Source organism: Trachypithecus francoisi, unplaced genomic scaffold (genome assembly GCF_009764315.1).
Source record: "Trachypithecus francoisi isolate TF-2019V2 unplaced genomic scaffold, Tfra_2.0 Lachesis_group13, whole genome shotgun sequence".
NCBI lineage: Eukaryota > Metazoa > Chordata > Mammalia > Primates > Cercopithecidae > Trachypithecus > Trachypithecus francoisi.
This window is the reverse complement of record NW_022681458.1, coordinates 66056979-66201157: the sequence shown is the minus strand read 5'-3', so window position 1 is coordinate 66201157 and position 144179 is coordinate 66056979. Positions and strand designations below refer to the sequence as shown.

The 144179-nt window shown below is 37.2% G+C and overlaps 1 protein-coding gene and 1 pseudogene across 5 annotated transcripts; one reads left to right on the top strand and one right to left on the bottom strand.

The window, feature by feature from the left end:
- Nucleotides 1-29675: 29675 nt before the first annotated feature.
- On the bottom strand, nt 29676-121018 carry LNPK (lunapark, ER junction formation factor). Of its 5 annotated transcripts, XM_033231058.1 has the most exons (14): nt 120350-120535; nt 114075-114163; nt 111718-111759; nt 110769-110956; nt 98695-98753; nt 89349-89389; nt 84012-84095; nt 83878-83929; nt 54487-54699; nt 46556-46661; nt 45282-45352; nt 44314-44484; nt 42358-42439; nt 29676-35955 (listed from the first exon to the last, which is right to left on the bottom strand). In XM_033231058.1, exons 2-14 carry the CDS (start codon nt 114099-114101, stop codon nt 35931-35933), a joined length of 1161 nt encoding a protein of 386 aa, XP_033086949.1. In that variant the 5' UTR covers nt 114102-114163; nt 120350-120535; the 3' UTR covers nt 29676-35930. The 5 variants fall into 5 exon arrangements, with proteins under 5 accessions (XP_033086949.1, XP_033086947.1, XP_033086948.1 ...); XM_033231056.1 differs by lacking the exons at nt 42358-42439; nt 120350-120535 and adding an exon at nt 120695-121018; XM_033231057.1 differs by lacking the exons at nt 42358-42439; nt 120350-120535 and adding an exon at nt 120758-120844.
- A 14384-nt stretch (nt 121019-135402) lies between these two features.
- LOC117095373 lies at nt 135403-135849 on the top strand (annotated as a pseudogene).
- Nucleotides 135850-144179: the final 8330 nt, after the last annotated feature.

The window sequence follows — 144179 nt, the reverse complement described above, 5'->3', positions numbered from 1 at the left end:
AGGAAGAAGTCGAATCTGTGAATAGACCAATAATAAGTTCTGAAATTGAGGCAGTAATTAATAGCCTACCAACAAAAAAAGCCCAGAACCAGACTGATTCACAGCTAAATTATATGAGAGGTACAAAGAGGAACTGGTACCATTCCTCCTAAAACTATTCCAAACAATAGAAAAAGAGGGACTCTTCCCTAACTCATTTTATGAGGCCAAGAACATACTGATACCAAAACCTGCCAGAGATACAACAAAAAAAGAAAATTTCAGGCCAATGTCCCTGCTGAACATTGATGCGAAAATCCTGAATAAAATACTGGCAAACTGAATCCAGCAACACATTAAAAAGTTTATCCACCACAGTCAAGTCGGCTTCTTCCCTGGGATGCAAGGCTGGTTCAACATACTCAAATCAATAAACATAATCCATCACATAAACAGAACCAAAGATAAAAACCACATGATTGTCTCAATAGATGCAGAAAAGGCCTTCAATAAAGTTCAACACCCCTTCGTGCTAAAAACACTCAATAAACTAGGTATTGATGGAACGTATCTCAAAGTAATAAAAGCTATTTATAACAAACCAACAGCCAATATCATATTGAATGGGAAAAAGCTAGAAGCATTCCCTTCGAAAACCGGCACAAGACAAGGATGCCCTCTCTCACCACTCCTTTTCAACATAATATTGGAAGTTCTGGCAAGGATAATCAGGCCAGAGAAAGAAATAAAGCATATTCAATAGGAAGAGAGGAAGTCAAATTATCTCTGTTTGCAGATGACATGATTGTATATTTAGAAAACCCCATCATCTTAGCCCCAAAACTCTTTAAGCTGATAAGCAATTTCAGCGAAGCCTCAGGATACAAAATCAATGTGCAAAAATCACAACCAATAACAGACAGAGAGTCAAATCATAAGTAAACTCCCATTTACAATTGCTACAAAAAGAATAAAATACCTACGAATACAACTTACAAGGAATGTAATGGACCTCTTCAAGGAGAACTGCAAACCACTGTTCCAGGAAATAAGAGAAGACACAAACAAATGAAAAACATTCCATGCTCAAGGATAGGAAGAATCAATATCGTGAAAATGGCCGTACTGCCCAAAGTAATTTATAGATTCAGTGCTGTTCCCATCAAGCTACCACTGACTTTCTTCACAGAATTAGAAAAAACTACTTTAAATTTCTATGGAACCAAAAAAGAGCCCACATAGCCAAGGCAATCCTAAGCAAAAAGAACAAAGCTGGAGGCATCATGCTACCTGACTTCAAACTATATACTACAAGGCTACAGTAACCAAAACAGCATGGTACGGGTACCAAAATAGATATTTAGACCAATGGAACAGAACAGAGGCCTCAGAAGTAACACCACACATCTACGACCATCTGATCTTTGACAAACCTGACGAAAAAAAAGCGGTGGGGAAAGGATTCCCTATTTAATAAATGGTGTTGGGAAAACTGGCTAGCCATATGAGGAAAACTGAAACTGGACCTCTTCCTTATACCTTATACAAAAATTAACTCAAGATGGATTAAAGATTTAAATGTGAGACCTAAAACCATAAAAATTCTAGAAGAAAACCTTGGCAATACCATTCAGGACATAGGCATGGGCAAAGACTTCATGACTAAAACACCAAAAGCAATGGGAACAAAAGCCAAAATTGACAAATGGGATCTGATTAAACTAAAGAGCTTTCATACAGCAAAACAAACTATCATCAGAGTGAACAGGCAACCTACAGAATGGGAGAAAATTTTTGCAATCTACCCATCTGACAAAGGGCTAATATCCAGAATCTACAAGGAACTTAAACATATTTACAAGAAAAAAACAAATAACCCCATAAAAAATGGGCAAAGGATATGAACAGACACTTCTCAAAAGAAGACATTTATACGGCCAACAAACATATGAAAAAAAGCTCATTATCACTGTACTTGTACTGTGTATTTACTTGTACATTTCTAGAGAAATGCAAATCAAAACCACAATACCATCTCATGCCAGTTACAATGGCGATCATTAAAAAGTTAGGAAACAACAGATACTGGAGAGGATGTGGAGAAATAGGAACCCTTTTACACTGTTGATGAAAGTGTAAATTAGTTCAACCATTGTGGAAGACAGTGTGGAGATTCCTCAATGATGTAGAACAAGAAACATCATTTGACCCAGCAATCCCATTACTGGATATATACACAAAGGATTATAAGTCATTCCTCTGTAAAGACACTGCACATGTATGATTATTGCAGCACTATTCACAAGAGCAAAGACTTGGAACCAACCCAAACGCCCATCAATGATAGACTGGATAAAGAAAATGTGGCCCATATACACCATGGAATACTATGCAGCCATAATAAAGAATGGGTTCATGTCCTTTGCAGGGACATGGATGAAGCTGGAAACCATCATTCTCAGCAAACTAACACAGGAACAGAAAACCAAACACCGTATGTTCTCACTAATAGGTGGGAGTTGAACAATGAGAACATATGGGCACAGGGTGGGGGAACAACACATACTGGGGCTTGTCCACAGATGGGGCGTAAGGGGACGGATAGCATTAGGAGAAATACCTAATGTAGATAATGAGTTGATGGGTGCAGCAAACCACCATGGCACGTGTATACCTATGTAACAAACCTACACATCCCAGAACTTAAAGTGTACATATATATATCCAGAAAAGAATATCACACTGCTTACTGGCTCCTCCTCCATGTAGTAAGGGGCACTGTCATTCTTTCCACTTTCACCATTGACTGTGATGCCTCTGTGATGTCATGTAGAGTGGAGTTGATTTGTAACAACACCAGAAAAGATGTCCATAAATTACACTTCCATTCTTGGTACTAAGGGAATTTCTAAATCTAACATTTAAATTCTTCTATTCTGTGCCATTTTAAAAATTATCTCTCCAATGAGATTTTTCATGGAAAACACTTATCAAAATATTTGTTCTGAGTACGCATCAAGTGCTGGTTTGACTTATACAAAGGATGCAGACTTCTTCTTGGCTGGATGTCCAATGAGGGACTAATCGTCTCTCAGGTACTGAGTGAGTGGAAAAACACACTGTTCCCACACCACAACAATCAACACAGAAGATTTCTTTGGCCAAATGTGTGGGAGGTTTTCTGCACACACCAAGCAAGAAATCAGTTCTGCCGCAGAACTGGAAGTCCTCTGATTCAATTCTGCCACCATCTACCTGGAGACAACATCAGCTCTCACAGGGCTCAGTTCCATAAAGCTGCCCTCTCTTCAGACACCAGCAGCAAGTCCAAGTCTCGGGAACTTCTGACCAACATTCTTCAACTTGGGGCTCCAATGGGTTTGATTAATTTACTGGAGTGGCTTACAGAACTCAGGGAAACATCTCTATTTATCTTTTTATTATGAAGGCTATTACAAAGAATACAGATGAAGAAATGCATAGTGCAAAGTATAAGGGGAAGGACGCGGAACTTCCATGTTCTCCCTGGGTGCGCCACCCTTCAGAACCCTTCACATGTTTATCCGGAAGCTCACTGAAACCCTATCCTCTTGGGCCTTTTATGGGAACTTGTTGAATAAGCATGAATGAAGCATGGACAACCATGTAGAAATGTGACTGGACAAACAGGGTATGAACTAATACTAACAGACTAAACCCAGCAAGTCCTAACTGTTCTGATTCTTCTTGGCCTCTCTGTGCAGCATTCCTTCCTCCAGGGTATGGGGCAAGACCTCTTCTGAAGTGGGGGTCTTATGACCTCTAATCAGTCAAGGTAGGCCAGAGAATTTCTTTATGACCAGCTTCAGGACAGAAAGGGAGGGTTGTTTTTCTGTGTGGTTTTTTTGTTGTTTTTTTCTGAGACGGAGTCTTGCTCTGTCACCCAGGCTAGAGTAAAGCAGGGTTTTTATGAGCCACCTTCACCTTGGGGAGAAATAACAAGGGCTTTGGGGAGTTATAAGCTAGGAACAGTTGATGGAAGCATGTAATTTATTAAAAAATATAAGTACAATAATATCACAGTTACCTTCAACTCTCCACTTAGAACTGTGCTTGGCTTGTTTCTTAGCAGGACACTGTGTTCTGCTGTCAGATCCTCACCTCATCTGACATTTGAGGTACTTGAATGTAGAAACCTATGGATTTTCTTGTGCCTCTAGGTTTTCTGCTATGGCACAGTAGAAGACAAGGAGAGAAGGGCATGGGCTGCTGCTACCCACAGCTATCATCCTCTTGAACTTTACCTAGAGGCACAGGCATTGATGACCACCGGCCTTTCTCCACTTAATCTTTGGTTAGAGGCACTGGACCTACATAAAAGTCCGCTTCCCCTACCTTTTCCCTTCCTTCTTCGCACATCCTTCTGTGATCATCCTGTGCTCAACTGGCACCTTCATCCCCAGTACTTTGCATGTTCTTCTGTTGAATTTGGGGTCAATATCAACATTTCTGTTAATTCTTTATGGCTTTTCCATGTGTTTTTCATGGCTGCTATTTATTATATTTAATTCCTGCATTGTGATGGTTCTATTCACAAAAAACATCTTTTCTACAAACTCTATGAAGACATTTTGCTGTCCAGTATTATTGCCAAGTGTTTGATAAGATAGATGAGAAAGTCATTTAGGTCTTTGATTCTCAGGCCCACCAGGAAGGTCAAGAAGAGAGCAATGAGGAAGTGGGTTGTCCTATTGCTTCCAGGCACCTCAACAGCCTCCACCTTTGCTGACACCTCCCAAGAGAAATCTGGGGCCATCTCCATCAGTCTTTGCAGAGTATGGCATCTTTTCCAGCAGGCTAGGTAGCTCTAGTTTTCATGCTGAGCGCCGTAGAAACCCAAGATTCCACAGGGTCCTTTTGTTATTCTTCAAACATTTGATTCAGTTTTTAAAATGGATGTGCAGTAGGCTTAAATGATGCACATACAGATGTATTTTATAACAAAGGTTCACACCTTGAGGCCACTAATTTGTCTCCTCACCTATGGATAGATTTCACAATACATAAATGTCACGAATCAGAATTTGTGAAATAAATTTATTCACAACCTAGATGTTGGCTATTTCTGTAGGCAGCCTCTATTCTCACTCCATGCTGTCCAGACATGGACTCAGCTTTTCTTTCAGATCCAATCCCCTCTCACCTCTCAGCTGGCTTATTGTAGCAGGCACTCATTTACTTTCCTCACAGTTCATTCTCAACAGCAGCTAGAGTGATCATGTTCACAGGATCAGCATTAAAAACCCTCCTCTAGTACATCATCTTATTTAGACTAGAAGCCCATCATTGTGATGGCACACAAGGTCATACACTACCCACCACCATTCCCTGCTTGCTGTTTCTCTTCTTATTATCCCATCTCTCTTTGGCCTCACTGGTGCACTGGCTATTCCTCAACATGCTGGGCATACTCCTGCTCAGAGCCCTTTCTCTTTATGGCCTCGCCTTGAAACTTTCTACTTGGTTTGACCCCCATCCCCAGATCTTTACTCAGATATACCTTATCCCTAAGCTGAGGACACTATCTTTAAAATATCTTCTCTTCCCCTGCGTTTCCCCCTCCATTAAAACTGTCTAGCTTTTCCATTATCACCAACATTTAGTAGCAATGTTATCACCAACAAACACACTCTATATTTTACTTATTTATTTAGTCTATTGTACCCCCTCCCCTAGTAGAAAGGAAAATCCATGTTGCCAGAAATTTCTGAATGTTTTGTTCCCTGCTGTATTCCAAGTACCTGTAAGATAGATTATCAATAAGTATTTGAATTCCCTAGAAATAACCTATGAGCCTCTAAACATTACTATTAATATATAGGCTAGGTTTTCCTGGGACTTTTGCAGAGAGACGGAGGAGATGGTTTATGTCCAGGGGGAGATTCTCCTTTCAATTACTCTTTTCCGGAGAGTTGAGATCAACCTACTTTGGTTTAAGAGAGCTGCTCTTCCATTGCCTTTGGATACCACTAAAAACATATTCTCTTTAGGGCAGCACAACATTTAATCAAGGAGACCAGATGGGAATGTTCACAAGAATCTGAGAGTAAGATGTGCAAAAGTCAGCTAGATTTTAGGAAAAAAAAAGATTTACAAAAAATTTATTATTACCTTCAAATACAATGACATATATAAGCCTAAATAAGTAAAAAAATTAAAAAAAATTTCTAGCCTCCAACCATTGACCACCTCCCTCCTCACCTCTATTACCACCCCATCAAAGAGGTAAAGTCAAACTTTTTGTCCAAATTGTGGATTATCCAGGCTATTTGCTTCTCCCTCATTCCTTTTCTGCTTTAGGCTTTTGGCCATTTCTCTGCTTGTCATTGTTTCCCATCTGGGAAACAATGTAATAAGATGAAATTAAGGTAGTCAATGTGATTACTTCTGGTAAAAAGTGTAGAGGGAAAGATTATTGGCTAAAAGGAAATTTGAAGAGTTCATATGCATTGTAGTCCCATGCATTTCATTAGCACCCATAATTGATAGCAATACTAATGCATTAAAAATGATTGTTCTTTACTACCTGTGTGCATTACTAGCACACGTGTTTTTCATTAACACACATAAGGGCACTATACATGTAGTAAAAATGAGTTTTTTTACTAGCCATTTTGCAAAGCTAGTGGGTATTTGTATGGCTGATCTACTTGTGTATGTAAATGTAAACACCTCTGTATGCTATGGTGACATCTTAAAGTAATTGAAAGCTCAGTATGAAAACTGTGTCCAGCCTTAAGACTACCTTCAGTTAAAAGGTTGTACCTTTTAATAGCTGAAAAGGCTGCCCTTTCAGACATATCTCAGAATAGAGAATTTATTATATAAAGTACAGTCTCATTGGGTATGCAAGGTAAATAACCCCATTAAGAACGGAATGTGAAGGAAATTCAGTACTATTCAAATAGGGCAAAGAGGGGCCAACAAGGTAGAACAAAAGGCAGTTATGGAAGTCAACCACTGCTTCTATTTTGGGTTCAGATTTTGTGCTGGATAAAATAGATTATAAAAGCTGACTGCTTATAATCAAGAAGAGCCTAAGCAAGAGGCCTGCAAAAATATATTCTTTTGTAGAAAAGCACAAGTAGAACATAGCCTGTTGGTCACGCATTAATTGAACAATCCCAAAAGGTGGAAAATGTTAACTACCACAAATGAACTTTCAAAGGTCTATGAATGAAAAGATCCTCTCCTGGCTCTATAAGCCCTAGTAGACCTTGTGCACAAGTTTTCCAAAGCATGAGTATTCTTGATGGGTGACTCGATTAACTGTCCTCTTGTTTGACTGAGCCCATTCCTGGTGGTGGAACTTCAGAATCATGGCTATTCCTCTCTATGGAATATTCCTCTTCTACTTGAGGTACCACACAATAGTTTCCCACCTCTTAGTACCTACATTTGTTGTCATCCACATCTATAACATCTACACTTATTGCCATTTACCTATCATTACAAAAATTAAATTGCTCTTGAGCCTTCAGAATTGAATATTCCTGAAATGGAAGCACTCGATAGGTCTTGGAGGCTTATTTGGTTCACACATCTGCCTTTAGGTTGTTAAAGAACTAATTAGACTACAGGACACTGAGATATCTACTATTTTCCAAAAAATACCATATCTACATTTGGGCAACAACTTTCCCTGTAGAGTCTGTTCTGTGTTTCTATAATATGAGTTAGCTCTTACATAACTGGCAAATAGGAAAATGAGGCTAGTCTAATTCAGAAGTCATGTTGGTCATACATGATTTTTCTCAGATTATTAATGCTTTACATTCCAAAGCATTGTCAGCTGAATACAGCCAGCTATGGAAGATCATAGAATATATAATTTATAGCCTAACTAAGTTAGGGGAAACATCACACCATAAACAGTTTCGCTATGTACTTTGTCTCAGAAGTCCTTATTGTGTGACTTTTTCTGATTTAGGTGTAGTTTGCTTTTATCTCCTCAAGTCAGTAGCTTCAGTCCTTAATTTTATGCCTTCCATCAAGCTAGCCTCTCTCTTTCTGTTTCTTTTATTTTAGTAAAATATTCATTTTTCCCCTGTGTTCACAGTATCTTTTAAATCAGAAAGTTAAATAGATTTTTTTAAACTGAGAATATTTTATTAGGTTTTTTATTTTTGTTGGTGTTTTTGTTTAAAAGTTACTTCAGTTCTGAATGGTCTACTCCTAAGCCTATTTTACCTAGAAGTCCTGTGGTTTTGCACGTACATGTATTTTCTGAAATACTGCTTATAGCAGAAGAGTCTGTATTTCATTTCCTGATGACTGTTAAGACAGCTGTTTATAACTGGCCGTTTTCAGGGCTTGTCCTAGTAAGTTAAACTAAGATTTGAGCAGAATCATTGGTAAAGCGCATAGTGGGTTACCAGAGCAGCCCCAAGACTTGCTGAAATTTCTGTAGGTTTATTAGTTGAACGTTCAGAAGTCTCACAGCTTATCAGTTTTAGTGCAATGCTCTTATTCCTCAGGCCTCTCCCATTTCCAACAAATGAGAAACTATAAAATGCTGCCTAAAGCATATAATGGTGACTTTTATGAATTTTCTTGAAACCATTAGAAATAATTTTTGATGTTAAGAATGTAGTTGCTCAGACACACTGAAGCCCCTTTCTAAACCTTGTTCAGCTACATAAGAATTTTGAGTTTTCAGATAGGATTTTATTTCCTGCTCTCTCCCCTACCCCCAACCAGTGCTCATGACTCTTGTTCTGTCCTCAGACATTTCTGCTGATGGCTAATTGGGCAAAGCAGTTACATGGACGTGATCTTATGGGTGCGATTTCAACTCAATAAGCATATATCGAACACTTACTACATGTGGAGAACTCTGCTAATGAGATACGACGCTAACTCCCAAATCAGATATTGGTGTATGACCAGAGACCTTCTAGAGGCAATGCCTCAACGCAAGACAGCAACCAGAATGGAATAAGGACTCAAGTATTCTTTAAGTGTCCTTTAAATCCCTTAAAGGGCCAATCCCGATGTTTTGCTGGAATACCTTTTTTTTTTTTTTTTTGGTGTAGTGTCTGCAGACAAGCTGGGAGCTGAGAGAAGGGGGGAGAGTGATGGGCATCCATACCTCGGAAGCTACCTTATTTTGTAACTTGTCTTATCCCTGACATTAGTTTAATGACATATGTGTGTGTATGTGTTCCATTACTTCACAAAAGACCACAAATCCGTAAGTGATCTCAATAACTAAATTTCTCTATGTCGCAAAGCCACAAAACCAGCTTGGAATAGTGAAATTCCCATGAAATTGAATCGATCCTCAAATTATTGCTTAAATGAAAGGACAGTAGAAACTTAAGAGCATATTAATGCTAATGGGAATTACTCAGCTAATGCTGTGCAAGACCAGCTGAGACACACACTAGGCATGCTACAAAAAAAGCCATTATGCTCATTTTTCTGGAGATGCATGATTTGTTTTATTCTTAAAACATTTGAGGTTTAAAGTTTTTATACTATGCTTTATAAATAGAAGTGTAATGAAGTTGAAAACCAAAATAGTGCTCACCACTGTGCAGAGAAAGAGAAAGAGGAAACAGTAGCTGAATGGTGCCCATTTGAATTCCTTTTTCTAAAAATCCAATTTAATTTGTTATCAGTTGTCTCATTAACCCTAAGATTTAGAAAATCAAATGCTACTGGAGTAAAATAAGAGTGACAATGCAAAATAATTTTAAAGAGCTTATTTTTATGTTGGTTTTCTCTTTAACATTTTAAAATTAAAATGTTCTTACATCATAAAACTATTTTGCAATATGTATGTGATTTATCCCTAAGTTGGAATCCACCTGTTTTAAATGTATACTGAGCTTTTATTTATGCTTTGAAAATATAGTAGATAAAAAGCATAAATGTTCTGATATTATGTTTTGTCATCTCCAGGTAAGAAGATTGAAATCCCGAGAAACAATTTTCTGAAGAAATGAAATCGTATGCCCTCCTGAACTCTGAGGGGAAAATAGCCTCTCTGTTTGCTCAGAATATGAAACAGTAAAACAGTACAAGTAAAACAGCCAGCCTTGCCACACCATGTCACAGTTCTATTTGTAGTGTTTGAAATGACATTTAAAAAGATTTTCTGGGACTTTACTTATTTATTTATTTAAGACGTAACTGGTGCAAATAATATTTGCACAATCTTGCTGATGTAAGATTTTTCAAATCAGATGTATTTTTTTCTGGGAAACTTGGGAGATTGCTTTGAAGACTTTGTGTTGCATAACTTCACAGAGAATATGTGAAAGGGAGATTTTGGAAGTGCTCTTTATAGTGGTAACATTTCTGAAAATGTTAAGAGCATCCTCCAATGTCCTTATTTCCTCAGCACTTGGAGTATCTTCAGTAGACTCTGGTCTTATAGGGTGGGCAAAAGAATGTTGAGGATGAAAACTTATTAAAAGGCAAAAAATCCCTGTTTATATTTTAATTACTATGTTTTTCAAAGAAAAAAGCACATTTAAAGAATTTCTGCATATTGTCACTTCTCATCCCTTGGGTAATAAATGTTTCCCTTGGGCTAGATGATGGTCCAGATAATTTGGTGTTGTTGAGGTTGGAAGTGAAGATTCTATAAAAATCAAACCTGATTTGTTTTACAAGTTTGCATAATATATCAATTTTGGCAGCATATTATTGCATTTTGGGGGTTTTGAGACAGGTTTTCACTCTGTCATGCAGGCTGGAGTACAGTGGCACCATCATAGCTCAATGCCGCCTTGACCACCTGTGCTCAAGCAATCCTCCCACCTAAACATCCCAAGTAGCTGAACTACAGGTGTAGTTGAACTTATGGTTTCAAACTCCTGGCTTCAAGCAATCCTCCTGCCTTGGACCCCCAAAGGGCTGGGATTCCAGGCATAAGCCACCACACTTGGCCCTCCTTTTGCTCTTATTGTAAGATCTTGAATTTAGGGAGAAGAGGTTTTCCTTCTCCTCATTTACGAATGTGATTAGATAAATCATATAAATAAGATGTTATATTTTACTTTGCAGTTAAACTATACTGTATTATAAAATTATAACAGTACACAACTGAGCAAAATCACCTGTCAATGGCAGTTTGTAAATAACGACAGAAAAATCTATCTTCATATTTCTACTCAAATATTATTTTTGACACCAAATAGTTTTCTGAGTTTGATTGCTCACCTTAATCAACAAACTTGGCTCCAAATATTTGGCTCATCTCAAAAGTTAAGACTTGTCTCCAATGATAAAGATTTGGTACCACTGAGAATATTCAGAGAAATAGGTGGTAAGCTGTGAAGGTCATCCTCAAAATGGAGTTCCAATGTTGCTTTCAGAAATGGCAGCCTCATGGAGCTAATGGACAGTCCTAGACTTCTGGCTTTGAAGGGAGAAGAATGCACTTTGGATTTATTAAAGTTTTAAAAATTTGTATAAATTTATGAGGAACAAGTGTAAATTTGTTACATATGCAGATTGCCTAGCCATGAAGTCAGTACTTTTAGAGATCTATCACTCAAATTGTACCCATTAAGCAATTTTTCATCAGCCACCTTCCTCCAACTCCCTCACGCTTCTGAATCTCCATTTTCTGTCATTCCACACTCTATGTCTATGTGTACACATTGTTTAGCTCTCACTTACAAGTGAGAACATGTAGTGTTTGTCTTTTTGTGCACACTTGGGGTTTAGACTCTAACATATATATTTAAAAATAAAAAATCTGTTGCTTTATTGTGGAGTTATATCTTGTGTACCATTTTGATTTAGAATGTATATCTTCCAGATTCTTTAAGAGTTCAAGAAACAGTTGGGGAACTGCCATGGCTTAAAGCACATCGGATCACCTCGTCCTAAAATTTCTGGGGTCAGAGAAGAGGGACAGTCCTAAGAACTGTGAACGCAACTGAACCACTTGGCAATGTTAACTCACTGGACAGCTGCTGATCACCACTTTCAGGGAAGGGTTCTCTGATCAAACTCTCTGTATGTATTTACATGTTATTTTAAATAGTGATACAGCAGTTCTTGTTCACATGTTATTTTATAAAGGTTTTTTTGAATACTTTTTGTGTGTATAAATCCTTTATGCTTGTGTTAGTCAGAAGCCTCACCTCTCCCTTTTTTTCCTTCAGAGTCTCACTTTGTCACCCAGGCTGGAGTGTAATGGCATGATCTCGGCTCACTGCAACCTCTGCCTCCCAAGTTGAAGCAATTCTACTGCCTCAGCCTCCTGAGTATCTGGGACTATGGGTGTGTGCCACCATGCCCAGCTAATTTTTGTATTTTTGGTAGAGACAGGGTTTTGCCATGTTGACCAGGCTGGTCTCGAACTCCTGACCTCAAGTGATCCACCTGCCTTGGCCTCCCGAAGTGCTGGGATTACAGGCGTGAACCACTGCGCCTGGCCAGAACCCTTTTTGATCCCAAGGGGCAGAACTCCAACTAGCTTAAGAAAGAGGAAAATATTTGGGAAGGCTACAGGTTTATCTCACGTGACCTAAACTCAGGCAAGAGAGGCATGTGGCTAAACCTTACAGAAACAGGATCTAAGCATTCTCTCCAGCTTTCACCTGTGTTTCTCTTTGTCTGTTGGGTTAAATCCCAATGGCTGTAAAGCAATGTCCTCTACATCAGTGGTCCCCAACCTTTTTGGCACCAGAGACCAGTTTTGTGGAAGACAGTTTTTCCATGGACCTTTGAGGGGAATGATTTCGGGATGATTCAACCACATTACATTTATTGTGTACTTTATTTCTACTACTATTACATTGTAATATATAATGAAATAATTAAACAGCTCACCATAATGTAGAATCAGTGGGAGCCCTGAGCTTGTTTTCCTGCCACTAGATGGTCCTGTCTGAGGGTGATGGAAGACAGTGACAGATCATCAGGCATTAGATTCTCATAAGGAGCATGTGACCTAGATCCCTCACACGTGCATTCACAATAGAGTCTGTGCTCCTGTAAGAATCTAATGCTGCCGCTGATCTGACAGGAGGCAGAGCTCTGGTGGTAATGCAACTGATGGAGAGCAGCTGTAAATACAGATGAATCTTCACTCACTCACCTGCTGCTCACTCCTACTGTGTGGCCCAGTTCCAAACAGGCCACAAACTGGTACTGGTCCATGGCCCAGGAGTTGGGGACCCCTGCTTTATATGGTGGAGAATGCACAGCAATGATGCCAACCCTAATATGCTACAACTCCTGCCACTAGATTCACCAAACTGTCATTTCCCAGTTCTAGTTAAATAAAGCCCAGACAGATACACGTCTAGATCCATCAGCTGTGGCCAAAGAAGTCACGCATGAACCTGGCAGTTCTCATTGAGATCACATGGTTGAAGAGGAAGGGGGTTGGGGAGAGAAGTTCTCAATAGGAGGGAGGTTTTGGGCAGAAAACATGATAATAGTTTACCATAGTTTCCAAACAGAAATACAAATGCCCCAGGAATAGAGGTGGTAGTGTCTTAAGTGCAATGTTCTGAATGCTCAATGCATGTTTGAGACTGACTGCTTTCCAAATAACTTTCAGGACTTGAAAAATATAACTATTCTCCAACCAGGTAGCAGAGTTGTGCAGCGGGAGCATGCTGAGTCTATAACAGTTCTACAACCTATCAAATTAGTAGGAGAAGATCTCCCAGATTTCCTTGACCTTACCCCTGAATTATTTGTAATGAAATTATAGTGAAGGGTATGGACTCTGGACCCAGACTTCCTGAACTGAAATCTACCCTTCTGACTGTGTGACTTTGGGCAGGTTGCTTAACACCCTATGCCTCAGTTTTCTCATCTGTTAAGTGGAGATAGTACCTAGCTTAGAGGGACAGAGGATTTGATGAAGATTCAATACCTGCACCCAGCAAAAAGTTAATAGCTCAATACATGTTAATTGTTATTATTATTCCCATAGTTACATAGTTATAAGAAGAAACTCTACAGGAGAAGCTTCTATTTGTCTGTATATGCTGCTCCTTATGCTGGGATGGCCCTTCTCCTGCTTCGTCAATATGCAAAGCTCCAAATGTGCTGCAGTTCCAGCTTTACTCTCTGGTTGCTCAAAGCATCCTAAAGGAAGAAAACACTGACATGCTATTTGTTGGGTTGTTGATTCTGTTCTCTCCATGTACCATGATAATGAGAGTTTAGACCATATCTGGTTCATTTCCATATTTTCAAAGTTTAGCAGAGAAGATGAATGGTTGGTGGGATGACTAAAAACATGTACATTTCAGTTTTTTCTTGCTGGTATCGCCTCTGCCATTATACCCAAGATTCCTTCTTTAATCCTTATCTTACTGACATCTTAACAACCCTTCAAAGCCCAGCTCAAACGCCACATTTTTGGTTAGGCTTTCCCTGACCACCCAGCCTGGTCTCTACAATCTTAGCGTGTTTTCCTCTCTAGTCATGTGGCATGGTCATGTATTGTAGATTAACCTAAAAATAAGTGAGATGTACAGGTTTCATCCTTATGGTTGTAGAAATTTTACGTAGTCAAATTAATGCTTCTCTTTGCTTGTAGGTAGAATATATGTAACTAATCCTGCCTTTTAAAATATCACCTTAATGTATTTTTATTATTTTATTTTAATATTTTAGAGACAGGGTCTCGCTATGTTGCCCAAGCTAGACTTGAACTCCTGGGCTCAGGCAGTCTTCCTGCTTCAGCTTCCTGAGTAGCTGGGACTACAGGCACAGGCCATAGCACTCGGCTTTAATGTATTTTTAAACATAGCTCTGTGTCTTACAGCCAGCAAAGAGTTCTTTTACTTCTTAAAGTCTTATACTTAATTTTAAAATTTGTTATATTCTTGGTAAAAAGATTGAGCCTATTAAAGGACTTATCCTATTATAAGATAAATTGGAAATTCTGTTTCCTGACTCTACTAGATGTAATTTAATTTTAAATTATTAAGCATAGAGAAGCCAAATAATCTTAAGAAGTCAAAAGAAAATTTGCCAAAAAGAAGAAATATATTTGATTTATGCAACTTCCTAGTAGGTGTTGGGCATCAGATTAAAACAGTGAGCAATCTATGAGAAAAGCCCAGCTGCCAATTTTGGAAATGTGAATTACAGCTGAGGATAGTCAATGTCTTAGGTGTCCTTAATTATGAAGAGTTATGGATGGAAGTATTTCTGATCTTAAATTGTATAAAATTCCTTGTTTCTCTGTACTTTTTATGATGCAGGTGGTCATTTTTTTCTAATAGGAGGCATCGTATTTGATAGAGATGAGAAGAACTTGGAATTGGTTCTAGTTCTAGCTCCAGAGTTCCTTGTCTATAAAGACAGAGGAAATACTACCTGTCTTGACAAGGATCCAAAGACATGGGATCTGGGAGTTGTGCCTGGAAGCCACAGTATCTTTCACAAACACCGTAAGTAGTAAGCATTCATTCATGGGATATTTTATCTAAGTATTTTAAAACAATATGTTTTGTTACATCAAAACAATTAAATAAGAAAAAAAGGTGGAGGGGTAGATCTCTCCCAAGCACTGCTGAATTTTTCCAGGATGATTTATTTAAAACAGAACAAAACGAAACACAACAAAATATTTTAAACCACTCTTTCTTTCTATTAGCTGGCTTCTAAATAGGTCACATGACTAGGTCTTCAAAAGTCTAACAGAACAGGCTGAAACATTTTTAAAGTGCTGGCATGCCACATTTCTTTTTGGTATTCTCAATGTCAGATAATTTGCTAAGCTGGTCTTTTATCCCAGTGCTACCAGATGAATTTCTAAAACTTGTCCTTTCATCTGTTTGCGTCTTCTAGCTCCCATTCCAAGACCTGTGCCATCTGTTTTTCTCTTATCAATTCCTTCCTCACCCTCTCCTCCCTTCTACCCTCCCCTCTTCGCTATACTTTCCCATCAGCCTACAGACTCAAGCTTTCAAAATTGCTAAAGAATCTTTCCTCTACTCTGCCTCTTCTACACCTACCTTGTTCCCGCCTCTTTCCAGCCAAATATCTGAAAAAGATATGTCAGCTCCTGCTTTCTCCTTTTCAGCTGCAGAGTCTGGCTTCTGCTTCCACTGTTTTCTTCAACTGCTCTTGCAGAAGTGCCCAATGTCCATTGAATGCCTGGTCAATGTTCTTTCCCTACTGCCCTACTCTACTAGGAGCTGTTGACGGCCCCTCCTCCTTCTGGTCCATGTACAACTTCACTTTTTTTGAATCCAGATTATTTCTAGTTCTGGCATCCTTTCTCCGTCTTCTTTAATAGCTTGCCTTCTTCTGTCCACCCCACCAAGTTGTTGGCATTGCTTTTGGTTCTCTTCTTGCCTCCTTTATTGGAGAACTCATCCATTCCCATAGATTTAATTATAGTGTGTGCACCCACATGTTGATAACTCCAAATTTGGTATTTCCCATACCGAGAAGGTCATAAAGAACACCCAATTCAATAATTTTGTATTTCTAACTGTCCATTTCCTTTATCACTATTACTTTTAAAAACATAATTCTAACTATGTCACTTGCCCGCATAAAATTCACTAGTAGCTCCTTGCCACATATAGGATAAAGGTCAAAGCCCAAAACATTGCAGGGGCATGTAAAATGCTTCCCCATTCCTATCTAAGTGTCAGTCATGGCAAATGCCAGGCTGTCTTTGAACCTCAATGTCTTGAATGACTCTAGGCCTCTACTCTCACCCTCTCCCTGATCTTGCCCTCTTTGGCTTTGATCCTTGAGTGGCTCCCTATTCCTAAGATCCAATTCAAATCTCAACTTCTCTGTGAAGCTTGTTCTGATTTTCCCTTAGAGACACTATATTATAACTGTTAATGTGTCCGTCTCCTGTCAGAATGTAGGGACCCTGAGTGTGGGGATTATGTCTCACTTATCTATGAATCTCATATCCTTAACACAATCTAGCATATGTAAATGCTCAACAAATGTGTGCTAATTGATATATATGAATTGACTAAAGCAGTTAGTGATTTGGTGAAGCATAGCTCTGACTATAATTATATTATGTCAAATAAGAAGATAATATGTAAAAATATTAATGCAATCCTATATTCCCAGTATATAGTCTTCATGTTTTTGAGATTGTATCAGCAATGATGCCTCTGTAATGTTCATATTCATGATGATTGTTCTTTTCCTAAATTTTCAGGGACTTCTCCAATTTTCATCAAGAAGTTTTAGTATCAACCTCTGCCTCCTTTTCCCCACATGTTAGCTTTTTGTTACTTTTAGCCAGGTGGCTTTGCCTGTTCCCACCGACAGTTTTTCTATATGAGAACAGGGCCCATAACCAATACTATAACTGAATCACTTGGGAAATCAATAACTAGAAACTGTTGAGCCACTAGGAGCAGCACTGAAGACCTGGCACATGACCCAGAGAGTACTGGGCCATTAATGTGGCTCTAGTTTTTCTGGCTAAACTACTCCCGAGTCACGAAAATTGTCTTGTTCTTAAGACCCTCCAGGAAGATGTTGCTGCCTCTATCCAGACCGTTTATGCATTGGTTAATCAAACAATCAATCAAGCTATCTATCCTGCTATCCTGCTGCCTTGTTCCACAAAGGATTTAAGATAAGATTATTTGGTTCATAAATATATCAAGATAGCAAACACTAGAAGTAATTTTTTTAAGTCAGTGAGAAAAAGTAGGGAAAATAAAATGGAGCCAGGAATTAGGCTCCTTTCAAGGTGCTTACAACAGATGTCTAAATATTTACTTGAGGCAATATACAATATTTCTGATTTGATTCTGAGCTTTCCTGCAGCTCGTGTAAAAAGGGACAATCTGATAAGCTATGAAATTCATGATATCTGTAAGTATAAGCCAAGTCAATTTTCCCACACAACTATTCTTTATGCTAAGACCTGAAAGATGGTTTCCATTTGCTTGGTAAATCTTCCTCCATCCCTTTATTTTGAGCCTATGTGTGTCTTTGCAAGTGAAATGGGTCACCTGAATACAGCACATCGATGGGTCTTGACTCTTTATCAAATTTGCCAGTCTGTGTCCTTTAATTGGGGCATTTAGCCCACTTACATTTAAGGTTAATACTGTTATGTGTGAATTTGATCCTGTCATTATGATGACAGCTGGTTATTTTGCCCGTTAGTTGATGCAGTTTCTTCATAGTGTCAATGGTCTTCACGTTTTGTTATGTTTTTGCAGTTGCTGGCACTGGTTTTTTCCTTTCCATATTTAGTGCTTCCTTCAGGAGCTCTTGTAAGGCAGACCTGGTGGTGACAAAATCCCTCAGCATGTGCTTGTCTGTAAAAGATTTTATTTCTCTTTCACTTATGAAAGTTAGTCTGGCTGGATATGAAATTCTGGGTTGAAATTCTTTTCTTTAAGAATGTTGAATGTTAGCCCTCACTCTCTTTTGGCTTGTAGGGTTTCTTCAGAGAGATCCTCTGTTAGTCTGATGGGCTTCCCTTTGTGGGTAACCCAACCTTTCTCTCTGGCTGCTCTTGACATTTTTTTCCATCATTTCAACCTTGGTGAATCTGACAATTGTGTTTTGGGGGTGCTCTTCTTAAGGAGTATCTTTGTGGTGTTCTCTGTGTTTCCTGAATTTGAATGTTGGTCTGTCTTGCTAGGTTGGGGAAATTCTCCTGGATAATATTCTGAAGAGTGTTTTCCAACTTGGTTCCATTCTCCCCGTCACTTTCAGGTACACCAATCAAACGTATATTTGGTCTTTTCACATAGTCCCATATTTCTTGGAGGCTTTGTTCATTCCTTTTCATTCTTTTTCTCTAATCTTGTCTTCATGCTTTATTTCATTAAGTTGATCTTCAAACTCTGACATCCTTTCTTCTGTTTGATCGATTTGGCTGTTGATACTTTATGCTTCACAAAGTTCTCGTGCTGTGTTTTTCAGCTCCAGCAAGTCATTTATGTTATTCTCTAAACTGGTTATTTCAGTTAGCAATTCCTGTAACCTTTTATCAAGGTTCTTAGATTCCTTGCATTGGATTAGAATATGCTCCTTTAACTCAGAGGAGTTTATTATTACCCACCTTCTGAAGGCTACTTCTGTCAATTCGTCAAACTCATTCTCCTTCCAGTTTTGTTCCCTTGCTGGCAAGGAGTTGTGATCCTTTGGAAGAGAAGAGGCATTCTGGTTTTTGGAATTTTCAGTCTTTTTGTGCTGGTTTTTCCTCATCTTCACGGATTTATCTATCTTTGGTCTTTGATGTTGGTGACCTTTGGATGGAGTTTTTGTGTGGTTGTCCTTTTTGTTGATGTTGATGCTATTGCTTTTTGTCTGTTAGTTTTCTGTTTAACAGTCAGGTCCCTCTTCTGCAGGTCTGCTGGCATTTGCTGGAGGTCCACTCCAGACCTTGTTTACCTGGGTATCACCAGTGGAGGCTGCAGAACAGCAAAGATTGCTGCCTGCTCCTTACTCTGGAAGCTTCGTCTCAGAGGGGCACCCACCAGATGCCAGCCAAAGCTCTCCTGCATGAGGTGTCTGTCGACACCTGCTGGGAGGTGTTTCCCCATCAGGAGGCACAGGGGTCAGGGACCCACTTGAGGAGGCAGTCTGTCCCTTATCAGAGCTCAAGTGCCGTGCTGGGAGATCCACTGCTCTCTTCAGAGTTGGCAGGCAGGAACATTTAAGTCAGCTGAAGCTGTGCCCAGAGCCACCCCTTCCCCCAGGTGCTCTGTCCCAGGGAGATGGGGATTTTATCTGTAAGTGCCTGACTGGGGCTGCTACCTTTCTTTCAGAGATGCCCTGCCCAGAGAAGAGGAATCTAGAAAGGCAATCTGGCTACAGTGGCTTTGTGGTGCTGCGGTGGACTTTGCCCAGTCCGAACTTCCTGGTGACTTTGTTTATACTGTGAAGGGAAAACCACCTACTCAAGCCTCCGTAATGGTGGACACCCCTCTCCCCACCAAGCTGGAGAGTCCCAGATAGATGAACTTCAGACTGCTGTGCTGGCAGGGAAAATTTCAAGTCAGTGGATCTTAGCTTGCTGGGCTCCATGTGGATGGGATCCACTGAGCAAGACAACTTGGCTCTCTGGCTATGGTCCCGTTTCCAGGGGAGTGAACAGTTCTGTCTCACTGGTGTTCCAGGTGCCACTGGGGTATGAAAAAAACTCTTGCAGCTAGCTCAGTGTCTGCCCAAATGGCCACCCAGTTTTGTGCTTGAAACCCAGGGCCCTGGTGGTGTAGGCACCTGAAGGAATCTCCTGGTCTGCAGGTTGCGAAGACCCTGGGAAAAGCATAGTATCTGGGCCAGATAGCACCACCCCTCACAGCAGGGTCCTTCATGGCTTCCCTCGTCTAGGGGAGGGAGTTCCCTGACCCCTTGTGCTTCCCGGGTGAGGCAACGCCCCACCCTGCTTCTGCTCACCCTCCATAGGTTGCACCCACTGTCTAACCATCCCAATGAGATGAACAGGGTACTACAGTTGAAGATGCAGAAATCACCTGCCTTCTACATTGCTCTCACTGGGAACTGCAGACTAGAGCTGTTCCTATTCGGACATCTTGCCTGGGAATCCTGGTTCTTCGTAATAGTAAAATCTCTAATAGTGCTTGGCAAAATCAAGCCAACCTAAGGAGTGCTCATTTTACCAAAGGCATTTTTCAGGATATTCCTCATTTCTTCAAAATATTGAACAAAAAAGAAACACTATGGAACATTTTTACAGGATATTTTAATCACTTTAAAGTATATAAGGTAAAGAGAAGTGCTGCGGATAAAAAGCCAGCTTTAACAAATGGACAAGAATGGAGATTGTGTGATACTTGAAATGTTTATGGGCTTAGTAATCAGACTAGGCAGTGTTCAAATCCTGCCTCTGCAGCTTACTAAGTGACCTTAGATGAGTTACTGAGCTTAGAGCTTCAGTTTTCGTATCTACAAGATGGAGATGAAAATGATCTATTTCAAAGAATTCTTCTAAGGATCAAATGGCACTGTGTATAAGCTGTCTTGCTGGGTATATATTATGTATTCAGTTAATTATAGTTTTTCCCATAAGAAACCAGCACATCAGAGTGGCCTTCACTTACACTGCTGTACATAGTTAGATAGTTAAAATAACTACCCCTTAGGTAAATATTTCTATAAAATCTTATGTATCCTATAAATTTACCTGAGTTCTAATCTTTTAAATACTGAAATTCATTCTTACCTCTATTATTAATACAAATTATCAGAATTCTCGATTTGTGGAGCTTGAATTAGATCTTGCTATAATCGCTGTCACAAGACAATTCTAGACCAAACTGCTCTGACATGCATTACAGACACTGTATTGTGATCACTTAAAAATGTATGTCAGAACCTAGGTTTAGAAATTATTTTGATATCCATAAGAAGCAGTCTCAATATTAACTTAGTTGTGAAATTTTTAAAGAAATATGTTAAGGGAAGATCAAAGATTGTGGTGCCATATTGAGCATAACAAAGCAAGTACTTAATAGAAGACACAGCAAGTACTTATTAGAAGACAAAATTCATTTCTCTTAATTAAAGGAATTAATGAGCTATGTGTGTGTCTATATATATGTGCATATAAAGGGAAGGGGAGGAAATATGTAAATACATGCAGGGAGCTTTCATACTACTCTACAAGCTGAGCGTCCTTTAAGCTGCTGCAAGAAAAAAATATCTGAGCTTCTCAGATTCCTTCCTTCCCAACTTTTAAACCTGTATCATTCATAAAGCATTCATTCCTCTTTTCTACTTTCAGAGTAACAGAAGTCCCTATATTTTTACTGCTCAAATAAACTTTTTCTTCTTCTCAGGCTTTGATTCTGTCTCCCTTTTGAAGCTGAACGTAAGTGAACTCTTTCCTGAGAGACTTTGCACATATGAAAATGCTCTGAATTTGAAAATAACTATTAACATGAATTTAAACATTTTTCCATAACAAAATGATTTGTTGTAGATCATTATTTTAGATTTTAAACTTTTTTACTTTAAAAATTAGAATTTCTGAAAATAATATACATCTTTGATATTAAATTTAGAAAATACAGGGAAAAGGGTAAGGAAAAAAAGTAACCCATATCCTATAACCAAAATATAATCGGTTAAAAGAGAACTATATTTCTTTCCAATTCTTTACATATACATGTGTGTATGTATTCTTGCATGTAAGAACAGACTATATATACTGTGTAACTTTATATCCACTTTTCTCTTAATATTAAATCACAGGCATTTTCTCACATTATTAAAACTTCAAACTACATACACTTTTTTTTAGATGGAGTTTCGCTCTGTCACCCAGGCTAGAGTGCAATGGCATAATCTTGGCTCACTGCAACCTCCGCCTCCCAGATTCAAGCGATTCTCCCACCTCAGCCTCCTGAGTAGCTGGGATTATAGGTGCATGCCACCATGCCTGGCTAATTTTTGTATTTTTAGTAGAGATGGGGTTTCACCATGTTGGTCAGGCTGGTTTCGAACTCCTGACCTCGTGATCCATGCTCCTCGGCCTCCCAAAGGGCTGGGATTACAGGCGTGAGCCACCGTGCCCAGCCTAAAACTTCAAAATATTTTAAATGCATTATTTAAACACCGTCTCCCACTTCTGAACATTCTGATCACCTATTTTTTTCCACTGTCATTAATAATTCTGTCATGAACTTCATTTTACCATGCAGCAGGCTTTGGCCTACAGAATGTAAGCTCACACTCAAAATACATTCTGAGGAAGAAATTATAAAGAGGAGATACTAGGGAAAGGAGTGAGACTAGGCATCCGAGCCCCCCAGTCTGCCTGAGTATGAGGGAAAAAAACACATTACCATTTGACAGCTGCTCTGATGCCTGTAAAAAGCAACTTAAAGGGTTCTAATCTCTTCCTGATGGCCAGAGGTTCACATGGCTTCAGATGATACCAAGTGGTCTGTACTTGATTCCCAAGTTTAATAATGGCATTTCACATGAGCAGAGGTACAGGGAGCAACTGTGATCCCATACACAAAGCACCTCACTCAGACAGTTTTAGTTTAAGAATACAGCTGTGTACATATCCATTTATAAACATGTAAGCTAAAAGGACTAAAGACTCACTGGAAACCCAAGAAAAACAATGAATGTGTTACAATGATAGATTGCAGTAAAATAGCTTTTTAAAACTTTTATCGTTGCGCTTTAGATATCTAATATTCAAAACAGAGAGAGAGAAAAATAGGCAGACCTTCATTTAAAAAAAGAACTAATTTTATGACATCATTGCATAAGCAAGAGCTTCCTGGGAAGGGGAGACAAGGGGACAATTAAAGAACAGCTGGGGTGGGGAAGGGTAGAAATACAATCTTTACAATATCAAACCCAGTATGATATCTTATGATTGTTTATAATACTCCCATCTTACTTTCAAAATTCACCTTTACTAAGTGACAAGTTACTAACCTGACAAGTTTTAAGCTATTCTTACGTTTGAAAGCGATCCTTGATAAAGCTATCAGAAGTCTAAAAATATTCAAGACTCATGCACTGAATTTATTTGTATATTAATTTTGCCGCTAGTGTGGCATGGCTGCTTTTTTCCTAACGGCATGGCTTCTGGCCATAGGAATATTTTGAAGAATTCTTTAATGCCTGAAGAAAGGGTACTTGAGATCCAATTAATTTTTTTACCTAATCAATCCAAATATTACAGTAATGATAATATCTTTGATAGTTAGCTATTCTCCAAGAAGAGAGCTGCGTTTCTCCTCTACTGACTCATGGTCCCCTCTGAAAATCAGTTGAGGGCTATATCTTCTCTTCCTGAAGAAATGTGCATGCACACCTACAAAATTCTTCAGTTTCCAAAGGCCCTTGCACTCCCTGAATTCCTGTTAACAACCTCTATACCAGAAAAAGAGGAATTTACAGAGAAATTGTAAACTGGCAGACTGAGAGTTGGAGAAAGAAATAAAGGATGGGAAGTAGAAAATGAAGTTTCCCACTCTGGGCCAGATCTGGCCTAAACATTTCCTCTCACTTTTCACAGCAGCTCTGTGCGCTACATATTTTTATAGTTAAGGAAACTAAGGTTCAGAGAGGTTATGTGACTTTCCCACAAGGTCATACTGCTGCAAAGTGGCAGAGCCAAAACACAAACCTGATCTTCTGACTTTAAGTCCAATGCACACCTCACTTAGCACTTAGAAAGTGAACTTACTATGGTTTCATCTTGGGACTTCTCAAGACTGAACTATTAGACTAAATGCATCTACTGTGAACTCCCTGAGACGGGGGGTCCATGTCTCATTCTCTCTACATCTCCAGCACACAGACAGCATATAGAAGGCATTCCTTAAAAGAGGAATGAGTGAATAAATGAAAACACTGGGGCAACAATCCCACTGATAGTGGCAGAAGCTACATGCAGCTGTATGTTGCCACAACATAAAGGTCCTTATCATCACTAAATATTCCTTTAGATGACCACTGGACACAGACATTAACATATTTTAAAACACATATGGTAAAATTCTTGTACTAGAACAGTGTTTAATGCTCTTGAAAAATAACTTATTAATAAAACAAAAAGTAGCTTTCTATCAATCTGCCTAATACTATCAGAATAATTAACATCCTTTGTTAACCAACTAGTGTATCTTATAAAAACCAACTTATATTGAAAACGAATACATAAATTAGGACTACTTTTAAAAAATACTTAATTTTGCTAATTTCCTAACTAGAACGTAAGTGCATTTTTGTTTTGTTTTTGTTTTTGCAATAACTGCTCTGAAGATAAAACCAAAGCACCATTTCAATGTAGCAAAGGTAATTGGTGCATTTACTGCTCGTGGCATGTTGATATATGACTATGTATCAAAGGTCATCCTTCTGTACTCATACATTATCAAAATTGAAAGCACAATATTTGATTCTGAACAACCTTTAAACTACCCAAAATGTGTGGAAAAATAGATAGAGTTCTACTTTGGGTTGAAAAAAAAATGAACCCATGTTTTGGAAGCAGAAGGGTCAAGAAGCCAGTGGCAAGGTTAGATGTCAGCGCTATGAATCTCAGACTGTCTTAGCTTATCAATGAGGTCTAGTACAATGATCACAAGCTAAAATTGCTGTACTAATGAAGACAAAGGTCTAAAAAATTAGTTAGTGCAGGCCCCCTGACAGAGGGCAGTACCTCGTGGACAATAATGCAGAAATAAGGATATAAATCACTCTTTAGAGATAAGAAAACCTATAACACACAAATTGAGTTGTTTACATGTCCATTGGAGGCACTGTTAAAAACAGAAGGTGTCAGCTGCCGTATCTCTTCTTATTCATCCGGAATGCAGTTGCCCCAAATTCAGCTTCTTTATTAGAAAGCAAGGCATCTGCTTCCCATTCTCTTCTTCCAACTCCAGATACACAGCACTACTTTGCCAACACACAATTTAGTAGTCTTGTGCCATCCCGACCTGAAAGAATTGTTGACATTTACTCTGGCTTCAAATTTTTGCTTACAATTGTTTGCTAGGTAGATAAATTGGTCTTATCAGAATGTACTAAAACATAAACAGCTGTGGTTTTCTCCTTTGATGGTTCAGGTGCAGGGGGAAACAGTGGAAAAGAAAAAATTCCCTCCTTTTTCTATAATGATTGTGGGTTTTTTTGAAATAAAACATAATTTAATTTCATCAAGCCCAACTACAGGAGACTGCCTTATTGAAGAGAAGATCATACAAACATACAAAAAGAATCCGGTCTTCAAAAAAGAAAACACTGTGCTGAAAAGGACCAGGAAGAACCCATAACATCTACCCAAAACATGTCTCAAGCATATCAATTTTCTTTCAATCTGAACTTTATTTCATACAATTCACAGCATCCCATTCTGAAAATTCATGATTCGTTGGCTATGTGAATATTCTTAATTGAGAATACAAGTCCATTCCAAATATATTTTTGTTTTTGTTGCTGCTAAAAAAGATATTTTTAAAAAGCAAACCACTGTAATTTAATAAAACAAGAGCCAACTCATGGCAGCTATGCAAAGTCTTTAGAATTCTTGCTATAGACAGTAAGTCACAAGTAGCCAGTTTCATTTTGGACACAGGGTGGGGAACATCACACACTGGGGCCTGTCATGGGGTGGGAGGAGGGGGAAGGGATAGCATTAGGAGATGTACCTAATGTAAATGATGAGTTAACGGGTGCAGCACACCAACATGGCACATGAATACATATGTAACAAACCTGCATGTTGTGCACATGTACCCTAGAACTTAAAGTATAATTTAAAAAACAAAAAAAGACAATGAGGCTGGGTGTGGTGGCTTACGCCTGTAATGCCAACACTTTGGGAGGCCGAGGTGGGAGGATCACCTGAGGTCAGCAGTTCAAGACAAGCCTGACCAACGTGGTAAAGCCCTATCTCTACTAAAAATACAAAAATTAACTGGGCGTGGTGGCATGCGCCTGTAGTCCCAGCTACTCAGGAGGCTGAGGCAGGAGAATCGCTTGAATCCAGGAGGCAGAGGTTGCAGTGAGTTGAGATCACACCATTGCATTCCAGCCTGGGCAACAAGAGCCAAACTCCATCTCAAAAAAAAAAAAAAAAAAAAGACAATGAATAACTTGGTTGGCTTTAATTCATAAATTATACCACAACTAGAGCAAGTTTCAATTACACTTGCCATGTACAGTAACACATTTCCTTTAAATGCTATTTATTTATTTATGTATTTATGTATTTTTGAGATGGAGTCTCGCTCTGTCACCCAGGTCGGAATGCAGTGGTGCGATCTCGGCTCACTGCAACCTCTGCCTCCAGGATTCAAGTAATTCTTCTGCCTCAGCTTCCTGAGTAGCTGGGACTACAGGCACACGCAGCCACGCCTGGCTAATTTTTTGTATTTTAGTAGAGTCAGGGTTTCACCATGTTGTCCACACTGGTCTCGAACTCCTGAGCTCAGGCAATCCACCTGCCTCAGCCTCCCAAAGTGCTAGGATTACAGGCATGAGACACTGCACCTGGCCTATTTTATTTTTTTGAGACAGAGTCTCGCTCTGTCGCCTGGGCTGGAGTGCAGTGTTGCAATCTCGGCTCACTGCAACCTCTGCCTCCAGGGTTCAAGCAATTCTCCTCTCAGCCTCTGGAGTAGCTGGGATTATAGGGTTCCCCACCCTGACTAATTTTTGTATTTTTAGTAGAAATGGGGTTTCACCATGTTGGCCAGCCTAGTCTCAAACTCCTGACCTCAGGTTATGCGCCCACCTCAGCTTCCCAAAGTACTGGGATTATGGGTGTGAGCCACTACACCCAGCCCCTTTTAATACTTTTTAGATGCATGTGTCTGACTTTAAGGTCTGAATTTCTAAGGTCTATATACTGAAAGAGAAAATATTCTTACATTATTTTGCATGTTGTATGTATATGCATGTGAGTGTGTCCAGGCTCCACTAGATACAGATGTCAAAAAAGCAGCAACTTTATCCAGACCACTTCTAACTTAATGCCAGTTATAACACTAAATGAGTCAGAAATCAGATAATGAATAACAATTAATATAAAAACAAAAAAATATGTTTAAATACCTCATTCCATAGATATTTATGGGAGCAGAGGGTGAGGGGTATTGGGATCTTCAACAATGGGAACTCATTAAACAAACACAAAATATTTTATGTACAAGTTAGAAACCTTACCCAAATCATGGATTCATGTGAATGAGGGATGAGCTCCTGTACTGTAATCCCCCGAACACCTGTGCTGTGAGTTCATCTCCAGTTCGATTCATTCACGATTAGAGCTTCTCCTATGTCAGGCTTTGAGAGTACAAAACACGTGAATCCCCCCACCCTCAATGTGCTCAGTTTCCATATTCTTATGTCTTGAGCTAGTCCTTCTCACTTTCAAGCTCCAATTCCTGGATTTGTAAGAGTTTCAAGAGAAGCAGCACACCAACCATTGATGCTGAGAAAGTCAGATCTATCAGTTATATGAATCCACTCAACATACTTGTAGCAGGCACCATGCCAGGTTTTGTTTTTATTTCCTGTTATTTTGTTTGAGGAGAGCAAAGGTGAGAAAATAAAAATTGAGGAACATGGCCTATCTTCAGTGTTAGGTCAAACGAAGGTGGTAGACAGAACAAACAATAAGAGGTCAGGAGACTACAAGTTACATAAAGTGTATAAAGTGCAATCAGAACAAAAAAGCAAGTAACTGCTTAGAAAAGTTGAGGATGATGTCACTCAGATTACAGATAATGCTGGGTCTTGAAGAAATGAGAATTTAAAAAGAATAGATCATATGAGAGTGCATGGCATCTCTCAGATGTATGAAATATTTATCTATGGATGGAGTATACAGGAGAGTACTGGGAAATAGGCTGAAAAGGTGATATTTGATTCTGAAGGGTTTCCGTGCAAGTTGCCTAAGGAGTTGCAATATACAAATGAGCCGTAGAATATTTTTAAAGATGTGTGTCTTAGAAAGCTCCAAGAGCAATGTGGACAATGGTTCAAAAAAAGACAGAGGAACCAACTGGAGTTTGTCTAAATTGTGAAGAACAAGTTATCTGACCCTTTCCCTACTCAACAGTTCAAACAATTAAGGATTTGCAAAATTCCCCACACTACAAAATCTGCACTAAGAGTATATTTCCCATTCTGTGTGGTCTGTCTGTGCATACTACCTATTCAACAGATACTGTCTTCTGTGTGTTGAATACTGGGAATAAAATGATGAGCAACAACAGATATGGTCCTGCCTTCAAGGATTTCATAGTTTGATATGGGAGATAACATTAGGAGGAATTTCAAGGAAGGGTATTGAATAGGGTGTCTGGCAAGTCTCAGGTTAAGACTGCCCCGAAGAAGTAACAATTATCACAAAAATACGAAAAACCAAAAAGAGCATTAATCTATTTTTTACATCTGCCAAAGGAGAGGATTCACAGGTAGTAAAAACAGCATGGACTTAAAAGATCCTAGGTTCAGATTCCATTTGCAATGCCCATAAACTAAATAGTCTTGGGGAATGAATTTAATCTGTTTGACAGGATTCTATCTCTTCACACGGTTGTTGTGAGAACTGTGTGCAAGTACTTAGCATACAGTGCCTGACCAAGAGAAGGTATTCAAACAATGTACATTTAATGTCCCACATTCTTCACCCTTCAAAATATTTATTTTCATGAAAATAAATGATTTTTTCCAGTTCTCCTAAATCAAGTGCCAGGGATCTGGTAAAAGTCTTTGGCAGCTGAAAATCTGGCCTATTCTCACAGAATCCTGGACTAAAAACTTAAAAGTCTAATTTACAAGGGAGATTTTTGAGAACATTTTTTAATCCTTCCAGAGTACTTCCAACTTCCATTAATTCTGCTGCCAAACAAAAAGGAAAGTATAAATACTTAAAAAAAAATAGAGAAAAATGCATAAAGCAGAAAATCTAGGTTTTAAAAAGCATCAAATAATATAGAACTATATTCTTTGTTCTGGTGTTTCCTTCTCTTAAAGTCCATTAATATTATGAATTAAACTAGGTATAATAGATGCTCTGGAGGACCAAGAATGGAAAATTAAATGGAATCTAAGTCTCATACACAGGCAAACTGATAAAGGGCAACTGGGGCAGGATACCTACTACTCAATAAATGTAGTAATTTTTAGTCATTTAAAATAGCATTAAAGTAGAAAATGTAGATTAGTTTCTGAGGAGGAAAGAAATTAGAATGAGACAAATAATATATGGAGTGATACAATTTAATAAGGTTTTCATTCTGTACCCATTTTAATTTTTATTCTTATTTGTCTTCTAACATGTGTACTTTTCTTTATTTATATATTCATCTGTCTACATTCAGAGCCTGAATATATCTACTTATTGACCAGTAGAATGCATACACTTAAAACTTTAATAATTTTGAAACAAGTCAAATTACATAACTGTAACATACAGCAGATCACCAGTTCACAACCATCTCTACCTTAGTTCATCTTTACATAAGTACTTGAATTCCTTTTAATGTCTCTTTAGGAGTTCATAAACTATATCTAGATCTCTGCTATAATTTTCACAATTAATTGAAGTTATACCAGATACTTAATACAGTATCTTCTCCCAATTTTCTAGAGTAGCTAATCTCCATGACCATTTCAAAATAGCTATTCATAATTCATAAACTATCTTTATTCTTTGGCCCTTCAACTAACTGATTTGTACACAGATAATAAATCCAACAGGTAATATTGTAAAGTAATATTGTAAGAAAAAAGTTTTAAGACAATTAAGTAGTTGCTATCCACTGGAAATAAAAGTAGACTTACAAGGTTTTATTTTTTAAATAAAACTTTATATAACCGTAAGGTTGTATTTTTTAAATAACCTTAAATGCTGACACCAACATTGAGAGGCAGTGTAAAATTCATGGTTCAATACGAATCATCTTGCATTCTGGCTTGGCTCAGGTGCCTGCTATCCCTATGACCCTGAGTCTTAGCCCATTTGTGTTGCTAAGGAATACCTGAGGCTGGGTAATTTGTTGGGGGCGGGCGGAGGGGAAAGAAGTTTATTTGGCTCACAGTTGTGCAGGCTGTACTAGAAGCATGGTGCCAGCCTCTGCTTGGCTTCTGGTGAGGGCCTCAGACCACTCATGGCAGAAAGCAAAGGGAAGATGGTGTGTGCAGAGATCACACAGCAAGAGAGAGGAAGCAAAGAAGAAAGGGAGGTAGGCTACCAGGCTCTTTTAAACCATCAGCTTCCAGAGGGGGACAAATAGAGCAAGAACTCATTACTGCAAGGATAACACCAAGACATTCATGAGGGATCCACTCCATGACTCAAACACCTCCAGCAATGGGGATCAAATTTCAACATGAGATTTGCAGGGGTCAAACAAACCACATATAGCACCATTTCTAAGTCATTTAGGATTTTTAGAAACTCAGCATACTATATTTAATGAAAATCATCATATAATCATAATATCACTCCCTTGACCCACACACACCCACATCCAAAGCTATAGCTCTCCTGATACAATTATGTTCTCCGTAACAATAGTGACTGTGTGTGTCTAATGCATAAAAAGAGTTTGTATGAGAAATAGCAACTTTAAAAATAAAAGGCCTAGCTTAACAAGTAGCAAAATTTCCAAACTTGGGTTCCAAGTGGAACGATTCCAATTCAATTAAACAGCTATTTTTATTTAGTGCCCCCAATGTCTATGTGAGTGGGAGCGTATCTCAGGCTGAGGAAAAGCTCAAGAAGGCTGGGAGATGAGAACACTTTGTATATGCAAAGCACAGAAAACGCTAGTATTGTTACTTTTAAAATGTGTGGTGGGGGCGGTGGCAGTGGCCATAGTTGTGGTGCAGATACCAGCCATAACTAGGAGCAAAATTACACAGGGCTTTGCAGGCCTTATTAGTAAATTTGGACCTCATTTCAAGAACAATAAAGAGTCATTAAAGGGTCTAAGCAATGGTGTGGCATGATTCATCCCCCCCCCTTTTTTTTTTGAGATGGAGTTTCACTCTTGTTGCCCAGCCTAGAGTGCAATGGCGCAATCTCTGCTCACTGCAACCTCCGCCTCCTGGGTTCAATCAATTCTCCTGCCTCCGCCTCCTGAGTAGCTAGGATTACAGGCATGCACCACCACGCCTGGCTAATTTTGTATTTTTAGTAGAGACGGTGTTTCTCCACGTTGGTCAGGCTGGTCTCAAACTCCCGACCTCAGGTGATCCGCCTGCCTCGGCCTCCCAAAGTGCTGGGATTACAGGCTTGAGCCACTGCGCCCAGCCCCTCATTTTCCATTTTTTAAAAACTCAGGCTGCAGCACACAGAACATATAGCAAGTGCACAAGGTGGGAGACAAAGAAACCAGTTAAGAGACAGCTTGGGTGATCTGAAATGATGGAGGCCAAAATTAGAAGGCAGTACAACAGAAATTAAGAGTAAATCCTCTGAAGTCATTTACTTACATTTAAATCCCTGTTTTCCACTTACCAGGTATACAACTTTAAACAAGTTGCTTCCTGCTATGGTTTGAATGCTACAAAAAGCATGTGTTGAAAATGTATGCTAAACTGTTGCATTGGAAGCTGGAGCCTAATGGAGATAATTAGGTCATGAGGGTGAAGCCCTCATGAATGGATTAATGCTCATTATAAAAGAGCTTGAGGTTGCAACTTCTATCTCTTGCTCATTCTTGCCCTCTCTTACCCTTCTGCCTCTGGCATGGGATGACAAAGCACAAAGGCCCTCACCAGATGATAGCATCATGCCTTTGGAATTCCCAGCTTCTAGAACTGTGAGTCAAATAAATTTTTCTTCATCATGTTACCCAGTCTGTGGTATTATGTTATAGTAGCTCAAACGGACTTAAATACATATTCTCTCTACAACTCAGCTTTCTCTTCTATATGTCCAAAGATAAAAATCTTCACAGGATTCTTGCCAAAGTACAAATAAAATAATATATATACAGCAGTTAGCATGTTGACTAGCACAGAATAAGAATGCAAATGTTTATCATCATTATTAATGCGATGTGAATAGAGAAATGAGAATATAACTAGAAGATGTTTAGGAGACAAAAATTGACAGTTTGAATAAAGGGAAAAGAGATGAGTTTACAGCTTCTGGCTTAGAGAGAAACTATTTGATTAGATGAGAAACAAACGGTTTGAATGTTCTGAAGGTTTGAAGCAAAGTATAGTATTCATTCTTGAATATATGGATTGTGAGAGATAGGCCAGTAGGCAGGCAAATATATAGCTCTAAAGTAAAGGAAACAGATCAAAGCTGGAGATCTGAGATTCAGAGAGACAAACGGTAAGTCCATTGGTGTTGAGAAGAATGCCTAGAGAAAGAATATGCAGAATGAAGAAATGATGACACTAGGTAGAACTTAAGGAATACCAACACTTAAAGGAGGTTGAGAGCAAGAGGCCAGAGAAATAAGAGAATAGTAGTGTGATATGTGAAAAGCCAAAAGAAAAAAAGCGTCTCAAAGAAAGAGTATTCAACAACGTCAATACCGCCAAGCAGTGAAACAAGAACTGAGAGTTTTCACTGGATTTGGCAACAAAGTATTTATTCACACAATATGCATCAAGCATTGTGCTACACCCTTGAGGTTCAGACGTGAATAAGAAAAATAAGACCCTTGCACAAACAGACACTATGTTGTGAAGACAGTAAACTAGCAAACAAATCAAATACACATTGTGATAAGAATGGTGAGTAGAGAGTGACATGATGGAGAGTAAAAGGTAGAGGCCAGCTTTAGATGGGGAGTTTGGGAAGGCATCTTTCTGAGGAGGGAAAATTTAAGCTGAAATCTGAGGCAGGAAAGGGCATGGTCAGAAAACTGAAAGGAGTTCCATATGGCTATAGCACAATGATGGACGGAAGATGGAGACAGAAGCTAGACCATGTTTGTAGATCATGCTCTGGACATAGAAGAGTTTAGATGATGACCCATTGAGCAATTGTAAGCAAGGAAGCTAAGATCACTCTAGTTAATGGTATTTAAGAGTTTGGCTTTCCTCATTTATACTAGTCTTAATAATCAAAATAGGACATTTTACTACTGTTTCAACCATTAACTGTTTATTATAATAATAATGAAAATAAGCTTTTGTATCTAAAAGGATATTATATGGTCACAAACATGTTACCTATTGCATTAATTTTACTAATCCTCTTTTAATCTTCCTCTATATTTCTTTCAAAGGTATTTGTCATACTATCTGTTTGAGTCTATCAAATTTCTCTGAGGTACTCACTCATTTTCAAGCAATGTATATCAGAATTTGAACGTTTTGTAACAACATGACTAAGCAAGATGTTACTAAACTCCATATGGGTAAGTAACATACAAAAAACCTGACGCAATTATTTTTAAAAAGATTATATTCTATAGAGTTTCAGTTTCCTATTTCTGTAATCTATGCATTTATACACATACATACAATAAAGAAAAGTTGATGCAAAAAACATTGGCTTGAATCTGAGCAGCTGAATTACATGTTCATATTATTTTTAAATTTCCTCATCTGCAAGAGGAAAAACTTACGGTCCTTGCATATTTTAAAGATGTTAATAAGAACCAACGCCACCATTATCAGGTATTGTGCTAGGCACATTACATTATTTTTAATTATCCTAATACCTTTCAAAAATAAACATAATTCTTCCCATTTTACAGGTGAAAAAATAATCTCAGTGAGTTTAGGTGACTTGCCCAAGACTACAGACCTGAAATTTAAGCCCAGTACGGTAGGCTCAAAAACTCTGGTTACTATACTAAGATGTCCCAGACTGTTAACAGATTGAGTTAAAAAAAAAAAAATTGTCACATATGAGATATTAAATCATAAAAAGATTTTTAAATGATAAAAATGTTTTGTTCAGCTTTTAATAAACTGTGTGCAACTTAGAAACATTAGCCAGACACACCGTTCTTACACAGGTATATTTTTCCCTTCAGCATAACTTGATTTCCATTTTTTTTTAATACTGGAGAAGAGAGATAAAAGGAGGCCGTAACAGATAAGCACACTGTATTAAAGGTCCAAGAATTAGCACTGAGACACATTTTTTTCCAGTTAATCCTTAATACAAATATTAAATCCAATTAACTACCAGCAACCCACATCCTATTCTCACAAAACTTTTTTCTCAAAGTTAAAAATTACAAATGCCTGGCCTAAGATGTTCCTGAATCAGAAAAACCTAACTTCTGATTAAAACCTCTAAATGTCACTATTTGTCTTAACTAGAAAGGAAACAAGTCTGAATAAAAGTATCATAATTTGCTCTAAGAAGAATCTACAGATTCATTGTATTGTGAGCTATTCCTCCTAAGATTTTTCAGGCAGCCAAGTCACCCACCAAGATACTGTTTGAAGAAGACTAGATATTTAGCAAAATGAAACTGATGCCAGATTATTTTTATTTTCCTTAATAAAATACAAACAAGAGCACAAAATTCACTTATATATCATCATTTTACATGTATAAATAATGTTCAGAATTCAAGTACAGTCAAGTGCAGAAATATTTCCTATATGCTAATGTGTAAATATAAACTAATTATATACATCATGTGCCTTTGGCCCAGTTGTAAAATAAAAGACATCAAAAAGAAACACTGCACTTCACTGTTTCATTGCATTCTCACCGAGAATTCGTACCAGTGCCTATGTAGTTACGGTTCTACCTAACTGTTCCATCGCATTCTTATTGAGAATTTGTAACAGTGCCTATGTAGTAACAATAACAAGTTTCATACCACTTAATGTAAACGCCTAAATAGACATTTCCCCCAGTTGTAAATATCTCAGGAGCTAAAATTCTATCAATTTTTAATAATGAAAGTCAAAATCTTAACCAAGTTTCATTCCTTAAAACAAACACCATTAGAGAACTTACTCTTAACCAAAGTTCTTCCTATGTCAAAATGGATATTTACAGGTTATACATACAGAAAACAAGAAGGCAATCACGTTTGTTTACTTTTAGAATAGATAAAAAATATCTAAAACCTGTCTCAATAGCATGGGTCTTTGTACATTCAAAAGGATCTTACTTCACTGATATCACTTGCTTTTAATTTTAATACCCAGTATATATAACTTTGAGATGTTCAAATAGCTAGGCAATCTGAATTCAAATGATACACAAGCATACCCTTAGAGGGGCAAAAAAAGTAAGTGCCACCGAAAAAGCAATAACTGACATCACCAAGACTATAAATATCCAATTGAAGGCACGTGGAAGCATTTACTACTCTGCCGTCAAAGATTCTCCACTTAGTTCAGGATCAGGAATAGAATCAGCTCCGGGAACTGTGGAGTTGGCTTCAATCACTGAGGCTTCCTCATTCTCAGTCTCTTGTTTCTCCTCTGGTTCCTCTGAGTCAGATGCTTTTTCAATCCCTTCGTGTGTCTGTTCTGTAGCTGGCATTTTGTCATCTGTCTGCTCTGTACTATTATCAAGAACATCTTGTTCTAAAGATTCTGAAAAGATAAAGATTCAAAACTTTAGGAATACCCAAATGTTAAAACTGCTAAATAAGGCAAGCAAAAAATAATACACACACACACGCACGTGCGCACACACACACACGCACAGAAACCATACAATTGTCTAACATTATCCTTAAAGTCTTTTTTTTTTTTTTTTTTTTTTTTTTTTTTTTTGAGACGGAGTCTTGCTCTGTCACCCAGGCTGGAGTGCAGTGGCCAGATCTCAGCTCACTGCAAGCTCCGCCTCCCGGGTTTACGCCATTCTCCTGCCTCAGCCTCCTGAGTAGCTGGGACTACAGGCGCCCGCCACCTCGCCCGGCTAGTTTTTTGTATTTTTTAGTAGAGACGGGGTTTCACCGTGTTAGCCAGGATGGTCTCGATCTCCTGACCTTGTGATCCGCCTGTCTCGGCCTCCCAAAGTGCTGGGATTACAGGCGTGAGCCACCGCGCCCGGCCTATCCTTAAAGTCTTTTAAAATAAGTACATAACTCCCGGCCGGGCGCGGTGGCTCAAGCCTGTAATCCCAGCACTTTGGGAGGCCGAGACGGGCGGATCACGAGGTCAGGAGATCGAGACCATCCTGGCTAACACGGTGAAACCCCATCTCTACTAAAAATACAAAAAAAAAAAAAAAAAAAACTAGCCGGGCGAAGTGGCGGGCGCCTGTAGTCCCAGCTACTCGGGAGGCTGAGGCAGGAGAATGGCGTGAACCCGGGAGGCGGAGCTTGCAGTGAGCTGAGATCCGGCCACTGCACTCAAGTCCGGCGACAGAGCGAGACTCCGCCTCAAAAAAAAAAAAAAAAAAAAAAAAGAATCTGTTTGGCCGGGCGCGGTGGCTCAAGCCTGTAATCCCAGCACTTTGGGAGGCCGAGACGGGTGGATCGCGAGGTCAGGAGATCGAGACCATCCTGGCTAACACGGCGAAACCCCGTCTCTACTAAAAAATAGAAAAAACTAGCCGGGCGAGTTGGCGGGCGCCTGTAGTCCCAGCTACTCGGGAGGCTGAGGCAGGAGAATGGCGTAAACCCGGGAGGCGGAGCTTGCAGTGAGCTGAGATCCGGCCACTGCACTCCAGCCTGGGCGACTGCGAGACTCCGTCTCAAAAAAAAAAAAAAAAAAAAAAAGACACATCTGAAAAGTTGAATGTCCAAAAATCATAGTCCCAACAGAATTATGTGCTATAATACAATAGTCCAGCAAACAATGCAAATATATTAATGTCCAGATTACATTTTCTGAAGAAACTGTTTCCCTTGTGTCCAGGCAACCCTGTAAGCAATGTGTAAATGTGTACTTTGTGGGTGGGTGGGTGTGTGTGTGTGGGTGTGGGTGGATGGTGCTTTCCTACACTGATATATATCTCTATTATCCAAAAACCAGGAAGTCAGGTTTCTATCTTTTCCAAAGGCATGACTAGTCTCTCCTCATCCCTCTGCAAGATAAGTCCTCTGTATTTAACCTCTGGGTCAGAATGTGCTATATACCTAGCATGTGAGGGAAAGAAAGAGAAGGGTCTTTTAATCCCATCTCCACAGCAGAAGTTAAGTAAGGGTACTAGTCCCTACTGAAAATTTACTCCTTTTAAACTCTCTTTTTAAGTATTACTTAATTCAAATCCCTTAATAATAATATAACAATTGTATTGAATAAACTGCCTTTAATTCTTTAAAATTTAAAGAACAGGATGGGGGAGGGAATGACTGAAGCAGACAACTTTTGGGCCACCCAATTTCTATGTTAAAGATAAAAATCTAGCTTTAAGGTATTTATTTGTTTATGTAAAAAAAAGCAATTAATATTTTTGCTAGGAGAAATATGGCTAAACCATATCAGTTCAGAAAAAAAGCAGATATTTCTACTCTCATAGATGATTCCTTAAGATATACTACAAATATTACTAATTCAAAAACTCTGGAGGGAAGGCCAGCCTTAGCAAAAAGTTCTAATTAAGCTCCTTGTATAATAAAGGTCAGTTTTGCTAAATAAATAGAATTGTTTTGCAAAGAAATTATATGTTGTATGCACACATGTTAATATGGAAGTCTTAGAAATTCATGGTTTTACCATACCAGTTTTAACAAACACAAATTATCTATAGCTCACATACTCTATGCCAAGACTTTTAAAATACTTAAAAATAATTATTTCTTTAAAGAGATATCTTGGACTCTGGCTTATATAATTAGTTATAACCACCTTCCTCCTTTTGATATGTAGAATAAAGGCCCAAATTCTATAGTTTTACTATATGAAAACTTCCTATGCTCACAAAAAGTAAGGAATGTCCATAAATTAATTTGTGCCAAATTTCATTTTTTAAAATCTTATTTGTATCTTAATATGGAACTTAAAATAGCATTGCTACACACTTGGAATCTTATAAAAATCCAAGTTAGAAAAGCAGTAAGTCACTCGAATTTTGTTATTTCAATGTTCCAGAGCAGAAAGGAAAAGCAGAAAGGGCAAATGAAACTCCAGGCATGTACAAATCATTTCTGCTACAAGGGCAAACAAGTTATCCGTGGAAAACTTCAGGAGTCACCAATCATTTGTAATTCTACCCTCACAGAATGTATCCAAGACAGAATTTTAAGCATCATGGTTTTCCACAACTCTCTAGTCATACAGCAGTATTTACTTGGCAAGAACTTCACAATTTCTTATAGTTTAGTAAGCCTTCTGAAACAAACCAATAAAGCTACAAGAAATGAAAAAACAAAAAGCTCAGAATCCAGGATGTAACTCACCAATAAACATGTTTAAGTGGAAACAGGCCCATATAGTTAGTCATATTCTATCTGACAGACTGCCTCAATACTGTACTGAAACAGGAGAGGTATCAAAATTCAAGGCTTGTCATATTAAAGTTTTGTGATGTTACTGTTTTCAAATATAGACTTTACTTGTCAAAGCCAATTTAATGTACAAATTCTGGGGCCATAAAGAAGTGGTTAATACAAGGAGGAGAACTACAATACTGAATTTTTTAAATGTCTGCAATACAAGAATTCATAGAAATACCACGTGCTATCATAATCAGAAAACAACAAGATACACAAAGTTTTCCAGTCACTATTGTATTTCAGAGAATATGTGGAAGACTACAAAATTGGTGAAATGTGTGGAAATTGAAAATAATCAAATAGCCTATTAATGATTAAGTTTCTTCTCCTGGGTTAATTTGCAGAAAAGCAATTTTTTAATGGCAGTAACACTACAAAAAATTGGTATGTGATATGACACACCTACGATGTAGACATCAGGTAGTCTAAATAAGACAGGTAATTGATGTTTGGATGCCAATGCCATTTTGTAAGAACTCATCAAACAAGATCTAAATAATTAAGTGTAAATGATTAACAGAGAATTACATATAAATTTAACAACCACAGAGCTTTATAAGATTATTTAATGTGTTACAAACATACTTTTTTCATTTTTATGGAAGTTCTTCATTTGCCCATTCTAACAAAAACAGCAAATTTCTTCTGTGAATTTGTAGTTTAAAACAGCTTGGTGGAATAAAATATATTTCAGAAGATGTTAATATTTGGGCGTAAAATACTATGAGAGAAACCAGGCTTTGTGTTCACACTAATTAAACAACCCTACTCTTCCCTTTATGGCCCACTGAGATATGAAACAATTACCTGAATGACCTAATTCCATCTGTAAGAAAAATGTTAAACTCGACTCTGGCATCTATAATGCCAAGAAAACAATATACCACAATGTGATAAAACAAAAAATGATCCATGCAATTTCTTTCCCCACTCCTGCCATCACCCCATCGCAACCTCAATATTCTTGGGAGATTATTATTATTATTATTATTTTACCAAATAGTAACAATTGGCTTCTGGTTGTCTGGACAAAGTCTCAACTCAGCTAGAAAACTGAAACTCATAAAACAGTGTAATTATATAATGAATATCACTGCCTCACCTATAAACTACACACATGCAAAAACATATAAAGAATATCATGTTTAGGTTTTTACTCTAGTTCTTGAAAAAATAATTTTTTTAAGAAAATTAAATAATAGTCTAGCAAAACAACTTCATATATTTTTGCCTTGCTAACACATCAGTGCCCACTATATAAGTAAGCTACAAACTTACCCAAAGGAACTATGTTAAATTAAAATTGACAACATGTCTTTGAATTCACAAGTTTTAAACAAGGTACTTTTTACAAGATTTTCCTGCCTTAAGGAAAATGGTTAACTTATATTTAAGAAACAAAGGTATAAATTTCACCCCAACTCAACCCAACAACTCAGTAAATAAAATTCAATTAAATTATAACCACTCATAATAGCTAGTATTCATCAGCACACAGAATACCATTTAATTATTTACCATTTCTGAACAAATCAATTAGACAAGTTAAGAGTTTATTTTTTTTTTTTTTTTTTTGAGACACAGTCTCACTGTGTCGCCCAGGCTAGAGTGCAGTGGCACAATCTCAGCTCACTGCAACCTCCGCCTCCCGGATTCAGGTGATTCTCCTGCCTCAGCCTCCCATGTAGCTGGGACTACAGGCACGTATCACCACGCCTGGATCATTTTTGTATTTTTCAGTAGAGACGAGGTCTCACAATATTGGCCAAGCTGGTCTCAAACTGACCTCGTGATCCACCCGCCTCGGCCTCCCAAAGTGCTGGGATTACAGGCGTGAGCCACCGTGTCTGGCCAAGAGTTTAATTATTAAGCAATAATCTAAAACTAAACTATTAAGTGAAAGTGTTTTAGAAAACGGAGTGAGAAGGCCAAAAGATCTCTATATCTAAAACAAACATGCAAAAACATACTGCAAGCAAGTTTATATCCTGAGAAGGCTGCACATAAGTAAATATAAACAAAGGTATAAAAAATTATTTAATGGATCTGGTAAATACATGGAATTCAACAAAATTTACATTATCAAATAGTTTAATTTCCTGGAGCATCATAACAAAAATACTAAACTTAGAATTTTCCCTTGTTCAGCGCAACCTAATGGTAACAGTATTTTGCATAAAAGAAAGGGAAGGACTTTTAAAATCATATTATCAAGTTAAATTTTACCTTATATAAATTTCACTTGCTATTTTTGATAGTATTGATTAGATGCCATGAGTTTTACTATTAGGAAGTTATTTCCAATTGGACAAAAACTATATTCTACTAAAATAATTGCATGAGACCTAGACAAACACAACTGAGCAATACAAACACAATATTAACAGTAACATTTTTTAAACATGCTAGCCAAAAAAACACTGCATTAGAATACTAACAATGTAGAAACCTAGTACTCTAATGATTATCACATACCATTAAAAGAATGCTTTTTTAAAAAAAGTAAAACTGATAAACCACTGTAATATAACTTAGCAGAGATTCAAGTATTACGGTACTATCCATTTAACCATAAAAGAAACTGAGGAACCTAAAAGCAGTTCATTCCTTGGCATATTTAGTATGCCCTCAAATAAAAAGACAATCTATATCCATAATTTCTTGTATTTCTCTAATAATCTATTACCAAAGCATCTGGATGTAAAATTCCAGAAAAAAAATACTCTAGGTATTCAGGTGAGAAATTAATGGGAGAAATTTCTTCTAGGTCTCCTCCTTTGATGAAAACTTTCCAAGATTCTGTATGTTTTTCTAAAGAGTGGTCCAGAAATTTTAACAGCTTTGTGCCTCATCCTAAATGAGAAATCTTCCAAAATCAGAATCCAGGCAAAACTTAACTGCAAAATCCTTACATCACAGATTGAAAAAAATATATTTCTTCTATTAATTCTTGATTGCTCATAAAAATGATTACTGATATTTGTTTAAAGAAAAGTTCGCATGGAAGAAAGTTACCTTTTGGTTCCATCTGTAACTTCAATAACTTCATCTCTACAATTTCTGCTGCTAAGAATGAGCCACTTCAATACTTTTAATAATATAAGAATTAAAGCAGAAAAGTTTTTTTTTTCAGACCTCAAGTATCTACATCATTTAGAAATCAGAAGTCCAAAACATTGGCTGTTAGCAAAGAGTAGATGATTGAGATGATATGATCTTAATAGTTCAATATAATCATAAGCCACCAGTGTTCAAAACAAATGCAGGTTCATCTGTTCATCAGATATACTTCTAGTTGTTTACTAAAGGAAGCCAGCTTGGAATTGATAACTGCGTATCACAGTGTTGAGTCAGAAGTCTTGAGAAAAGTTTCAATCTTCTGGAAAGCCAAAGAAAAAGATGCTCATGGCCACTTTGATGAATCCAAAGAGAAGTATGAAAGTTATTATTCTAGAAACTATCTTAACCAAATGGAATTGTTGCTTCAGTTTTTAGCATTATGGAGTTATCAAACTCTGCCTCCAGTTTTGTCTTCATGTAATAACATTACCTTATTGGGTTGGGTTTGAGCAAGTAAGACTTCTTTCCAGGAATTTCAGACAGAAAATGAGACATCTGGGGTATTGCTCCTCCTATATTAGATAAGAAGGGGCCGGGCGCGGTGGCTCAAGCCTGTAATCCCAGCACTTTGGGAGGCCGAGACGGGCGGATCACGAGGTCAGGAGATCGAGACCATCCTGGCTAACACGGTGAAACCCCGTCTCTACTAAAAAATACAAAAAACTAGCCGGGCGTGGTGGCGGGCGCCTGTAGTCCCAGCTACTCGGGAGGCTGAGGCAGGAGAATGGCATGAACCCGGGAGGCGGAGCTTGCAGTGAGCTGAGATCTGGCCACTGCACTCCAGGCTGGGTGACAGAGCGAGACTCCGCCTCAGAAAAAAAAAAAAAAAGAAAAAGATAAGAAGGAAAGGTATAGCTAGGTGTTGTTTGCTAACTATCTATCTTGACTTTAGCAGAAGATAAAAAGCATGGGACTCATTATCAAGATTTTCACTGTGTTGGCTGTTTTTTCTTGTCTGGTCTTTTTTGTTTGTTTTTGTCCCAACAATTAGCTTACAGATATTCACTTTAGCTTCTATAAGCAGGTCTAGTCATAGAAAAGACTTCAATTTTTCCTCTAGGCATCTTCAGTATGAAATCCTTTAACTTTCAGTTCCAAGAGGCTGCAATGGCAAGGCAGATGGTTTGCATGTGACAGCATGCAACTCAGAGCACAACTTAAGCAAAAGAAAAAAATGGACATTCTGTTTGGAGTTGATGCTGTAGACTTGGAGAAGATGAATGCATTGATTCAGTATTGGAAGAAACAGGCCTCTGTCATAGCTATCTGTATTCAAATTCACTTCCATATTTGTTAGAAAGCCAAAAGCCAAGCCCAATTCAACACAGGCATTTTAGGTTCACTCTTCAAAGTTAAAAAAATATATAGATGCTCAAACTCCATACTAAATTTCTGATATCTGAAAATTCACTGCTTCATATAATATTCTCAATTAAAGCAATTTTTACAGTACTCAATGTTTTTATGAAGAAAATATCAAATACATGTAAATGGTAATTCCTAGAAATTAAAATAATTAATCCTGACTGGTAAATAAATTATGTGAACTAAACTTCTAATATGCATTTTTTTTCATATCACACATAGCAACAAAATATTATGGCCTATTTCATAATTTTGGCAATCTTCATAATTCAGAGCTGATTAACAAAGAGCTCCTGGCCAAATATTAACACTGTAGCAAGAAACAGCTGGCAATAGTCTAATCTTCCACCTCATCCTTTCCATTTTTTTCATGAAACTTCCTCAAGAATTCCTAAAACAGAGTTGTAAGATGAATTCCAAAACCCAATAAATTCTGATAAACTGTTTCTCTACAACAAGGTTGATTTTTACATCAAAGGCAATGTTTATCTTCTGAAACTTTATAAATTGTTTCAATGAAATACCAGTCCTATTGATACAGTAACCCAAAAAAATGCAAGGATAACTTTGTAATTCCAAAGTTTCCTGCTTTCTGGTAATTTCTACCAATTCATGTGGTAGATACAAACCTATTCTATCAACGTTAATCACAAATTTTGTATTTTATCCTTTGAATAGTTGTTTCATAATTTCAACAATCTGTTTCACTCAGATAAATTGAAAAAAAGAACCCATGAAAATATTACTAATCAAATCTCCCAACACTTTTTAGAAAAGGTCACTCCATAAACAGTATTTAACTAGCTGATGCTAGATGCTGCTTATCACAATATAATCTGCATGTTAAAAGTAAAACACATCACACTTATCACACAGGAGGCTACAGTAACAGAGCAATAGTTGACATATGCATGCAGCAACATCTGATAAATTAATCCATCTTTATCTAAAAGCATTATGCTTTTATTATTGTTAAACAACACATGTTATTAAGGGGCAAAACTGTTTAACATATTCATACCTTCAGTAAACTGGTTGTCTGATGAAAGCACACTTCCTGATGGCAAGGGACCAACTGAACTTGAACCTTCCACCATCTGCCTCTTCTCAAAACTAAACTCAGGAAGTCTTGGAGCCTGAGGTCTGGTTTTTCTCGCAGGGTTCAAGAAAAAACAGTAGGCACATCGAAAAGCTGCAGAGAATTTTTAAAAAATAAGCAAAACCACAAACCAAACAAAGTTCAAGGACTAATTAGTTAACTCACTTAAGATTATTTTTGCAGATATTCAAAAGAACCTTTTAAAAGTTACTGTGCACGTTATTTAAATAATAACATGGTAGATGCTCTAAACAGAACTAAAACATACTTCCTAATTATTAGAATTTTAATTTTTAAAATTGAAGGCAGAAAAGGCATAATAGGTTACATAGCAGGCTAACTATATAATAAGTGACACAGCAGGTTGATAGCAGAATAATATTAATGACTTAAATGAATTTGTGAGATTACATTTCTAGTCACCACAATCATTAGGTATTTTAAAATCCAGAACCTTGCACATTTACCCATGAAAATGTAGTACATAATATTTTAGAAGCATTTTCAATTTACCACAGTTTTTAATAGTGGCTACACATGAGAATCATTTGCAGAGCTTTAAAAAATATACTGATGCCTGGACCCCATACTCAGTCCATTAAATGCAACTCTTTGTAAATGGGTCCTGGGTATCATAATTATTTTAAGCTCCTCGGGTGATTGTGATGCACAGTGGGGTTTGAGAACAACTGGCCTAGAGGCTGTACATTATACAGGAAAAAACCTGAATTGTCTTCCCTGCTTTGCTCTATGTACTAAAATAAGGATAATATGCCTAACCAATGTATACAAAGACAGTATATAAAATAAAGTGATACTGCATAGAAAATGGCATAGAATAAAATATTTAAGCATAAAATATTTAAATCTCATTGCCCAATAATTCTTACCAATGTATTCAAATTCTTCCTTCAAAGCCATGCCATTATGAGAAAAACACTGCTGGCATATAAGTGCATACCTACACCATAAGGAAAAATGAACAGACCAATTACAAAAGCAGACAAAGCTCATGACAGAGACTAATTTAGCCATCATGACTAATTTATATTTTAACACAGCTAAATATGCCATAACAAATTATTTGAGACTTAGTAAACCACAAACAAATTCATTAAACAAAAGTAAACAAAAGTCAAAATTAACCAAAGTCCAAATTTCAAGCATTTAAAAATATAATTTATACATCAAATTTAAAATAAACTAAGCAACAGTTAAATGAATACGTCTTTACTAAGTTAGCAGAAACATATTTGACAACTGAACACTTAAATTTTGGTGTTTCCCAAAGTATAGTGCTGGGAATGAAAGCCTTCAAATCTGTGATAAGGCTGGAAAAGTTGGAACCCTCTTAGAGATTCACAATGAACATTATTAAAACCTGAGAAGTCTTGCAGCAAATAAACATATTTAATTTTGTTTAGTACAACCCAAAGATTAATTTCTATACATGATTCTTACACCTTTCCCAGTTACACTAAACATCTTCCTAATTTTCTATTTATATACTTTCTCAGTTCTCTGTGGATATACTCAGCGAATACTTCACTATATCAAATGTTCTATTTTGAATAACATACAATTCATTACATAAACATTAAATTCTGATTCCTTTTTTAAAATAATATTAATTAGGAGAGCTGTCAAACATCTACTACTATTTAAAAAATAGAATTTTAAAAAAATCTATACTTTTGGCAATTGCTCTGTACATATCATACGATCTTCCTAGAGTTATTTTAAGAATTGGAAAAGCATTTTGAGAACTGCTAAGTACTAAATACATGCAAATTGCTCTTAACATTAAAAGTACTACTATCACCAAGTCCAGTACTGATACCTATAAAGCTCCATTTCTTAGAACCTATCAGAGTTGTATTATGTTTTTGCTCTTTAAGTTTAAAAGTTTCAATGAAATAATCCAGTTTCTCTAAAAGTTATAGCAGAATTAATATTTTTTCAAAATGGATTTAACCCAGACTATGTTGTCAAAACTTCTACTGTCAAATAATTGAATATGTACTCTTTTGCAGGGCTATAAAATATTCCATTATGCTATGAAGTCAGAAAATAGGTGCCACAAAACTGTAGAACACCTAGTGTGCGCACACACACACACATCCTGTTTTCACTTTCATTTATCTACCACCCCAGCAAATATTACCTGTTTTGTGGACCATCACCAACCAGATATTCAACAATTCTATCCAAAGCACCTCGTTCTCGGGGGAGAATAGGTCTTGCTAAAGGTGGACCTGGAGGATGAAGACCTATTAAATAAATAAATACATACAAAATTTATATACATGAAATACACATAAAGTTTAATTCCATTACCAAGAACTACCCATGCTTGTTAGAACTTTTAAAAGGTTTTAACAAAATAGCAAAATATTAATTCTTATAAATCTCTGAAGAACATTCAAGTTTTCATTAATAATACGGTACTACAAAAATAAATTTAAGTATGTGCTATATTAGAACTACCTTTGCTAGTAGATTCTATAGTAGATTCCTACATAACTACTAGCAAATAAAATTATGCTTAGTTCTGTACAAACTGATTTTTTTAAATGCTCCAACTCTTAAAAGCCTACATAATAGTAAATCAGGGGACTTCTATTTCAGGCCATAATAGAGTAACAGGAGTCAGATTTAACATCCCACCTAAAACAACTAAAATACTGTGCGAAACATATGAAGTAACAGTTTTAAAGACACTGGATATCAAGCAATGTAGGTTATTGTTCCCTGAGAAGACTAAAAACAAAACATGCCCTACAACTGCCCCAGCTTATTGCCTATAGTTTCCACTTAGCAGTGAAAGTAAACCCAGGTGAAGTGTAGCAGGCTCTCATAGTTGAGGAGACAAAGCCAGAATTCTGAGGAGGCCAAGGCATATCGAGTTCACAAGAAAGGGTACCAAGCAGGAGAGAAGGCACAGAGAAAGAACAACAAAGATCTGCAGAGGGTCTACTGGAGAATTCAGCAGAGTACTGACTGGTGTATGCACATGAGAAAACTATCTGAGGATGGAGGAAAAAGACTACTCAAAAAGGTGAAAAGAAACAGCATTTATACAGGGCCAAGAATATTGCCCATTTCCAATCAGAGTGGAAAAACCTTCTAACACACAGGCCATTAGGTAAAGTATTCAGAAGAGTACTGTATAGGAATTTTTAAAACCCAGCATTCAATAAGGTAAAATTCACAATCTCTGGCATCAGATTAAAAATTACTAGACATGCCAAGAAGCAGGAAAATATCACCAATAAGAAAAATCAATCACAATTGACCCAGAAATCATGAAAATGACTGAATTAGTAGACAAATATTAAGACAGTTCTTATGACTATATTTTCTATGTTTGAGAATCTAAAGATTCAGTATGTTAAGTAGACATAAAAAAACTTAAAACTTAAAACCAAATTGAACTTCTACAGATAAAAACTACAATGTCTAGTATAAAAAAAATCCATAGATTATGTGTACAACAGTTTAGACACTGCACACAAAAAAACTGGTGAACTTTAAGACATAGCAATAGAAACCATACAAAATGATACCCAGGCGCAGTGGCTCATGCCTGTAATTCCAGCACTTTGAGAGGTTGAGGTAGACAGATCACTTGAGCTCAGGTGTTCAAGACCAGCCTTTGAGAGTTCGAGGTAGACAGATCACTTGAGCTCAGGTGTTCAAGACCAGCCTCGGCAATATGAGAAAGCCCCATTTCTACAAAAAAAAATACAAAAATTAGCTAGGTGTGCTGGCATGCACCTGTAGTCCCAGCTACTCAGGAGGCAGAGGTAGAAGGACTGCTTGAACTCGCGAGGTGGAGGCTGCAGTGAGCCATGATCGTACCACTGCACTCCAGCCTGGGTGACAGAGCAAGACCACAGAACAATCTCAAGCAGCCTAATATATATATATATGTGTGTGTGTGTGTGTGTGTGTGTGTGTGTGTAATTGGAGTCCATCAAGAAGAGGAGAGAAATGAAGAAAAAGACAAAACTATTTAAATAATGCATATTTTCCAAATTTGATTAAATCGATAAACCCACAGATTCAAAAATATCAACAAATCCCAAATACAAGAAACATAATTTTGCTCCAACACAGTGCATGAACAAATTGCTTAAAACCAATAATAAAGAGAAAAATCTTGAACGGGTAAGGTGGTTCATGCCTGTAATCCCAGCACTTTGGGAGGCCGAGGTGGGCAGATCACAAGGTCAAGAGATAGAAACCATCCTGGCCAACATGGTGAAACCCCGTCTCTACTAAAAATACAAAAATTAGCTGGGCGTGGTGACACGTGCCTGTAGTCCCAGCTACTCAAGAGGGTGAGGCAGGAGAATTGCTTGAACCTGGGAGGTCGAGGTTGCAGTGGGCTGAGATCGTGCTACTACACTCCAGCCTGGGCAACAGAGCGAGACTCTGTCTCAAAAAAAAAAAAAAAGAGAGAGAAATCTTAAAAACAACCAAAAAAAAAAAAAAAAGATTATGTACAGAGAAAAAGATAACAATGACAGCAGACTTCTCATCAGAAAAGACTCAAGTCAGAAAACGATAAAACAGTACGTGTAAAGTTCTGAAAGAAAAAAACTGTCAAAAATTCTATATCCAGTATGAACATCTTTTTTAAATGAAGACTTTTTCAGATATACAAAACTGAAAGAATTCATCACTAGAAGAACAACAATACAAGAAATGTTAAAAAGAAGTCCTTCAGGCAGAAGGAAAGTGATAGCAGATGGAAAGCAAGATCTACACAAAGGAATAAAGAATCTAAAACAGTTATCATGTGGGTAAATATATAAGACTTTTTATTATTTAAATCACCTTAAAAGATAACTGACTGCACTCTATTATGCATTATATGTAATCTAGAGATGATTTAAAGTATATGGAAGGTTATGTATAGATTATATGCAAATACCATGCCATTTCTTTTAAGAGATTTGAGCATCCATGCATTATGGTATCCACTGGGTGATCCTGGGACCAATCGCCCATGAATATATGTTCTTTCAAGTAAATATAAAACATTTACCAATACATGGCATTCTCAGACATAAAACAAGTATCAATACACATAAGAAGATTCAAATAACACAATGTATGCTTTCTAACAATAGAATTAAATTAGAAATCAGCAGCAGATAAACATCTGAAAAATCTCCAAATATTTCATGACTAAATAACATACATTTGAATAACCCAGGATTCAAAGAAAAAAGGAAAATTAGAAAGTATTTTGAACTGAATGAAAATGGAAAAAAAATCAAAATTTATGATATGCAGCTAAAGCAATACTGAGAAGAAAATTTATAATATTAAACACCTATATTACAAAAGAAGATAGGACTGAAATCCACAATTTCAGCTTCCATATTAAGAAACTATAAAAGAAGAGCAAATGAAACCCAAAGTACAAAATAAAAGAGATAAAAAAGATCAGAGAGGAAATTAATACAATAGAAAATACAAAAATAATAAAGAAAAGCTGGTTCTTTGAAAAGATCAATATAATTGTTAACTTCTAGCCAGACTAATCAGGGAAAAAAAGATACAAACTATTAATATCAGAAATGAGAAAAATGGCATAATTCTGGATTGTAAAAACATTAAAAGAATAATTAGGGAATATTATGAGCAACTTAATGCCAATAAATTCTACAGGTTAGATAAAATGGACAAATTCCTTGAAAGACTACCAAACTACTAAAGTTCACTCAAGAAGATAAAAATAATTATTTGTTAAAATTTTGTTAGGAATTTTTGCATCTATGTTCATGTGTGATATTTGTCATAGTTTTTCTTAAAGAAATTGAATTTTTAGTTTAAAAAAAAAAAAAACCTTTTTCTCTCAGGAAAAAAAAAAAAAAATAGGCCCAGATGCTTCAACTGGTCAAATCTTTAAAATTAAGGAAACATTTAAATTAAGGAAGAAATAATACCAATTCTACACAAATTGTTCAGAAAATTGAATAGAGAATACTTACTCATAATGTTATGAAATGAAACCAACATAACTCTGATACCAAAACCAGAAAAAGATATGACAAGGAAAAAATAAACAAAAAAAACCCAGAGACCAATATTTCTAATGAGTATTGATATAAACATTTTTAACAAAATATTAGCAAATCAAAGCCAACAATATGCATATAAAATAATTCATCATGATCAAGTGAGATTTATTCCAGGAAAGCAAGTTAGTTTAACATTTAAAAATCAATGTAATTCACTATATGAACAGGCATTAAAACAAAGAAACAAAGTCCAATAAAAACATCTCAATGGCTGTAGAAACAGCATTTGAAAAAATCCACAATCTATTACTGATTTAAAAGAAAACCTTCAGCTAACTAAGAATAGATGGGCACTTCAAGCCAATAAGGAGTATTTATTAAGACAAAAAACCCTAGAGCTAACATCATGCTAAACTGTGAAAGAATAATTGCTTTTCCCGTAAGATCAACAAAAAGACAAGGATGTCCACTCCTAGCACGTCTATTAACACTGTACTGAAGGTTATAGCTCATATAATAAGGTAAGAAAAATAAATAAAAGAAAACCAGATTGGAAAGGAAGAAGTAGAATTTTCTTTATTCAGACAATGTGGCTATGTAGAAAATACTACATAATCTACAAAAACGTCATACCATCTAGAGCCAATAAATTAGTTTATCAAGGTTATAGGATACAAGAGCAATATACAAAAATCTATTGTATTTCTATATACCAGTAATAACCAGTTGGAAATAGCTAATAAAACAATACCACTTACAAATGCATTAAAAATATGAAATAATTAGATGTGAATTTAACCAAAAAATGTGCAAAATCTATACACCAAACACTATAAAACATTGCTGAAAGAAATTAATGACCTAAATAAGTGAAAAGAAATACACTGTGTCCATGTAATAAATTAGACAATATCATAAGAGACTAATAGTGAGTGGGGAGTGGAGGAATAACACATAAAATTTAATTTTTATTTTATATAAAAATAATAAAAATAAAGAGTTACACATTCAAACGTTATGAATTGTAACCCTATAACCTCTGAAAACTGAAAGAGAATTATTTGCAGAAGATACTCTGAATTGAAACACCACACAGAAGGCACTGAGAAGAAAGTGACAAGATAAAATGTGATGTTTGCCTTTGTAAAACAAGACAGAATGAACATAATAAGGTGGACAGCAATGGAGGTTTACACGGAGACTTCATAGAAGACTCTGAAACAAAATGGAACCCTGTTGGAAGACGCCCTGCAATATAGGGATACAAAGGTTTCAAAATGGCTGTGACAAAATCTTTCAAGTATTCAAGATGGCTTTAGGATAGCAATACATTATACTAAATTCCTATAATTTAAAGGAATAAAAAGGAAATTTGATTTGTAAATAATCACAAACTTAAAGGCTATTATCATCTATAAAAGGGCAACTGATGTCAAAATTATAGCTATTAGTAAATAAAAGTCAGGTTCTAGACCAAGTTTTTGGTATTAGAAATCAAGTACACTTTTTTTTTTTTTTTTTTTTGTTGAGACGGAGTCTTGCTCCGTCGCCCAGGCTGGAGTGCAGTGGCATGATCTCAGCTCGCTGCAACCTCCACCTCCCGGGTTCCAGCGAGTCTCCTGCCTCAGCCTCCCAAGTAGCTGGGATTACAGGCGCCTGCCACAAGGCCTGGATAATTTTTGTATTTTTAGTAGAGATGAGGTTTCATCATGTTAGTCAGGCTGGTCTTGAACTGCTGACCTCAGGTGATAGGCCCGTCTCGGCCTCCCAAAATGCTGGGATTACAGGCGTGAGCCACTGCACCCGGCTCTCAAATACACTTTTAAGATTCCATCACTGGCAGGGTGCAGTGGCTCACACCTGTAATCCCAGCACTTTGGGAGGCCAAAGTGGGCAGATCACCTGAGGTCAGGAGTTTGAGAACAGCCTGGCCAATACGGCGAAACTCCTACTAAAAATACAAAAATTAGCCAGGCCTGGTGGCGCCCGCCTGTAATCCCAGCTACTCAGCAAGCTGAGGCAGGAGAATTGCTTGAACCCATGAGGCAGAGGTTGCAGTGAGCCAAGATCCACGACACTGCACTCAAGTCACACAAGACTCCGTCTCACAAAAAAAAAAAAGATTCCATCAGCTAAGTTACTGGTTTACTTGTGCTGACAACATTCAATTATTATCATCAAAAAATAAACTTGAATCCAGACATGGTCATCCCTCATTATCAAATTTTCAACTTGAACAAGCAAGCCAAATTAGATTTGGAAAGCATTTAAGCCAACTTAACTTTTGCTAGAGTATTTTACTTCTACATATTTAAAGTGAACATATCCACAAAAGAATCTAGATACATGAAATAACAGATTTCATAAAAATGTCTTAAACCTCTTGCACATGCATCTTTATATTCATGCTGTTATAGACAATGGTAATTAATACAAACATCAAAAGCAATCATTGTAGGAATACTGGTCATTTTTACACAGCTTGGCAAATTATCAAGTACCTGCTGGTTATTAATTTTCAAACATATGGGAGCTCTGTGGTAATACATATTAAATTGATTCTCTTCCACAAATATGGCATAAAGAAAAAATTATGTATTAATCTTCTTTATAATAAATTATTTAACTCATTCACATTTTTGGCAATGTACAATTTAAACACAGTCTTTCACACAGAAACTAATTAAAAACTTTAGTAAAACATGTTATATTTACATGATCATAAAATCTAGGCTATTATTCCTCCTATAGCCCTATTCTTACATGTGCAAAACAATTTTTATTACTATATATGTTGCTAAACTTTTTGCTTAAAATAAATTAGATATACAAAGGTATATAATCCATACATTCGCACCCAAAAATGTTATTTCATTAAACAACCAGGAATTTTAATGTACAAATCATGGGTATCTCAAATCAACCAGATAACAACAGAAACATTAATTTTCAATCAATTTAACTTTTCTCAATCGCATAAAATATATGGCTGCCTTAGTACTGTCATTATATGTCAAATTTAAAAGTATTGTTTTACGTAACTATTTTAAAAGTTTTAAGATGTGTATACATTTCATTTATAGTCAGTATTCTTAATTTGTTAATAAATGAAGAGGTTTTTTAGTCTCCTAAAATCTCATGCTGCATTTGTGAAGGAAAACAGGAAAAACATCTACTGTACTACGTAGCATTTCCATTTTTTAATGATTTTACTACACAAATACTCTGATTACCTGATATCAGCTACTGCCTAGTCTCAAAATCATTATTAATTATATATTAGTAATTAGTCATGAAATAACAAATTAATCTACATTAGAATTAAATAATCTAAAACAAATTACTATCATATGCAACAATATTACATGGAAATCTGTAAAACAATGTGATCTGTGCTAAAGCAGTGGACTTCCATGCCCCAATCACACTCCAAAAGAAACTGCAGGGTACTATAGTCTATTACACTTCAGAATGGGATATTCCCCTAGAGATCCACCACAGTGAAAAGAGATAATCTATGAAATAAAGACAATATGTTCATTTTAGAGCTTTATAAAATATCTACCAGAAAATACTAAGGTTCTATGCCTTAAAAAAAAATCTACTAGCCCACATTAACAAAAGTATACCATAATACAGGAGTATTATTCCTGAAACATGTTGTCATGTTTAAAAATATATGTATGGAGTTTAGCAAAAAACATCAATACATTCCAAAAGTGTTTTCTTCTATCCCCATTTTATATAAATCTGGAGGCATTCTAAAGTTGAATATAAAAAGATATGCTGTACTGTTGGCTACAGAATAATACAAAGTTTTATTGCCATTTAAACAAAGAAGCCATAACAGTTAAATGAGCTCGAGAAATAGGTTTCAGTATCGCAAGGTGCCAGCTGTAAAGAGTTATGGCTAATTGAATATGGAACTCCTGCTTAATCAGATAACTGCTCTGCTATTTCCAAATGAAATGCCATTTCCATACCATCTGAAAATGGCCCATTTTATTGGTAACCAGAGAAAACAATATAAACTGTAAATAACATTAAGTGCTCTGTTTACCCATTCCAGGCACTGAAGTAGCAGGGGATCCAAGATGTCTTGGTAACACATTTGATGGGAGGGCTGGAGTAACAGTCCTTTCTGGGGGTCCACCAGGGGCAGAACTGTCCTTTGGTGGTCCAGGAGATACTGGAACTTGTGGAGGAGGGCCCTGGTTAGGGCTTGCTGGTGTTGGAGAAAGGTTTCTTTGAGCTGCAGTTCGCTGACGAATCTCTGAGAAGAGTAAGTACATACTAGACTTAATTTCCAATATACCATATTAGCCAATATCACAAGCAATTTATATTTATTAAAATTTTACAGCCCCAAAAGGCATTGTAGTGTCAAAATTACTTATAATAAGAAATCTATAATATGTGACATTGAAAACAAAGTACTCTATTTCTGAACTTACAGTTCAACTGAACATGTTTACACAACAAGCCGTGATATAAGCGTAGCTACTGATACCACTTTTCAAAACAAATTCAGTAAAATAAAATAACCCAATTACGTGTCAAGTCTTTTTACAGTAATCTTCCTAAGTATGATAAAGGAAAGAAAGTTTATCAGAATTAGTGAAAACTCCAAATTGCAGATTTGTTTTTCAAGATTTAAAAAACTAAAAACTAAGAGATAAATGAATAAGTATATTCTGGAATTATCAAAGTAATTAATCTAAGTAGTCATAGAAATGCTGAAAAAGTATTTTTACTATTAGGAGGTACCATTTCCATTCTCCTTTATGGTATCGCTATTCTTTTGGCAAATTTGTTTTGGCCAAAAGATTCAACAGATCTACTCCGTATAAACAATGTTTCATCATTAATAAATCTTAAGCTTATAGTTACAGAAATTACAAGATTCTCTGTAACAGGGGTCAACAAACATGCCAAATCCAGGCTGTCGCCTGCTTTTGTAGTTTTATTAGAACACAGGCCAGTTCTTTTGTTTACATATTGTCTATGACTGCTTTAGAAGAGTAGAGTCCTTGCAACAGAGACCATATGGCTCTCAAGGCCATTCAACTATATTTACTATCTAGCTCTTTACAAAAAAAGTTTCATGACTTGTACTCAGTAACATAAAATTAAATTCTATTATTCTCCATTCCCACCAATATTTTACTTGAATGTCAGTGGTAAGATTTCACATAAAGAAGCCTTTATACTTTTTCAATTCTACCTACCACATTAAATTATCACAAATCCTGAATTAGTGAGCTGAAACTAAATGAGTTATTTTTAATTGGCATAAATAGTAAAAATACATACGTCCAGAAGCAAAACACTTGGACTCTACTTGACAGTTAAAGATTTTCATGAAAGTTCATTGCAATTGAAAGTACAGGTCTAGCGTCAGATCTTAGTTCATCCCAATCTAGTCTACTAGCTAAGAACCAGGGTCCTGAAGTCAAAAAGATTTGGCTGGAATCCTGGCGCTGGCTACATGATTTCAGATGGGTTACTTAACTTTGATAAACCCGTTATTTTATCTGTAAAATTAGGATAATATTATTAAGTAACATAATTGTTATGAGAATTAAATATGATAATGTCTGTAAACTGATAGCTCACATTTAATGAATACTTACTTCAGATGACAGTTTTTGTGCACAACTAAGTATTTTCAAATGATTTTAGCTAAAATTACTGGGACCAACTAATTTTCCATTGGTTCACAATTTAGTCTTTAACCAAGCCATGGCAATAATAAATTATAAGCATAGTATCATCATAAAAATGGAAGCATCTTTATATTTTGCTACTTTCCATGCAAATTATGTAGTACATTTCAGCTTTTACCTGAACAAATCATATCCTAACATCTGCAAATTAGCTGCTAACTTTATTTTTTACTCACAAGGAGCACCTTAATAGGTGGTTGCATATTAGGAAAGCTGTTAAATGCTGCAAAATGTACTCAGATCAATAAAATCATATTAGGATTTGATAATTTAAACTGCTCTTTTGAAAATAAGGTATCAAATACTGTAAATCATTTTTCAGCCAACTTTCAGGTAAAGCGTAACTCAAAAAGCGGCATTTTTCTTCCAGATAAATAAAAGTTTAGCATTTATTAGACTATATAAAAGCAGCTATTATCCTTCCTCTTCATGAAGACTTGAGACTGCTTCCTCTAAATGTACATTTACCCAGTGAAAATTACCTGAAATGCTTTTACTGTCACTAGTACACCACTGAAAGGTGACTAGCTAACAAAGGACACCATGTCAAGCATTCCATAAAAGAGATGTCCCTTAATAATTCTAAATCTAAACTTAGGCAAACGAGGAAAATGTACAGCAGAGTCACAAAAGGGAGAAAATGTAGTTTCATAATTTTCAAAGGAAAAGCAAGTAACAAGGGTTACAATATCTTCAATAGTTTAAAATAACAACAAGGTACCAAATCTATATTTGGCAAAATATTATAAAACATTCTGGTAGTCTCAATTTAAAATACCTCAGATTTATCTCCTTTTAGATACTTGTGATTCATACAGTTTTGTATTAATTACTCTAAAAAGTTTCCAGCACTCAACGAAATAGTCATATTAGATATATTCCACATTTCCTGCCTTAATTGTAAGACACAAAACCCCCAAAGCTCCCAAAAGAGCCACCAAGCATTCCACATGAATCTGGCAAAAAAATCATAAGAAGTATGCCATAAGGTTAATTCTCAACTGGAGTATGTTTTAACACCCTCATCAATGATCAATGACCCAACAAAAATCACACTCACTGAGGATGATGACATACCTATATTAGGTTTAAATTCAAAATGAAGCAAACAGACCCATTACCAACCTCTTTTCAAAGAGGTTATTTATTAAGAGTTATGAATAAAGTTAGTTTGGTTAGTGGGTACAAAATATAGTTAGATAGGAGGAATAAGAACTAGCATTTGATAGTACAGTAGAGTGACTACAATTAACAATAATGTGTCATTCAAAATAGCTAGAAGAGAAGAATTGGAATGTTCTCAACATAAGATAAATGCTTGAGGTGATGGATATCCCAATTACCTTGATTTAATCATTATAAATTGTATGCAAGTATGTAACCCCAAAAATATGTACAATTATATATTAAAAATGAAGCAAATAGAATCCAAATGATATATTTTTAAAACTACTATATTAAACAGAAGCTTAATGATAAAACAGCATAGCTGTGCAAAGCAAAGACTCTGGGATCAAATGGTCGTAATTTTAGCTCCACCCTGTTTATTAGATGTGTATGCCACCTTTTCCAAGTTGATGACATCACTCAGTGCAGCTTTCTCATAATGTGAATACTTACCTCTTACGGTTGTTGTAAAGATTAAATGAGAAAATCAAGACAAAGAACTCAGCCAAAGCACATAAGAAGTACTTAACAGGCAATAACTATTAGCAGAAATAGTGCACATCTAAAGGTTCCAACGATTATAATAAATCAAAAACTAAACAATCTAGAATTTCTAAGGCAATTATTTAAAATATATAGATACTAATTTACACATTAAATGTTTCCCTAAAGTTATCTGTGAAGTTGTTTAAATGTATAAATTCACAATTTATATAAAAACTTAAATGTATAACTCTAGTTTGCTATTAAATAATATTGGGATGAATGTTTTATAATACTCATCCCTTAATTATCAGATTTTTTAAATACTTTTTTTTATGCTGCTAGAAGGTTTTGTCTTTGTTCTATTATCAAGCTGTAGTAGGAAGAACACCATACAATAATTAGGAGGCCTGGATTTTCATCTAGCTAATACTACCAGTTCCTTTATTATTATTATTTCCATAGGTTATTGAGGAACAGGTGGTTATATGAGTAAGTTCTTTAGTGGTGATTTGTAAGATTTTGGTGCACCCATCACCCAAACAGTATACACTGCACCCTACTTGTAGTCTTTTATTCCCATCCCCTTCCCGTCCTTTCCCGAGTCCCCAAAGTCCACTGTGTCATTCTTATGCCTTTGCACCCTCATACCTTAGCTCCCACTTATGAGTGAGAACATATGATGTTTGGTTTTCCATTCCTGAGTTACTTCACTTAGAATAATAGTCTCCAATCTCATCCAGGTCACTGTGAATGCTGTTAATTCATTCCTTTTTATGGCTGAGTAGTATTCCATCATTCATTCATATATATATATATATATATATATATATATATATGAATACAAAAAATATATATGAATTCTATATATATATACATATATATATTACAGTTTATTTACTCATTGGTTGATGGCATTTGGGTTGCTTCCACGTTTTTGTGATTGTGAATTGTGCTACTATAAACATGTGTGTGCAGTATCTTTTTCGTATAATGACTTGTTTTCCTCTGGGTAGAAACCCCGTAGTGGGATTGCTGGATCAAATGGTAGTTCTACTTTTATTTTTTAAGGAAATTTCCATACTGTTTTCCATAATGGTTGTACTAGTTTACATTCCCACCAGCAGTGTAGAAGTGTTCCCTGTTCACCACACACACCAACATCTACTATTTTTTAATTTTTTTTATTATGGCCATTCTTGCAGGACTAAGGTGGTATTGCATTTTGGTTTTGATTTGGATTTCCCTGATCATTAGTGATGTTGAGCATTTTTTCATGTTTGTTGGCCATTTGTATATTTTCTTTTGAGAATTGTCTATTCATGTTCTTTTTTTTTTTTTTTTTGAGAGGGAGTCTCGCTCTGTCGCCCAGGCTGGAGTGCAGTGGCCGGATCTCAGCTCACTGCAAGCTCCGCCTCCCGGGTTCACGCCATTCTCCTGCCTCAGCCTCCCAAGTGGCTGGGATTACAGGCGCCGGCCACCTCGCCCGGCTACTTTTTTTGTATTTTTTAGTAGAGACGGGGTTTCACCGTGTTCACCAGGATGGTCTCAATCTCCTGACCTCGTGATCTGCCTGTCTCGGCCTCCCAAAGTGCTGGGATTACAGGCTTGAGCCACCGCGCCCGGCCGTCTATTCATGTTCTTAGCCCACTTTTTGACAGGATTGTTTGTTTTTTTCTGGCTCCTTATGTGAACTAAAACCCCACTATGTTCCAAATTTCCTTAACATGAGAGTGTTGGCAAAACTACAAAGGCAATATTCATATTTTCCCTAGCAGTGGTCAAAGGCTTTCTGAAGTATTGTGTCCAGTTCTAAGACTCATAAGAGAAAATTTCAGAAATTGGATTTTAGTAATGGGGATGAGGGAATCTTTAAGCCTATTTGCATATGCAGATGTGGAAACTCTTAGACTTAGGGTGAATTCTGCTTTTCAAACTTGTGAAAAAATTATACTATAGTACTATAGTCAGGGCACAGGGATATATTTTCAGGTAAATTTCTATTGTTTTCAGTTCAGTATTTTTTAATTTATTTGAATGTAATTCCTTTAAATAGTCAAAACAATAAAGACATCTCTTCCTTCTACTTCCAAATTTTTCTGAAGTCCATATTCATTATATCTTCTCTTCACATTCACTCATACTAAGCTGCTCCAAATTCAGTTTCTACTCTATTTCGCTACCAAAATTGTACTCTCAATAGGTCAATGTCTTTTTATTGCTAAAAAATGACTTTATAAACTCTTCCTTCCTATAGAGGCAAAGCTTTTTGAAAAACAAAACAAAACAAAATAACTTCTCTGCATTTCACTTCTCAACCCAACTCAATCTGGTTTTTCTGCTCCTTTTTAGCTACCACAGTATTACCCACCACTGAAAGTATCATTGCTTTGGTCACCAACAATGTTATAATACCACTACTAATGTTGCGTTATCATAGCTACTCTTTATCAAATCCCTATTTTCTGCTAGGAACCATACTAGGCACTATATACGAATTTACTAATTTCATCTACTATTTACATCAATCCTTTGGGGTAACTCCTATCCCCAGTTTTCAAAAGAAGAAACCAAAGTTCAGTGGCTAAGTAACTTGCTAAAATTCTCACAGTAAAATAAGAGATGGAGCCAGGATTCAAATTCTGGTTTTTATGACAAAAATGCCCATATTCTCTGTGTTATGCAACCTGTCAAATTCAAAGGCCTCATTCAGTCTTCTGCTTACTACCAGTCTAGCTCTACTTTTGACTCTGATCATTCATTCTTTTTCCTGGGCTCCTTTTTCTTCATCTACCCTTAAATGTCAGTGTTCCCTGTAGTTCTGCCTTGGGTGCTCTTACTCTATTTTCTCTCTCTGGGCAATTTCACTCAATCTCATATTTCCAATAATAATCACCTATGCTTCCCAATTATTTCTAATCTGTATATCCATAACCTCAACGTTTCTCCTGAGCTCCATATTAAATAATCAACTACCTATGAACCTCAGCATCTTGCTATAACTCCCATTCAACAGATCCAAAAGTAAATTTATTATCTTCTACAGAAACCAGTATTCCAGTTATGTTAGCCCACCCCCAAACCCCGCCCCACTTTCCAAATCTAATTGCCTGTATCAATCTACTTCTGAATTATCCCTTAAATCTCTTCTTTTTCCTCAACACTATTGCTGTAACCTTATCTAGTACAGGCCTTTATCTTGTAACTATATTAGATGATATTCCTAATTGATCTCTACGGCTCAGTCATATTCTCTCCAATCCAACCTCCATGTTACCAAAACAAAAAGTATTCTTTGTAAAATGCTAACTTGACGTAAAATTTAAAGCCTCCATTTACTTTACATGTTGTGTATAAGATAAAGTCCTGAACTCCAGAACTATACTATATAATGATGCAGACAAAGCCCTTCATAATTTGATCTCACCTTCATATGAATCCTACCTTCCTTTTTCAGGGATATGGCAATATTTGTAGTGCCTCAAGGTGCCAAGTTGTTTCTCTCTTCCAGTCCTTGCACATGGAGTAAATCCTCTACCTGAAGAGTATGTTTTCAATTCCATTCTCATAGCAAATTATTATTAAAAGTTATAATGCATTGTAATTCGTGCCTACCTTCATTTTGGTCCTTAGCATACTGTTTATTTACGTGTGTATACCCCTTTTAATCAAAAGCTAATAAGCAGAAACTGCATCTCTGCAGACACATGATGTGGGAAAGGTAACTGGTACAGAGTATGAGCTTAATAAACACCTATGAAATAAATCTACTTTCCTCTTGCATTTCAATGTTAAATTTCCAACTGCCTATTACCCAACTTATTTGGTGTGAAAAACAGGAAAATGGCCTCTCAAAAATGTCCCCATCTTCATGTCCATTCTGTAAATAAGTTACATGCAAGGCAGATAAAGATTGGAGATAGAATTAAGATTGCTAGTCAGCCTGCTGTATTTAGAATCTCAGCTTAACTTCAAGAGTCCACACAAAAGAGCTATCTTTAAGCAGAAAGCTTGCTATCAATAATAATACATAACACTTGCCAGCCATTACATGAGTTTATTCTTTTGTTCTACTTTTCAAATTAAAAATACATTTTGCTTTACAGTTCTTTGTCTTAACATTTACTTTCTTTTATCACCTTAATGATTTATTTTTGATCTGGTCTAACTTCTAGCAATCTGAACATTAAACCACATGAAACTTGCAGTTCACCAAAGTCCTATTTGGTAAATTACTATTTTGTAATATTTAAACAAAATACAGGAATGCCGCCGGGCGCGGTGGCTCACGTCTGTAATCCCAGTACTTTGGGAGGCCAAGGCAGTTGGATCATGAGGTCAGGAGATCGACACCATCCTGGCTAACACACTGAAACCCCATCTCTACTAAAAACAAAAAATTAGCTGGGCGTGGTGGCAGGCGCCTGTAGTCCCAGCTACTTGGGAGGCTGAGGCAGGAGAACAGGAGAACAGCGTGAACCCGGGAGGCGGAGCTTGCAGTGAGCCGAGGTTGCACCACTGCACTCCAGCCTGGGTGACAGAGCGGGACTCCAACTCAAACAAAAAAAGGAATGCCAAAATAAATGTTTACTTTTATTTTCTTCAACTCATTTATTAAGCAACCACTAAGAGTAAAACACCAGCATAAGCACATTGAAGGGGATGCAGAGTTGCATACAGAGGTAGCAAGCTATCTTTAAGACAAGAAAAACAAACTCACTAAATATCCTAATACAAGCTAAATGCCATATAATGGGAGCCAACAAAGTACTATAGAGTGAAGTGAGGACTTCACAAGAAGTGAGGACTGACAAATTAGTCATCAAGATGGGATGAAGAAAGGGTTTAGAGTGATGGTGGCATTTGAGATAAACAATGAAAACTGGATTGGGATACAAATGCCTTTGTTATCCATATTTTTATTATTATACATTAAGTTCTAGGGTACATGTGCATAACGTGCGGGTTTGTTACATATGTATAATTGTGCCATGTTGGTGTGCTGCACCCATCAACTCGTCAGCACCCATCAATTCATCATCTATATCAGGTATAACTCCCAATGCAATCCCTCCCCCCTCCCCTCTCCCCATGATAGACCCCGGTGTGTGATGTTCCCCTTCCCAAGTCCAAGTGATCTCATTGTTCAGTTCCCACCTATGAGTGAGAACATGCGGTGTTTGGTTTTCTCTTCTTGTGATAGTTTGCTAAGAATGATGGTTTCCAGCTGCATCCATGTCCCTACAAAGGACGCAAACTCATCCTTTTTGATGGCTGCATAGTATTCCATGGTGTATATGTGCCACATTTTTTTAATCCAGTCTGTCACTGATGGACATTTGGGTTGATTCCAAGTCTTTGCTATTGTGAATAGTGCCGCAATAAACATACGTGTGCATGTGTCTTTATAGCAGCATGATTTATAATCCTTTGGGTATATACCCAGTAGTGGGATGGCTGGGTCATATGGTACATCTAGTTCTAGATCCTTGAGGAATCGCCATACTGTTTTCCATAATGGTTGAACTAGTTTACAATCCCACCAACAGTGTAAAAGTGTTCCTATTTCTCCACATCCTCTCCAACGCCTGTTGTTTCCTGACTTTTTAATGATTGCCATTCTAACTGGTGTGAGATGGTATCTCATTGTGGTATTGATTTGCATTTCTCTGATGGCCAGTGATGATGAGCATTTTTTCATGTGTCTGTTGGCTGTATGACTGTCTTCTTTTGAGAAATGTCTGTTCATATCCTTTGCCCACTTTTTGATGGGGTTGTTTGTTTTTTTCTTGTATATTTGTTTGAGTTCTTTGTAGATTCTGGATATTAGCCCTTTGCCAGATGAGTACATTGCAAACATTTTCTCCCATTCTGTAGGCTGCCTGTTCACTCTGGTGGTAGTTTCTTTTGTTGTGCAGAAGCTCTTTAGTTTAATGAGATCCCATTTGTCAATTTTTGCTTTTGTTGCCGTTGCTTTTGGTGTTTTAGACATGAAGTCCTTGCCCATGCCTATGTCCTGAATGGTATTACCTAGGTTTTCTTCTAGGGTTTTTATGGTATTAGGTCTAACATTTAAGTCTCTAATCCATCTTGAATTAGTCTTCGTATAAGGAGTAAGGAAAGGATCCAGTTTCAGCTTTCTACTTATGGCTAGCCAATTTTCCCAGCACCATTTATTAAATAGGGAATCCTTTCCCCATTTCTTGTTTTTCTCAGGCTTGTCATAGATCAGATGGCTGTAGATGTGTGGTATTATTTCTGAGGACTCTGTTCTGTTCCATTGGTCTATAGCTCTGTTTTGGTACCAGTACCATGCTGTTTTGGTTACTGTAGCCTTGTAGTATAGTTTGAAGTCAGGTAGCATGACGCCTCCAGCTTTGTCCTTCTGACTTAGGATTGTCTTGGCAATGCGGGCTCTTTTTCGGTTCCATATGAACTTTAAAGCAGTTTTTTCCAATTCTGTGAAGAAGCTCATTGGTAGCTTGATGGGGATGGCATTGAATCTATAAATAACCTTGGGCAGTATGGCCATTTTCACGATATTGATTCTTCCTATCCATGAGCATGGTATGTTCTTCCATTTGTTTGTGTCCTCTTTTATTTCACTGAGCAGTGGTTTGTAGTTCTCCTTGAAGAGGTCCTTTACATCCCTTGTAAGTTGGATTCCTAGGTATTTTATTCTCTTTGAAGCAATTGTGAATGGAAGTTCATTCATGATTTGGCTCTCTGTTTGTCTGTTACTGGTGTATAAGAATGCTTGTGATTTTTGCACATTAATTTTGTATCCTGAGACTTTGCTGAAGTTGCTTATCAGCTTAAGGAGATTTTGGGAGGATAAGCCCAAACAATGGGGTTTTCTAAATATACAATCATGTCATCTGCAAACAGGGACAATTTGACTTCTTCTTTTCCTAACTGAATACCCTTGATTTCTTTCTCTTGCCTGATTGCCCTAGCCAGAACTTCCAACACTATGTTCAATAGGAGTGGTGAGAGAGGGCATCCCTGTCTTGTGCCAGTTTTCAAAGGGAATTTTTCCAGTTTTTGCCCATTCAGTATGATATTAGCTGTGGGTTTGTCATAAATAGCTCTTATTATTTTGAGGTACGTTCCATCAATACCGAATTTATTGAGCGTTTTTAGCATGAAGGGCTGTTGAATTTTCAAAAGCCTTTTCTGCATCTATTGAGATAATCATGTGGTTCTTGTCTTTGGTTCTGTTTATATGCTGGATTACGTTTATTGATTTGCGAATGTTGAACCAGCCTTGCATCCCAGGGATGAAGCCCACTTGATCATGGTGGATAAGCTTTTTGATGTGCTGCTGAATCTGGTTTGTCAGTATTTTATTGAGGATTTTTGCATCCATGTTCATCAGGAATATAGGTCTAAAATTATCTTTTTTTGTTGTGTCTCTGCCAGGCTTTGGTATCAGGATGATGTTGGCCTCATAAAATGAGTTACGGAGGATTCCCTCTTTTTCTATTGATTGGAATAGTTTCAGAAGGAATGGTACCAGCTCCTCCTTGTACCTCTGGTAGAATTCAGCTGTGAATCCATCTGGTCCTGGACTTTTTTTGGTTGGTAAGCTATTAATTATTGCCTCAATTTCAGAGCCTGCTATTGGTCTATTCAGGGATTCAGCTTCTTCCTGGTTTAGTCTTGAGAGTGTAAGTGTCCAGGAATTATCCATTTCTTCTAGATTTTCTAGTTGATTTGCATAGAGGTGTTTATAGTATTCTCTGATGGTAGTTTGTATTTCTGTGGGGTCGGTGGTGATATCCCCTTTATCATTTTTTATTGCGTCTATTTGATTCCTCTCTCTTTTCTTCTTTATTAGTCTTGCTAGCTGTCTGTCAATTTTGTTGATCTTTTCAAAAAACCAACTCCTGGATTCATTGATTTTTTGGAGGGTTTTTTGTGTCTCTATCTCCTTCAGTTCTGTTCTGATCTTAGTTATTTCTTGCCTTCTGCTAGCTTTTGAATGTGTTTGCTCTTGCCTCTCTAGTTCTTTTAATTGTGGTGTTAGAGTGTCAATTTTAGATCTTTCCTGGTTTCTCTTGTGGGCATTTAGTGCTATAAATTTCCCTCTACACACTGCTTTAAATGTGTCCCAGAGATTCTGGTATGTTGTACCTTTGTTCTCATTGGTCTCAAAGAACATCTTTATTTCTGCCTCCATTTCGTTATGTACCCAGTAGTCATTCAGGAGCAGGTTGTTCAGTTTCCATGCAGTTGAGCGGTTTTGATTGAGTTTCTTAGTCCTGAGTTCTAGTTTGATTGCACTGTGGTCTGAGAGACAGTTTGTTATAATTTCTGTTCTTGTACATTTGCTGAGGAGTGCTTTACTTCCAATTATGTGGTCAATTTTGGAATAAGTGCAATGTGGTGCTGAGAAGAATGTATATTCTGTTGATTTGGGGGAGAGAGTTCTATAGATGTCTATTAGGTCCGCTTGGTGCAGAGATGAGTTCAATTCCTGGATATCCTTGTTAACTTTCTGTCTCGTTGATCTGTCTAATGTTGACAGTGGGGTGTTGAAGTCTCCCATTATTATTGTATGGGAGTCTAAGTCTCTTTGTAAGTCTCTAAGGACTTGCTTTATGAATCTGGGTGCTCCTGTATTGGGTGCATAGATATTTAGGAGAGTTAGCTCTTCCTGTTGAATTGATCCCTTTACCATTATGTAATGGCCTTGTCTCTTTTGATCTTTGATGGTTTAAAGTCTGTTTTATCAGAGACTAGGATTGCAACCCCTGCTTTTTTTTGTTCTCCATTTGCTTGGTAGATCTTCCTCCATCCCTTTATTTTGAGCCTATGTATGTCTCTGCATGTGAGATGGGTCTCCTGAATACAGCAGACTGATGGGTCTTGACTCTTTATCCAGTTTGCCAGTCTGTGTCTTTTAATTGGAGCATTTAGTCCATTTACATTAAGGTTAATATTGTTATGTGTGAACTTGATCCTGCCATTATGATATTAACTGGTTATTTTGCTCGTTAGTTGATGCAGTTTCTTCCTAGCATCAATGGTCTTTACATTTTGGCTTGTTTTTGCAATGGCTGGTACCGGTTGCTCCTTTCCATGTTTAGGGCTTCCTTCAGGGTCTCTTGTAAGGCAGGCCTGGTGGTGACAAAATCTCTAAGCATTTGCTTATCTGTAAAGGATTTTATTTCTCCTTCACTTATGAAGCTTAGTTTGGCTGGATATGAAATTCTGGGTTGAAAATTCTTTTCTTTAAGAATGTTGAATATTGGCCCCCACTCTCTTCTGGCTTGTAGAGTTTCTGCTGAGAGATCTGCTGTTAGTCTGATGGGCTTCCCTTTGTGGGTAACCCGACCTTTCTCTCTGGCTGCCCTTAAGATTCTTTCCTTCATTTCAACTTTGGTGAATCTGGCAACTATGTGTCTTGGAGTTGCTCTTCTGGAGGAGTATCTTTGTGGCGTTCTCTGTATTTCCTGAATTTGAATGTTGGCCTGCCCTACTAGGTTGGGGAAGTTCCCCTGGATGATATCCTGAAGAGTGTTTTCCAACTTGGTCCCATTTTCCCCCTCACTTTCAGGCACCCCAATCAGACGTAGATTTGGTCTTTTTACATAATCCCATACTTCTTGCAGGCTTTGTTCATTTCTTTTTCTTCTTTTTTCTTTTGGTTTCTCTTCTCGCTTCATTTCATTCATTTGATCCTCAATCTCTTGATCCTCAATACTCTTTCTTCCAGTTGATCGAGTCGGTTACTGAAGCTTGTGCATTTGTCACGTATTTCTCGTGTCATGGTTTTCATCTCTGTCATTTCGTTTATGACCTTCTCTGCATTAATTAGTCTAGCTGTCAATTCTTCCACTCTTCTTTCAAGATTTTTAGTTTCTTTGCGCTGGGTACGTAATTCCTCCTTTAGCTCTGAGAAGTTTGATGGACTGAAGCCTTCTTCTCTCATCTCATCAAGGTCATTCTCTGACCAGCTTTGATCCGTTGCTGGCGATGGGCTGCGCTCCTTTGCAGGGGGAGATGCGCTCTTATTTTTTGAATTTCCAGCTTTTCTGCCCTGCTTTTTCCCCATCTTTGTGGTTTTATCTGCCTCTGGTCTTTGATGATGGTGACGGACTGATGGGGTTTTGGTATAGGTGTCCTTCCTGTTTGATAGTTTTCCTTCTAACAGTCAGGACCCTCAGCTGTAGGTCTGTTGGAGATTGCTTGAGGTCCACTCCAGACCTTGTTTGCCTGGGTATCAGCAGCAGAGGCTGCAGAAGATAGAATATTGCTGAACAGCGAGTGTACCTGTCTGATTCTTCCTTTGGAAGCTTCCTCTCAGGGGTGTACTCCACCCTGTGAGGTGTGGGGTGTCAGACTGCCCCTAGTGGGGGATGTCTCCCAGTTAGGCTACTCAGGGGTCAGGGACCCACTTGAGCAGGCAGTCTGTCCGTTCTCAGATCTCAACCTCGGTGTTGGGAGATCCACTGCTCTCTTCAAAGCTGTCAGACAGAGTCGTTTGCGTCTGCAGAGGTTCCTGCTGCTTTTGTTGTTAACTGTGCCCAGTCCCCAGAGGTGGAGTCTACAGAGACAGGCAGGTTTCCTTGAGCTGCTGTGAGCTCCACCCAGTTCCAGCTTCCCAGCGGCTTTGTTTACCTACTTAAGCCTCAGCAATGGCGGGCGCCCCTTCCCCAGCCTCGCTGCTGCCTTGTGGTTAGATCGCAGACTGCTGTGCTAGCAATGAGGGAGGCTCCGTGGGCGTGGGACCCTCCCGGCCAGGTGTGGGATATATTCTCCTGGTGTGCCCGTTTGCTTGAAGCACAGTATTGGGGTGGGAGTCACTCGATTTTCCAGGTGTTGTGTGTCTCAGTTCCCCTGGCTAGGGAAAGGGATTCCCTTCCCCCTTGCGCTTCCCAGGTGAGGCGATGCCTTGCCCTGCTTCAGCTCTCGCTGGTCGGGCTGCAGCAGCTGACCAGCATCAATTGTCCGGCACTCCCTAGTGAGATGACCCCAGTACCTCAGTTGAAAATGCAGAAATCACCGGTCTTCTGTGTCGCTTGCGCTGCGAGTTGGAGACTGGAGCTGTTCCTATTCGGCCATCTTGCTCCACCTCCTGTTATCCATATTAAAGTACATGTGGCAGTTTTAAAATAAGACTCCAAAATCCTCTGATTCTCCACTCAACAAACGGGAGTGGAGGGTGTCTGTGTACCCTCTCCTTGAAACTGTACTCTGACTTTGATAAAGAGAACAAAGTTGTGCCAGAATCCAGGACCTTCTGTCTCCTGTGCTCTTTGGTCTTGGAACCTGCCACCAGGGAAGAGTAAGCTCAAGTGACCCCAGAGAGAAGTCCATCTGAAGAGGAACCAACAGCCAGCACCAACTTGCCAGCTGCATAAACCACCTTGATAGTAGATCCTCTAGCTCAATAAAGTACCTCTAACTAATGTGAGACACAGATAAGCTGTCTCCACCAAACCCTAGCCAAACTGCAAACTTCATGAGCGAAAAAAGAATGCTTTTTTTTTTGAGACGGAGTCTCACTCTGTCGCCCGGGCTGGAGTGCAATGGCCGGATCTTAGCTCACTGCAAGCTCCGCCTCCTGGGTTTACACCATTCTCCTGCCTCAGCCTCCCGAGTAGCTGGGACTACAGGCGCCTGCCACCTCGCCCGGCTAGTATTTTTGTATTCTTTAGTAGAGACGGGGTTTCACCGTGTTAGCCAGGATGGTCTCGATCTCCTGACCTTGTGATTCGCCCGTCTCAGCCTCCCAAAGTGCTGGGATTACAGGCTTGAGCCACTGCGCCCGGCCAAAAGAATGCTATTTTAAGTCACTAAATTTTAGGATGGTTTGTTGTATACTAAATAATTATAACAGTATAAATTTGATACTTATGTAAAGAACACCCAAATTTCTTATAAGGCAAATTTATTCAGGTGAATTTATTATTTTATAAGGCATTTTCAGATTCTCTTAATCAAACACATCCCCAAAAAGCAGCAAAATATAAAGTATTGCTCCATTTGGTATAAAGATTAAAAAAATCTATAATTTCTACTTTAATTTTCAATACATGCTATGGAACACAAGTGAGTAAACTCTAAAACCTACTGAAATAAGAAGTTGTAGTCTATTTCCTAAAACCATTAAATGTCTCTGCAAAAATAACTGATTCTGAATCTAGCTGTGGCAACATACAATTGACTTTTCTTTTGTTACATTTCATTAGTAAAGGTGCAGGGTTGAGTACAAAAGGCAAAAGAAAATGTGTAAGTGGTTTCCCCCTAGAAAACAATAGGAGGGTCAGTTAAGGATTTGTTTTCAGGCTGGGCATGGTGATTGAGGTCTGTAATCCTAGCACTTTGGGAGGCCGAGGCTGGTGGATTGCTTAAGCCCAGGAGTTCAAGACCAGCCTGGGCAACACAGTGAAACCCCATCTCTACAAAAAGTTAAAAAATCAGCTGGATACAGTGGTACATACTTGTAGTCCCAGCTACTTAGGAGGCTGAGGTGGGAGGAAGGCTGGAGCCCAGGATGAGGTCACAGTAAGCCATGAAGACACCCCTGCACTCCAGCCTGGGTGACACAGTGAGACCATGTCTTCAAAACAAAAAGACTCATTTTTTAGGGTATACTCCAAAAATGTGATCATTCTCCCTATTTCAATCATTCACTCCTATGGTGATACCTATTCCTATAACTTTGCAACCAGAAATAACTGATCCCCTCTCAGGTTTAAGCATCCTGTTCTCCAACCACACTAACCTCTCAGTTTACCTCCTCCAACTCCAAGATCTATAACCATTAATTATTAACAGGTCAGTGAACATTTTGGAAAGAGCCACCTAGTAAACATTTTAGGCTTTGCAGACCACACAAGGTCCTGTTGCATATTCTTATTCTCTATTTTTTAGAATGCTCTGAAAATGTGAAAACATTCTACGCCGAAGAGCCATAAAACACAGGTCTTGGCCCACATTTGCAGGCTGCAGTTTGCGGATTCCTATATTAATACTATCAACACCTTTTGACTGTCCATCACTACCACTCATGTCTTTATTTCCCTCATAATCATCTTAAATTCCATAATCCATTGTTATAATGACTCACCTACAAACAACTTCAGCTCCTGGCCCCCTTATCAAATTATCTAATACACTAAGCAAAACCCCAACCCTGGTTAAAACCAACCATTTGCCTACTCCATGCTGGCACCTACACAGGTGACCGTAACTGGAAAAGCATACAGAATCCTCCATTAAATGTATGACTACTCATTTTAAGTAGCCTTTAGAGTCCCCTGGCATTATTCCATACCTTTTCTTCAAGCCTCCAACATTATCTCCCCCAACCTCATCCTCACTAAGAAAATAGAGATACAATCAGAAAATTGGCTGGGCACAGTAGCTCACGCCTGTAATCCCAGAACTTTGGGAGGCTGAGATGGGCAGCTTACTTGAGGTCAAGAGTTTGAGACCAGCCTGGCTGACATGGTGAAACTCCGTATCTGCTAAAAATACAAAAATTAGCTGAGTGTCATGGCAGGCACCTATAATCCCAGCTACTCAGGAAGCTAAGGCAGGAGAATCACTAGAACCTAGGAGATGGAGATTGCAGTGAGCTGAGATCACACCACTGCACTCCAGCCTGGGTGACACAGTGAGACTTCATCTCAGAAAAAGAAAACAGATAGAAGCTGACCACCCACCTATATCTGCCCATGTTCGCAGACTTTCCTCATTCCTAAAGATGAGTTATTACACACTTATCAAAAGCCAACTTCTCCACTTGTATACTAGATCACATCCCCTCTTGCCTACTCATGGACAGTTCCAAATCAATTCTCCCTACTCTCTCCTCCATCATTAATTATTCCACATCCATACTGCTGCAGATCATTCCAAGATGGTCAAATAGGAACAGCTCCAGTCTGCAGCTCCCAGCATGATCAACACAGAGGATGGGTGATTTCTGGATTTCCAACTGAGGTACCTGGTTCATCTGACTAGGACTGGTTGGAAAGTGGGTGCAACCCACAGAGGATGAGCCGAAGCAGGGTGCAGCATCGCCTCACCTGGGAAGCACAAGGGGTCGGGAGATTTCCCTTTCCAAGCCAAGGGAAGCCATCACAGACGCTACCTGGAAAATCAGTACACTCTCACCCTAATACTGCACTTTTCCAACTGTCTTAGCAAACCACACACCAGGAGATTATATCCCTTGCCTGGTTCGGCAGATTCTAAGCCCACAGACCCTTGCTCACAGCTAGCACAGCAGTCCAAGATGGAATTGCGAGGCAGCAGCCTGGAGTCGGGGAGGGGCATCCGCCATTGCTGAGGCTTGAGTAGGAAAACAAGGCGGCCGGGAAGCTCGAACTGGGAGGAGCCCACTGCAGCTCAAGGAGGCCTGCCTGCCTCTGTAGACTCCACCTCTGGGGGCGGAGCATAGCTGAACAAAAGGCAACAGAAGCTTCTGCAGACTTAGACGTCCCTGTCTGACAACTCTGAAGAGAGCAGTGGTTCTCCCAGCATGAAGTTTGAGCTCTGAGAACAGACGGACTGCCTCCTCAAGTGGGTACCTGACCACCGTGTAGCCTAACTAGGAGACGCCTGCCAGTAGGGGCCGACTGACACCTCATACAGCCAGGTGCCCCTCTGAGGCGAAGCATCCAGAGAAAGGATCAGGCAGCAATATTTGCTGTTCTGCAGCCTCCACTGGTGATACCCAGGCAAACAGGGTCTGGAGTGGACCTCCAACAAACTGCAGCAGACCTGCAGCTGAGGGTCCTGACCGTTAGAAGGAAAACTAACAAACAGAAAGGAATAGCATCAATATCAACAAAAAGGAAATCCACACCAAAACCCCCTCTGTAGGTCACCATCATCAAAGACCAAAGGTAGATAAAACCACAAAGATGGGAAGAAACCAAAGCAGAAAAGCTGAAAATTCTAAAAAGCAGAGCACCTATTCTCCTCCAAAGGATTGCAGCTCCTCGTCAGCAATGGAACAAAGCTGAATGGAGAATGACTTTGATGAGTTGACAAAAGTAGACTTCAGAAGGTCGGTAATAACAAACTTCTCCAAGCTAAAGGAGGATGTTCGAATCCATTGCAAGGAAGCTGAAAACCTTGAAAAAAGATTAGACAAATGGCTAACTAGAATAAACAGCATAGAGAAGACCTTAAATGACGTGATGGAGCTGAAAACCATGGCACAAGAACTACGTGACACACGCACAAGCTTCAGTAGCCGATTTGATCAAGTAGAAGAAAGGGTATCATTGACTGAAGATCAAATGAATGAAATGAAGCAAGAAGAGAAGTTTAGAGAAAAAAGAGCAAAAAGAAATGAACAAAGCCTCCAAGAAATATGGGACTATGTGAAAAGACCAAATCTACATTTGATTGGTGTACCTGAAAGTGATGGGGAGAATGAAACCAAGTTGGAAAACACTCTTCAGGATATTATCCAGGAGAACTTCCCCAACCTAGCAAGCAGGCCAACATTCAAATTCAGGAAATACAGAGAACATCACAAAGATACTCCTCGACAAGAGGAACCCCAAGACACATAATTGTCAGATTCACCAAGGTTGAAATGAAGGAAAAAATGTTAAGGGCAGCCAGAGAGAAAGGTTGGGTTACCCACAAAGGGAAGCCCATCAGACTAACAGCAGATCTCTCAGCAGAAACTCTGCAAGCCAGAAGAGAGTGGGGGCCAATATTCAACATTCTTAAAGAAAAGAATTTGCAACCCAGAATTTCATATCCAGCCAAACTAAGCTTCATAAGTGAAGGAGAAATAAAATCCTTTACGGACAAGCAAATGCTGAGAGATTTTGTCACCACCAGGCCTGCCTTACAAGAGCTCCTGAAGGAAGCACTAAACATGGAAAGGAACAAACAATACCAGCTACTTCAAAAACATGCCAAATCGTAAAGACCATTGATGCTAGGAAGAAACTGCATCAACTAATGAGCAAAATAACCAACTAACATCATAATGACAGGATCAAATTCACACATAACAATATTAACCTTAAGTGTAAATGGGTTAAATGTGCCAATTAAAAGATACAGACAGGCAAATTGGATAGAGTCAACACCCATCAGTGTGCTGTATTCAGGACACCCATCTCACGTGCAGAGACACATAGAGGCTCAAAATAAAAGAATGGAAGAAGATCTACCAAGCAAATGGAAAACAGAACAAAACAAAAAAACACCAGGGGTTGCAGTTCTAGTCTCTGATAAAACAGACTTTAAACCAACAAAGATCAAAAGAGACAAAGAAGGCCATTACCTAATGGTAAAGGGGTCAATTCAACAAGAAGAGCTAACTATCCAAAATACACATCACACAATACAGGAGCACCCAGACTCATAAGGCAAGTCCTTGGCGACCTACAAAGAGACTTAGACTCCCACACAATAATGGGAGGCTTTAACACTCCACTGTCAATATTAGATCAACGAGACAGAAGGTTAACAAGGATATCCAGGACTTGAACTCAGCTCTGCACCAAGAGGCCCTAATAGACATCTACAGAACTCTCCACTGCAAATCAACAGAATGTACATTCTTCTCAGCACCACATTGCACTTATTCCAAAATGGACCATATAGTTGAAAGTAAAGCACTCCTCATCAAATGTAAAAGAACAGAAATCACAATAAACTCTCTCTCAGACCACAGTGCAATCAAATTAGAACTCAGGATTAAGAAACTCACTCAAATGACGAATTGATGGGTGCTGACGAGTTGATGGGTGCAGCACACCAACATGGCACAAGTATACATATGTAACAAACCTGCACGTTATGCACATGTACCCTAGAACTTAAAGTATAATAATAATAATAAAAAAAAGAAACTCACTCAAAACCACACAACTACATGGAAACTGAACAACCTGCTCCTGAATGACTACTAGGTAAATAACAAAAGGAAGGCAGAAATGAAGATGTTCTTTGCAACCACTGAGAATAAAGACACAACATATCAGAATCTCTGGGACACATTTAAAGCAGTGTGTAGAGGAAATTTATAGCACTAAATGCCCACAAGAAAAAGCAGGAAAGATCTAAAATTGACACCCTAACATCACAATTAAAAGAACTAGAGAAGCAAGAGCAAACACTTTCAAAAGCTAGCAGAAGGCAAGAAATAACTAAGATCAGCGCAGAACTGAAGGAGATAGAGACACAAAAAACCCTTCAAAAAACTGATGAATCCAGGAGCTAGTTTTTGAAAAGACCAACAAAATAGACCTCTACCAAGAGTAATAAAGAAGAAGAGAGAGAAGAATCAAATAAACACGATAACAAATGATAAAGGGGATATCACCACCGATCCCATAGAAATACAAACCACCATCAGAGAATACTATAAACACATCTATGCAAATAAACTAGAAAATCTAAAAAAAATGGATAAATTCCTGGACACATACACCCTCCCAAGACTAAACCAGGAAGAAGCTGAATCCCTAAATAGACCAATAACAGGCTCTGAAATTGAGGCAATAATAGCCTACCAACCAAAAAAAGCCCAGGACTAGACGAATTCACAGCCAAATTCTACCAGAGGTACAAAGAGGAGCTGGTACTATTCCTTCTGAAACTATTCCAATCAATAGAAAAAGAGGGAATCCTCCCTAACTCATTTTATGAGGCCAGCATCATCCTGATACCAAAGCCTGACAGAGACACAACAAAAAAAGAGAATTTTAGATCAATATCCCTAATGAACATTGACGCGAAAATCCTCAATAAAATACTGGCAAACCAAATCCAGCAGCACATCAAAAAGCTTATCCACCATGATCAGGTTGGCTTCACCCCTGGGATGCAGGGTTGGTTCCACATACACAAATCAATAAATGTAATCCATCACATAAACAGAACCAAAGACAAAAACCACATGATTATCTCAATAGATGCACAAAAGGCCTTCGACAAAATTCAATAGCCCTTCATGCTAAAAACTCTCAATAAACTAGGTATTGATGGGACATATCTCAAAATAATAAGAGCTATTTATGACAAACCCACAGCCAATATCATACTGAATGGGTAAAAACTGAAAGCATTCCCTTTGAAAACTGGCACAAGACAGGGATGCCCTCTCTCACCACTCCTATTCGACATACGTTGGAAGTTCTGGCCAGGGCAATCAGGCAGGAGAAAGAAATAAAGGGTATTCAATTAGGAAAAGAGGAAGTCAAATTGTCCGTTTGCAGATGACATGATTATGTATTTCAAAAACCCCATCGTCTCAGCCCAAAATCTCCTTAAGCTGATAAGCAACTTCAGCAAAGTCTCAGGATACAAAATCAATGTGCAAAAATCACAAGCATTCCTATACAGCATTAACAGACAAGAGAGCCAAGTCATGAGTGAACTCCCATTCACAATTCCTTCAAAGAGAGTAAAATAACTAGGAACCCAACTTACAAGGGATGTGAAGGACATCTTCAAGGAGAACTACAAACTACTACTCAACGAAATAAAAGAGGACACAAACAAAAAGAACATTCCATGCTCATGAATAGGAAGAATCAATATCGTGAAAACGACCATACTGCCCAAGGTTATTTATAGATTCAATGCCATCCCCATCAAGCAACCAATGACTTTCTTCACAGAATTGGAAAAAACTATTTTAAAGTTTATATGGAACCAAAAAAGAGCCCGCATTGCCAAGACAATCCTAAGCAAAAAGAACAAAGCTGGAGGCATCATGCTTCCTGACTTCAAACTATACTACAAGGCTACAGTAACCAAAACAGCATGGTACTGGTACCATAACAGATATATAGACCAATGGAACAGAACACAGGCCTCAGAAATAACACCACACATCTACAACCATCTGATCTTTGACAAACCTGACAAGAACAAGAAATGGGGAAAGGATTCCCTATTTAATAAATGGTGCTGGGAAAACTGGCTAGCCATACGAAGGAAGCTGAAACTGCATCCCTTCCTTACACCTTATACAAAAATTAATTCAAGATGGATTAAAGACTTAAATGTTAGACCTAAAACCATAAAAACCCTAGAAGAAAACCTAGGCAATACCATTCAGGACATAGGCATGGGCAAGGACTTCATGACTAAAACACCAAAAGCAATGGCAACAAAAGCCACAATAGACAAATGGGATCTAATTAAACTAAAGAGCTGCTGCACAGCAAAAGAAACTACCATCAGAGTGAACAGGCAACCTACAGAATGGGAGAAAATTTTTGCAATCTACCCATCTGACATAGGGCTAATATCCAGAATCTACAAAGAACTTAAACAAATTTACAAGAAAAAATCAAACAACCCCATCAAAAAGTAGGCAAAGGATATAAACAGATACTTCTGAAAAGAAGACATTTATGCAGACAACAGACACATGAAAAAATGCTCATCATCACTGGCCATCAGAGAAATGCAAATCAAAATCACAATGAGATACCATCTCACACCAGTTAGAATGGGGATCATTAAAATGTCAGGAAACAAGAAGTGATGGAGAGTATGTGGAGAAATAGGAACACTATTACACTGTTGGTGGGACTGTAAACTAGTTCAACCATTGTGGAAGACAGTGTGGCAATTCCTCAAGGATCTAGAACTAGAAATACCATTTGACCCAGCCATGCCATTACTGGGTATATACCCAAAGGATTATAAATCATGCTACTATAAAGACACATGCACATGTATGTTTATTGCGGCACTATTCACAATAGCAAAGACTTGGAACCAACCCAAATGTCCATCAATGACAGACTGGATTAAGAAAATGTGGCACACATACACCATAGAATACTATGCAGCCGTAAAAAAAGGATGAGTTCATGTCCTTTGTAGGAACATGAATAAAGCTAGAAACCATCATTCTGAGCAAACTATCACAAGGACAGAAAACCAAACACCGCATGTTCTCCCTCACAGGTGGGAATTGAACAATGAGAACACTTGGACACAGGGTGGGGAACATCACACACTGGGGCCTGTTGTGGGGTCTGGGGAGAGGGGAGGGATGGCATTAAGAGAAATACCCAATGTAAATGATGAGTTAATGGGTGCAGCACACCAACACAGTACATGTATACATATGCAACAAACCTGCACGTTGTGCACATGTACCCTAGAACTTAAAGTATAATAAATAAATAAAAATTGAATTATAGCCAAAAAAAATACTATCACAGACTAAAGTGATGCATGATGTCTTCTATTTAGTAACTTTACTAAAATCCCAAGAAAATAGAAATTACTTATGCCTGCCTGATGCATTTTCCAATATACATACCATCCCTGCTACAATGGTCAATCAAGCCAGATAGACAAAATGAAACATAAACCCTGATATGGCTTGGCTCTGTGCCCCCACCCAAATTTCAAGTCGAATTGTAATTCCCAATGTTTGGGGAGGGACCTGGTGGGAGGTGACTGGATCATGGGGATGGATTTCCTCCTTGCTGTTCTCATGATAGTGAGTGAGTTCTCATGAGACCTGTTGGTTTAGAAGTGTGTAGCACTTCCCCTTTCGTGCTGTCTCTCCTACTCCTCCATGTAGGACATACTTGCTTCCCCTTCACCCTTCCACCATGATGGTAGGTTTCCTGAGGCTTCCCAGCCATGCTCCCTGTACAGCCTGCAGAACTGTGAGTCAATTAAACCTCTTTTCTTCATTAAAAAAAAAAAAAATTATTTCACGTCTTCCAAAAAGTGTTTCTCTTGCAGTTTCCATCATTTCAGTAAATGGCAACTCCATCTTTCCAGTTACTCAGGCCAAAATCTTTAAGGTCATCCTTGACTACTCCTTCTTTGACTCCATATCCAATGCATCAATAAATCTTTTGGATTCTATTTTAAAAATATATACAGAATCTGACTATTTCATAAACCACCTTAACCTGGGGTGAAGAGAAAGTAAGAGGAAATTAAGTTTTAAAAAATATAAACAGATCGTTTGTTTTTGAGACAGAGTCTTGCTCTGTTGCCCAGGATGGAGTGCAGTGGCACAATCTCGGTTCACTACAAACTCCACCTCCTGGGTTCAAGCGATTCTCCTGCCTCAGCCTCCCGAGTAGCTAGGATTACAGGTACCCACGACCACGCTTGGCTAATTTTTGTATTTTTAGTAGAGACGGGGTTTCACCATGTTGGCCAGGCAGGTCTTGAACTCCTGACCTCAAATCATACACCCACTTTGGCCTCCCAAAGTGCTGGGATTACAGGCATGAGCCACCATGCCTGGCCTAGTTAATTATTTTTAAAAACCACCTCCAATATTACTATCCAAGGTCTAAACCAAGTTTGTCCAACCCATGGCCCACAGGCTGCTTGTGGCCCAGGATGGCTTTGAATGTAACCAAACACAAATTTGTAAATTTTCTGAAAACACTATGAGATTTTTTTTTTTTGAACAGCTATCATTAGTGTTAGTATATTTTATATGTAGCCCAAGACAGTTCTTCCAGTGTAGCCTAGGGATTGGATATCCCTGGTCTAAGCCATCATCAAATGCTTTCCTACATTACTGCGGTAGCTTCCTAATCTTTCTGCTTTCACTTTTGCTCCCTCTGCAGCCTCTTCTCAATACAGTAGACTTCCTTTTAAGACATAATTAAGACCATGTCAATACTCTGCTCAAAACAAAACAAAATGTCTTAGGAAAAAAAAAAACCTAATTGAGAACTGAAGTTTTTGCAATAGTCCACATTCTACAAGGCCCTACATGAGATGTTACTTTTACTTGTTACTTTTCTCACTGCCACTCTTCCTAATCTCCCCCTTGCTCAATCTAGTCCAGTCATACAGGCCTCCCTGCTATTCTACAGCACTCCAGACATGCTCTTCACTCAGGGTCTTTGTACTTACTGATTCCTCTATCTGGAATGTGCTTCCCTCAGGTATCTAAAAGGTTCATACTCTCATTTCTTTCATCAAATGTCACCTTATCAATGAGGTGTTCCCTGACAATCCTATTTTAAATTTCAACCTGCCCTCACTCAAGGTACTCTCTATTCACCATCCTTTATTTTCTCCTAACAGTAATTTACTGTCTATCTCCTCACTCCCAACAAAGGGAGAGAAATGTTTTTACCTGTTTTGTTCACTATTGTATCACCAGGGCCTAAAATGTACCTGGCAGATAGCAGACACTCAGTAAACATGTATTGAAAAAAAAAAGAATAAATCAGACACTAGTGCATAAAAATGAAATTTAGTTCTGTATACCAATCAAAACCTTAAAGACAAGTTTAATTTTCCACCAGCTCCAAATATCTAGATTTCTTTAGAAATCTATAGAAACTATTCAGGAATTCATACTGTGGCAAATTCTATTTTTCATTTACATCCAAACTATTACATTTTAATCTACTAAAGACATTAAGTCTTTCCATCTCCCAGTCTATAATTTCTACAGAACTAAAATACTAAGCATCTAAGCAGAAAATAATGCCATTTAATGTGAATATATACATGTATTTACTTTTATGTTTGGTTATTCCTTCATATCAAGTGATGGCCCTGATTTTCTAAGATTAAGCACCCATAGATAAAAATTCCTTCTAGAAAAGAGTTGGGGCAAAACTGTCAAAGTCATTAAAAACAAGGAAAGTCTGAGAAATGTCAGCCAAAAGAAGCCTAAGAAGATAAGACAACAGAATGCAATGCTGTATCTGGATGGGATCCTAGAACTAAAAAGACATCAGATAAAAATTAAGGAAATATGAATAAACTATGGACTTTAGTTAAAAATAAAGCATCAAACTGTAACAAATGTACCACATGTTAATATAAGAGAAACTCAGCACAAGAGTATGTGGGAGTATTTATATTATCTTTGCTATTTTTGTGTACATCTAAAATTATTCTAAAAAATAAAGTCTATTAAGGGGTGAGAGTGGAGGGACTAGGTTAGTTTAGGGCAATTGTCTGGTAAACATGATACTCCTTTTAGTGTTAAACCTCAGCAAATCAAAGAATACTATCCTCAAAATTTATAATCAATAATATCCATCATAAACAACTTAATAACAAAAAATAAAAAGAAAGATGCCTAGTACACATGACTCAAAGTTCTGGTTCAGCAATCATGCAGGAGAGTTACTAAGATAAGGATATCACAATCAGATTCATTTTGGAAAGATCTTTTCAAGGGCACATAGGTACATACATGTATCTTTTAGTATTTGTTTTCCACTTTCTATTGTTTAAGTTTAGAAACACGCTAAATTCTAAAAACAATAAGAAAAAGAGAGAACAGTGGTTTGGCAAAAAAAATAAAGACCTGACTTCAAACTCACAGAAATTTGGAAATTAAACAAAATTAATGACTAAGTCACCTATAGAAATGATAGGAACTAAGAGATATTCAAAACAAGTAAATTAAACACAAAACTAAAGTATAATTTTCAAAAAGTAGAATAAAGCTGGTATATAATTTAGAATTTTTTTTAAGTTAAGAAAAAATTCCAAACAGCAATTAATTACTACATACTTGGAAGAACAATGAACACTACAATAGTGTACCCCAGAAGAAGTATTTTTTAAAATAAAATAATTAGGCCATAAGCTTAAGGTCAAAAACCATGTTATTTATTTCTTTATTCCCATATTGTCTGCACATAACAGTTATTCAGTATTACACCTAAATGTTAATTCTTCCTAAAAGAATATCCAAAAGCAAAGTCACAGGAATCCAAAGATTCCTAGAGAGATCAGCAATCATTTTTCTATAATTTCAATATGACATCAGAAGGAAAAAAATTTGGGTTTCAAACTTTACTAAGAAAAGATAAATTCACATTTTTAAAATAATTATGTTGCCTAAATATTAATAAATACTGAAGAATGTTAGTAAAGGGTATCATAATTTTGTTCTTTAATAAGACAGAACATATATTAGTAAAAAGTAATAGCAACAGCTTTCTACAAAATATCACATTTTAAAAATACATTCACTAAGGTCATTTTTAAAGTATTTTATACGTTGGGAAAAGATTGCTATAGTCAAGCTAATTAACAAATCCAGGCGCGGTGGCTCAAGCCTGTAATCCCAGCACTTTGGGAGGCCGAGACGGGTGGATCGCGAGGTCAGGAGATCGAGACCAACCTAGCTAACACGGCGAAACCCCGTCTCTACTAAAAAATACAAAAAACTAGCCGGGCGAGGTGGCGGGTGCCTGTAGTCCCAGCTACTTGGGAGGCTGAGGCAGGAGAATGGTGTAAACCCGGGAGGCGGAGCTTGCAGTGAGCTGAGATCCGGCCACTGCACTCCAGCCTGGGCGACAGAGCGAGACTCCGTCTCAAAAAAAAAAAAAAAAAAAAAAAAAAATCCAAAAACCTGAGTTACCTTTGTGTGTGTGTGTGTGTGTGTGTGTGTGTGTGTGTGCTGAGAACACAAGACCTACTTTCTTAGCAAATTTCAAGTATACAACACAGTATTAGTATTGTCACCATGCTGTACTTAAATCTCCTGAAGTTATTCGTCTAAATAACTGAAATTTTGTATCCTTTGACTAACATTTCCCCATTTCTCCCATCCCTGCTCTCCACCCCTAGAAATAATATTTCTACTCTCTGCTTCTAAGAGTTTAACTAAAAAATATTCTTGACTGGACATGGTGGCTCATGCCTGTAATCCCAACACTTTGGGAGGCCAAGGTGGGCAGATCACTTGAGGTCAAGAGTTCAAGACCAGCTGAGCCAACGTGGTGAAACCCCATCTCTACTAAAAATACAAACATTAGCTAGGTGTGGTGACGCATGCTTGTAATCCCAGCTACTTGGGAGGCTGAAGTGGAAGGACCGCTTAAACCAGGGAAGCCAAGGTTGCAGTGAACTGACATTGTGCCACTGGACTCCAGCCTGGGGAGCAGAGCGAGACTTTGTCTCCAGATAGATAGATAGATAGATAGATAGATAGATAGATAGAGATATTCTTGAAAAATTAGTTCCAGTTATACAAAATGCTTTAGAAATTATAGAAATCTGCTTTATAGGCCAAAAATGTTTTTGTATTTACTAGAAAGTATATACATTGTAGAAAAATTTTAATTGGTTATGAAAGTAGGAGTTTCATTGCAAGTATATATGCCTAATTCATTTTAATCATATGTGAACTTCTACTTTTTGCAAAAGTGAAGGCTTCAAAACAAAAAAAAAGGTTAATATTTCTATGAACCAAAATCCTACTTATGGAAAACGTGGAGGTGGAGGGAATTCTTCCCATATAGTCCTGCCAATTGGAAAACCTAAAATTATTATGACTTATTTAATATCCATGATATTTGTGAATACTTATAAAAAGATTTCCATTCAAAGGTCTAGATGTCATCCTACCTTTACAAAGTAGGTTATAATTCTGGGGGGTTGCAAAAATTGAAGTTAAATTTTTAAAAGTAACATTCTATATTGCAACAAAACCCTTACAAACTATATTATTAAAGAAAAGAACAAAGACAAAAGTCATTGCAAACTCAGAATATCTTTTCCCATGGCAGTCTTGGGAATATTTAATGTAACCACTTAATACAATGAATGTTAAAATTTTATATAATATTTAATGATGTAATAGGAATGACTTCATTAGTAATATGGTAATACAACCTCAAAAATAAAGAATTAACATTATATAGCGATAATTCAATTTTCATTTTTCTTATTTCTAAATTATTGTATTCTATAAGTGTTATTTTAGAAGAAACTTAAAATTTCACAGAAATTGTAACATTTTTCAAAAATAAAACATAAAATGTAAGGATTTTCATAACAGATATTCCAAGAGATTATTATTTGAAAGTGGGAAATATTTACAAAATATTGATGAAATTACTTAAATTTTAAAAGATTAAAAACAATGATATATTTAATCTCAACACATATTTGATATCCTAACAACATATTCCCATAAAATCAAAATGAAATAAAATTATTGCTATCCACTCTAAGGCATATCCCAAATCACCAAATATAAATCTACAGAGAAGCATTCTACATAAGTTTTTGCACACCTCCAACACACTTTTGAACTCACTTGGGTAAATATGGATCTTTCCAACAGCAGCAGCAGTTTCTACAAAGCTATTTACCTTGTCCAGGTCTTGCAGTTACAGCTGCTCCAGCAGATGGCGGCTCACACTCCTGTCAATTATAATAATGTTATTACAGTGACCTATTACAATGTGCAATTTATAATAAAATAGTAGTTATATCACAGTCTTACCTTTGCTTTCTTTGAGTCTGGATCAAACCTTTCAAGTATTAATTTAGCCGTCTTGTAAGTTTCTTTTTCCATGACTTCTTCAAGCTACGAACAAAAATTCCATAAATTGTCACATTTCAAAACACACACTACTTATTTTTATAAGTCCTATTCAAAAAGGTTTAAATATCCTTAACATATCCAAATAGAATGAAAGACTTCCTACATTCGAATAATTAACATCCAGATTTTAAAATGGCTTCTAACCTCTAATATGTTACTTGTACTTAACAGCTTTACTGTGAGGAAATACCAAATATTGCTAATTGTTTACATATAATGAGGAGAATAATTACATGCACCAACTTCAATAATGGAATGTGCAAAAATCTATCAGCCATCATTATTGGAAGTTATTAGACATGACAAGCAAATGACAGGCAATTCCTTAGATTTATTTCCTCATAGCACTTAATGCTATTAATTTAAAGAAGGTCGTTAGCCAAGAGCTTTACAAAATAAAATCTCTGTGCCAATTAACTGCTGTCAGCATCGATTTTAGATTATTTATTAGCAGAAGCAATTAGCTTGCTGCAAATGCAGTGAAAACTCACTAACTGGGAGAACAGCCATGGAATTTGTTCAAATGACTTTAAAAGATAACCCTCACCTCTTTTTTACTTAGACTCAAACAACTTGAGAGGAAAAAACTGAGCACAGAATTTAAGTAAAAATTTTACTGAGTTCTATGTTCACACTAGGGACTATAATTAAATCACTTCATTATTGTAGCATTTTATTTACCATGCACTCAAGTCACTTTATAACTTAATACACGGGTTTAACTTAAAATATAATCGCTAGTAAAGTATCACAAGCAGTTACGGCTAGTTCAACATCAGAAAAAGGTTGAACTTTAGTACAAGACAGTCATAGTTATGACAAATTACCTAATGTGTAGGATAAAATGCTTTTGCAAAAATTGGAAAAGAACCTTTTCTTTCTCAGTGACTACTGATAACCACTTAGATTTATTAAATGTCATATTCATTCCAAAGGACATTTATTTTAAAATGCAACCCAGAGCACATTTACTGAGTTAAAAATATGCTGCCACAATAGCAGTTAACAGATTCCTCATTAAACACTCAATTCAACATTTAAGAAGTAGGTACTTAGTTGAATGATTTATTAGCCTTACCTTGGTTTAATGAAACTAAAATATTTTCCTATTTCAAAATTATGATAAATTCTCAAAATAAGCAAGTTGATTTTTCTGATGTAAAGGAGATGTTTATAGTATCGCTTTAGAGTTAGAAAAAAAAAAAAGAAACTAGGAATGGGGGTAGAAAGAGGGCATAATAAAATACATCCCCAAATCAACGCAATCTACATGGAATATCAAAGAAACAAATCCTTGATCTCTACACAATAGACTTTTGATGTTCTAGCAGTGTCCTGCAGTAAAACTTCAGGCAATGACGAAAACGGTCTATGTCAGCATAATAGTAGCCACTAAGCCCTATGTGATAAATGAGCACTTAAAATGTTGCTTGTGCAACAGGGGAACTGAATTTGTACTTTTGTTTTGTTTCGTTTCGTTTCGTTTTGTCTTAGATGGAGTCTCACTCTGTCACCCAGGCTGGAGTGCAGTGATATGGTTTTGGCTCACTGCAGCCTCCACCTCGCAGGTTCAAGCGATTATCTGCCTCAGCCTCCCAAGTAGCTAGGATTACAGATGCGTGCCACCACACCTGGCTAATTTTTGTATTTTTAGTAGAGATGAGGTTTCGTCATATTGGCCAGGCTGGTCTCGGACTCTTGGCCTCAAGTGATCCACCTGCCTCAGTCTCCCAAAGTGCTGGGATTACAGGTGTGAGCCACCGCACCCAGCCTGTAGTTTTATTTCATTTTAAATAATGTAAATGTAAACAGCCATACTGATTTGGACAGATAACTCTAAAACTACTACTAGGTTTAAAAACATTAAACTATGATCTTTAAAACAACCACCAAAACTCCAAATCAAAATGCTACTTTATCGAATGATTGCATTCCTGGTAGATTATTCAGCAAGTATTCAAGTGTGTCTATGTTTTTATTTATCTTAAATAAAATCATTTTTAAGTACTAAAAGATGCTAATCTATTTCCCATTTTTTACATTTACTTCTAATAAAATATTTTCACATAATAGCTTAATTAACACACATCCATACAACATTTAAGTAATAATATGTTTTAAATACATTGTTCAGTGGAAAGAACATGAACTTGAAACTTCAAGGTGAGAAAAGATCTGGGTTCAATGCACATTTCCATTCTTAGGAAGACTGTTAGCACATCTGTCAGCCTCAGTTGCTCCTCTGCATAGATATTTTAATACTTCATAGCACTACTGTGCAATTTTAAAAATATATAATGTAGCAGAAAGAGTCCACAACAGTGCCTAAAATATTAACATAATTTTCAGTGACACCTCAATTACTCAGAATGGGCCTGAAACAAACTATTTCCAAAAACTCAACATATTAACCTCAAGATTCAGGAAAAAGAAACTAGAATTCTTGAGAATTCTCTAAATCAAGCTTGTCCAACCCTTAGCCACCAGCCACGTGGCCCAAGACAGCTTTGAATGCAGCCCAACACAAATTCGTAAACTTTAAAACACTGTAACATTTTTTTGCAATTTTTTATTTTTGAGCTTATCGGCTATCATTAGTGTTAGTGTAAAGAATGAATCATTTTTCTGTAATACAGTTGTACTAGAAGTTTTAGGGGCTTTTTTATTTTAAAAGATAGAATAATAAATACATGATTATATTAAGAGTCAACATTGTGATGAGACTGTATATTTCTATGACATGTAAAAATTATTTCTACTTGATACAACCATTACATCATAGAAAACATTAAAAGATAAAAGGCAACAAGAGCAAAAAAAGTGCACAAAACTTATTTTGTGCATACTAGCACAAAATAAATGTCAAAAAAAAATTTTTTAAGTTTTGAAAGATAATTCTACAAATATTTCACACTAAAATTATTCTTGAAACAGAATTTTAAAACACACAAATCATTAATTTCCCTAACCAACATTTATTTGTGAAAAATATTCCAGATGTAAGAAAACTTTCTTTCATTTTGCATTGATTTTGCAATTCAGAGTACTCAGGAGCATGTTACACCATATAAACTCATCGTTTTATCATGCTGAAAATATCATCTGGTATCCCTGATTTGGGGTTTGCTGTTGAAATTGATGATGTTTTTACTAATTCAGATGTTATATCATTTTCTGCTTTCATATAAGAGTATTCCACAATAATAGTCACATCTTTCTTCTTTGCATTTTTTTCTGTTACTGTGTAGCCTAAAGTGAATATTCAAACACTGGGAAAAGCCAGAAAATATTACTGGGTAATATAAAAATATAACATTTGAAGCCACTATAAGGTTAAGAACTCTATAGAGAATAAAAGCTAAATTTGCCAATTTAAGGACTTCTTTTGCTTCCAAAACTTATTTCATGGAATATCACGCATAGGATTTGTACAAAGTATACTTTATACATTTATGTAAATTATAGTAGGTATATAAACATTTTTATTTGCAAGAATGACTCACCATTAATAAGAGCGTGCCATAAATGCCCACAAGACTAACTGATTAGATTGTACCACTTCTGTATGATCCTGTACTGTTCCCAGAAATGTCAACATTAACCTGTAACTCAGCATGTCAGAATTTCTTGCTCTTGCCTTCAGCTGACATTAGTGAATTCCTTTGAACTAGTAACATCTGTAGTTGATTGTTAAGCTTTAATTCTCAGGGAACTATAACACTTTTCCTCATGCTCCCAATTTCTCAAGTGATTTTTCTCAGGATTCAGAAAAATACAGATTGCCAAGGAATGCTAGAAATTACCACACAGGACTACTATTCTGAAAAAAGCACAAAATTTTCATGAAGCCATTTAAAGAAGTAATCTTGACTCATGTATTTTGGTAGAGCTTGATTTCTGAACTGTTTTGAAGGAATGCTCATGGATGCAGATTAAAGGGATGCATCCCCAAGGAAACCACTTTTAATAAAATATAAAGTAGTGACCAGCCTGGCCAACATAGTGAAGCCCTGTCTCTACTAAAAATACAAAATTAGTCAGGTGTGGTGGCACATGCCTGTAATCCCAGCTACCTGGGAGGCTGAGGCAGGAGAATCGCTTGAACTCCTGGGAGGTGGAGTTTGCAGTGAGCCGAGATTGTGCCACTGTACTCCAGCCTGGGTGACACAGTAATACCCTGTCTCAAAGAAATAAAAAATAATAGCAGAAATATAATAATAAGATAATTCTGTGTTTGGCAATTTAGGGCCACCAAAATTGTCAATGCAATTTTGATAAATACTTTATAGGACACCTAATAAGGAGCAAACAAATAAAGCGAAGGAATCCTTTCAAAATTAAAGTCCTCTTACTTTTCAGGTACTTAAAGCCCTTAAAACCAGTATCTAATATCATCAATTCACAGAATAATTTTTAACGTTAGTCTTAACCTTCACAATATTGGTTTCTTAATTATTACTTGTTACACACTAGACTAAAATGTATCAAATTGATCATTTGCCCCGATTACATTTTCTAAATACATTTCTATACAACATAATACTATCAGCAGTTATCATTTTCACACTTCAAAAATAAACATTAAAAAATTAGTAGCTCTATGTCAAACACCAACTTCAATTCACTTATTACAGACTACTATATTATCAACATTTAGAGCTCCTTCTGTCTTACTCATGGTCCTCTTTCCAACACATCTGAAAGGATGCATCAACTAGCCCCACAATAGATATCATGTGATCAGAGTTACTGATAGAAAGTGGAAAACTCTGAAGAAAACAATTAATCTCTCTCTCTCCCATCTCTTCTTCAGTACTTTCATGCTGAATTTCTCTTACAACCAATCTTCTTGATTCCCTCTCTTTCTTGGTGTCAAGAAAACCTAGAACTGACATGTGAAGATATTTTGTCCTTTTGTATTCAGCTCTAATAAACAATCTGGGTACCCACCTTTTTACCCTCTCTGCCTCATTTAGGCCTCGAATATGACTCATTTACTTACTTCTCAGCTTCCAATTGATACAGACTCTCAGAATCTCAAAAGTCCTTCTAAACTACTTTTTCCTATCAATCATTTATAACTAGCAAAAACATTCACAATTTCACTTCATCATTAAAATGCTATCTAAAAGCATATTTCTTCCTTGGAGACTTACTAACTTCCAACACATAAACATTAATTATTCAGTTCTTATTAGTTTAATATAAATTAATTTTAAATAAAAGTTAACTTACTATTTTTTTCCTCTGGGATTTTAAATCATCCAATGCTTCATCTAGAAAATAAGATTTCAATTAAAGCTAAATCAAATATTAAGATATTTAGATACAAGAAAACATCATGCCAAATGACACACGGTAGCAAACACAAGAAAACTTTCTCATTTTAGGATGTCTCAAAATTTAACTGATGTGTAGAGACAAAAATTATCTCAATCTTCACTCACATATAGTTCATATTTTTGCCTGTGTTATATATTACAAGCCGTTTAGGGGAGAAATTGACTTTACATAGTATAAAGCACCTTTCTAAATTGAAATATATACACATATTTTTTAATGTGTTAAGAAACATTACTTTCTACTATTTCTTTTTCCTTTCAACACCTCACCCACATTAATTTACAAAATTAGTATCAAATCTCTTTTTATACACTGGTAATAAAAATGTTCTCTTTGTTTATAAGGAAATAAGTATGTATTTTACTTAGTCAAGCCTGAAGATATTAAGCATGACTTTTTAAAAAACCTTGAAAATCTATCTTATTGCATCTGAGAAGGGACATGGAAAAAAAATACGAATAACTTTTCAAAATTAAACATTTCTAAGATTTGCCTGCTTATATAGGTTGGCATGGTGGAACAGAAAGAATCATCTCTAAGGATACCTTTTATGAATGTCAATGTTGGATTTACAAATGTATTTAAGTTTCTAGTTTTTCTCTACAAATATTTAATACAGATTGAAACACTATTCCATATGGAAAGAAGAACTTATGGCTTAAATGTTATCAAATGAAATGTAAATAATTGTTCTTAATAATTAAATTTATAAATAATTACTTCTTCACTGAAATTCTAGGTAACAAATACCTGAATACCCAACTCAAAGTACACCATTTATGTAAAAATTCAAAGAAACACAAACATATAAAAAGATGATTTTACTATAAAAAAATTTTTCAAAATAGATTAAGCAGTCTTTAATGTGCTAACTTATTACTAAAAGGGGGAGAAATCTGCTAACATCTTCAAAGAGAATAGTAATTTTTTGTTAGATAAGACCGAGTCAAACATCTGTACTTTAATCCAAGGGTCAGCAAACTTATTCTGTAAAGGAAAAAGTAAGTATTTTGGGCTTTATGGACCAAAAAGCAAAATCGAGTACGTACTTTTTGATTTTTGAGACAGGGTATTGCTCTGTCACCCAGGCTAGAGTGCAGTGGCATGATCTCAGCTCACTGCAGCCTTTGCCTCCAGAGTCCAAGCAATTCTCATGCCTCAGCCTCCCAAGCTGGAATTAAAGGTGTGTACCACCACACCAAGCTAATTTTTGAATTTTTAGTACAGACAGGGTTTCTCCATGTTGGCCAGGCTGGTCTTGAATTCCTGAACTCAGGTGATCCACCTGCCTTGGCCTCCCAAAGTGCTGGATTACAGCATGAGCCACTGCACCCAGCCTAAGAAATACGAAAGAAATACAAAATTTCCACAAACTTTATTGACTAAATTCAAATACAGGTTGAGTATCTCTTTTCTGAAATGCTTGGTGCTAGATGTGTTTCAGATTTCAATTTTTTTTTAGTTTTGGAATATCTGCAGAATACACCCCAGCTGAGCATCCCAAATCCAAAAATCCAAAATCCAAAATCCTCCAAGGACCATTTCCTTTGAGTATCATGTTGGCATTCAAAAAATTTTGGATTTAGGAGCGTTTCAGATTTTGAATTTTCAGATTTGGGATATTCAACCTATATAACAATTGAGTTCAATTTTTTGTAATATAAGTCTACCAGTGAAAAGAATGGAATACTTTTGGGGGTGGATAACATTTCACTTAATTGAGGTTCAAAGCTAAGTGTTCTCTATCATCAAAACTGATTGCAAATGATAATCCATTAATGCTGATCTGTAATGAGATTTTACATATCTGATTTTTTAAAATATCTTTTCACACAGGTAGTTACTGCCAAATACTGATACCAATCCACAAGCATATGATTTTAATTGAGCATATTCACTAGTTTGGAAGGCATTTACAAAATTCTATTAGATTCTTCTTTTGGCATTTGCCTTTTAGAGTATTATTATATTGGAAGTTAATCACCTCCAAAGACTGAAGCTCTTCAATTATACAATGAAATGGATTTAGAAACATGAAAATTTCCTTTGCACTTGCCTTGAGGTCTGAAAAATTCTACTGGAACTATAATTTCAGCTTGGATAATGCATCTGCCGCAAATTTGTGTGAGAATGGCAATCCTGTTTCTTGTTTTCATTTTTATAGCATTTTTGAAAAAATTACTTGTCATTACAATGTTGTTTTCTAAATGACTTTACCACATTACAGGTTTTGCATATATACATTGTTTTGCCTTGCAATCTTAGGTTGCAATAATTAAGAACCATTATCAAGGCTGTAGCAAAAGCTAATTTCCAAAGCCAGTCAGTATTCAAACACAGTGGCTGAAGTTGGTTCTTCTCATCTGGAAGTATTTCAATCTAGGTTTTGAGTTCAAAATATGACAATAAAACTTTACCACTGCTAAGCCATCAAACTGCTGTGAGGCAAGTCAAGATAGCTTCTATTCATAATTAAAATTCACATAACTAACAATGGTTAAGTCCTTGAGACGAATGATGGTCCCTTTGGCACTACACACTAACAAATTCAAATATCTTCTGCAAAGTACCTGTTGTTGAATAATACAATGAATAATCATAGAATTTAAACACCTTACAGTTTCAAAAATTTTGTACAATTTGTACAACTAAGTCTTTTTCTGCTACATACATATTTTTACCACCAGTAGTTACAGTACATCTTAGCAGATTCCACTTCAGGTTGTAGGAAATCGCTGTTTTCTAAACTTCACTGAAAATATTCTCACCTAAAGTTGTTCTACAAAGACTTTTTATAGAGACTAATTCTTCAGTCACTTCAAGCTCAGCATTGACAACTCAAACTACAATTGAGTGGTATTGATAGCATCTGTCAACTCAACCACAGCCAAGGAAGATCACTTGAAATAATTTGCCTTGTTCTTTAATTGACTACTCATGTTTGTTTTTCTGAATTTTCTCAATTCTTTAGGCAACTGTTCTCGCTGAAACGTTATTAGTCTTAAGTATATTTTCTCTGAACACATTTCTTCTGCTGCAGCAATCAAACACAATTTAATTAACTCATCATTGGTAAATAGCCTCCCTTTCTTCACGAACAAGCCACTCAGAAACTTTCTTTGGCTGAAGCTCCATTTTTCCCTTTCAGTTTCATGAAGCAATTCTGCAATAATATATTCCATTTTAAATTTTCTAATTTTTATGACCATTGCTTTCTGTGAGTTGGGAATATGATGATGAGTAGTTAGTATTGTAATGTCAAATACATATTGTACTCTTTTAGCACAGCTATAACATCATTGCATAAAAAATACAATGCTTTGCATTTTGATAACAAAATAGTCCACATTCCATTATGTACTAAAAGTGCAACATTCAAAGTCCACTTTTCTTTTCCGGTTTTTACATGATGGGTATGCATGGGTAATAAAAATAAAAAAAATTGTCACAGTACAACAATACACGACACTTAAAAACTGCCGTCAAGTTATAATTGCATCAGTTGAAAAACAATGTGAAATAATGAAATGATTAGTCCTACAAGTGCCTGAAGTGATGAGAGCACCACATACAGTCGGTCACAGGTACTCAATTCTGCCATTGTAGGATGAACACAGTTAAAGACAGCATGACTCTGTTCCAATAAAAACTGAAATTTGAATTTCATATACATTTTACATGTCAAAATATTCATTTTAATATTGTAATAATTTAAAAATATAAGAGCCAATCATGAGCTGTACAAAGCAGTCGGCAGGACTTGGCCTACAGGCTGCAGCCACCAATCCCTGCTTTAATTTATATAGGGTCCAACTTGTAAAACAAAACAACTAAAAATAATCGAGAATAAAAAACAAGGACAGGACCAATAGCTTCAGGCTTAAAAAAATACTATGTGACTGCAAGACAATCTTTTACAAAGTCGATTTTAAACATACATGTAATACCTATTCAAATGAATTAGTACACTTAAAAACAGAAAGAACCTCTGAAATATATTTTAAAGCAAAAAGAAAATCCTTTTAATAACCAAGTCCGGATCTGCCTATTTATTACATAAGTTAAAAATATTCATACATTTGATTTCCTTAAAGAAGTGTTCCAAAGGACTCTTGAAAAGGGTTTCTTATATTTCTTTTACTATCTTGCTATTCCTTGCAGTCAGAAAGCATATTTGCTTTAAACTTCTTCCTATTTTTCCACCATCTGCTATATTACTAAATATCACCAAAAACAATACCAGAAGCTTAAATTCCTTAATCTGATAAAAAGCATTAACTTTTTTTTTTTTTTTTTTTTTTTTTGAGACGGAGTCTCGCTCTGTTGCCCGGGCTGGAGTGCAGTGGCCGGATCTCAGCTCACTGCAAGCTCTGCCTTCCGGGTTTATGCCATTCTCCTGCCTCAGCCTCCCGAGTAGCTGAGACTACAGGCACCCGCCACCTCGCCCAGCTAGTTTTTTATATTTTTTAGTAGAGACAGGGTTTCACCATGTTAGCCAGGATGGTCTCGATCTCCTGACCTCGTGATCCACCCGTCTCGGCCTCCCAAAGTGCTGGGATTACAGGCTTGAGCCACCGCGCCCGGCCAGCATTAACATTTTTAAAACTACAGCAAACATCATACTTAATGGCAAAATATTAGAAACTTTTCTATTAAAATCAGGAACTAGACAAGGACTCCTGCTATTCCCACTTCAAATGAATACTGTACTGAGTCCTAACTCATTTAAGAAAAATAAAATAAGAATCAGAAAAGAAGAATCAGTGCCATCAGCTCATGTTTATATAACACTTTGCAATTTTTATATGCTTTCATATGTAGTAACATTTACTACTTTTAACTGTCCTACCAAAATAAATATTTCTGTTTTCATTTTATTTTTTTCTGGGTACATAGTTGCCATATATATTTATTGGGTGCATGAGATGTTTTGATATAGGCATACAATGTGAAATAAGCACATCATGAAGAATGCAGTATCCTTCCCCTCAAGCAGTTATCCACTGAATTGTAAACAATCCAATTATACTCTTTATTTTAAAATGCACAGTTATTATTGACTATAGTCATCCTATTGTGCTATCAAATACTAGGTCTTACTCATTTTTTCTGTTCTCATTTTATAAATTAAGAAACTGTAAGGTTCAGCTGGGCACAGTAGCTCATGCCTGTAATCCCAGCACTTTGGGAGGCTGAGGCAGGTGGATCACTTGAGGCTGGAAATTCGAGACCAACTTGGCCAAAATGGTGAAACCCTGTCTCTACTAAAAATACAAAAAAATTAGGTGGGCATGGTGGTGGGTGCCTGTAATCCCAGCTACTTAGGAGACTACGGCAGGAGAATTGCTTTAACCCAAGAGATGGAGGTTGCAGTGAGCTAAGATCATGCCACTGCCCTCCAGCCTGGGAAACGGAGTGAGATTCCGTCTCAAAAAAAAAAAAAAGAAAGAAAGAAAGAAAGAAACTGTAAGGTTCAGGGAACTTGTTTGTACTACAAAAAGATGGCCAGTGTGGCTGGAGCAAAAGTGAACAAAGGAGAGTGAAAGATGAGGTTGGAGAAATAGGAATAAGCTAGAAAGTCAGGATACGGATTCAGATTTCATTCTGGTTGCAATGGGAAGCTATTAGAGAATTTTAAGCAAAAGACACACAAGATCTGATTTATACCTTAAAAACAGACTAGTGAAGAAGCAATTCTGCAAGCAAGAGATGATAATGAATTAAAACTGTAGTAGTAAAGAAGGTGAGAACTGGTCAGACTCAAGATCATTTTGGATGTAACGACTATATGACTTGCTGGTAATGTTAATGAATATGAAAGAAGCATCAAAACTAGCTCCCAGGTTTTTGGTCTCGTGATGGTTAATTTATGTGTTAACTTTATTAGGCCACACAAGGTATCCAGATAATTGGTCAAACATTATTCTGGGTGTCTGTGAGGTTGCTTTGGGGTAAGATTAGCATTTCAATCAGTAGACTGAGTAAAGCAGATTGCTCTCCCTAATGAAGTGGCCCTCAGCCAATCAGCTGAAGGCCTGAATAGAACAAAAAGTTTATTCCTCCCTCCAGAGAGTGAGAACACCCCATGCCTGACTCCCTGGAGCTAGGACCTCTATCTTTTCCTGCCTTCAGACTCAAACTGAAACATCAGCTCCTTCTGGGTCTTGAACCTGCTAGCTTTCAGACAAGAACTTACACTTACTGGCTCTCTTGGTTCTCAGGCCTTCGGACATAGATTGGAATTAAACCATTAGCCCTCCTGGGTCTCCAGCTTGCTAACTGCAGATCTTGGGACTTCTCAGTCTCCATAATTGCTTGAGCCAATTCCTCATATTTCCTATTGGTTCTATTTCTCTGGAGAACCCTAACTAATACAAGTTTTAACTAGTAGTCATATAGGGTAAGCATTTACTGAGATGGAGAAGACAAAGGGAAGAGCAGATGTGAACAAGTGGGAATAAAGGGGAGGAGCAATATTAATTCTCTTTTGGCCATGTTACTTATGAGATGCCTACTAAACTCCTAAGTGGAAATGTCAATTACACAGTTAAGTATACAAGTCTATAGCTGAAGGGAAGAGTATGGACTAAGGACTTAGATTTGGGAATCATTAACAAATAGGCAATATTTAAATCTGTGGAAGTGAATAAAATCACCTAGAGATGTACTGTCCAATGTATAAATAATAGCCAGGAGCCACATGGGGCTATTTAAATTTAAGCTATTTAAAATCCAGTACTTCATTTACACTAGCCTCATTTCAAGTGCTCAACAGTCACAAATGGCTAGCAGATACCATATTGAACAGTAGATACAGATTATTCTCATCATCATAGAAGGTTCTATCAGACAGCGCAGACTCAAACAAGTTACTGGAAAAAAAAGAAAGCCAAAGACAGAATTCTAGTAGAAGAGGTAAGGCAAATAAAACTAAAAAGAAACTACCAGTGAAGTGTTGTCAATGAAGCTTAAAGATAAAAAGTTTTCAGAAAAAGGGTGAATAACTTAATTAATTCATATACTATTAAGAGATCAAGCTGGATAAGAAAAGGAAGCTGATTACTGGCTTTGACAAGACATAGATAATGAGTGACCTTGAAATGAGCCACTGCAGTAAAAATGGTGGAAACAAAACCTAAACAAATTATGTTGAGAAGGAATAGGTGGGGGAAAAGAAGAGATACCAACTATAAACAATTTTTTAAAAATTTTTGTTTTGAACAAGAAAGAGAAATGGGTGGTAGCTTAAAGGAAATGTAGGGTCAGGAGAGGTTTTCCTCCCCCCGAAATAGTCATACTGAGGCAGAATTATATGCCAATAGGAATAATAAAATAGAAAATGATGCAAAAGAGATGATAACTACAGGAGATAACTATAAGAGCAAAGCTCTAGAGATGGCCAGAGTATTTAGAATCCAGAGCTTAAATGATGGTTAGCCATAGATGAGATCAAGGCCAGTCTTACAAAATATAATGAAGGTTGAGACCCTACTGAGTACAGATAGAGCTAACTTTACATACATTCAGCCCTCCATATGGATGAGTTCAGCACTCATGGAATTAAATCAACCATGGATCAAAAATATTCAGAAAAAAATTTTAAAAACATACAATAAAAATACAATATAGCAACTATTTATATAGCATTTACATTGTATTAGAGATTACAAGTAATCTACAAATGATTTAAAGTATGCAGGAGGACGTGTAAGTTACATCCAAATTCTACACCATTTTTATTCTTGGGGGTATTGGCCCCAATCCCTCACAGATACTGAAGGACAACTTCACTTGGTGGTATAGGTAGCTCTCATCTGTTTACATCTATTTTCTGTATAAAGTAAGACTATAGGTTAAGAGTGACCAGGTAGATGTTGCAGGGTTTGTGTGTTTGGGACTTTTGGTTTTTTTATTTGGTCGGTTGGTTGGTTGGTTGGTTTCAGTTTGGTTAGATTTGATTGTTGGTTTTTGGTAGGAGGCAGGTATTAGTGATTTGAGGAGAAATACAGTAATAAACATCACGCTGACAGAGAAAACAGTGAATTTACTGGGGAACTCTAATAGGACCATAAGGCAGTTTTAAGTACATATTTGATATCTGCAATCATAGATTTAAAATAAGTTTGGTCAGGTGAGCATGTTGTATGATTTTCCTCTAATAAGTTTAGCTGCTTGGATGAGATTAAACCTGCAAATGTATTTAATCAGAATACTGTTTTGCCAGTCATTGATTAGGCATATAATTGTATTTAAAGAGGGTAGCTTTTGACAGATAAGTAGGATGATAAGGAGGAGCAAAAGGGTCAAGAGTGTCAGCAAGGAAATAGTCATTGGGGTAGATTATAGGACCTAATGTGAGCAGAAGAGAAGAGAGGTTGTGAGTGAGGAGGGCAATTTGAAAATCATACATTAATATTTGTACAAACTTTATTTGGATCCTTAGTCAAACAAATAAAAATTTTTTAAAAGCAAATGATACTTATGAGATAACTGAAAAGTTAATGTTTTATATTTAATATTTTATGATATTAAGAATTCTTTTCTAGGTATGAAAATGGAGAGATACATTTGGGATACACTTCAAAATAATATATGGGGTGAAAAAATGGGTCGAGGTAAAAATGAAATAAGACTCTGTAACAAACTAAGTTTTCCATAAAGATTAATTTAACAAATATAAATTCTCTTTATTTAAAAATGTTTGTTTTGGTTGGGCACCGTTGCTCGAGCCTGTAATCCTAGCATTTTGGGAGGCCGAGGCAGGTGGATTGCCTGAGCTCAGGAGTTCCAGACCAGCCTGGGCAACATGGCAAAACCCTGTCTCTATAAAAATACAAAACATTAGCTGGAAGTGGTGGCATACATCTGTAATTCCAGCTACTCTGGAGGCTGAGGCATGAGAATCGCTTGACCCGGGAGGCGGAGATTGCAATGAGCCAAGATCATCCCTTTGCACTCCAGCCTGAGCGACAGGCTCTTCCTATCCCCGACTCTGTCTCAAAAAAAAAAAAAAAAAAAGTTTGTTTTATGTAAAAAAAATCTAAATGAACAAGATAGAAATAACACGAATTAAAAACAGAACCATCTTGATCATTTATAACCTTCGTCATGCTTTATAATAAACAACTATTCAATACTTACCACATTATCATTCCAAGATCATATTTTACAACCTGTCTTACCAGCACACTCTAAGGTATTTTTAAAAACATTTATTAAAAATTGGAATTAAACTTACTATTTCTTTCTGTTCTCTTGGAAAAGAAGAAAATAAGTACTGTTCTTATGCTCCAGATGCTAAAGGGGAAGCAAAATTCCAAAACAAAACATATCATTAGAAAAAGCGAATTAGAAGCCATGTAAAATGAAAACATATATTTCCAATTAGAGTTAGGTACATTGTTTCCCTTTATATATAGAAAACTAAAAAGCATTTATTTCTGCCAGAGAACATCAGAACCTGTGCTTTCAAAGGAGGAGTTCTCAACCTAAAGTCCACAGACCTTCTGATGATCCCCTTAAATTGCAAAATTACCTCTGTGTGCATAAGTGCATTTCTCTGGAAAGATCAGTGCTTTCATCAGTCTGAAAGGAATCTATGCACCCCTCAAAAGATTGAGAATATTAGAATCCCTTACTAAGTAAGCATCAATTCCAAAAACTTAATTTGTCTATTCCCACACATTAAGGAAAAATGCTTTTACAAATGTAAGAGCATTACACAAATATAAGTTGCGACTCCTTCCCTATTATTTAACAATAGAGGGACGGTCTCTACTCTAAGAGATTAAGCCAGCTGGCGGAAAAATAAACAAAAACCTTACCTTCAAATAAATACTTGATAAGTAAAATTAGCTAAATATCTCCTTCCAAAGATTTTATAAGGATAATTCTTTAGGCCTTGCATTAGTAAGACATCAAATGAATTGAAAGAATTAAAAGAAACTAAATGAATAATCCTCATCACAAACTTGTCAGGGTCATCTCCTAAATTCAATGTAAACGTAGCAAAATACCTCTTCTCCATAGAACTTGGCAGAAATAAGTACATAAGGCTGGGCACAGTGGCTCATGCCTGTAATCCCAGCACTTTGGGAGGCCGAGGCAGGTGGATCTCCTGAGGTCAGGAGTTTGAGACCAGCCTGGCTAACATGGTGAAAACCCTTCTCTACTGAACATACAAAAACTAGCCAGGCGTGATGGCACATGCCTGTAGTCCCAGTTACTTGGGAGGCTGAGGCAGGAGAATCGCTTGAACCCAGGAGGCAGAGGTTGCAGTGAGCCAAGATCATGCCACTGCACTCCAGCCTGGGCGGCAGAGTAAGACTGCCTCAAAAAAAAAAAAAAGGAAAAAAAAGAAAAAAGTATATAAAACATTATTCATCATTTTAAAACATACATTGTATCTCTTGTAAAAAAAAAAAATCGATTGTACTGGAAATACATTCAGAATGTAAGTACAAAAATTAGTTCTTCACTCTGAAATACAGCATTACTATTTTGGGGAGTCAATCTGAAAGTAGTCACCAGTGATCCCTGTCCTTTGGTATTCACACCGTTGTGTAGTCCTCTCTCACCAATGTTGGTCTGCGCGACCAACAGCATGGCAGAAGTGATAGTGTATCACTTCAAGATTAAGTTATAAAGGACTGCAGCTTCCATTTTGGGCCTACTCTTTCACTTGTCTTTCTCTCTCCTGGATTACCAGCTCTATGAGAAGACAGCTGTCATGATATGAGAACAGTCAAAGAAGTCTAGGAAAAGTTCCACGCAGTGAGGAAGAAACGGCTGTGGTAAACACTCAGCAAAGAACTGATACCTGCTAACAGCTGCCTGTGTGAATTCAGAAGTAGATTAGGGAAAAATCAGCCAACGTGAGTAAGACCACACCAGATATCTTGAGATTTGAATTCAGAACCCATTTTGGTGATGGCAAGACAATTAGCTTTGGCATGATTTATAAATTCCTGGATTATACAAAGAAAAAGGAAACTAAACATAAGCTTGCCAAAAAACAGCCTATATGGAAAGAAAAAGACCTCAAGGGAAAAGCAAAAGGAACACAAGAACAGAATGAAGAAAGTCAGGGGGATTGCAAATGCCATTGCTGATGATAGCAAAAAGAAATAAAATGTCTAGCAGTGAGCTGGAGATTTGATAACAGCAGAGGGAGTAAAGATCTACAATGACTTTATCTACAGTGATGGGGTGGATTTAGTTAAGCCTTGAGATGACTGTGGCCCCTACCAACAGCTTAACTGCAATTTACCTAAGAACAAAAAATCCTGAGACAGAACTACCCAGCTAAACTGCTTTTAACATTCCTGCTCCTCAAGAGCTGAGACATAATAAACATTTGTTGTTTTAAGCTACTAAGTTTTTGGGCAATTTGTTACACAGGAATAGATAATACACTTTTTTTAATATTGTGATGACTTATTTTTGTGACATGAAAACACCAAATAACTAGCACCAGATTCCTACATGGCACTTGGACAATTACCTAAAAGTACAAAAAACACCAGGCTTTGTCCTTACCAAGAGAAGGGAGATAAGAGAATATAGGTTAAGCATAATGCCCATAACCTTCAAGGATCCCACAATAATAGAAAAGTCTCATATTGCTTCTCCAGCGCAAACTCACTGAAATAGTAGCAGGCTGGAAGAGAAGACTTTTAAAAAGCATTCAGAGAAAGAAAACAGGTGGAAAAAAAGATGGAATTGCAGAGATAGTGGCTAGAATTCTGTAGGAAATGTATAAATTTTCTTAAATGAATACTTTTCAAAAAGCATATATAATTGCCAGTGTGAATACTACAAAAATTGAAATATACTCTCTTCAAAATAAAACTCACTAAATCCTCTCTGTGGACAATAAACTCTTCCTCTGGTTTTTATCAGAATTCCTCCTGGATAACATGAGCTATCAAACAACAGACATTTCCATATGTCAAGTCTTCAAGACTTGAAAAGGTAAAACACATAGAATTTATTATTCTTTAGGGCTAAATTAAATGAAGTTCTTTGGTATTTTTTGTTATTTTTGTAGAGACAGGATCTCACCATGTTGCCCAGACTGGTCTTGAACTCCTGGCCTCAAGTGATCCTCCTGCCTCAGCCTCCCAAACCTCTGGGATTATAGGCATAAAACATCATGCCTAGCCCTTTTCTATTTTTAAATAAAATTTAGAAAAAGAACTAAAGTACTTCAGGATTCTGTTTTAGTTATCCCAACAAAGGTTTTGCTCTCCCAATAATTAAAAATAACTTATTAAAATATAGCAACATACTTTGTGAAGATATTGAAGATATTAAGGATACTATTACTAACCTCTAGTTAGAGAATAGTGGCATAAGCTCCACTTCCCCCTTCTCTTCTTAAAAATAATCCAAACAAGGAGAACAAAAATAAAAATGCAAACTCCTTCTCTGGTAAAACAGAGATATAACTAAAACTCAACCATCAGATTATGTGGAGGCACTCTCAAAAGCAATGGAGATTATTACACAGGGGCTCCAAAAAGTGGAAGCAAAACAAGAAAACTGCCTATTTCACAAAGAGGTAACAAGGTAAACTTTTCCAAGTGTAAAACTTAAAATCCACGTTTGTAACAATGAGAACAAGATGCACAGCTACAGGCAGAAGCTCCTCAGTTTGGTTCCAATAAAAAAAGAGAGAAGGCAGAAATTAAAAAGAAATTATTCAGAAGTGCACTATTTACAAAGAATGTTCTGTTCCTACGGCAAGGGGGTTGGGGGGAAGTTTTGTATTGTGAAAGAAATACAATTGCCTAGCCCCACTGGCTGGGAAAAGATAACAGCTAAACAAATTCACACACAAAATCCTGAATCATAAGGAAAATTCTAGTTAGCCTGGAACACAGGAAGATATGCCTTCATACCAACACAACCTATAAATAACTGACCCAAAGTAAATGTACCACATAGTACATAGTGAAAGGTTTTACTTAATTATAAAAACCAAAAGCAAAAAAAAATGGTTTCAAAACAGACCAACTTCTTTCATATCAACAAATATAAAGTGGGCTAAACTCACTAATGTAAAAGAAAAAGACCTCCACACTGTATCACCAGACAAAACCCAACTCTATAATGTAAATGGATGCATCTAAAACTAAGAGTCTTTGAAGGCTGAAAATAAAACCATAGACAAAGGTATAGCAGGCAAATGCAAACAAAACAAGGATTGTGATCTTAAAACCCCAATGGTCAAATTTTTTTAAAAAACCTTTAAACTAGGCCGGGCGCGGTGGCTCAAGCCTGTAATCCCAGCACTTTGGGAGGCCGAGACGGGCGGATCACGAGGTCAGGAGATCAAGACCATCCTGCCTAACACGGTGAAACCCCGTCTCTACTAAAAATACAAAAACTAGCCGGGCGAGGTGGCGGGCGCCTGTAGTCCCAGCTACTCGGGAGGCTGAGGCAGGAGAATGGCGTAAACCCGGGAGGCTGAGCTTGCAGTGAGCTGAGATCCGGCCACTGCACTCCAGCCCAGGCGACAGAGCGAGACTCCGCCTCAAAAAAAAAAAAAAAAAAAAACCTTTAAACTAAAAAAAAGGTCACATTATAAAGTTTAAAAAAAAAAATGGCATTCCTTTCCAAAAAATGTTGCTAGAGCAACTGAGCACATCCACAGGCAAAAACAAAAAAAAAAAATTAAGCCACCTCGACCTGAACCTTGATTAACTCAAAATGGATTATGAACTTAAATGTAAAAAAAAAAAAAAAAAAAAAAAAATTAAGGCATAGAAAAAAACATAAGAGAAAACCTTCACAACCTGTAGCAAGGTAAAGTGGTCTCAGAATTGACAAGAAAAACACAATTAACAAAGGGAAAAACTGATAACTTGAACCTCATCAAAATTAAAAACTTTTGCTCTGCAGAAGACCCTGTTGGGAGAATGAAAAGACAATCTAAAGACTAGGGGGAAAAAAGCTGTAAACCATACATATCCAACATAAAACTTTTTTTTGTTTGGTTTTTTTGTTTTGTTTGAGACGGAGTGTAGCTCTGTTGCCCAGGCTGGAGTGCAGTGGGGTGCGATCTCGATTCACTGAAACCTCCGCCTCCTGGGTTCAAGTGATTCTCCTGCCTCAGCCTCCTGAGTGGCTGGGATTACAGGCACGCGCCACTATGCACTGGCTAATTTTTGTATTTTTTGTAGAGACGAGGTTTCACATGTTGGTCAGGCTGGTCTTGAACTCCTGACTTCGTGATCCACCGGCCTCAGCCTCCCAAAGTGCTGGGATGACAGGTGTGAGCCACTGCGCCCAGACAGAACTTTTATCTATAATATATAAAGAATTCTCAAAATTCAAGAGTAACAAAAACAAATAATCCAATTAGAAAATTGGACAAAAGTCATGAATAAACATTTTGCTGAAAAAGATACATATTAAGGGCAAATAAGCACATGAAACATCCTCAGCCATTAGGAAAATAAAAATTAAAACCACAATGAGATATTGCTACATACCTATCAGAACAGTCAAAACAGAAAATAGTGATTAACACCAAATGCTGGTAAGGATGTAGAGAAACTAGATCACTCATACCCACCTAGTGGCAATGTAAAATGGTATATTTACTCTGAAAAAAAGTTTAGCAATTTCTTATAAAACTAACATGTACTTACTATATGCTCCAGCATTTGCACCCTTGGGCACACACCCCAGAGAAATGACTTATGTTCATATAAAAACCTGTACAAAATAGTCATTGCAGGCTTATTTGTAATAGCAAGAACTGGAAATAATGCAAATGGTCTTCAGCAGGTGAATGGTTAAACTATGGTACATTAATACCACGGAATACTACTCAGAGAAAGAAAGGAACTATTGATACACTGAACAACTTGGATGAATCTCAAGAACATACTGAGCAAAAAACGCCAATTTCAAAAGGTTACATACTATGTGATTCCATTTTCTAACATTCTTGAAATAACAAATTTGTGGAGATAGAAAACAGATTAATGGACGGCAGGGGTTAGGAATGGGGAAAGTGGAGGAAGACATGTATGGCTATAAAGGAGTAGCAAAAAGGAGCCTTGTGGTGACGGGAACAGTTCTGGATCTGAATTGTGGGGTGGTTACACAAAGCTACAGGTGATAAAATTGCATAGAAATATAAAACCCACTCAAAGGAATTTATATAAAACTGATGAAATCTGAATAGGCTCCGTGGATTGAAGCAATGTCAATTTCCTGGGTGTGAAAGTTTACTACAGTAGTTCTCCCTTAATCTCAGTGATATGTTCCAAGATCCCCAGTGGATGCCTGAAACCATGAACAGTACCAAACCCAACATATACGAAGTTTTTTTCTATACATACATATCATGTAGGTATAGGGATTTAATTTATAAATTAGGCAAAGTAAGAGATTAACAAAAATAACCAATAATAAAATAGAACAAGTATAACTATACTGCAATAAAAGTTATATGAATGTAGTCTCTCTCGAAAAACTAATATTTTCAGACTGCAACTGACCACAGTTAACTGAAACTGCAGAGGGCAAAATTGTGGATGAAGGAAAAACTACTGTATAGATGTCACTATTGGGGTAAGCTAGGTGAGGGTACCTGCAACCTGCCTGTACATTTTTTTCTGCAACTTCCTGTAAACCTATAATATTTTCAAAAATAAAAATTCTTTTTAAAGGATGTGTTTACAATGAAGATACAACAGAAATACTCATGCAAAAAGCAAAGCATCAACATTCATAAAACAAAACTAAAAGAAATACAGGGAAAAGTAGAAATACATTTTTATTAGGATATAGAAGATCTATACAGCATAAGGTAGTTCTCATTGCTAATATTAAACTCTGTGTAACTGAAAAAAGAGAATATATCTTCAAATGTTCATGAAACACTTAAAAAATTGACCAAATAACATTCCACCAAAAAACTCAATAAATTTAAATCAGAAATATTTAACATTCTCTGAAAGCAATACAATAAAACTAGAAATTGTAACTAAGACAATAAAAATATAAATATATATTTGCCATCCATAAATAACTCACAGATTATAACTCCTTCTAAAAAAATCCTATCTTGTAAATAACCAAAATAAATCACTATATATCAAGACCCATGGCATAAAACTAAAGCAGTGGTCAGAAAGTATCATAGTTTCAAATACATGTACAGTGCTATTATTTCAACAAATAAAGAATGAAAATAAAGAAAAGTTTTTGGATGCTTTTATAAAATGATCACAATACCGAAAGCAGAAATTTTTCCTGGAATTCAAGAATGATTCAATGTTTAATATAATCCCTTCGTATCAAGAGAAGATGAAAAGTCATATGGAATCTTCACAGATAATGAATTGTATTTAACAACATTCAACAACCTTTCTTGATTTAAAAAAAAAAAAAAAACTAAATACAGTAAGAATAGGTAGAAAATTCCTTAACATGATCAAATGTATCTGTCTCAATCCAAAAGTCAGAATAATGCCCAATGGTGAAACATCAGAAGAATTCCCAAAAAACACATCAAGTATGTCCACTATTTTCTCTACAACTTAACACTGTCCTGTTACGCTAACATAATTAGCCAAGAGAAAAAAAAATCAAAAATATCTAACAAGAAAAAATATCAAATGAAAAAAACAAAAGGAGGTGGTAAAATTATTGCTATTTACAGATTATATGACTGCATACTTGGAAACTCTCAAAGAATCAACCAAAAAAATTATTAGAAACAATAAGACTATTATTGCAGTTGAATATAAAATTGGTATAGAAAATCACTACATTCATATATACAATCAGGTGAGAAATAAAAAATCTTTGACTCACATTTATCGAAGCATTTGTTCTTTTCTGAATGAAATTAATGCTACTTGGAACATTACTACAGCATGTATTTTTGTTCAATAATATCTAATGACTTGAACTAAAAAAATATGTGTCCTAGCAGCAAATACTTGGAACTTCAATATAATAGAATCACACAGAGGACAGCTTCAACATTTTAAAACCTCAATATTCAGTGTTTCACTGTACTCAAACTAAAAATGCTAAAAGTTGAAATACAGCAGAATATCTCAATTCAATCAATATAACTAAACCTTCCTTACTTTGGGTAAAGAATTAACATTCTATAAACCTGGTGGTTTTTCACCAACCTTCATATTATATAACATTATTTTGTTACCTCTTTCGCCCTTTCTGCCAAACTTGTGTTCTTTTTCAAACAACCATATCATAAGCCCTATCCAATTTATAAAAATGTTTTTAGATGAGATTTAGCAATATATAAATCTAACGATGAGCTGGGCATGGTGGCTCATGCCTGTAATACCAACACTTTGTGAGGCCGAGACAGGCAGATCACTTGAGGCCAAGAGTTCAAGACCAACCTGGTCAACATGCTGACACCCCATCTCTACTAAAACAAACAAACAAACAAACACACAAAAATTAGACAGGAATGTAGTGAATGCCTATAATTCCCACTACTTAGGAGGCTGAGGCATGAGAGCTTGAGCCTGGGAGGCAGAGGATGTAGTGAGTCAAGATTTTGCCATTTCACTCCAGCCTGGGCAACAGAGTAAAACTCTGTCTCAAAACAAAAAAAAAAAAAAAAAAACAAAAGCTAAAGTTGAATTGATATACAGGTCTTAATATTTATAATTATGTCGACTTCTTTGTCAGCTTATTTAACCACCAAAGACTTCAGCAAAAATTACCTTCCTGTTTAGGGAAAATAGTAACAATGATTTATTTTGGTGTAAAAAGTAAGAATCGAGTACTTCTTGCTTTTGTTTTTTTTGGGCATATAACTCAACACCATTTTTCCTTACAAATGTCTTCTTTATTATATATAAAAGCCGTATCTAAAAATTCCTTTTGAGGTTATTTCTGGGCCTGTCGCCCAGGTTGGAGTGCAGTGGCTCGACCTGGGCTCACAGTAAGCTCTCCCTCCCGGGGTTCATGCCATCCTCCTGCCTCAGCCTCCCGAGTAGCTGGGACTAAGGAGCCCACCACCATACTGGGCTAATTTTTTATATTTTTAGTAGAGACGGGGTTTTACCGTGTTAGCCAGGATGGTCCCGATCTCCTAACCTCGTGATCTACCCACCTCAGCCTCCCAAAGTGCTGAGATTATAGGCGTGAGCCACCCCGCCTGGCTAAAAGACACTTGTATTCTTATTAGTGTATCATGAAACAAATATTTAACTTTCTTCAAAAGGTTACAAATTATGTTTGTCAACCTAGCTAGATTGAGGAAATACCTAACATGTGCTACTTGTGGGTAGAGACAGGAGGCATGAAAATTATATAAGAACAAATCCCTATCCTTAAATGGCTTTCAATTTAAGTGGAGATACAAGAAGAGAAATAGGAATATGACTACCTTCCTCAATTCCCTTGCTTAAATTTCTTCCCCAACAACCCCATTTTGAGAGGCAAAAACAAACCAAATAAGAAAGTTATGGCTAACTCCTTTGGGAAAGTCAATATCTCATGATGATGATCAGTCTCTAAAACTACAGAGAATGACATGTCTAGAAAGTTAAAATTTATAAAAGGTATCCAGAAGTAAAAGTCTACAAGATTGCTTGTAGCATTAGTTAACACAGAAACGAACCTTAATGGTTGCTGACTTAGAAAATGAACCAACTCCCAAGGTAATGCATATTTGCCAGAATAATGCAGAAATACAAAATTGTAACTTACGTAACTCAAACCTCAATATGGTGTGTAGTCTTAATGACTCCTACAAAATAAATTCAGCATTTATATTATGATTTAAGTTTCAGTAATACTTGAAAAGATCAGAGGGAGATAAATATACTATTGAATCTGAAAGGCAGAAAAACAACAAGTGGAATTATACTAAACTCCTCCATATTACATTCTGAAGTAAAAATATAATAAATTTCAAAGGATGTTATATAGAGTATTGATATTCTACCATAAAGAATAATTTTGGAATAGTTATACAATATATGCTCAGTCCTGATCCATGACCTTTCCAGTAAAAGCATTTGGGAAACTGGGAATGTGTAGACAGCAGTCACTTTTTACAGATACCAGGTAGATTTCTAAACTATATAATCAATATAGACAGTGTTGAGCAAAACAACATACTTTATTGTCCCTTTTGCCTCTAAGTCTTTAAGTAAATCCGAGTCCAGCCCTCAAAACTGTTTGCTATAATTTAGATATTTGATTCTCCAAACCTCATGTTGAAATTTGTCCCCCAGTGTTGGAGGTGGGGCCTAATGGGAGGTGTTTGGGTCACGGGGGTGGATCTCATGAACAGATGAATGTCCACCCTAGGGCATGGTGAGGTTTGCCCTCTATTAGTTCCTGAGAGAGCTGGTTGTTAAAAAGAAACTGGCACCTCCCCTATCTCTTGCTTTCTCTCTCACCAAGTGATCTCTGCATATGCTGTCCCCCCGTCACCTTCCACCAGGAGTGAAGCAGCCTGAGGCCCTCACCAGATGTAGATGCTGGTGCCATACTTCTTGCACAGTCTACAGAACCATGAGCCAAATAAACCTCGTTTCTTTATAAACCACCTAGCCTCAGGTATTCCTTTATAGCAACACTAACAAACTAAGACACTGTTTCACAAAGAAAAAAGTCCAGGGATAAGCTCACATTACACACAAAAGGCAACAATTCATGTTACACACATAAGAAAATGTCCTGTATTAAGTCTTCTTTCTTTTTACCACATCCACTTTCACATTGTGTTTTATTTCATGCTTTTTTGATTGTCATCGATCAGAAGGACAATGTTATTCTTTGTTGGATAACCGGTCTTTGCTTCAAAAAGTGAAAAGCTCACTAAAATAGAAGCTACTACAGTTGAGAACGAGGTCACAAATATCAATGAGACAAAGTGAAAAATGGCTATGAAGCTAAACAAGCCAAGATATACTAGATGCAGGTGATGCAGAAAAATCAGAGCGACACAGTAAGGATTAGAAAGCTTCATATCCAAAATATCATAAAGATTGAATTGAAGAAATTACATTTTTTAAAGAAATGAAGTTTTCCTGCTTCTAAAGAACAATTAGTATATAATTTATTTGCCCCCGAAAAAACTTTTATGAATCATAATAGCAAATTTAAATCATAGTTTTTGGATAGCCATTATAATTAACACGGTAGAGTTCCCTATCAGACATTCTGTTACAACTAGATACAAGTCTTTTATGATCAAAAAAATTAATCTTTATATGGAAATAGATGTAAAGCGCATTTCTGAGTATTTAAAAGTACTTAAATCAACTAAACATCTCATTCTACTTTGTAAATTGCTTTTCTCTCCTCTTATGAAAAAAGTATAAGGGAAACAAGGAAAAGGGGCTCACAATTATAAAATCCACTACTACTGGGATAAAAGCATTCCAAAAGATTTCAAAACGTGAAAACAAAGAAATTAGCAGAGACAATTATTTTGCAATATTATGAAAGCACTCAATTTCAGCTCTTGTAGCTACATACAAACTTATAATTTTACAAGCTTCAGGAGTTCCAATTTGAAAATATGCCCTGCACTAAAGACTAAACAAACACATTTTTTATAGTAGTACCCAGACTGAGGCAATGTCCCTATTAAATGCTCCCATAGCATTTTACACTTCTCTTTTATAACATTCATCATACTCATTACTTAATGTTTGCAGTCTAAGATACACAGAGAGTTTTGTATTTTTACGTACCATACACCATTATAATCCAATGTCTAAACAATTGGTACCCATAAATACTTGTTGACTGAATAAACAAACTTTTTATCAAATTGTCTCCCAAAATTCTCAGTCATGATATACCTCCTATACAGTGTTATATTAGAAAATATTTATAAAATAAGGGTCAATTGCTTTAGAGCAGTGACTATACAGCAGTAAAAGGAGGGAAACAGAGTTGGGGTGAATGGAATACATTCAGAATAATTTGAGCAGTTATTCTTTTGGTTTTACAAACCCTGCCCCACTTGCCATTACCCCCTACTCCACGCCCAATGCCCCTAGGGGAGCATGGTCATCTACTAGAAAATCATAAAACATTGCCATATAGAGCAATTATTACTCATATTACTAGGTAATACTCCTCAGGTATATTGGATTACAAATGAAGGTTTAAAACACTTGTTCTACTATTTTTAAAAAATTTTTTCAAATTGTGAAAGAAATTCAAACTCAGTCAGATATTACCATTTAATAATAAAGAGACTGAATATATACACTAGATATACATTAAGACTCTCTAGTCAGAAAAGGAAAAGATCAACAAAAAGAATAATTTACTTACATCAATGGAAAAGCAAAAAATGGGAGTGTCATGGCAAGTCTTGCTGTAAATTCATCAGGAAGATACCACAAATATACAATTAAGCATGTAAACAGATAGAGAACTGAGGAATACAGAATTAATCTTCCAACCCATAATTTTTGTAATCTCTGATTTTTTTCCCTAAATTCTTCTAATGCTTGAATTTCCTGTTAAGAGAAAATTATTCCCTGTTAGTAAATTTCAAACTTCATAAAGAAATTAAAATGTTAAAAAATGTTAACAGGAAAGATATTTAAGAAAAAACTCTTATTTAAACTTCAATAAAGCATAATACCCTAACCGTTTAAAACAGAATATAATATGGAAAAGAAAACTAAAACTGAGGTTAAAAATTTATAATGCTTATTCTAACACAGCAATTTTACAATGCAAAATTAATTACTATTTTTAAACTATCAAATTGGCAAAGATTCAGGGAATGAAATTGGTATCAGCAATAATATTTGTTGAGTCAAATAAGTAATAATTCCTTCTATAAAAGGCATTTTAAAAATCTGGCAATAAGAAAAAGAATTAATAAAAATTAAAACAGTAACCCATCTATTTATCACTCTCCATATTCCCAGAAAATCATTTTTTATAATACTATATAAAAAACTGAAAATTTTGTAGACTGATAAAAACTATTATACAGTATCTCATCTATTTTGTCCTACCTGTAACATTTATTTACACCACACTACAGATCTAATTTCATTCTAACTGGCTCTATTACTTGAAACAGACTTCTTAAGTCACTGATAGACTTTAGATTTTTTTGAGGTCACATAACATTAAAGTTCTCAGACTCACTCTATATCATTGCTAAATTCCCATACCAGATTTGGTCTCCAAAATAATATATACTACAATAGTATTTATTTAATACCTAAAATGAATTAAAATACCTCAGAGCCAAAGAACATACCTTATCTATACTTTCTAGAACTTCTACAGTTGAAGGTTTTGTCTGTTATAGAAACAGAAACAAGAGACAGCATTAAAACTTATCACAAACTTTCACGTTTTGATATAATCATTAAAGAACATTTATTTCAAAATTGAATTTTCTCAAATGTTATCAGGCAAATATGTATTCTTGTTTATAACTAAGATTTACTTAAATAAAAATTATAATTGCAAACAGAACTACATAAGAGTAAAGAAATAAGCATTTCCCTACTTACCTTTTTTTAATCCTAGGAAGACTTTGAATTATGATGGCTCAATTTTTACCATTCTTAACTTCAATAAAACACACTGTTATAGAAAGAAACAAATTTTGGCCAGGTACGGTGGCTCGCACCTGCACTTTGGGAGGCCAAGGTGAGCGGATCACTTAGGGTCAGGAGTTTGAGACCAGCCTGGTCAACATGGTAAAATGCTGTCTCTACTAAAAATCCAAAAATTAGCTGGGCGTGGTGGCATGTGCTTGTAATCCCAGCTACTCAGGAGGCTGAGGCACGAGAATTGCTTGAACCCGGGAGCCAGACATTGCAGTGAGCTGAGATTGCACCACTGCACTCTAGCCTGGGTGACAGAGTAAGACTGCATCTCAAAAAAAACGTACATTTTCCTCCAAAAAATGTATTAGGAATGATTACTCAAAAGAATTAACACATTAAAAAAATTTACAGACTAAAAATGGTCTGATTGGCTATTGCTAAAAGTTCACTTAAGACTCTGGAGGTCGAAATCAACAGGCTATCTTCATTCTAAATTCCTAAAGTAGTTTTTGAAGATCAGATTTTAAAAGGACATCTAAGAATACTTCATTATAGCAAAGCTTGTTTGCCAAAAGTATTTTTTATACATCTAGAATAAAAATCAGCCAAAATCACTTATAAAACACTTGAAAAAATATTTACCAATTACATACTCAACAATCCAAGAGGGTAATGAATATCAGGTCATTGTAGTTCCCATAAGAGTTGTTAACATTAGAGTTAACCATATGAAATTGACATTTTGCTAAGTCCAAGCAGTTGAATACTGGCAATTTCATATGGTTCAACCTAATATGAAAGGCAAAGCAAGAAGAGATAAATTTGATCCTTGGGTAGATTATTAAAAGGTCATAACAGGGTCAATATAATGCTGATCCAAAACAAAGCTGTTCCAGCAACAGCCCAAAACCTAAGTTATGTACCAAGCATAGTTAGACTCTATTATTATGGTAGTAAGGAGAAAAAAAAAAATAAGTAGTTTATCCTAGACTGCCTTATCTCCTCTTACATTTGAAAAGAGCATTTATATAATTTTTTTTTCTTTTATTTGAGACAGAGTCTAGCTCTGTCGCCCAGGCTGGAGTGCAGTGGCACAATCTCGGCTCACTGCAACCTTTGTCTTCTGGGTTCAAGCGATCCTGCCTCAGCCTCCCGAGTAGCTGGGATTACAGGCGCCCACCACCATGCCCAGCTAATTTCTGTATTTTTAGTAGAGACAGGGTTATATAATTTATACAATTCATATTTTCGAGCTGTAACTTTGAGATACTTCCTCTAAAAGCTTATCCAATAAAATCAAACTGAATTTCTAATTTTGTTTAACCTATAAATTCTAAAAGCACATGCAGTGTGACTTTAGTCAATATTTATGATAAGCTTCAAGTAAAAAGATACAGTGTGTAAAAAACAAGTATTGTATAGAATACTTTTTTTCTTTTTTTTTTTGAGACAGAGTCTTGCTCTGTCACCCAGGCTGGAGTGCAGTGGCACGATCTCGGCTCACTGCAACCTCTGCCTCCTGGGTTCATTCTCCTGCCTCAGCCTCCCAAGTAGCTGGGACTATAGGTGCACACCACTACGCCGAGCTAATTTCTGTATTTTTAGTGGAGACAGGGGTTCACCATGTTGGTAGGCTGGTCTCGAACTCCTGAACTCATGATCTGCCCACCTCGGCCTCTCAAAGTGCTGGGATTACAGGCGTGAGCCACCGCACCCAGCCTAGAATACTTATTTTCAACTACCTTTCAAATAAGCTTGAAACTTAGGGAGTATAAGAAAACAAGATAGCCATTTGCACACAAATACAGAAATACAGAAATAAAAATAATTCATACATCCAAGTGAAATAATTCTGTTACACAGAGGCATTGGACACCTACAGAACAAGTGGAAGTATCAAAATAAAAAAATAGAAAAGTAATTCAAAAGAGAAGAAAAAAAGTTAAGGAAAACAGCAAACTACTATTCAGGGCTATAATGAAAGGAGACTTTCACAAATAGCTTTATGTGACACTTTTATATTAGACTCAAGAACTAGCTGTAAAGAAAAGTACCTTACCCTCCATCGAGAAAATAATCCACCCATCTTTTATTTGTAGAAACTGGGCTCAATGATAAATATCATCAATTGTCCAAAGGAATTCACAGCTAGAAATAAAGCAAGTATTTAAAATGTTAAGTTAAACACACAGCATACCCACTATAGATGTTGCAATACTGCCTAAAAAATGTTATGAAATATTAATTTCTTTGGACTCCACATATATGGAATTTGATATCAGACAGTTATTGGGATAGAGTCTACCTTTATTTATTATTATTATTTTTTGAGATGGAGTCTCTCTGTGTTGCCCACGCTAGAGTGCAGAGGCAGATTCTCACCTCATTGCAACTTCCGCCTCCCAGGTTAAGCGATTCTTGTGCCTCAGCCTCCTGAGTAGCTGGGACTACAGGTGTGCACCACTACGACTGGCTAATTTTTATATTCTTGATAGAGACAGAGTTTTGCTATGTTGACCAGGCTGGTTTTGAACTCTGGCCTCAAGTGATCTGCCCACCTCGGCCTCCCAAAGTGCTGGGATTACAGGCGTGAGTCATCGCACACTGCCAAGTCCACCTTTTAAAAATCCATTCTTCAAAACCAGAACAGATTTAAAAGTGAAAATAAAGTTTGAAAAGCTTTTTAAATGACAATGAAGTTTAGAAATGTATATTCTTACCACTTTGCTATTTTCTATTCTTTAAAATATGTTCTCTATGTTGTTCTGGGAACAAAGTTTTACCATACTACTTTCATACTATATACTTAAATAAAATCATTTCTACCATCCAGCTGTCTCCCAACTAAACTAGTTATCTGGAGTAGGAGTGTTTTACAATGTTTAGAATACAACCTTACAAGTAATAAGAGAAAGCCACAACCAAGTTATTAATAAGAAAATAAGGATTACAAGGCTATCTGTGACCTTTAGCAAATCACTTAATGATTCTGAGCCTTAATTTTCTTTTCTCTAAATTACAGTTAATAATACCACCACTTTCTCATAGGATAGTCTTTAGTATTACCATCTCACAGATAAGAAAACTAAGTGAAAAGAGGTTTAGTGATTTGTCCAATAGCTCAGAAGAAATATGGCCTAGAGTCCCTTTATCTTCAGATTTCTAGCCTCTATTACTAAACACTACTGTTCAATGCCCAAATAAACATTTCTCCCTAACATTGTGTACAAGTCCCTGAAGCTAGTTGACCTTCAATTCAGCTAGCTCTATAACCACTTCTTTTAGTTGTTTTTCTATGACTCTCAAATGTTTTATAATAGACTCAACAATATTATATTCTAAATCAACTTACTGGAAAATAATTATGTAAATTTTTATTCTTTTAAGTTGAATTGTTAAAAGTATAATTTCAAACTGACATATTTTAACCAGGTTACAGTTAGATACTTGCCAATGTATAAAACTACTTCTTTTCCACCCCCAAAAAGGTTACCTATGTCATATTTCTCACATTTTTTAACTGTAAATGTAAACACAAAATAATACCAGTATCAAGTAAGAACACTCACTCCACAAAATTATTTATATACCATAATTAGCATAAGGCATAGCTATCTTGGAGTTTCTTAGAAAAGTAACAAAGAGCTTAAATGTAAAATAGTTTTACTCACAAAGTAATTTTTAAGGACAGAAACACCTATAATCTGTCCTGAAAAACTCTAAAGTTTATAACTATAATGAATGTTTCAAGTCATATTTAAGTTGCAAGCTAAATGTTATTAATCATTTAGTATTTTCTAAAACATGGTTGTAGAAAATCCAGGAACTTTCATGAATTAAACTATAAATTTCTATCTGAATTATGACAGTAAGTAAATCTAAAAACCCTCTTGAGATGCTAAAAATAATTACCAAAAAGGTGGGTGGAGTGAGTAGATTAATATGAATCACTTGTTATTCTCAAAATATACATCATTCCACTATTCTGGAACTAGTGTATGGTGTCTAGCAGTGTTCTGTATATAACCAACCTACATATTTTGAAGTAGAATTACATTCTTCAATGTCAAGTTTGTAACCATCACACCCTGAGACTATGATCAGAAATTTTAATATTTGAAACTAATGACAACAACAATATCAAACAACAGTATCAGTTAAACACTTAGTAAGTACTTCATTTCTAGGGGCCCTAAAACAAATGCAGTGTGTGTGTGTGTGTGTGTGTGTGTGTATAAATTTTTTTTTGAGACAGTCTCACTGACACCCAGGCTGGAGTGCAGTGGTGAGATCTTGGCTCACTACAACCTCCATCTCCAGGGTTAAAGCAGTTCTCCCACCTCAGTCTCCAAAGGTGTAGCTGCAACTACAGGCACGCGCCACCACACCCGGCTAATTTTTTTTTTTTTTTTTGGTAGAGACAGGGATTTCACCTTGTTGGCCACGTTGGTCTCGAACTCCTGGCCTCAAGTGATCTGCCCACCTTGGTCTCTCAAAGTGCTGGGGATTATAGGCATGAGCCACTACACCCAGCCCAAATGCTTTATATTAATTTTAGCATTTAGATACTACTATCCCTCCATTTTAAAAATGAGAAATCTAAGAGAAGTGGAATAGTGTGCTAAGTAACATCCCAAAGACAGTAAGCAGCAGAGCCAAACAGAGTATTTTAGTTTTGATTTTTTAAGCACCCAGCTATTACCAATAACACAAAATCAGAAATAAAGTCTGCTTTATATAGATTAGACTGGAACATTTATATGTAAAATATATGAAAGCACCTCTGACATTATCAAATAGTTGGTAAACAAATCTACTGATTTGAAAAGTGAGTAGTAAGCACACGAAACAGTATTAGTACAATGTATCGTGTAACCCAATTCCTTTATTTGATTACATTTGAGTGTTTAAATCTGCATTAAAGAGAAGTTAAATGATTTGCAAAATCATGTAGCTCCAGCTAGGGACAGAACTGGTACTAGAAGTCTGCAAGCACAGCCTTTACTTGCTTACTGCGTACCAATTTTAAAGTAAGTACAATATGAAATACATGCATAACATCACTATACCAATTTTGACAATTATTTGCTTAAAGAATTGTTTTGGTATTAATGAAACAATCTACATCTTAGTCTCTAAGACCCCAGAAGTAAGGGATTATGCTGTTAAATTTGTACTCTAAAACAATATTAGAGTGACAGTCATTAAATGCCATATCCAGGCTTTCAGGTTCATAATCAAAGAAACGGTCAACCTGCACTAGCAATTTTTCTATCAAATTCCGATATTAAAGGAACTGATTCACTGTAATGCACACATGTAATAGGTGGTACTTTCTAACAGATGTGAAAACATAACAAAATTAAACAATTAAATCAAATATTGCTCCATAGCTTTAATTTCAGATCTCTTCTGTATTCAACTACTGGTTCTCTCCTTTCCACACAAATATCTTAACTCCAAGTCCTGTGGCCCACCACTTACTATGAAATTTTGGACAAATCAGTTACTTAACCTATCTGCTACTCAATTTCCTCATCTGTAAAAGAGGGATAGTTAAGGACCCTCTTAAATGTTGAAAGACTTAAATGACATAATGTATTCTAAACTATTTACAACAGTGCTTGGCACACAGTGATTGCTCAATACAAACTGTTTTTACTGCTGTGGTTGTTGCTATTTTCTAATCCATCTCTCCTTTCTTTCAAATACATGGAAGATATATGGGAACCGAATAACCCTTGCATTTCCTTCTGAGGCATAAATCAGTTCACTTGCCCTGGATTGGACACTTGAGGTTGCCCTGGTTCAACCTCAAGTGACTTTTCTCCAAGAACTCTCCCATGAACATGTACAGAGTGTTTCTTTCCACTCTGATCTGATACCACAACAGGACCTGTCATGACCTTAAGAGATGGGTGCATCTAAGTGTGTTTTTCTTTTTGTTGAGACTGAATCTCACTCTGTCTGTTGCCCAGGCTGGAGTGCAGTGGCATAATCTCAGCTCACTGCAACCACTGCCACCTGGGTTCAAGTGATTCTCCTGCCTCAGCCTCCCATATAGCTGGGATTACAGGTGTGTGCCACCACTCCCGGCTAATTTTTGTGTTTTTAGTAGAGACAGGGTTTCACCATGTTGCCCTGGCTGGTCTCGAACTCGTGACCTCAAGTGATCTGCCTGCCTTGGCCTCCCAAAGTGCTGAGATTACAGGCGTGAGCAACCCTATCTGACCTAAATGTGTTTTTCAATGAACAATAATGTCGACCACCTTATTTGAATGTTTTCTACTAATGGCTATTTACACTCAGGTTTGAGTGTCAGAATTTTAAATCTTGGGAAATGTTTTTCTTAAATTTTCACCTCACTCCAAGACACATTAAAATAATGTAATAAAATAGATCTGGATTCAAAATATGGCTCAATCACTTACTAGCTATGCAGTCTTGGGCAGATTACTTAAACTCTCCAAGCCTCAAGTTATTGCATCTGCAAAATGGTAAAAATATCTACACTTCACAGAATTGTTGTATAAATTAAATGAAATTATGTATCATTTGGCACAGTGTACAACACATAGTAACTGCTTAATAAATTGTAGCCATTATTATTACCAGAAAACACACCTAGTATTTATACGGAACACATTTCTTTCTAACTTCTTATAAAGAAAGCACCTATTTCATAATTCTAAAATTGGAAAATTATATCACAGTTTGTATTTTTAGTAAAATAGATTGCTCTCATTTTCTCTAGTATAAGAAATAGAGCAAAAAATTATGTAGACTCTGCCATTAAATAATCTTGTAGGCCTTTGAAGAAAACAGAAAGGAAGTTTTATGTTTATCAAATTCCAAAGTTAAATATAAGCTATTTAATCACCATCAACAGTACCTCCATAACATATTGTACTATACAATTGAAGAGTAAAGGTGATTTGTTCTAGAACTCTAACTTTCAAATGTCCTAACTGAAAAGACAATTCTGAAATAGCCCAAGCCACATTTATTGCTCCTCAAAAAAAATTAATGAAAAGTACATCTCTATTATATATTAAGCCCTCTTAATATATAATGATTAAGTGCTTGCTTTCATGGTAAGTCAATTTTCATCTGAACTAAATACCACCAAAAAATTACTATTTGATTATAAATATTTCTATATGAAATCATATCGTTCTAATAGCCATATAACTCCTTTTCTTGTATTTTCTTGTTTATATGTTATAATATATAAACACTATATAAGTTTATTAACAGCATTACTGAGCTGATCTCAATAGATAACAGAAAACCTTAAAATTCTAATTTTAAACGCACCACTCCTGTTTAAGAAAATGTGTTAAAAGTCAACTTGGTCTTCTGGGGGCTGCTGAGGAAAAGAGATTAGCATTCCCTGCCAGTTTGAACATATTCCTGAAACCAAGCTTACTCACACCCACCAAACCGTTGTTGAATAGAGTCCATTTTGTCAATGCTGACTGACACCCAAGAAAACAGTAGACACCGAGCAATACACACTGGAGGCCAAGTGGGAAAAGCAGAACATGGAAAACTCAGTGACTCACGGGTCTTGCTTAGCAGTGTGAGAGCACCATCAGCAAAGCTGAGTTGACCAATTTCAACTCTTTCTCAATCCGCAAACTATGAACTGATGGAATTTAGATTTGTTTTTCTTCTCCTGCCACGCCTCTGATACTATGCATCTTCGCCCTTCCCGTCCGTCCCACAGCCCACCATCCCTGGAATAAGGACAATGGTTGGAGAGCCTCTTCTCTAAGTAGCACGTACTCCCCGCCCACACGCTAGAGCCCGGCAGCATGACACTGACAGTTTTCAGTCCCTTCTGGTCTTTCCAACTCTTGGAGCCTCCACACAACTCAGAAAAAGACGACGCGGACAGAACGCTCAAAGCGGATAGCTGAGCGTAGGAAATGCTAGTTTGGGACCTTCTGACCTCTTTGCCCCACCTGTGTCGAGGTAAGCTCGACACAGGTGGGCCAAAGAGCTGGGGCTCAAGCCAGTCACCACCCGGAATCTCCCAGAATCAAGCTGGAGAAACTACCAGCCCTAGAGGGGAGAAAAGGCTTTCGAGACTCCAGCACCACCACTGCCAGTGTGCTGGGAGATCCAGGGAAGAAGGCGGCGAGCCTGGGTCAGCGCGCACCACCGCGCAGCCTGACTAGCAGCCGCCGCAGAGCTCTAGGCCACTTGGCAGGAGGCGGGAGCACCCAGGAGAGACAAGCGGGGAACCTGCAGCTTATTTCCCAGGGGCACAGCTCAGCATGCCTCCCCGCTGCAGAGCCCTCCCAACTGCCCTCGCCTTGAGCGTTCTACCTGCAAGAAGCGGGCGTAGCCCGGCCCGGGCGTCCACCCCCGCCAGTCTCGGCCGCCACCGCGCAACCTGCCTCCAGAGCAAGCAGCAGTCGCCACTGACAGAGAGACAGGCCCAGCCAACTCCTTCCCATCAAACCCCGCGCTCCCGCCGCTCGCCAATTGGCGCCGCGGCCGGCGCGCGCCGCTCCCTCGTCACGTGACCCTACCCGGGGCTAGCAGTTGTTAGGGCGGGTCGGGCGGGAGGTTAGGAGCTTGTGTCTGTGGCCTCCGCAGCCAGCGTAGGCTGTCGTGTGGCAGTCATGTACTGCCGTTTATTATTACTCTTAGAATATAGTTATTTCTTACTCTTCCGCTGCCTGCTTTCCTTTTAAAGCCTGTTCTGCCGTCTCGCTGAAGAAGGAAACCCACTGAAACTGGTCCTGGTGGTCTCAGACCGCCGCGCGAGCGAAGAGTTGGGAGGACGAAGGTTGGGAAGTTGAGGATGGAGATGGGTGCTCCTGGAAGGTAGTCCGTCCTGAGGAGTCCCCCATCAGCTGTCAGCCAGCCGGCAGCAGAGCAAGTTAAGAGTACACAGCTCCGAAGAAGCCAGTTCCCAACCAAACCAGTGAAGAAAAGTCAGCCTGGCCCCCAGGAGTGCTTGAGTCTCTGTCACTCATGGACGTCAAAAAGGGTCATTTGATGACTGGATGCTTACCTCACCGGTGTGAGGTAAGCTTCAAACGCCATATCATGTTGCTTTAAAACCTGCGGGTAACAGCATAAGCTGAGTTTTCTATCTTAGAACTCTTAAAGAACACTCTTGACAGGTCCTGATAGATGGACCCACAAAAAAACCACCCAGGCTATATTTGACTCGGATTTGAAACGCTGCCTAAACGGTATTAAGTTTCCTCCTCAACTGGAAAAGATAAATAACATGATACTCGAATGAGAAAAATACTAGACGTGCACACAGTAATATGTGAGCAGGGAAACTTCAGCGAAGGTTTTTATCATGCTTTACCCCATTTACGTGCTTTACTCCATGTGCAAACATTTTTCATGGTTTTTTTTCTATTTACATACACAAAAAAAGTTTCGATGATTTTTAAAGTATAATAATTTTAATATGTTACATTTAAACTTTGACAATGCAAACAGGTTGTCAAGAGAAGAAGCTGAACATTGTCTGGTTGGTAAGAAAATTTATACTAGAAGCTACCACGTAATTCGCTGTGGAATTTGCTTGCCCTAATTGCCTAAATAGTTACAGTTCTGTACACTTGAAAGGATGAGAGGAAGGGAACTACAGTTTAGTGTGTTACTGTGGATCAGGCACTTTCCAAATGTAGAAGAAAATGAACAGAAACATTTCACCTGTTTTGATATGGAAATTTAGCCATTTTGTTTTTCAACCTTTGCTGTTGCAAAGTATTAAAGTCCTGTGCAGTTTTGCAAATACATCTCACCTCAGAAAGATTTCCTTTCCTAAGAAGACTGGGAGGAATGGCTTTCCACTTGCCAATAATGTGTCCTCTGGTCAACTGAGCCATCAATGTCTGTACTCCAGCCTGGGCTACCAAGCTATACCCCACCTCTAAAAAAAAAAAAAAAAGGTAGCGAGGGGACAGAGAAGAGCCGGCTGGATGCAGGAGATTCCAAACACCTAATCCTGAGATAAAATTCCCTAGGCAATTGCTCTACCAAGAGTAGAGATTTGACCTGACAAAAGAATGGAGATAAGTATTTAATCATTAACTCTTTTAATCCTCCCAACAACCTTTTAAGTATAGTATCATTTTTCAAATGAGGAAACTGAAATGTAGAAAGATTATGGACACTGTTGAAGGTAACACTAAACCATTGCCTCCTTTATATCCTTTATAGAAGAGTTCGTCAAGCAAATAAAGTGAGGGAAAGACATTACAAGAAAAAAAATCAACATACATGCTATTGTGGCTGGACTTCAGGCTACAGGGTGGTTTCAAATATTTATTGACAAGACCCTGTGTTAAGTGCTGAGGATACAGAGATAAATAAACCATTTGTTCTAAAGCAGCTGACACTAGTGAGAGACACCTTAAAAAAAAATACAATGCAGACTAAGACTAAATAAGTGCTGTGATAGAGGCTAATGTTCACGGTATTGGAAAATGATAAGACAACAGCAGCTGGAGAGGATGTGGGAAAGCCAGTGAAGGTGCTGCTTTAGCAGAGTCCAAATGTCAAGAGTAACCCCCCCCCCCCCCACTAACCCTGAAATTGTTCTGGGGTATAGTTGAAAGAAGTGAAATCCAAAGAGCAACAGAGAAGAACAGCAGAGAATACTTGGAGAGAGGAAACAAATTGCTCTAACCAATGGAGTTTTAAATGGTCTAGTTTAACAAATAGGTTGAATTTATCTAGGTGCTATGAGAACTTACATAAGTGGCATTCATTGGTCTGGTCAGAGAGGTTAGGTAAGGCTTCTTTGAGGAAGTCACACTAGCATGAAAGATGAGAGACTGAAAAAGGGAAAGTGGGACATGGAGGGAATATCATGTGTAAAGCCTTTTTGTCAGGAGGGAACACTGCAAGCCTGAGGGACTGAAAGGAGGCTACTGTGGCTAGAGCCTAGGTTGCAGGGAGAAAGTGCACCAGTTTGAAGCTGGAGACCAGACCAAGCAGAGTCTTATTGGCCATATTAAGAACTGTAATCTTTAAAAGGGAGGGGGAGGGCATTGGGAGGGGGAGGGTATTTGACATGATCAGATCTGTGTTTTGAAAAGATCATTCCAGCTGCAGTGTGGGAACACAAGCAGAGTCAGCACCGGATTAGTTAAATCTATGAGTGGTGTTAGTGTTGGTAGGCATCCAGGTGGATTGGGATAGGAACAAGGAGATGGACAGAAGTGGGGGAAATGGAACAATAGGAAGTAAAGTGGGAGGTCTTGGTGATGGATTCAAATATCATGGGATAGGATGGGGACTGAGGGAGAGGGAGGAGTCAGATGACTCAGAATTTCTAGCAGACCCAGTGGGTGGATAGTAATGCCATCATTGAGATATGGAGGACACTGGAAGAGAGCCAGGTTTGAGGGAAGAGGGTAATTTCAATTTGAACACGTTGCGTTTAAGATATTTTTGTGACTTTAAGGGAAGATGTTAACATTGGATCTTTAGGTCTGCAGCACTGGGCTGGAGAAAAAAATATATATTGCCGTTTGCAATTTGTTATTTTCTGCAGGGTACTTATTATTTCAAAATACAGATATCTTTATTGTAAATATGATGTTTTGTTTTTAAACGTATTTAGAAGCACTTGAACCCAGGAGGCAGAGGGTTGCAGTGAGCCGAGATGGCACCATTGTACTCCAGCCTGGGCAACAAGAGCAAAACTCAGTCTCAAAAATAAATAAATAAATAAAAATAAATATATTGAGAACAGAATTTTAAAAGTGAGTCTCTAGAGCAGTTTTCCAGACTTTTCTGAGAGTCACCAGGGTCCCTTATCAAAAACTCAAATTCTCAGGCCCATCCCCTAGAGGTTCTGATTTCACTTGTCTGGTATAGGGGGCCTGGAAATGTGAATTTTTAACAAATGCCACTGGAGAATCTTATTGCTGAGTTTCTCTGGGAAGTGGTATGCCAGTGCCAGAGGCTACCTGCATAAGAGTCACCACAGTGCTTATTGAAATAAAGATTCTCAGGCCCTGCAGACTAAATCTCTAGGGATAGAAGGGTTGTGAGGAATGGAAAAAGGAATATGGTACCCTGTCAAGTGGTCCAAAACCTCACCCTTCATCTTTGACAGAGGTGTTCTGAGCTTCCCACTGGGCAGCCCAGAAGAAAGTGGATGTCTCTTGCTGGGTGATGCATATTTAGACAGCAGTCAGCCCTCACAGGCTGCAATGATAACAGCTCAGCATAGGCCTCCTGCCCTGTCCACTGAAATGGGACTCAGCCCACTTAAATAGTCTCTTTTTCCACCTTTCCTATCAAGGCCCATTGTTCCCTCCTGGCCCCCAAATCTTTTTCAATGTTATTTCCAGCACCCTGTCTTTCTGCTGTTAGTTCTGTTTTTCAGCCAATCTCTGTGGCCAGAGCTGGGAGAGGAATTGGGTCAAATGCTATGTTTCAGTCTTGACAAGGCTTTTTTGTTCCTGAGAACAAAAACACTTTGGAAGTGTTTTTAAAGACTGAGCTGTGTCAGGGAGGAAAAACTTTTCCTCTGCTCTCTTATGTTTCCTCCTTGGGGGCCTACAAATTAAAACAACAAAAGATAGCAAGAGAAAAAAAACATTTAATTACATATGTAAACACACACACAGAGCAAGAAAGAAAGAGAAATTCACAAATAACTGTGACCCTAGATGGTTAGAATTTGGAGCTTATATACCATCTTAATAGGGGACGAAGAAGGGCAGAGAGGCCTTTCTAGGAGAGTAAATGACTTCTTCAAAAGAAGTGAGGGAGAGACAAAGCATTTAGAGAAAACAAAACACTTTTTGGAAAGACAAATGGACTTCTAGGAGAATAGATGGAAGATATAGTTTTGTAGCAATGTCTGGGTGTAGTGCAGATGTCTCCTCTCTGAGAAGAAAATATTAAGAGTTGCTCCCCAGGAGGGGATTTATAACAATTGAGTTATTTGGGGAGACTTTGCTTTTAGGCATATAAGGGATTTCGGGAACTCAAGTGCCTTCAGCTCAAAATAACTTTCATGCCATGGTAGCTTATTCTGAATCCCTTTAATTATTTGTTCTCCTTGTAGTCTTGCTGTAGCAATTACAAGTCTCTGTGAGACACTGTAGATGTTTTTGAATAGAGGAAGAATCAGAACGTATGAAGAAAAAAATGATTAGAATGATTTGTTGGTGATGGCTAGCATACAGAAAAGTTTCTAAAACTAAAGTATGCTACTTAGCACAATAACACAAACACTCATGTAAACCCGTATGGGCCAAAGTAGAATATTCAACACTCCAAAAGGCCCCAATGTGCTTCCCTTACAACCTTCAAGTGCCTAGAGATGGCCACATCGTGATTATTACCATATTTACTTTCTTGTTTTTCTTTCTAGTTTTACTGCCTAATTGCTCATCCTTAAGCAATATTATTTTTTATCTCTATGTAAATGGAATCACATGGAGTAAGTTTTTCATTTACATATCTTGAACTTTTTTGATCTATGTCTTTAAGATTTACCCATGTTGATATGGCTGTAGTTTATTCATTTTCATTGCTGTAGGTTACTATATTGCATTGGTGTATCATAATTTATTCTACTGCTGATGGACATATAGGCTACTTCTAGCTTTAGGCTATTATAAGCAATGCGGCTGTGAAAGTTTGTGTAAACACACACACGTACTCTTTAAGTACTCTTTAAGTACGTGTGTGTGTGTGTGTGTAAATATATATATATTTAGATATATTCTGGAGCATATAAACACAGATTTCCCTGGAGCCTTTACCTTGGTATATAATTCATGGTTTGTAGAGAATGTATATATTAATATATTCAGTTTTACAAGATCATGCCAAAATTTTCCACAATGATTGTACCAATTTATGTAACCAACAACAATATACAAAAGTTTCTGTTGCACTACATCCTCACCAACACTTGATATTGTCAGACATTTTAATTTTTATTACTCTAATGAATGTGTAATGCTGTTTTATTGTGACTGTTTTGCGTTTCCCTGATTTTTAATGAAGAATAGCCCCTTTTTGTATGAGCATTGTCTAATTGTTTAGGTCTTTCCCCGTTTTTCTGTTGGGTTGTTTGTATTTTTCTTATTTTTTTTATTAATCCATTATATTATGTTGAAACAAGTTTTATTGATTATATGTGCTACAAATGTTGTTCCCACTTTGTGGCTTGTACTTTCACTGTCTTAATGTCTTTTGATGAAACCAAGTTGTCAATGGCGTAAAATTCATCCCTCTTCCCTTATGATTAATGATATCTGTATCCTATTTAAGAAATCTTTTCCAACCCTAAGGTCATTAAGACTTTTATGTTGTCTTCTAAAATTTTATTGCTTTGCTTTTTAAATTTTGGTTTAGGCAGACCTGAAATTAATATTCTTACATATGGAGAAAGGGAGGCATATATAGATCCCTAACCCCTCCATGTGGAAAATTAGACTAGCACCATTTGTTGAAAGGTGGTCCTCTCTGCCCTACCCTGCAGTGCCATCTTGATCATGAACCAAGTAGTCATATATGTATGGAGTTGTTTCTGACCTTGGTATTCTTTTCATTGATCTGTTATCTTTTTTGTGTATTGCTGGATTCAATATGCTAACATTTTGTTTAATATTTCAGGGGATCTCACAAATAAGACTGACTTGTAATTTTTATTTTTGGTAATGTCTTTCTCTGAATTTGGTATCAAATTTTGCTAGCTACCTTCATAAAATGAGTTGGGGAATACACTTTCTTTTTCCTACTCAATTGTCTTTTTTACCCATTTATTCTTCTTGTTTTTGGAATCAAGTTGTCAAGAACCCCCAAAACTCTATGTGGATTTTTATTAAAATTTCTGTTTGTATATGAATTTGAGGGAAAACAATATTCTTCTATATGAGCCTTTTCTTTCAGTAATCTGCATTTGTTCAAGTGTCCTCATATATGTTTTCCAAAAATTTTATCATTTTCATTATATAGGTCATGTATCTTATAGGAGGCAGAATTCTAAAGTCCGTCTAAGTTTTCTACCCCTAGTCAGTAAAACACTAATCTAGGCACTGCTAAGAATGTACAGATGTAATTAAGTTATAGATCTTAAAGTAGAGAAACTATTGTAGATATCTGGTTGGCCCAATCTAACCACTTGAGCCCTCATAAAAAGAGAAATTTCTTCAACTGGAGTCAGTCAGATGTGACAAAAAAGAAAAGCTGAGAAAAGATAAGGCAGAAAGATCATAGACATTCAAATCATAAAAAAGTCTTGATGCCACCACGTGGTGGCTCACACCTGTAATCTCAGCACTTTGACAAGCTGAGGCGGGCAGATGGCTTGAGCTCAGGAGTTTGAGACCAGCAACATGGTGAAACCCTGTCTCCACTGGGTAACACGGTGAAACTCTGTCTCCACCAAAAATACAAAAATCAGCCGGGCGTGGTGGCACATGCCACCTCAACTTCGGAAGTTGAGGCAGGAGGATCTCTTGAACCCAGGAGGCAGAGGTTGCAGTGAGCTGAGATCGCACCGCTGCACTCCAGCCTAGGTGACAGAGCGAGACTCCATCTCAAAAAAAAAAAAAAAGGAAAGAAAAGAAAAGAAAGGCTTGGTGCATCATTGCTGACTTTGAAAAAAATGGCCAAGGAATGCAGGTAGCTTCTAGAAGCTGAGAATGGCTCCTGGCTCCTGGCTGACAGATAGCAAACAATGGAGAGCTCCTACAAGTGCATGGAACTAAATTCTGTCAACCACCTAATGAGCAGGAAACAGATTCTTAGAGCCTCCAGAAAGGAACACCGTAATATCTTGATTGCAGCCTTGTGAAACCTAGCACAGAGAGCTAGCTGAGTCACTCTGTGCCTGGATTTCTGACCTACAGAACTGTGAGATAATAAATGAGTGTGATTTTAAGCTGGTAAATTATGGCAATATGGGAGGAAAATAAAACGAATATATATCTTATTAGGCGAAAATATTTTGGGTAGCTCATCAGGTAGGCCTTTAAGTAGAATGAGTCCATGAAGGTCACACTACTCAAATCCTGTGGCTGACATTGTTTCACCTTTTAGAATTTTGACTAAAAATGCATATGCTGTATATATAAGGCAGATGGCACTTGGAGCTGCTATCAGCTACCTCCTGAAAGTGGGCTTGGTAGACAAGATAGATAGTACTTGGGAAAAGAAGGAAGTAAATAGAGGAAAAACACAACACCAAAAACCAAGAGCATGGGGTAAGAGCAGAATGAGCAGCATGGCTTCTCAGCCTCTGTTTGCTCACTTCTGATTTGGACTCATCCATCACACTCTCCTGAAATAAATGTGTGCTAAATGTGGTTCACATATTCCACTTAAAAAGTGAGAAAATAAAGTCTAGATCTCTGTGAAGTAACTGCAAATATTGAATGTATTTTGATACTGACATTTTTCAAGTCTAAAGGTTTCTATTGTCATAAATAATGCATAATTCCAGAGACCGTTTGTGTCTGAAAGGCATGATTTAAAATTAGAACACAAGGTATCCTGGCATGTATACCCGTCTCAGCACCCCATGTGGGCTCAATCTAGTTATCAAAAAAGAGAGGAATATTTCCTTCTTACAATTAAAAAAAGTTCTCAGTCTGGAAATATATATATATATTAGCTAAGTAGGTTAAAAATATACATTCTTGGCTTGGTGCTCAGTAACTCCAAAAGGTGACATCCTAATGCTTCCTAAAAAATTAATGATACACATGACAAATCAGGTAGCTGGTGAAACTTGAGTCTTCCCTAGTATGCATGTAAAGTTTACACATAAAATAAGGAAGATAAAGCTTTAGCTAATTCAGACTGAGATTTATTGCTAATAGAAGTCAGAAGAGTGCATGGTATTTAACAAAGCATAAAATATGGAAGACAGATTTCCTGCCCTGAGGAGCTTAGTAAAACATGTGCAGACAGTAGGTAACAGGAAAAATATTAAGTCATGGTGATTTACAAAGTGGTCACCAATGGAAGACCAAGTACAAGAAGATGCCTTATAAAAACAATAGGAAAATGTCTGGTTTTTGGAAAAAGATCTTGTAAAAGCTTGAAGAAAGAATGAAAAAGAGATGAGCGAAATGAGAGTTCTAAAAATGATGAAAGAGGAAAAACTGAAGGGAGAGGTGGAGAAAAAGGCTCAGGCTACTGTGAGACACGAACCAATATATGAATTATAGAATGTAGGACTGATTTCACAAACCTCTGAAAACAGACAACTGGAAATTCTAACTATACATCTCATTTCTTATAAAATTTAAGAGACAGTTTTCTCAAATAATAGACACTAGACCAAACTTCTTGTTCAAGCTGTATTCTGTCTATAACATAGGTACATACAAATAAAATTACATGTAGATCTGTATACTGCTGAATTGTGAATAACTTCAAAAGTTCGATGTTTTTGAGTTATAGTGTGAAAGTAACTTCCCCTTAGAAGATATATTCAAAAGCACTAGTTTTCTTTATACATACGTATGTTACAGAAAATGCCCAATGCTGTAGCAAAACTGAAATCAGAACCAATATTTCCCTACAAGATAAAGATCAAATTCCTGTACAGTACATTCAAGGCCTGTATCATCTCCAGACTCCACCTTTGTGGACCAGACTTCTCTTTATTCCTCCAATAGGCTGTATTCATAAAATTGTCTGTCCCACTAATTTGCCTATTTTTAATTGGATCATTTGGCTAGCCACAGTGGTGCATGCTTGTACTCCTAACATTTTGGGAGGCCAAGGTGGGAGTACTGCTGGAGCCCAAGAGGCTGAGGCTGCAGTGAGCCATGATCACTACTGCAGTCTAGCCTGGGCAGCAGAACAAGACACTGTCTGTAAAAAATAAGTTAAAAAAAGAAAATTGGATCATTTGTCTTAATTAAAGGGTTTTGAACATTCTTTATATATTCTGAATACTAACTAATTTTTAGATATGTAATTTTCAGATATTTCTGCAGGTCTGTGGTTTGTCTATTTGTTCATTTAACATTGTCTTCAAACAGTAAAAATTTTTAATTTTCATGAGGGAAATTTATAATTTTGGTGTCATATCTAAGAGATATTTACCTAACCCAAGATCACAAATATTTTATCCTATGTTTTAATCTACAGGTTTTATACCTTAATATTTTGTTTTTAGGTCTTATAGTTATTTTGAGTTGGTTTTTTAAAGGTATGAGGTATGGGTTAACATTCATTTTGTTTGCATATGGATGTCAAACTATTTCAGCACCATCTGTTGAAAAGCCTATCCTTTTTCCATTGAATTGCCTTTGCATCTTTGTCAAAAATAAATTGGCTGGCCAGGCGCGGTGGTTCATGCCTGTAACCCCAAGACTTTGGGAGGCTGAGGCAGGCAGATCACGAGGTCAGGAGGTTGAGATCAGCTTGGCTAACATGGGGAAACCCTGTCTCTACTAAAAATACAAAAAAAAAAAAAAAATTAGCCAAGCATGGTGTCACGCACCTGTAATCCCAGCTACTAAGGAGGCTGAGACAGGAGAATCGCTTGAACCCAGGAAGTGGAGGTTGCAGTGAGCCAAGATCGCCACCACTGCACTCCAACCTGGGAGACAAAGCAAGACTCCATCTCAGGAAAAAAAGAAAATCAATTGGCTGTATATTTGTGAGTCTATTTCTAGACTCACTCTTCTTTCCATTGATCCATGTTCTCTATTTTTGCCTTTTGCTACACCATCTTGGCTACTGTACCTTCGCAGTAAGTCTTGAAATGAAGTAGTATGAGTCCTCCATCTTTATTCTTGTTAAAAATTGTTTTGGCTAACCTACCTAGTTCTATATGAACTTTTAAATAAACCTCAATTTCTAGAAAAATATCTTGCTGGGATTTTTATTGGGGTTGCATTGATCTATAGATCACTTTGAGAAAAATTGGCTTATTAGCAACATTGAGTTGTCTTATCCATGGATACAATATTTCTATCCATTTATTTAGATCTTTGATTTCCTTTATCATTATAGTTTCCAGCATATAGATCCTACATATTTTTATATTTTAAATTTATACTAATTATTTCATTTTTGGTACTATTATAAATTATACTGTGTTTTAAATTTTGATTCCCAAATATTTATGGGCAATATTTAGAAATAAAAATTATTTTTGTCTTTGTACCATTTATTACTTTTCTAAAATGATTAATTCATTCTAGGACTCTTTCTATAGATTCCATGGGATTTTTTTATATTAAAATCACATAGTCTGAACAGAGAGTTTTATCTTTTCCTTTCCAAGCTGTATTTTTTTAAATCTTGTTTCTTGCCTTGCTACACTATCTAGTATCTCCAGGATAATGTTGAGAAGGAGTGGTGAAAGCAGATATCCTTGCCTTAAACTCAGTCTTAGGGAGAAAACATTGAATCTTTCACTTGTAATACATTAGATGTAGATCTTTTTATCAGGATAAGGAGGTTTTCTAGTTTGTGGAAAATATTTATCATGAATAGATTTTGAATCTTGTCAAATGCTCTCTCTGCAACTAAGATCATATGGATTTTCTTATTTACTAAGTTGCTATAATTAATGACATTGACTTTCAAATCTTGAACAAGCCTTGTGTTCCTGGAATAAACTCCATGTGGTCATGACATGCTTTACTTTTTATATACTGTTAGATTCAATTTACTGGTATTTTGTTAAGGATTTCACATCCATGTTTATGGGAATATTGCTCTCTAGTTTCCTGTTATGGAATGTCTTTGTTTGGTAAATGAGTTGGAAAGTGTTCTTTCCTCATATTTTCTGGGAGACAGTGTGACGTATTGGTATTTGTGTTTGGTAGAACTTACCAGCAAAACTAGTTTAATTGTTGGAAAGTTTTTAACTGCAAACTCAAAATATTCAATAAATGTAAAACAATTCAGATGATTTAGTTCTCGAGTTAGCATTAACAGTTTATGTATTTCAAGAAATTGATCTCTTTCATCTAAGTTGTCAAATTTACTAGCATAGAGTTGTTCACAATATTCCCTTATTAGCTTTTGTTTGTTTATTTTGTTTTGTTTTTTATTTTGCTTGTTTGAGACAGGGTCTCACTCTGTTACCCAGGCTGGAGTGCAGTGACGCAATCTCAGCTCACTGCAACCTCCTCCCAGGTTCAAGTGATCCTCCTGCCTCATCCTCCCGAGTAGCTGGCGCTACAGGTGTGCGCCACCACGCCCAGCTAATTTTTGTATTTTTAGTAGAGAGGGGGTTTCACCATGTTGGCCATACTGGTCTTGAACTCCTTACCTCAGGTGATCTGCCCACCTTGGACTCCCAAAGTACTGGATTACAGGCATGAGCCACCATGCCTGGCCCCTTGTTAGCTTTTTTTTTTTGAGACGGACTCTTGCTCTGTCGCCCAGGCTGGAGTGCAGTGGTGCAATCTCGGCTCACTGCAAGCTCCGCCTCCCGGGTTTACGCCATTCTCCTGCCTCAGCCTCCCGAGTAGCTGGGACTACAGGCGCCCGCCATCTCGCCCGGCTAGTTTTTTGTATTTTTTAGTAGAGACGGGGTTTCACCGTGTAGGCCAGGATGGTCTCGATCTCCTGACCTCGTGATCCGCCCATCTCGGCCTCCCAAAGTGCTGGGATTACAGGCGTGAGCCACCGCACCCAGACCATTATTAGCTTTTTATTGTCTGTCGCGTCAGTAGGATCAGTGATGATGTTCCTGCTTACTTTTTTTGTCTTTTTTTTTTTTTTTTTTTTTTTTTGAGAAAGAGTCTCCTTCTTTTGCCAGGCTGGAGGGCAGTGGTGCAATCTTGCAATCTCAGCTCACTGCAACCTCCACCTCCTGGGTTCAAACGGTTCTCCTGCCTCAGCCTCCCGAGTAGCTGTGACTACAAGCACGTGCCACCATACCCGGCTAATTTTTGTATTTTTAGTAGAAATGGGATTTCACCATTTTGGCCAGGCTGGTCTTGAGCTCCTGACCTCAGGTGATCTGCCTGCCTCGGCCTCCCAAAGTGCTGGGATTACAGGCATGAGCCACCACTCCCAGCCCTGCTACTTTCATGTTTGATATTGGTGATTTATATCTTCTCTCTGTCTTTTTCTCAGTCTGGCTAAAGGTGTATCTTTTTTAAAAAATAAGCTTTTTATTTCGTTGATTTTTCTCTATTGTTTTTCTACTCGTAATTTTTTTTTTTTGTTTTTTTGAGATGGAGTCTCTCTCTCTGTCACCCAGGCTGGAGTGCAGTGGCCAGATCTCAGCTCACTGCAAGCTCCGCCTCCCGGGTTTACGCCATTCTCCTGCCTCAGCCTCCCGAGTAGCTGGGACTACAGGCGCCCGCCACCACGCCCGGCTAGTTTTTTGTATTTTTTAGTAGAGACGGGGTTTCACCGTGTTAGCCAAGGTGGTCTCCATTTCCTGACCTCGTGATCCGCCCGTCTCGGCCTCCCAAAGTGCTGGGATTACAGGCTTGAGCCACCGCGCCCGGCCTTCTACTTGTAATTTCATTGACTTTTGCTTTTCATCATTTCCTTCTATCTGTTTGCTTTGGGTTTAACTTGCTCTTCTCTCATTTTTTAAGTGGAAAGTTTGATCACTGATGTGAGACATTCTTATTCTCTAATCTTAGCAATTAATGCTACAGATTTCTTGCTAATCACTGTTTTAGCTCTATCCCCATATTTTGATGTTATATTTTTATTCTCCTTCAATCGAAATGTTTTCTAATTTCCCTTGTGACTTTCTCTTTTACCCAGGCTGTATTTAGAAATTGTGTTGTGTGTGTTTTATCCAAATATATGGTGATTTTCCAAATATCTTTTTGTGATTTGTTTCTAATTTAATTATTTTATGATCTGAGGTCACGTTTTATATTATTTTATTTTTTAAAAATTTGTTGTGGCCTGGTGTGGTGGCTAATGCCTGTAATCCCAGCACTTTGGGAAGCTGAGGTGCAGACCATCTGATGTCAGAAGTTCGAGACCAGTCTGGCCAACATGGCCAAACCCCGTCTCTATTAAAAACACAAAAATTAGCCGGGTGTGGTGGTGCACACTTGTAATCCCAGCTACTCGGGAGGTTGAGGCAGGAAAATCACTTGAACCCGGGAGGCAGAGGTTGCAGTGAGCCAAGATCATGCCACTGCACTCCAGCCTAGGCAACAGGGTAAGGCTCCGTGTCAAAAGAAAAAAAAAAAAAAATTTATAGTTTGTTTTATTGGCCAGAATATTGTCTTTCTAGATAAATGTTCCATATACAACATTTGAAAAAAATGTGTATACTAATGTTGTTGGGTGGAGTACTCTATAAATGTCAATTAAATATACTTGGTTTCAAAAGTATTGTTCCAGTCTTTCATATCCTTGTAACATTCTGTCAACTTCTTTCAATTACTAGGAGGGGGATGTTAAAGTCTTCATGTGTAATTGTGAATTTATTGCTACCATGTTTTGCTTTATGTATTTTGAAGCTTTGTTGTGAGGTATAAACACATTTAATATTGTTCTATCTTCTTGGTGAATTCACTATTTATCATCATGTGATGTTTCTTTATATTCCTGATAGTATTCTTTATTCTAAAGACTTTTGCCTAACATTAATATAGCTACTCCAGCTTTGTTTTGATTAGTGATTGCATGGTATATCTTTATTCATACTTTTACTTTAAACCTATCCTATATCTTTATACTTGAAGTGGGTTTCTTGTAAACAGTATCTAGTTGGTCCTTTTTTACACAGTCTTATAATATCTACTTTTTTACTGTTTTTGTTTTTTGTTTTTGTTTTTTGAGATGGAGTCTTGCTCCGTTGCCAAGGCTGGAGTGCAGTGGCATGATCTCGGCTCACTGCAAGCTGCGCCTCCCGGGTTCACGCCATTCTCCTGCCTCAGCCTCCCAAGTAGCTGGGACCACAGGCACCCGCCACCATGCCCAGCTAATTTTTTGTATTTGTAGTAGAGATGGGGTTTCACCATGTTAGCCAGGATGGTCTCGAACTCCTGACCTCGTGATCCAACCACCTTGGCCTCCCAAAGTGCTGGGATTACAGGCGTGAGCCACTGCACCTGGCCCTTTTGTTACAGTTTTATTGAGGTATAATTTATATATGCCTTTTGATATTGTCCCACAGGTCCCTGAGGATTTGCTTATTGATTTTTCAATCTATAATGTGTTTCTCACATTAGATGCTATTATCTATCTTCAAGTTCACCAACTCTTCCTCTGTCATCTGCAATTTGCTATTGAGCCCATCCAGTGAAATTTTTGAGTATGCTATTTTTTAGGTCTAAAATTTTCATTTAGGTTTTTTAAAAATAATTTCTAGCTGGGTGGTGGCCACTGCACAAACTAGATTCTGCTCACTCTGGGCCTCACTCCACTTCGTCCGTGACAGATCATATGACACATAATATGTCAGACATATCATGTCTGACAAACCTGACATGGCTGATATCAAGAAATTCAATGTCAAAATAGAAGAAGGCAGAATTGCAAGAGAAAAATCCACTGCCTTCCAAAGAAATGATAGAACAGAAGAAGCAGGCAGACAAATCTTATGGAGGCATGTGCCACCAATATGCACTGTACATTCAGTGAGAATTGCCTTATTTTATTTATTTTAGCTGTTTAATTTTGTAAGATGCAAAGAGGTTGGATCAATGTTTAAAGGACTATGCTGCCCTTTTCACATCAAACAATAGAAAACTGCTGACAATGAAGGCCACACCTTCCTCTCCCATCTGCTTGTCTGGCTGGCAAGGAAGGAAGGTAACTTGCATGCTGGTGAAGGAAGAAGAAGAGTAGGAAGACAGGTAAATCTAGAGTAAAACCAAGCTGCCCCAAGGTGTCTTGCAGGCTCTCAAATGCAGTTTAAATGAAGTTTAGAGTGCCATTTTTCTTGTTCAAATGATTTTATTTATTAGAATGAACAAATTTTATATAAAATAAACAGTTTTAGGCTAGACGTGGTGATTCATGCCTGTAATCCTAACACTTTGGGAGGCTGAAACGGGTGGATCACTTGAAGTCAGGAGTTCGAGACCAGCCTGACCATCATGGTGAAACACCACCTCCACTAAAAATATAAAAATTAGCTGGACGTGGTGGCTCGCACCTGTAATCCCAGCTACTCAGGAGGCTGAGGAAGAGAATCACTTGAACCCAGGAGGCAGAGGTTGCAGTGAGCTGAGATGACACTACTGCATGCCAGCCTGGGCAACAGAGTGAGACTCCATCTCAATAAAAACAAACAAAAAAATAAAAAATAAGAAAAGAGTTTTAAACCCTTTAAACATTTTTCTATTTTTCTGCTGAGAACTTTTCATTCATTTCAAGGTTGTTTACCTTTATTTCATGGAGCACAGTTATACTAGCTGCTTTAAAGTTGTTGATAATTCCATCATCTGGGGCATTTCAAGGTTAGCACATGCTGATTATCTTTTCCCTTGAAAAATGGTCACATTTTTCTAATTCATTATTTGTCAATTTTAGATTTATCCTGGGCATGTTGACTTTTATTTTTAATTTTTAGTTTTATTATTTATTATTTCTTTGAGACAGGGTATTACTGTGTCACCCAGGCTGGAGTACAGTGGCACAATCTCGGCTCACTGCAAACTCCACCTCCCAGGAGTTCAAGCGATTCTCCTGCTTCAGCCTCCCAGGTAGCTGGGATTACAGGCGCCTGCCACCACGCCCGGCTAATTTTTTTATTTTTAGTAGAGACGGGGTTTGGCCATGTTGGTCAGGCTGGTCTTGAACTCCTGACCTCAAGTGACCTGCCCACCTCGCCCTCCCAAAGTGCTGGGATTACAGGCATGAGTCACCGGGTCCAGCCCAAAATAATACTTTTTAAAGTAGTTTTTTGCTTTTCTATCCTTCTAGGTAACAGGGTACAGGGTTTCTGGCTTCAGGGACCTCATACTTTAAAGGTGAAGGAGAAAATAATGTAACTTATAATATTTCTGTAGGGCAATGTTTTAATGTTTTGAAGTGTGTTTTCTTACTTTAAATAATTATAACCCACAATAAATTCACATGGAAAGTGTGAACAGAGTCTAAAATTTCAGAATTGTCTTAATTCTATACTTTGAAATTGAAGATAATTTTATATTAAATGTAAATAATCCTCAAAGGAGAGTAAATTAGTTGTTATTCAATTCACAATATTTCCCTTCTTTAATTGGCTTTTTTTCTGAATGGGTAATATACGCATGACACAAAATTCAAAAGTTGCAAAAGGGTACAGAATGAAAATTAAGTTTTTATCCCACCTCATCCTCAAGACTCATGGTTCCCTTCCCTGGAGGCAACCAGTGTTACCAGTTCTTGAGTAGCATTTCAGATATATTTTTTGCATACATGTATATATTTCTCTGTTAACACAGAGAGTAGCTCATTCTATACACTATTCTCCATATATCTTAGTAATTATTTTCATTCACTTTAATGGCTACATTATATTCAATTGAAAGGATGTAGCATTCTCTAACTGTTCTGCTGTTGATAGATATTTAGGTTGTTTCTGGTCTTTTGCTATTACAAACAATGCAGCAGTATATAACCTGTGCACATGCCATTTCTTTGCGTGTCAATGTACATCTGTAGCAAAGAATTTCTAGAAGGAAGATTTCTGGGTTAAAGGATATATGCAATTAAAATTTTAGTAGATCTCACCAAATTGCCTTCCATAGAGGTTGTACTAAATTACATTCCCACGAGGAATGTACCTCTTTTCCTATTGTGGACAACACAGTATATGATTAAATTTTTTATTTTTAACAATTGATAGATTTAAAAAATAGTGTCTCATTATAGTTTTAACTTGTACTTTTCTAATTATGAATAAGGCTGATCATCACTTTATATGTTTTAGAGCAATATTTACCATCAAGTTTCATTACTTAAAGAGTAGTCAATGATTTCCTTCTAAGTCTGACTAGATTATTCTCCCTCAATAAAAAAGAAAACCTCCTACTGAGTTGTAACTTTTAGCATCTATCATTAATAAATAGACAAACAAAACACTGCACCATCTTAGAATATAAAAGCAGAGTTTTTTTCATCTTTTCCGGAAGAATTCAAAAATTTATCTTTGGTCTGGTAACAAACATGTAAAGCATCACTAAAGTTATTTATTAATAATGTTGACAAAACGGGCAGATCATTTGAGGTCAAGAGGTTGAGACCAGCCTGGCCAGCATGGCAAAACCCCGTCTGTACTAAAAATGTATAAAAATTAGCCAAGCATGGTGGCACATGCCTATAATCCCAGCTACTTGGGAGGCTGGGGCAGGAGAATCTCTTGAACCCAGGTGGCAGAAGTTCAGTGAGCCGAGATTGTGCCACTGCACTCCAACCTGAGTGACATAGCAAGACTCTGTCTCAAAATAAATAAATAAATAAATAATAAAATAAAGTTGGAATTCCCCAAAATATATAAATCCATAATTGTTTTTCACAACATGTCAAAATGCAATGTATATATATATATACTTATATACCAATCAAAAAATGTTGACCTTTAAAACAATAGCTGTGATAGTATTTAGTAATAAAAAAATAAACTTCTAAGACTTAGGAAATCATTCATCTAATAAAAGATTGTCTTTAGGGATATTTGGACATGATTATTTTTGAGTAATATAGTAATAGTATAAATTTTAATATAATATTCATAAATAGCATTATTACATTGCTACTAGTATTGCAACACCAATGTAAATAAATACTATAAATGAATATCAATGCTAATTTTTTTTATTCTGTGGAATTTCACTGTTGACATTAAATTACTGTCTTTTCATCATTGCTATAGCAGTTAATCTTACTAAGTAAAACATAGCAATTGAAATGCACTAAAGTCTTAAGACTTTTCCAGTTAATGTGTGTTGAGCATGTAGAAATTACATAGTATCTTAGAGTTCTAGGTGCAAAATATACTTTTTAATATCATTATTTGGGGAGGTTAGTCCTACTCCCCACTCTCCTCTCTACCAGCCTCATCCAGAGAAATAACTCTCTCAAGGTACTGATAAGAGATGCCACAGTCAGGCTAGTTAATGCAGTGAAAGATGTCACTGCCAGATCCCCTGTATAGTGGCACAGACTCCTGGAATTGAAAGGGAGCTAGCTTAAGGAGTCATTTAATCCAGACCTCTTTCTTCCTGCAAGGGGTCTGCCTGAAATGTCTGAGACAGATGGTTTGTCCTTAAAATTCACCAGGGACAGAGATTCTACAATACTACTCTGGAGCCTTTTCTAATGTTTAATCACTATTACTGTCAGGTCGGTTTAAGCTCTTTCCTGCTAGTTTTTCCTCTGCAGACACGGAAAATGGTTGAACAGCAACCTCTTTATAATCACCTTGCCAATACACAAAAACAGTTACCATGGTGCCCTTCGGCCTTGTTTTTTCAAGAGTATATAATTTATCTCCTCTCCATTTTTAACACATCAATATATTATCTCCTTAATCGTTTGGGTTAATTTTAATTAAACTCTTTACATTTGTTATATATCACTTCTAATGTGGCATTATAGTAACTTCTTAAATTGTAATGTGTTTTATTTTTAATTATTATAGGGTTAGGTAGAACAATACAAGTACTTATTGAGTATGTTGAAAAGGATAGGCAAATCTCTTGCTCCCACATAGTGTATATGCTAATAGGAGAAATAAACAATAAAAACTATAAAATTTGATCTACAATACCATATAATGTTCTGATAAGAATAAAATATCTTGTATTAACTAGAAAAATGCTAGGCTGCTATGATAGAGACCCAAAAATAATGCAGTTGTTTGAAAAAGAAGTTTGTTTTTCTTACTTAACAGTCCAAGGTAAATGTTCTGGATCATCAAGAAACTGCTCTATGAAGTCATTTGTGGACTCCAGTCCTTCTATTATGCTGCATTACCATTCCTAAGATCATTATCATAAGCTCTATACTATAAGCTGATTCACCCCAAGTTTTAGCCAGCAGGGAGGAGAAAGACAGAATGGATGAGGCTACCCTAGATTCAGAGGTGGCACACATCACTACCACTCCATTCCACTAGAAAGAACACAATTTCATGGCCACACTTGGCAAGGAGGCTGGGAAAGGCATGTAATCTAACCACATGCCCAGGAAGTAGAGAATGTATTTAGGGGGAACAGACAGAGGGTTGCAAACACTGTCAATATTTCTCCCCAGTATCTTAAGATCCCTTTTTACCTATTTGTATGTTTCTGCTTCCAACAGCAAACCCCAGACTGTTTTACAGAAGACACTAGATCCCACCTGGCCAACACCAGAACATGCCTGGGAATTTACTTTCCCCCATGCCACATTGCCCCCAAGTGGACTGGTTGGCACAGAACTATGAAAGACCAGCTCCCTTGCCCTCCAGTCAGGACAATATAGGCATAACTTCCCTTTCAGAGCTCCCCTTCAGACACAGGCTGAAGCAGCCCTGTGGGGGGTTAGCCTGAGACCCATCCTTGCTTGGCTGTCTTCTCTGTCCTGTCCTGCTTTCCACATTCCCTTATTGGTTTCTCCCAGGAATACTTTCCTGATAAATCACACATGAATCCTCATCTAAGGGTCTGCTTCTAGGAAACCCAATCTAAGGCACAGGATAAAGGGTTAAAGTGTGATAGAAGGTGCTGGATCATTTTTAGTGGCTTCCCACATATTACCAAAAGGAGTATTTGGACAAGTATGAATGACTTGTAAGGAAGGAGGCCATTTCTTTTACTGTCTCCTGTCTCCAAAGGAAAGGAGGAAATAGAAACTGAAAAACAACAGACTGATCGGCACCACTGGCCAGGCCTGTAGGCTAAAGATTAACCCCCACCCAGCAGGCACGTGTAGTCCCAGCTACTCGGGAGGCTGAGGCAGGAGAATGGTGTGAACCCAGGAGGAGGAGCTTGCAGTGAGCTGAGATGGTGCCACTGCACTCCAGCCTGGGCAACAGAGTGAGACTCCGTCTAAAAAAAAAAAAGATAAACCCCTACCCTAATCGCTTGTGCTATCTATAGATCATAGACAATGGTATGGAGAAATACTTGCCTTGCTCACCACCCTCACCTAGTCACGTACCCCATGCTTGCTAAATCTATCATGACCCTGTCATGTGGACCCCTTAGAGTTGTAAGCCCTTAAAAAGGCCAGGAACTCTTTCTTTGGAGAGCTTGGTTCTTGAGACACAAGTCTGCCAAAGCTCCTGGCCAAATAAAACCACTTCCTTCTTAACCCAGTGTCTGAGGGGTTTTGTCTACAGCTTGTCCTGCCACAACTTAGCTCATATATGTTGCCGCTACTATGGAAAAAAGAAAACTCTAAAATATGTGTTTTGATTGTTTTGCAAGGGTCAATTCACATACACAAACTTACCTTTTGCAATGTGGTTATCTACAACCTGCTCAAAAAGTGAATGCAGTGGATCTGCAGCTGTGGAGAGTGAGCACCACCGCAACAATGGGCCACGAGTTTGGAAATCTGAGGTGGATGCAAGATGCAGTTACCTACAGCTTGTGGCCCTCAGGCACCAGCCTCCCCTCACTACTTCAGCAAGGGCATCCCCAACAGGCTGCGCAATAATACTCAGGTGCCTTTCCTTTGCGTGAAGCCACCATTTGCAGTATTTTTTCTTGTCTACACACAGGAGAACTGGAAGCCTGAGAAATTCAAGAATAACCCAGCTGCCTAGGAAAATGGCAAATGAGCAACTCATCTGGATGACTCATTTGGTTCCCGGTCTCTGAAAGACCCTTCTCTGGGATAGGAGTTTTCATTGTAGTGTCTTGAAGACGTGATAAATTTATGGTCTGCACTGTTGTTTTTTTTTTTTTTTTTAAGTGAATGCGACTGCTTTTCATGCTATCAAATTAGGCTTCATAAATGTAGTATCTTCCGGTTTGATATTTGACAATGATGAGAATGAAGGTAAGTGAATGGAGTAGATGGGCAACAAAAGTCCTCAGTAATATTCTGCATGGTATAACCCAGCATGGACTCAGAGCACTGCAGAACACAGAACATCAGACTCGATGGCTCATGCCTGTAATCCCAGCACTTTGGGAGGCTGAGGCAGGCAGACTGCTTGAGTCCAGGAGTTCAAGACCAGCCTGCACAGCATGGTGAAACCCCTTCTCTACTAAAAATACAAAAAAATAGCTGGGCACGGTAGTGCATGCCTGTAGTCCCAGCTACTTGGGAGGCTGAGGTGGGAGGACTGCTTGAGCCTGGAAGACGGAGGTTGCAGTGAGCTAAGATGGAGCCACTGCACTCCAGCCTGGGTGACAGAGAGGCCCTGTCTTAAAACACACACACACACACACACACACACACACACACACATTATGGATTCTGAAAACTAAAACACTGAAGGATGCAAATATATCCCATGTAACTGTTTTGCACAAGGATATTGGCAGCATAACCATAATGAAGTCTGGGAGTGGCGTAATTGGCAAAAGATTAGCTGATTTAATTTTGACTTTACTGATTTTAACCAACTGTGATTCCCTTCTATGATCCTAACTAAGAAATTAATGTAGAGTTTTATGTTACATATTTTTTACAGTAGGATTGAAATATGTAAATATTAGACTCATTTTTGTGCTGCAGAATAATTTGGTTTATATGAGTAATTGATTCAGTAAGAGATTTTTTTTAAATAGGTTTCCAATTTAAAGTCTCACCTTTGATGAACACACACATCAGGAAATATGTATGCTACTTAAAGTAAAATTAACTTGCATTGAGATTGCCTTTTTCAAATTTTACTCTCTCAGAGCTCTGTAGACTTTTTTGTGGCTCCAATCACAGTTAAAATTGTACATTTATTTTTATGATCATTTATTAGTGTCTGTCTCCCTCACTAAACTGTAGATCTATGAGGGCTGTTTTTGATCAGCAGCAGCACATACAGTGCCTGACACATAGTAGGTATTCAGAAAGAATTTGTTGGCTGAGAAAAATTAATGAATATCTAAACATAAAAAATATATATTCTCAAAATAATCTTTACCAAGTATGTGGTATAAGTATTATTACTTACTACTCTGTAAATTATAGAAAATGGATAATACAAATGACTCTTGTCCATAGAAATGCAAATGATTTTATCCAGTATAATGCAATTGATTATTGCTATCTGGATAGATCAATTTTGCATCAATTTTCAGCATTCCTTATTGCCCCATGTATGTGGTTCTTTGAATTCTTTTTTTAATTACTTATAACATCTTACTAGTTCCTTCATTAATTATGCATTAAAAAGGAATTTTGATATGTACTAGTTTTATATTTGTGTGACAGTCATGATGTTACCTTCTTTTAGAAAAGAACATTTAACAGTTTAACAATACCTTAATACCATCTTAAATAGTGCTAATAGGTTACCCTATGTAACCTATTACCCTATGTACACAAAAGTATACTGAGAATGAACTACATGAAGAGTACTACGCTATGCCTGAACCAGAATGAACAACGATATAGTGATGAAGTCTGGTATATAAACCAATGGCAGGAACTGAATATCTTTATCACACTTCTTACTAGAATTTAGGCCAGGTTTGGTGGCTCATACCTATAACCCCAGCACTTTGGGAGGCTAAGGTGGGAGGATGGGAGGATCACTTGAGCCCAGCAGTTTGAGACCAGCCTGGGCAACAAAGTAAGATCTTGTCTCTACAAAAAAATCAAAATACAAAAAATAAAAAAATTAGCCAAGCATGGTGCACACGCCTGTGGTTCCAGCTAACAAGAGGCTAAGGCAGGAGGATTGCTTGAGCCCTGGAGGTTGAGGCGACAGTGAGCCATGTTTGTGCCCCTGCACTCCAGCCTAGGAGACAGAGCAAGACACTGTATCCAAAAAAAAAAAAAAAAAAAAAAGTAAAGCTGCAAAGAGATTAGTAAAAGAATTATGCATACATATTTTGCTTTTCATCATTATTGTTACTTCATAAAACCACAAATTACTAGCACTGCACTGTATCAATGGTACCCTGTCCCAGTTCTCTGAGATTTGCACGTCAGAGAAATATTTATCTAAACCATCCATGTGAATATTTTGAAATATTCCAGTTTGCAGTGAAATTCATTCTTTTATTTCGTTTTTTTTCTTTTTCCTTTTGTTGTTTTTTGTTCCATTTTTTGTACTTTATAAATGAAGAATTACTTAAAATTGGAAAAAGAGATAGCTCAA

Coding starts and splice junctions, on each gene's coding strand:
- LNPK (XM_033231056.1), bottom strand. CDS start 114,101: ATGGGTGGATTATTTTCTCGATGGAGG. Junction 84,096..89,348: donor AATCCCAGAGGAAAAAAATA/GTAAGTTAACTT, acceptor TTTTGTTCGTAG/CTTGAAGAAGTCATGGAAAA. Junction 83,930..84,011: donor CAGACTCAAAGAAAGCAAAG/GTAAGACTGTGA, acceptor TATAATTGACAG/GAGTGTGAGCCGCCATCTGC.